The sequence below is a fragment of the Onychomys torridus genome, chromosome 19, assembly GCF_903995425.1.
Source record: "Onychomys torridus chromosome 19, mOncTor1.1, whole genome shotgun sequence".
Classification (NCBI taxonomy): Eukaryota; Metazoa; Chordata; class Mammalia; order Rodentia; family Cricetidae; genus Onychomys; species Onychomys torridus.
In genome coordinates this window covers 63,177,266-63,321,444 of record NC_050461.1, presented here as the reverse complement: position 1 = coordinate 63,321,444, position 144,179 = coordinate 63,177,266, and the positions used below count along the sequence as shown (strand labels likewise).

Below are 144,179 nucleotides of genomic sequence, written 5' to 3'. Positions count from 1 at the left end.
AACGTGATCCCAAGCCAAGGCCCCAGGCATCCCTAAGGCTAAGGATGGATCTGTACCAGGCACAAACTGCCAGAGGACTCGTCAGATGTAAGACAGGGGCCGAAGGCATGAGAAAGCAAGGACTCCCTGGGAGTTCAACTGCACTTACTACTTCAAGCCAGAAAAATGTGTCAGCCTTACACAGCCTGAGGATGCACTTGAAGATGAGGGTCTGACTGTGAGAATTATATCTCAAGCTGCAGATGTGGGAGATGACTAGAAATTATTAGCCTGAGATAGCAACTGATCATAGACAGTGAAGATGATTATCGGGGGTACCCCCCGTTTCAAGGACACCAGTGGGGTACTGGACTCTCAACAGTCATCCCCATGGATTTAGGAGACTGTTTATGCTGGCTGAAAAGTGGGGGACTGACCAATCAAAGTAGCTGGTGGTGTGTGCAGGATCCTGCAGCCAGGCAAATGGACAGTGGACTGTTGTGGACAGAGCAGACTTCCCTGGTACAGGTTTCCAGGTGCAAAGTGTCTGGAAGGGCCTGTTGAGTCATGGCACCAAATGATGGTTTTTATCAGCACTCCTACCCTGAGAGGAAAAGTCATGAAACATGACAGAATCCACTAACAAGAGTTTTATTAAGACAAGGAGAAAGGGATAGATGTCATCAGGCCTGCTAAAAGGACACATGTGAAGGGAGTAGGGGAACATGGGCCTTAGAAGGGCCAGCTTGCTCCTGCATACACAGGCCCACATGGCTACTCCACGCATGCACATAGATCATGTGGTTGTGCCACGCAATTATGCAACTACACCACAGTGGGGCCTGGGTTATGTAGGATGTATGACCCGGAAATGACTAGGCAGAAATGACTAAGTGTCCCGCTGGGCATGTGCAACTATGGGAGTGTGGTTGGAATTCCTATCAATAGGTCTATTTAAATTGTTTATCTGGTCTTGATTTAATTTTGGTATGTGGTACCTGTCCAGAAACTAGTCCATTACTTTTTAAATTTTCACTTTTGTGGAATACAGGTTTTTGAAGTATGACCTAAAGATTATATTGATTTCCTCAGTGTCTGTTGTTATGTCCCCCTTTTCATTTCTGATTTTGTTAATTTGGAGATCTCTCTCTGCCTTTTGGTTAGTTTCAGTAAGGGTTTGTCTGTCTTGTTGATTTTCTCAAAGAACCAACTCTTTGTTTTATTGATTCTTTATATTGTTCTCTATTGTTTCTATTTTATTGATTTCAGCCCAGAGTTTGATTATTTCCTGCTGTCTACTCCTCCTGGGTGAGTTTGTTTCTTTTTCTTTTTCTTCTAGAGCTTTTAGGTGTGCTGTAAGTCACTAGTGTGGGATTTTTCCAAATACTTTATATAGGCCCTTAGTGATATGAACTATCCTCTAAGCACTCTTTTCATAGTGTCCCATGAGTAGGCATATGTTGTGGATTCATTTTTATATGAATTCTAGAAGCCTTTAGTTCCTTTATTTCTTCCTTGACCTAGCAGTAATTCAGTTGAGAGTTGTTCAGTTTCCATGAGTTTGTAGACTTTCTGTAGTTTGTGTTGTTCTTGAACACAAACTTTCACTTGTAGTGATCTGATAAGATACAGGGACTTATTCCATTTTTCTTTTTGTATCTGTTGAGATTTGCTTGATGACCAAGTATGTGGTCAATTTTAAAGACAGTTCCATGATGTGCTGAGAAGGTATATTCTTTTGTGTTTGAGTGAAATGTTCTGTAGATGTCTATTAAGTCCATTTGAGTCATAACATTTGCTAGTTCCCTTGTTTCTCTGTAAGTTTCTGTCTGGCAAACCTATCCATTGCTAAGAGTGAAGTGTGGGGTGTGAGAGTAATGTGTGTGGTTTGATGTGCAATTTAAGCTTTAGTAATGTTTCTTTTATATATGTGGGTGCCCTTGCATTTGGGGCATAGTCAGAATTGAGACTTCATCTTGGCTGATTTTTTCCTTTGATGAAAATGAAATGTCTTTCTCCATCTCTATTAATTAATCTTAGTTTGAAGTCTATTTTGTTAGATATTAGGATAGCTACACTGGCTTATTTCTTATGTCCATTTGATTGGAAAATTTTTTCCCAACCCTTTACTCTGAGATAATGTCTGTCTTTGAAGTTGAAGTATGGTTCTTGTATGCATCAGAAGGATGGATCCTGTTTTTGCACTTACTGTATTAGCCTGTGTCTTTTTATTGGTGAATTGAGTCCACTGATATTAAGAGATGTTAATGACCAGTGACTGCTATTTTCTGTTAAATATTTGTTTTGGGTGACAGTGGTGGTAGTCTGTGTGTTTCCCTTCTTTGGGTTTTGCTGTTGTGAAATTATCTATTACCTGTTTTCATGGATGTGGCTAACTTCTTTGGGTTGGAATTTTCCTTCTAGTACTTTCTGAAGGGCTTTATTTGTGGATAGGTATTGTTTAATTCTGGTTTTGTCATGAAATTTCTTGTTTTCTCCATCTATGGTGATTGAAAATTTTACAGGGCTGGCATCCATGGTCCTTTAGTGTCTGCAAAACATCTTTCCAGGACCTTCTGGAATTTAGAATTTTATTGAGAAGTCATGTGTAATTCTGATAAATCTGCCTTTGTATGTCACTTGGCCTTTTATCTTTGCAGCTCTTAATATCCTTTCTTTATTCTGTATGTTTAGTGTTTTAATTATTATGTGTCAATGTGACTTATTTTGTCTAGCCTATTTGGTGTTCTGTAAGCTTCTTTTAACTTTATAGGTAAGTCCTTCTTTAGATTGAAAACATTTTTTTTCTATGATTTTGTTGAATATATTTTCAGTGCCTTTGACCTAGGATTCTTTTCCTTCTCCTATACCTATTATTGTTAGATTTGGTCTTTTCACAGTGTCCCAGATTTCTTCAGTGCTTTGTGTTATGAATTTATTGGACTTAACATTTTCTTTGATTGATGAAACTACTTCCTCTATTGTATCTTTAATGACTAATATTCTCTCTTTAATCTCTTGTATTCTGTTGATGATGCTTGCATCTGTAGTTCCTGTTTGCTTACCCAGGTTTTTGATTCCCAGAATTCTTCAAATTGTGTTTTCTTTATTGTTTCTTTTTCAATTTTCAATCCTTGAATTGTTTCCTTCACCTCTCTGATTTTTTCTTTGGGTTTCTTTGCTTTCTTTAAGGGATTTATTGAATTGTTCCAATTTTTTGTTTGCATTTTCCTTGATTTCTTTAAGGGAATTTTTATTTCCTCTTTAAGGGACTCTATTATCTTTTTACAGTTATTTTTAAGGTCATTTTCTTATGTTTCTACAGCATTGTAATGTTCAGGTCTTGCTGTTGTAGATCATTTGGGTTCTAGTGGTGCCATATAGCTCTTCAGGTTGTTGAATGTATTCTTACACAGGTATTTACTCATCTGTTCTTCCAACTGGTGTGAATCATGCCTGCAGCTATATAGTCTGTTATTCAGACTGGTGTAGGTTGTGCCTGTACCTGTTCTTCCAACTTGTGTGGTTTACACCTGTGCTGATGCAATCTGCTTGGGTTTCAGGGGAGGGCTGTCCACAGGGAGAATGTTCATGTACATGGGTTGGACAGCAGGATGGGTCTTGGAGGGACAAAATCTAGTGGGTGGTGGTGAGGGTGCAGTCTGGAGGCAGGCCTCTCACCTGCTTGCCAGCTGGTAGAAACTACCTCAAACTGTTTTGTAGTGATAGCTAACATAACTATTTAAAATAGGTATGAACACCCAGAAGCACAGATACTCATAGGAGCACTGAATAGACACTCACATGTATTACCAATCACATTGAGATTCTAGATTTCAAATCAACATTGTTCACAAGAAATAAGACTAAGGTCATCTAATATAAACTATAAATCTTGAGTGCATTATTTTACATGAAAATTTCAGGAATTCTTTCTCCTTTTCTAATGAAGAGCTTGTCTCACTCCACTGCAGAATGGGATTTTGCCTTACTTTGGACATCTTACCTATGCCATTGCTTCATTCCAACTTATCTAGTTCTTTGCCTTCTGCAACCTCTAGGTACATATTGCAGGGCCCTTTGCTTTGGTCAAGATGGGTGAATAGCACTTATGTTAATACAGAAAGTCCTGTGCATTAGAAAAGTACATGGTGACATTTTCATATGATTTTAAATGTAGTTGGATTTCTTTTCTTTTTTTTCAGAATTTATTTTATTAATAAAAAATTTTTATATTTATTTTACATACAGACCACAGCTTCCCCTCCCCTATCCTCCCATTCTCTGTCCCACCTTTCCTCTACCCCCTTCCCCAATCCACTCCTCTTCCACCTAGGCTCAGAAAGGGGAAGGCCTCCCATGGGTGCCAACAAAGCATAACATACCAAGTTGAAACAGGACTAAACTCCACTCCTGGTATTAAACAAGACAAGGCAACTCAGCATTAGGAACAGGTTCCCCAAAGCCAGCCAAAGTGTTAGGAACAGGCCATGCTACCTTTGCTAAGAAGTCCCACAAGTAGACCCAGCCACCCAACTGTCATAAATATGCAGAGGGCCTAGACAAGTCTCATGCAGACTCCCTAGCCAGCAGTCCACAGTCTGTGAACTCCATGTTGCTTCTGTAGTTTCCCTTGTGATGACCCTGACCCTCTTGGCTCATACAATCCTTCCTCCTTCTCTTCAACAGGATTACCCAAGCTCATCTCAGTGCTTGGCTGTGAATATCTGCATCTGTTTCCATCAATTACTGGACAAAGGCTCTCCAATGATAATTGGTGTAGTTACCAATCTGAATACAGGAAATAGCCAATTCAGGCTACCTATCCACTATTGCTAGGAATCTTAGCTGGGGGTCATCCTTGTAGATTTGTGGGAGTTTCCCTGTCATCAGGTTTCCACCTAAAACTGAAATGCTCTCCCCGTTTACAGTCATCATTTTCAGTGTTCTCCCCTTCATCTACCCTTCAACCTGATTCCTCATGTTCCCATCCCTACTGGCCTGCAGATGGCTCAAGAGATCTCTTCTATTTCCACTTCCCATGGAAATGCATGCACCCCTGTCCCCCTTTGAGTCCTCCTTGTTACCTAGCCTCTCTGGGACTGTTGATTGATGCATAGTTATCATTTACTTTACAGCTAATATTCACTTATGAGTGAGTACATACCATGTTTGTCTTTCTGGGTCTGAATTACCTCATTCAGAATGAGTTTTTCTAGTTCCATCCATCCACCTTCACATTTCCTGATGTCAACATTTTTAATAACTGAGTAATACTTCATTGGGTATATGTACCACATTTTCTTTATTCATTCTTCAATTGAGGGGCATCTAGGTTGTTACCAGGTTCTGGTTATGACAAAAAAGCTGCTATGATCATAGTTGAGCATGTGTCTTTGTGGTATGATTGAACATCCTTTGGCTATATGCACAAGAGTGGTATAGTGGGGTCTTCAGGTAGATTGATCCCCAATTTTCTGAGAACCCATCATACTGATTTCCAGAGTGTCTGTACAAGCAGGTGAGAGAGAATTAGCCTCAGGTAGAGATGAGCTCCCCAATTGCTTATCTAATGCTGTGTGTTCAGCTCTTAACCATATACACACAACCAACAGAAATTAACACAGCAGGTTTTATTCATATATTTGTGCATACTTAATCACACATGCTTAACAAGGAAGACATTGGAAGGGAAGAATTTGTGAAGGAATGCAGTGAGGACAAGGAAGGGGAAAAGTGATATAATATATTTTAATTAAAATGTATACAAATAAATTTTAAACAGAAAAGCCCCTAGAGCGATGGCTTATAAGTTAAGAGCAATGGGTGCTGTTACAGAAGACACAGGTTGCATTTCCAGAAACTATCTAGTAGTTAAGCATGTCCTCTAACACCAGTTCCAAGGGATTTGATGCCCTCTTCTGGCCTCTGCAGGTGCTGCACACAGATACTTACAGGCAAACACCCATATTCATAAAATAAAAATAAAGCTTAAAAATATAGAATTATCTACAGTGATGTCTCAACCCTGAGACATACAGTAGATAGGGCTAGTTAAAATTAGCTCCTTCTGGTCCTGTGTGGAAGCAACTCTATGCTTCCTCTGGTGCAGCATGCTCAGAAGCAAAAACAGCCTTATTCTGAGGTTCAAATAGCTCAGCAGCAACTATTCATCTAAGAACAATATCTACAACACTGATAGGTGCCACTTCCTTGATGTTTCCTGTATTTGTGTTCTCTGCTCTTTGTGTGTGTGAAAATGAAAGGTAAGGATACATCTTTTAAATGTATTGATACATCTTTTGAATGTAGATTATAACATATGACCTAAAAGACAGATTTTCTCTGTAAATCTTCATCTGCCTAAGTGGCTACACTTGCAGTCCCCTGACCCTATTTAAATTTTTCAAAGGGTATTTGCAGTCTCATCCTAAGAGACTCCAGGATGGTATCAAATGTGGAGTGCCCAGTCTCTTCTTGCTGGCCCTCATTTAGCATTAGCTAGAGATGGATGCACGTTGTTACTAAAGAGATTTTGTTTGTTGATCATTTAAGTATGTAGAGTAATTTCTTCCTGTGAAGACATATTAATTCTAGAACATATGTACCTCCAGCCATTAAGAAAATGTTTCTAAGACAAACTTCTTATGTTGACTCTGGTGGCTTTGATCCCAGTCTGTTGCTTCCCAGGGCAACAACTTTACTGTCCTCTTGATTAAACCAACTAAATTCTTAAATTAAAGGGCTGTACCACCACTGAATTTTAAAATTACCTTTTTGAGTCCTGTAGTCAACTATCCATTGCAGTCACAGGAAAAGGGTTTACATGTGAAGCATGGCTTCTGCGTTCAGAGCAGTATAGGAAGAATAATTTCTTGTGTATAGTGCAGGGGGAAATATAATAGGCAATCAGCTGCTGGAGTTACCATTATAAAATTGGACCTGATTGTGGCAGGGTTAGTCATTTGTAATTTCCCATCATGTATTATTTCTTCTGTAGCTCAGGCTTTCTTCACACTATGTAATAGAGAATTGCTTTGGCTGTTTAACCCTGATTCTGCTGTCTAGGGCTGGAAGACAGACCTGCCACTCCTTCTAGTCTGGGCCTTGATTGGTCGGTGAGAAAGAAAAAGAGACTAGTGAATAAGTATCCTCCAATCTCTCTGGCTTTTATTGGGAACTTACAAATGAAGACAGACCTGTGCAATAATTGAGTACACTGACCAACTTTAATCAGGTATAGTCACAACACAGAAATGGATGGGCAAGAAGAGGGTGAAAGCTTTCCTGCTGTGACAGTAGTTGACATTGGTAATGAGTACTGAAGTAATCAATGTTAGATGGTCAATAAGTTTCGTGACTGCCCACAGACCAGGCAATCAAGAATCTGGATAAAGAACTGAACTTTCATGAAACCAAATTACTGGAGTTTCTCTAGTTCAACCAAAATAGAAGATCTAGATAAAATGGTGTGACCCTGTCTAACAGGACTGTTGTTTTCCAGGTTTAAGATGTTGAGCCTGAGAGAAAAGGTGTGAGTAATCCTTGGTGTGTTCTATTACAAATTCCTAGTCTCTGGAGCACATAGCCATAAATCCTGTTTCAATTTCTTATTTTTGGAGGGATAATTACACCATTTCCACTGTCTATTTCCCACCTCCAAACTGAAGTGTGTCAGTCATTCCAGTCAGGGCTGTGACTGCTCAGCAAGAAGGCAAAAGAGACAGAGGAATGAGTGTTCTAGTGCAGCCCAGGCTTTCACTGTGGAGTGGCAATGCGGAGTTGCTTGTGTAAGAATGGAAATTCATTGTTCACACATTACAAGCTGTTATGGTCACAGTACAGAAAGGAAGAGGGGGGAAGGATCCTTAAAATATTCCGGTTTTGTCTGCAGTTTGGGTTTCCAATCAGTTAACCAATTATAGGTGACCGATAAATGTCCTGAGTGGCCATTTTTGGGGCTCCACAGATTAGGTTCCTTGGCCAGAAGATTGACCTGTCCCCATTGAAAGGTTAGGTCTTTACCCAGGACAGAGATTTTATTCATTACACCAAGGACCATTTTCTCATAAGTGGCCTTCATTACCACTTTTAACTTACCTGCTTTCTAAGGCCCCCAGAATCACATAGCATCAGAGACCCAAGCTCCCCAAAACACTTTTGGCATCTCTGGCCTCTGTCAAGGATGAAACTGGTAAGAGTCCTGTGACATTTCTGGCTTTTAGTCAAGAAAGCAACTAGTTACTTTTCTTTGGGGGTTTTTATCCTAAACTGCCTAGTTGATTTCTACCTCCAGTTCCTATCCTACCTCCTGTGAAGAGGTAATCCTAACTGCTATGATGGGATTGGAGCAATGACTGATATGACTTCTTCCAGCTGAATTTGGGATACCAGGTGGCAGGGATTCCTTTCCAGAGGTCCTCATGTAAAGATGAAATGCTTAGAAATAGACAAGAAAGGAATTCTTTTGCTGGTGTCTGGTAAGGACTAAAATATACAAAGTCAACAAGACATTATCGATAGGATTATAGTATCCCCCATCTAATAGATGCTTCCCTTTGACCTCTACAGTTGGTCTCCAGAGTGATGAACCCACAATTATCTTTCACACATTTTCATAGCTATTTCATCCCCCTAAAGTCAGCATGACACCTTTCCCATGTGGCTTCTGCATAGGGAGAGAAGAGGTATTTAGCATCATTTAATTTGGGGGTTAAAAAAAAAATCTATGAACTTGTTTTCCTTGGCTGTGGGCAGGTGCTCACTGAGCCAAGATCTGATTTCTCAAATCTGGGCAAAATATTTTTGTGAAGAAGAAAATATCAGTGAGATTGGTTGTCTAAATAACATTTCATGTAGACTTATATCTAATGTCTCTGGAGTGTGATCCCTTGGGTTGTGACCAATTGTTAGTCTTTGCTTAAACTTTCCTGCTTGAGTGCTGAAGACCATGCAGGTGGCTGAAATTAACTTTTCCTTCTGTGCTCTCAAGGTGAGTTGAGCAACTAGTCTTCAGGGGGTGACTTGGATTTGAGAAGAACCTCAGACTCTTCTAGCTATTCTTTTACTAGTTGTCTATGAATGTAAGGATAAATCAAAGTCTTTGCTCTTTGTGCTGTGGTTTCCTTTGAAACCTTGAGGAAATCTTTCTCTCATTGGCTCTCCTTTTTGTAGACTAGACAATGTTTCAAATTCATTGAGTGGTGTCCTCATGGCCTCCATGAACAAGACAAGCTATCAATGCCCTGTCCCCAGAGATCTCATGACCTTGTAGGGAAAGGGGAGAAATAGTCTCCATTTTATTCTCTCTAAACATATTAGTGTAGCCTCCAAGAATGATTATGAAACACCCACTCAGGTTATCAGATTTACACCAGTTTGGAACTTTTAACTACTGTATACTATTTCAGTAGCCAAACATAACTCAATAAACTTTTGTTTGACACACATTTCAGCCAGTCCTTGAAATAGTTGATATCTGACCTTGCCAACTTTAATACAATATATGATCTCTAAATTTCAACCTTTATGGACTTTAAACAACTTACTCAGACCTTCATAAGTTTGCAAAGCTTTTCCATCTTTTTTATTCCAGAGCTATCCAGTCATTATCATCTTCATATATCTAAGTCCTTTTCTAAGGCCATTTCCATGTTTACACTCTTCTAACATGTTTTATGTACCAGTTCCTTTTTCTAATTCTGTGAGACATAAGAACATTAACAAATATATTTATGATCTGTTGTAAGAATTTTCTCCCTGGTAGGGGTGGACAAGGCAATGTGTATCCCATTCCCACAAGTCCCAATGACAATGCAAATACAGTTTTACCAATGTCCACTCTGGGGAACTAACGAGATCATTGAGCTTACTTACTGAACATGGTTGAGGAGATACAAGAGTTTGGATACTGTGATGGTTTCAATAAAAATGGCCTCCATAGTCCCATATGGAGTGGCACTATTAGGAGGTATGGCATTGTTGGAGTAGGTGTGGCCTTTCTGGAGGAAGAGTGACAGAGTCACTACTTGCTGCCTACCAATCTGGATGTAGAACTCTCAGCTCCTTTTCCAGCACTATGTCTGCCTGCATGCCACCATGCTTCCTGCCATGATGGTATGTGCTAAACCCTCTGAAAAAATAATCTAGCCCCAATGAAATGCTTTCCTTTATAAGAGTTGCTGAAATCATGGTGTATCTTCACAGCAACAGATACTCTAAGTTACCCAAAATCAGCCACACAGGATGTCTCCACCCAGTATGTACTATGACTCTCCCATAGCTGCATATGTGGAACTCCTCTTCTCTCTAATCTTTCACTGCCCATATACTCTAGCATTACATTACATTTCTTAGTGTACAAAAGAGGTAAGCCTGGGCACTCAAGGTAAATTCCTTTTGTGATGACTTTCTCATAGGTGCAAATGCAGAATCCACCTCCTCCCAAGTATTTCCCAGGCTATGTACTCTAGCTCCTCCCCCAAACGACATGATCAAATGTCTTTAGGGCTGAATTGTATGCAGTTGGTTGGGAAAGAGGCTGTATACTCAGGAGGGGATACCTCCTTCTATGGTGGAATATTAATAGTCAGCAAACCTGTTGGTGGCCATCCTCTGTAAGCAGGCACAGCTGATCATAGGAAGGTGCCAATTGTTTGTCTTAAGATAGTGCTGAGTAACAAAAACTAAATAAAAGAAAGCTGAATAGAAACTGTGTATAAGATAATGAAATAAATCACTATTTCCTAGGTACAATCTGTTAAAGTAAACCTTAGAGAAAACACAAGACAGTCTTCATATAATATATGGCATCACTACTATAACTATGCTTTTTGTTTTAGTGCATGTATGTTGTCAATACAAAGAAACAGCAAATACATAAGGAGATATCAATGATTTGATATGTACAGTCTCCAATACAACATAGCTAAAAATCCCTCTTAAAACTATGATGCCCCAGTTTACTATAGAGATATCTTTACACAGGGGATCTCTCTATGTCTTCTCCATAGATCAGCATCCCATTACCTGTTTTGATTACAGACATGTGACCAATAACAGTATACATAAAAGGTGAATGAAAGCTTATATTCTAGCATCCTAATCTCTAACAGCCCTGGTCAACATACTAATCTTTAGGTTATTTTAGAGGCAACCCTCCTTTAGCTAAATTCTACTTTGTGTGACTATCTTTTACACATTGGTAAATCCTTTACATCACCAATTGTATTCTTCTACACCACTGCTTAGCAGTTGGTGCTACCCTGTATATGAGGTGCCGTTTGCAACCTCTACAAAATTAACTCCAAATGAATGTTACAGCTAAATGTCAAATTTGAAATGCAAAACTTCTAGAAGACACTGGAAACTAGGCCTCTTTGAGTTTGCAACCTGCCTAGGCCATGGAAGGTTTTTCCAGGACCCCGATGTACTGAGAAAGAAACAGAGCTCCTTCTCTAAAACCTGGAATTTGCTTGAGAGAACTGGGAAAGGTCTGGGACCAGGGTCTTTGGGGAGGGGTGCCTTCAGATCCTGAGAACCCACCTCCTTCTACACATGGGGCTGTGTTTTAGTCCCAAGGACACCGTGGACTTTGTTTATAATGTCCTTGAGTTGCCCTGTGTTCCTCTTGTGCAAAATTGTCTGATTAGCCTCGTTCTGAATTTGTATACTTCTTTTAAAAACTGAACCCATTAGTTCACATTAACAAGAGACTTGCTTTTGAATTTGGCAGAACTTGGAATAGTCTGTCCTTACATTGGAAGTCAGGGCTCACCCGTCCTGTCACTCAGTTTTCACTATCCAATCAGAGCCTCCAGTCGACCCACCAGTCAGATGGGAGGGTATTTCCGGGAGCAAGGCTTATAGCTCACAGCTCCTCTTGTGAAGTTGGAAATTGTCCTGTGTGTTGTGCCTAGGCCTCCATCGTGGAGAGAGAGCGTGGGTCATCTCAGCAACTGCATCATAGTGAGGGAGGGCCAGCTCTCCACAGATAGAGAGGAAAGGATGGCCTTTGTTAGTGATAGGCCACTGTCCTCAGGTGGGGAGGAGTTTCTGGCCCTGATGAGTGAGGGGCTGCTGTCCCCAGACTGGGTGGAGAAGGTGGCTGAGCCGTGGGAGCAGGTGTGGTGGGTCTTTGCCTGGATGAATGAGAGCCAGTGGCTGGACACAGAGTTTGGCATATTCCTGCTGGTCCTGTGTGGTCCTTGCAACTTCCTGGGCTGGGGCAGCACCCTCTAAATAACCTCACTCGACTGGCTGTATCTGCACAGAACACTGGAAGCAAGACTGCTTAGAAATATCCTTGTTGTTGAGGTCACTGTGAAATGCCGTTACTGCAATGGTGCTTGTATTTTCAACATGGAAGGCAGATTTGCCAAACTCAGAGAGACCTAGTCTTTCTTTCAAAGGTCTTCAAGAAGTTCTGAGGTTTTAACATTTAACATTTAGGTTTAGGGCCTCTCTAGAGTTAATTTTGTGGAGCTTGTAAACAATATATCCTGTGTAAAGTAGCACTCCACTGCTAAACTGTGATGTAGAAGAGTAGAATCGATTATAATAGAATTGATAGTATAAGGATTTGCCCATTTTTAGGAGACATTAAGTTACAAAGTAAGGGAGGGTTCCATCCCAAATACCCCGAAGATAAGTAATATACTAACCATGCCTGTTAGAGAATACTACGGTAAGATGGAAATGTGTGTTAAGCAGGATTAACCAGGTATAAAGCCACATTTCCATAACAAAGGAGACAACTCTAACTTTTAACCAGCAGAAAGGACCATCCCTCAATTAGAAAACAGGTCTCTCAATGCTACTCAAGGGACCATTAAAGGGTCACAACCAACATTAAGTCCTGGTGTGCCTGAAGATATATTAATTCTAGAACAGCTGCCTCTCCAGTCTTTTTGAAAAGCAGTTTTGAGTCAAGGTCTCCAACAGTGATTGAGGTGGACTTGAACCCTGTCTGTAGCCTTACTGGGCATTGCTCTTCCTTTCCTCCTCACTAACCACCCTAAATTCTCAGATTACAGGTCTGCATCGTCAAAGAGTTCTACAGTTACCAGTTTGAGTGACATAGTGGACTGTCCATTGCAGTAACAGAAAACAGATTAATGTGTGGAGCACGGCTTCTCCCTTCAGACCAGAAGAGGAGGAACAGTGTACTCTGTACACTGCAGGGGAAAACAGACTAGGCAATAGCTAGATCACAGACTGACATTGAAAGCTGCAGGGGTCTCCATTACAGAGAAGGACTGATGGGGCGGGTGAGTGAAAATTACTTCCTCTGTAATTTTCCTGCGTGTATAAATTCCTTCTGTGTAAGTGAAGACAGACAGAATCGGTGGTTGTACAATTTAGGAGGGGTGGCTTCAATTATGGAGTATACAGTTTCTAATTGGGGTACTCTCCTGTGCAGATACATGCAATTCTAGTTAGCATAGTTAAGTCAGCTCAGAGGTTTGAGACAAAGGCCATTGACTGTAAATCTTTCAGCTTACACTACTCAGTAGCTAACATTTTACATGGGAATAAGTCATAGTTTCTTATTGACGACATTCTCTCTACCACGGAAGTGCCTTTTCTGTTTAAAAGTCAGTATAGCTAAGTGTTCTTCCAGTTATTTTGTCATTTAAAACCCTTGGTATCATTTTAAAAATTTCATTTTCTTCAAATGCATTACTGCTCTAATCTCTGTTTGTTTCTATTTTAAAATGTTACCCAGTTTAAGAATTTCATTCCAGCTGGACGGTGGTGGCGCACGCCTTTAATCCCAGCACTCAGGAGGCAGAGGCAGGCTGATCTCTGTGTTCGAGGCCAGCCTGGTCTACAAATCAAGTTCCAGGAAAGGCTCAAAGCTACACAGAGAAACCCTGTCTCGAGAAAAAAAAAAAAAAAAAAAAAAAAAAATTTCATTCCATTTTTTTCTTAAGTGCTATATCAGTTTAGAACAGTGGTTTTCAACCTGGGGGTGGGGGTCACAGCTCCCTTTGAGGGATCAAATGACCATATCACAAGACTGGCCTAAGACCATCAGAAAATACTCGTATTTTTATCCCAATTCATAAAGTAGCAAAATTATAGTTATGAAATAGCAGCGATAATAATGTTATAGTTGAGGGGTCACCACATCATGAGGAACTGTATTAAAGTGTCACAGCATTAGGAGGGTTGAGAACCACTGGTTTAGATCAAGGTCTTCTGTAGCTTAGGCATGTCTCACACTATGTAATTGAGAATTGCTTTGAACACCTAATCTGCCTCTGCTGCCCAGTGCTGGGAAGACAGCCCTGCAAATATTTCCAGGCTGGGACTTGGCTGGTCTGTGGAAAGGAAAAATAAATCAGTGAATGAGTATCCTCCAAGTTCTCTAGATTTTACTGTGAATTTACAAATTAAGTGGGACCTGAGTAAGAAGGAATTCACTGACCAATTATAAAGCAGGTGTAGTCACAGCACAGAAAGGGATGGGCAAGAAAAAGGTAAAAGCTTTCCTGCTGTGACAGTAGTTGACATTAGCAATGAGTATTAAAGTAATCAAATTTAGATTTTCCATAAATGTCTTGACTGGCCATTTCCTAGTTTCACAGACTAGGCAATCAAGAATCTGGATAAAGAACTGAATTTCATTGAACCAAATTACTGTGGTTATACAAGTTCAAGCAAAATAGTAGAACTGGATAAAATAGTGCAGCCCTGCTGACCTTGACTGTGTTTTCCGGGTTTAAGATATATACCCTGCGAGAAGTGATGCAAATAGCGCTGGAGAGATGGCTCAGAGGTTAAGAGCGCTGGCTGCTCTTCCAGAGGTCCTTAGTTCAATTCCCAGCAACCACGTGGTGGCTCACAACCATCTGTAATGAGATCTGGCACCCTCTTCTGTATACATAATGAATAAATAAATAAATCTTTAAAAAAATAAATGATGCAAATAGCATTTTTTGTACTCAAATACAATTCCCTAGTCTCTGGAGCACATGACCATAAAACCTGTTTCAACTTTTTTTTGTTTGTTTGTTTTTTGTTTTTTAAGACAGGACTTTTCTGTAGCTTTGGAGCCTGTATTGGAACTACTCGATCTGTAGATCAGGCTGGCTCGGAAAGGACAGAGATCCACCTGTCTCTGCCTCCCCAGTGCTGGGATTAAAGGCATGTATCACTACCACCTGGCCTGTTTCAACTTTTTAACATAATTTTGGGGGATTAAAATTACATTATTTCCACTATCTTTTTCCTGCCTCTAAGTCCTCCCATAGTCCCTTCATTGTGTTCTAATCCATGGCTTCCTTTTACTTAACAACTGTTACTGTTTGAATATGACCTGTGTTTGACTGCAGAACCTCCCAGCTATGAAGTAAAGTGTTGACTGCAGTGAACATTGAGTGTGTAATGGGATGTGCACACATAGGACCCTGTTATTGCATGAGGAACAAGAAGTGCTCTGGTAGAGTGGAAGATTTTACTAAACAATACATTTCTCAGATTAGGGTCTTATCTTAGTGTGGAAGGACAAACCTGGGACAGTGTGTGCTGTCTGAGTCATTTGATCCCTGCTCACCCAGTAGGGTAACTGCTAATTTAACGTTCTGAAGCCCAGCTGGGTGGTCCTAGCTAATGATGGATTTTGGGAAGGCTTAGCAGTCAAGAGTACCAGTGGGAGGTAGCTTTCAGGTTCTTACCAGGATTTTCCTTTTGTTCTGCTGTAGGGATCTGTAAGGAAGACCACAAGCCATACTATGGCCACTGTCACCAGACCAAGAAGAGTAGGTTAGCTGAGCTATTAGAGTCTGAGCTGCTTGGACTGGGATTGACCATGAGCCAGATTGAAGTTCTGTTGATCCCTTTGGTGACCTGGACAGTGGCCCTTGGCCTATGATCCTTGTTGAGTGTGTATTCCTTGGGGAGGGGGAGGCTCTGCCACTCTAGCATGAGAGACTTGTAATATCACTGTCCAGTGTGCACAAGCATTGCTTTTGATGTGCGGTGGTAAGACAGATTGGAAAACTGAAGATCTGCTTTCTAGAAGTTCTGGATGTTATATTCTACTTTCAGATTTGTCTTACAAATATAACAGATAGTTTAGAAACTGGTGGAAAGGAGGTGATGGGCATCATCCTTCAGCAATACATGATTAGAATATTTTCAAACTTTTTGCTACTGTCAGCCACCATGGTGTGATTTAGTGAAGTTCAGTTCCAGAAACAAAAGGAGTTTCTTAGCTGTAGAGGTGTCTCAGGTTTGCATGATGTTGGGCAGGTAGATAGGGCAGATGCCACATCTTGTGACATAATCCATGTGGCAGGAAGCAAACATTAAATTACTCTTCAACATTGTTTTGTTATTGGGCATCATTGGGGCTGGGTTTGCCTGAAACCACAAGGGGACATGAGAAGCTATAGTGTGGTAGTAGGCTCTGGAGGAGATCACCTCCATTTACAGTGGCCATAGAGCATGTGGCCCCTCTGGAAGAAATATCAATATCTGGAGGGTCAGAAAGTTAACAGTTTAAGGGTCACTGAGTTAATTTATGAGAGTGGGGAAATCTGTTTATTTAATTTTTATACACATAAAATCAAAGGTAGCATAGTTAGTATAGCAAAAATTATATTTTTTATGCTGATGGTCATCACATAAGACTCATACTCTAAACTCCCAATTTTGGTCCTAAGCCTATCTCTCCAAGTCTGCTCACCTGTGCAATGTATCTTAGCTGAAGTTCAAGTTCAGTCTCTAACAGAAGTTTCTGATTCAAAGGTCAGGATCTTGGGGGAGGTGCTCCAGCCACAGGGATGATCAAGGTGATGCCTTTCCACCTTTACAGAGCAGAGCATTGCTCTTGGTCTCTGCTTATATACTGTCCAGTGGGTGTCATGGGATTCTAAAATGAGTGATATTGCTGGATTCTTGTTATCAGGTACAGTCTTGGGTGTAGTATGGTTCATTACTAAGCTGTTTTCACATGTCTAAAAGGCTTTTTTCATCATCTAATGAAATGATCATGTTTTTCTTTCAGTTTTTTATATTATGGATTTCATTGAAAGATTTCATATGCTGAATCATTTCTGCATCTCTGGGATGAAGCCTTCTTGATCATGCTGGTGATATTTTTTTCCTGGGTTCTTGGATTTGTTTTTTTGTTTTGTTTTGTTTTGTTTTTTTTCCCGGAGCTGAGGATTGAACCCAGGGCCTTGCGCTTGCTAGGCAAGCGCTCTACCACTGAGCTAAATCCCCAACATGTTCTTGGATTTGGTTTGGCAGCATTTTATTGAATATTTTTTCAACAATGTTCATGAGGGAGATTTGTCTGTAATTCTTTCTTTGTTGCATCTTTGTGTGGTTTGGGTATCAGGGTGACTATAGCCTGAAAGAAAATTTTGGCGATGTTCCTTCTGTTTCTATTGTGTGGAACCAATTGAGGAGTATTGGTATTAACTCTTCTTTGAGATTTTGGTAGAATTCTGCACTGAAACTAACTGGCCCTGGTCTTTTTGGGGGAAAACTTTTAAAGATTATTTCTATTTCCTTAGAGGTTATGGTTCCATTTAAATTGTTATCTGGTCTTGATTTAATTTTAATATGTGGTACCTATCCAGAAAATTGTCCCCATTTCTTTTAGATTTTCCAATTTTGTGGAGTACAGGTTTTTAAAGTATGACCTAAATATTGTCTGGATTTCCTCATTGTCTGTTGTTATGTCTCCCTTTTCATTTATGATTTTGTTCATTTGGATATTCTCTCTGCTTTTTGGTTAGTTTCGATAAGAGTTTTTCTATATTGTTGATTTTCTCAAAGAACCAACTCTTTGTTTCATTGATTCTTTTTATTGTTCTCTTTATTTCTATTTTATTGATTTCAGCCTAGAGTTTGATTATTTCCTGCTGTTTACTCCTCTTGGGTGAGTTTGCTTCTTTTTATTCTAGAGCTTCAGGTGTGCTGTGAAGTCACTAGTATGAGATTAATCGAAATTCTTTATGTAGGCACTTAGTGCTATGAACTTTCCTCTTAGCACTGTTTTCAGAGTGTCTCTTAAGTTTGGATATGTTATGAATTCATTTCATTGAATGAATTAATTTCTTTCTTTAATTCTTCTTTGACCCAGTAGTAGTTTATTTGAGAATTGTTCAGTTTCCATTGTTCAGTTTGTAGACTTTCTGTAGTTTGTGTTGTTCTTATACTCTAATTTTTACCATGGTGATCCAATAAGATACAGGGGGTTATTCCAATTTTTTTGTATCTGTTGAGTGTGTGTGTGTGTGTGTGTGTGTGTGTGTGTGTGTGTGAGAGAGAGAGAGAGAGAGAGAGAGAGAGAGAGAGAGAGAGAGAGAGAGAGAGACTGAGTATGTGGTTAATTTTAGAGAAGATTCCATGAGGTGCTGAGAAGGTATATTCTTTTGTGTTTGGGTAAAATGTTCTGTAGATGTCTGTTAAGTCCATTTGAGTCATATCTGTTAATTACTTTTTTCTCTGTTAAGGTTCTGTCTGGCAGACCTGTCCATTGGTGAGAGTGGGGTATTGAAGTCTCCCACTATTAATGTATGGGATTTGATGTGTGATTTAAGTTTTAGTAATGTTTCTTTTACAAATGTGGGTGCCCTTGTGTTTGGGCATAGATGTTGAACATTAAGACTTCATCCTGATCGCTTTTCCTTTGATGAATATGAAATATCCTTCTCCATCTCTTTTGATTAATTTTAGTTTGAAGTCTATTTTGTTAGATATTAGGATAGGTATACTGGCTTGCTTCTTGGGTCCATTTGATTGGAAAATCTTTTTCTAACCATTTACTATGTGGTAATGTCTGCCTTTCAAGTTCACATGTATTTCTTGTATGCAGCAGCAGGATGGATCCTGTTTTCATATCCATTCTGTTCACCTGTGTCTTTTTATTGGCAAATTGAGTCTATTGATATTAAGAGATTTTAATGACCATTGATTGTTAATTCTTCTTATTTGTTGGTTTTTGTGGTGGTGGTGATAGTGTGTGTGTGTGTGTGTGTGTGTGTGTGTGTGTGTGTGTTTCCTTTCTTTGGTTTTGCTGGTGTGAGATTATCAATTGCCTGTGTTTTTGTGGGTGCAGCTAACTTCCTTGCATTGGACTTTTCCTTCTAGTACTTTCCATAGGGTGGATTTGTGGATAGGTTGTTTAAATCTGGTTGTGTTATGAAATAGCCTGTTTTCTCCATCTATGGTTTTGCTAAGTATAGTAGAAGAGATCTCTTGGGTAAACTGGGGGTGGGGAGTGGTTAGGGAGATGGGGACATGGGGGATTGTGTTGGGCATGTTGGGGGCAGATGGAAGGAGAGAGTAATGAAAGAGATATCTTGATGGGGCCAATATCTTGGGGTTAGAGAGAAACCTGATACCATAGAAACTCACAGGAATCTACAGTGATGGCCCCAGGTAAGACTCCTAGCAATAGTGGAGTGAGTGCCTGAAGAGGCCATCTCCTGTAATCAGATTGGTGACTATACTAATTGTCATCAGAGAGCTTTCAGCCAGTAACTGATAGAAGTAGATGCACAGAGCCACAGCAAAGCACTAGATAAGCTCCAGAAATCCAGGTAAAGACAGGGAAGAGGAGCCAGGGGGATCAAAGTCATTACAGGGAAATCTACAGAGACAGCTGACCTGGGCTTGTAGGAGCTCATAGATTCTGGACCAACAGCTAGGGAGCCTGCATGGGAACTATCTAGGCCCTCTGCATGTATGTGACAGGTGTATAGCATGGTGTGTTTGTGCAGCTCTTAGCAGTGAGATCAGGACCTGTCCCTGGCACTTAAGTTGGCTTTTGGGAACCTATTCCACACAGGATTGCCTCTCCCAGCTTGATGCTAGGAGGAGCTGGGTCCTTACTCAGCTTGATGTGCCATGCTTCATTGACTCCTATGGGAGGCCTGCCCATTTTGGAAAGAAGATGGAGGAGGAGTTGATGGTGGTAGATGGGGGGAGGGAATGGGATGAGAGGAGGGAGAAGAAACTGGTCAGTATGTAAAATAAATGAAAAATTTTCATAAAAAGAAGAAAAAACAAAACAAAAAGCCCCCTTTTTTCTGTGCTTATTATATTCCATCCCCTAGTCCTTGAGGCATACACAGTGCTGATGGGAACCACATTTAAGAATTATTAACTATTTTACAGCAATTTTCAAATTTGGGCCACAACAGGAAAAGGAGAATGCATACAATATATATTCAAATTATTCATAGACAAATGGGAAAATAAATCTTAAGCACTAAAACATACAATTATTAAGCCAAATGGTTGAAACAGTATAGATTACAAGATATTGTTGTGATCCTTCTGACATACATGCATTTTCTCAAATTTATATTTTTTCCAGGTTTTGTATGCACCCAGTTGAAAACATATTTAGAAATAAAAGGAAATGCAATCACTTTCAAACAAAAAATGTTTTAAAGAAGTCATAGTAGGGTTGGATGTGTAGGACTCTGAGCTAAGCCAATCATTGTATAGCATCATCCTAACCTGATCAGTGTCAAGTAGGGAAATGTGGTTCATAGGGAGAGGTATTTCTTCTTTTACTAATTTAAAAAAAACAACTAAGAGTCCAGTAATCTTAATAATTAGCATCCAGCATTGTTTCTCAGTTCTTTGTATGTTAACATTATAAGAAAGCAAATGGTAAATATAAAGCATCAGGAAGTCTGTTGAGTCTCTAGAGCCATCCAACTCTGGTGTATGACCAATTTCTATAGACCTTCTCTTTTTGTAGAAATGGTAATAACACCATGGGCTGAACCAAGATTCTGGAATACACTATTCCTAGTCTAAGGTGCTGTCATGGAGATGAAATGATCCCCAAAGTAATTTCTTCAATCACAGTTTGCACAGATGTGTCTGCCAGAATCATGCATAGTTGGTTTGTACCTTAGTTGGTGTGATATTCATCTCTGTAGCTTGCTGTCATAGTTTCTCCTAAAATGAAGTTTATTAAACAAGGTCAAAATAATAATAAGGAATTACATGCCAAAAAGGCAACATGATGTATATAAAAAGCCAAATGCTCTCCTTTATTCAATGAAATAAGTTCCGTGTGGTGAAGCAAGTATAGTCAAATCTAAATATCCTACCAGTCATATCGAATAGCAGTTTTTAACTTGGTAACTTTATAGGTATAGGCAATGGTGTGTGCTTTGAGTACAGCTGATAAACACTGGGCTCTAGCTGTCTGTCCTCCCAGAGTCTCAGTATCTCTAGAAATCTCATAATCCATTATCTGTAATTGTGCCATGTTGAAAGAAAGAACAGTGGTAATGTCCTTAATGCTTCCTAGCCATTCATAGAAAGTTATCATCAGGTTAATTATTATATAGGGAAATGAGTCAAAAACATGCCTCTGTAGGAGGGTTAGGTTGGAGATGTTGGACATATTTACCTGTCCTGTGAACTGTAACAGAATTTTTGACTGGATCATTGGACCTAGTGGTGGTTTAGTTGCTTACAATTTTGTATTTTTAAAAAACTATTATTTTCCTTCATAAGTGATCTCATAAGTACTTGTCAGCTTTTGTTTCCTTTTCATATGTGTACTTGTGCAGTGATTCCATTTGCAAGCTGTTTGTTAGTCATTTTTCAAACTGTCATTTGCTAAATTACACCTCACTTTGTAATTCACTTCCACCATGTATCTGTCTTCTCCTAGAATATAACAGATACCTAAAATTTATACTTCCATAGTCCTTTACAATAGGAATGAAACCCCAATAAAATAATCATTTTTTAAATTCAGAATTTGGTTCTAGTATAGAACTGGCTGGAATGGATATTGATATTGTAGAACAGGCTGGCTTGAACCCACAGAGACCCACCTGATTCTCATAAAATCACTGTTTAGTCTAAAACTCAGTGTATCTTTGAAGTTTATTATACATGTATATGTAATATATACGTTTTCTTTGTCTTCCTTCCTTCCTTCCTTCCTTCCTTCCTTCCTTCCTTCCTTCCTTCCTTTCTTATTATATGATTATCCTACTACCTCAGCCTACTGAGTTATGTGATTAGAAGAATGATCCACTGTTTTTGGATCTGTTTTTATTTTCATTGTGTTCAGAAAGAAAAGAAAAGAAAGTCTTGAGGAGATCCTTACAAGTTTAGAAAACTTAAACAAGAAACTTAAAAATGGTAAAAATAGTATCAGAGAGAAAGCTGTGATGTCTTTTAGGGTTTCCATAAATCTACTCACAGAACTTCAGTCTTGGAGTATCTATTCCTATCCTCCGGGAATTAGTATGAAGAAGTATATTTGGAATATGTGGTAGATACAATTTTTTTTGGTGTGTGATTTTTCGAGACAAGGTTTCTCTGTGTAATAATCCTAGCTGTCCTGGAACTCGCTTTATAGACTAGGCTGGCCTTGAACTCACAGAGATCCACCTGCTTCTGCCCCCCAAGTGCTGAGATTAAAGGTGTGCACCACCACTGCCTGGCTATAAAATCAGTAGAATGCTTTGTTGCTGTTGTTGTTTTTTCAAGACAGGGATTCCCTGTGAAATAGTCCTGGCTATCCTGGAACTCACTCTGTAGTCCACGCTGGCCTCAAACTCACAGAACTCTACCTACCTCTGCCTCCTGAGTACTGGTGTCAAAGGCATTTGCCACTACCACCCCCAGTTTTAGATGCCATTTTTTATGTTGAGAAATATCTCAGTTAAATATTTATTAGTTCCTGAATTTGTGGGACTTTAGTAAATTATATATTTCATTACTTAAAATTGAAAATTGTTTTTAGGAGATAGAAAAACTGCATGTTTGAGAGAGTAGGTATTGCTTCTAAGTATTTTCAAGTTTCTAGCTATTCAGTGTTTCTCTTATCCCACCCATTCTGGAAATGTGTTCTCATCTGCTAATATATTTAATGAATTTGTTGAGCATACCTCGTCAGAAAATCTGAAATCCTGTCAAACTGGTGAAAAGCACTCTGGATGATATAAGCAGAGCTGGTAAAGTCTAAAGAGAAACCTCAAACGTCAAAAGTTACTGAGAACCTTTGTGTAACACACTAATATCTGGGAAAATTAGTACTGATCATTGGAAATAATTTAAGTTTTCTAGATATAATTAAGTAATTTCTGGATCTTTTTATAATAGTATTCAGTGTGGCCATACACTTATTGAAGTACATTTAAACAGGATTTTGAATTAACAATAGAAACTGCTAAGATACATTTGACCCTCATGTTGGCACTGGATTAATAGCATGAATAGTTTCTCTATTATTACAATTTTACAAAGAAAAAATAAAATGGAAAACTACTGATTGTGGAGTCTGGAAATTTCCTCTGTGCTGGTAAGTTCTAAACTCAGAAGTGAGACAAATTGAAAACTTATTTGGTAGGGTTTACTATGGAAAGAATTAGATTAAAACTTGGCTTTGATCCTCATAATACCTTCGTTAAGCTTTCCTCAGTGGTTAATTTTTACCTAAATAATTTGTAATGTCAAAGTTAGGATTGTGGACATTATAGAACCATATACAAGTATACCTTTTAGCCAAGTTGTTACATTCTAGTGTTTTACATTTAAAAACATTCCAACATTCATGCATGTAGAATTTTTTTCTAGGAAGAAGCCACCTCCCACTTCTTAGGATAAAGCTTCTTCATTACATTTTAACAAAGGAGTTGAAATATTGGTACAGAAATTAAGATACTAATATTTGTATTTCAATAATTTGACTAATAAGTATTTTTAGTCTAGTGAAAATAGAAATACTTTTATTTCTATAAAAAGTTAGGCTTTAAAACAATACAAAATTACATTCATTAAACCTTTTCAGGTGAGCTTGAGTTAAAAAATACAGGAATATTTTGTAATCAACAGAGTGAGGCTGAAATATAAGTAGTGTGATTTTTTTCATATTGGCTTTTCTTGACACAGGTTTCATTGTAGTAGCCTTGCCCAGTATTAATCCTCCTGCCTCAGCACCCATAGTTCTTTTATTTTTTTAAAAATTGCAATTGCATATTTGTGTATAGGGGCATGTGTAGAGGTCAGAAGTTCTCTTTCTCCTATCATGTAGTGCCCTGGGCATCAAACTCAGGCCAGGCTTGGTTGGCATCAAGCTCCTCTGCTCTGAGCTTTCTCATTAGCTGTTCAGTAATGCTTTTATTTTTTTATCTTTTTGAAATGGTGGCCCATGCTGGCCTTGAATACACAATCCTCCTTCCTACAATTTTGAAGTGCTGGAACATATCCATAATCTCTATTCTTAATGTTTTAACTCCGGTACATTTCTGTTTTATTTGTGTGAGAAATTGGTGTTGAGTAATATTTTATTGAATTTCTATTTTATGATACAAACATTGGGATGATCCACTTTGACAGTTTAAGACAGTCTTAAACTAATTTCTATTTAGCTAGATTAGTAAGTATTAGTGTAACATACTTAAGGGCTTCCCTTCTACAAGTTACAGGAAAGTTATGATTGTTGTATTTGCTAAAAACAACTCTTGCATGAAGTGTGATTTTTGAGTAGAGTGTCAGTTGACTGATGCTAGAGTGAGGATGACACTAAGCTGGTACCTTTGCGAAACTGTAACAAGTGGTGTCACACTAATTCTCAATCATTCCAGTGCCTTCTATTTCAGGTTTATATGTCCAGTCTTTTTTAAGGGTTTCTGTTATATCTGCTATTTGCAAAATTCCTTTTCACTCTCATCTGATCACATAGTAACCCTTGAAATAACTATAGCTTGTCCTCATCTACTGGTGAAATCATTCAAAGACATTAGTTCCCTATTGTTGAAAGTATCAAACTAGAATCTTTCCTATATAAAAAACTTTATTTCAGCCCTGGGATTATACTTCAGGTTGAACCCTTCCCATCACCTAGAATAGATGATTTTCATCCTCACTGCCACCTCCTCCTCTGTTAGAGCCTCTGGGTAGTTTTTCCGCCTTTTTGCCACATAGTTATTTCCCATACAGGAACCAGAGTGATCTAGTTAAAGTGTTGCATAGCTCATGCCACTCTGAGGTTTAAGAGTTTTTCAGTGACTTGAAATTCCTAGGCCTGCTCTTACTATCCTGAAAGGAATTTTGTTGTTGTTTTGTTATCTAGCCCGGGTGGGGACTGATTCATGGCAGTCTTCCACCCAGCTTCTAATTGCTGGGGTTATATACCAGGAAGTCCTCTGAATAGTTAAAAGTTAGCATCAGATCCAAAGAGCTAGGCTTACTGCTTCTTGTAGATTTAGAAAGGAAAATAGTTCAGCCAATGAGAGCTATATAACAGAGGCTGCAGAAACTGAGGGCATTTGTTCACATCCAATGTGCTATTCACACATTTGAGGGCAGGGGATTGATATGGGAAATTTAAGAACAAAAACTCAACAAGTGTGGAGCAATTGTAACCAAATTTACCTGATTGTCAGGATTGCAAAAAGAGCTTACTACAACTTACTCAACAACATCTGAATTATAGCAGTTAGGAAATACATAGTTACTTAAGGAAATACAAGCAGTCATTAAAAGTCTCCTAACCAAAAAAGTCCAGGGCCAGATGGTTTCAGCACACATTTATACTAGACTTTCAAAGAAGAACTACTATCAATACTCCTCAAATTGTTCCACACAATAGAAACAGGAGGAACATTGCCAAATTCTTTTTATGAGGCTACAGTTACCTGGATACCCAAACCATACAAAAACTCAACCAAAAAAAATTACAGATGAAATTATTTTAAGCACTAAAATCTTCCCAGACGTGAAGTTGACCTGGATGGTTCAGTAGTAAACAAGTTCTTATTTGCTTGAAAAACAATTACACAAGTAAGTAAATTTACACTGATTTTAGGTGCCAACAATTATTTTATAAAGTTTATTTACATATATTTGTGAGATAGTGATATGAGATTTATGAGGTCAAAGCTTGCTGCTGTACAAGCCCAATAAGCTTGATCTTGGGAACCCATGGTAGAGAGAATCAAGCCCTGAACATCATCCATTGGCCAGTACACCTAAGGTATAGTAGGTATCTTCACTCACACATCAAAGAGACACATGCATCACATACACTTCTCTCTCACACATACATACACAAATATACAACATACACATCACACAAACACACATGACACACAAACACACACACACACAAATACATACACATCATGCAAGCACACATAGAAACCACACACTACATACAAATACAAACACAGACACATACAAACGCACAAACACACATAAACTCACAAAGTAACTTTCAAAAATAGTATTTAAAGAAAATGTAGGATATGTGTGATGAATAAATTTACATAGTTTTTTTGTATAATTTTTTATTCTTAGTTTGTATGATATAACTGCCTGTTCTGAAAAGTTCTGACTGTAGAGAACCCATCTGTTCTGGTAGCCATAAAAGAAATAGATGCAAAGTATGATGCTTGGACTACTTTGTCTGCTATGAGGAAAGGATGCATATAATATTTTTGCATTTAGTAGTAGTGCTTTAGGAGAACCATTTTGAATCTTTATTAAAACCATAAAAGGTTGCACCTGTTGGAAACACTTGAATTTGTAGCCAGCAAGTTTCCTGTGTCCCTCTATCATGTGGTCCCAAACAAACACACAAAGGCTTATATCAACTAAAAACTGTTTGGTCTGTGGCTCAGGCTTCTTGCTAACTAGTGCTTTCATCTTTAATTAACCAATTTCTATTAATCTATGTATCACTACATGTTTCATAGCTTTACCTGTGTTCCATTACATCTTGTTCCCTGATGGCTCACAGCATTTGCCCCAACCCCACCTTTCTTCTTTGTATATCTCTCTTGGATTTCCTGCCTGGCTTTATCCTGTCTTGCCATAGGCCAAAACACCTTCTTTATTAACCAATGGTAGCAACACATATTCACAGAAAGACCATCCCACAGCACTTTCCCTTTTTTGTAATCAAAAAGGAAAGTTTTAGCTTTAACATAGTAAAATTACATATAACAAAACAGTTATCAAGCAAGAATTACAGTTACAATAGCTAGTCTCTTTATATTTGCCAAAACTAAAGAAAGTATTCTATCATCTGTCCTATTTTTGTGAGTCTAAAGTTTTATATCTAATTAACCTTTTTATCATAACTAAGAAAAACTATAATTATAATTAACTAGTCTTCAACTCCATCAAAGACCCCAGAAGGATATATTACCCAAGTAAACAAGAAGTACATTGTCAGCAACTTCCAAAATTCTAGAAATGACAGAGACATCTGGCTGCCTAGAAAGTCACCTGAAGTTCCTCGGACATTAGGGCATCTATCTTTAGCCTACAGGCCTAGAGTCTCTGGTGAACTTTTTTTATGAAGCAAGAAATTTGAAGAATTATCTCACCTATTGGCATAGTTCACCAGTCGCTTCCTCAGTGTCCTGCAGAATGTCTGGCAGTATCTTCTGTGAAGCAGGATCATCTTAGGACCTTGTTTTGACAAAGTTCATTGGTCACTTTCTCATGAGTCCTGCATGTCCAGTTTATATAACATACTGTCAACCAGTACAGGCAAGAGCAGTTTCTTGCCCAAATGACTAGCCTTTTCCATATTGTAAACAAACTCCATAATGAGTTTCTTTAATGTCCATCATCTTCTTTGAAGTAATTGGTGCTGCCAGAAACAGACATGTCTCATTGTCCAGAAAAGTCTAAATTTTTAAAACATTTTAAATGCCATATTTTGTAGGTCTTTGAAGTGTTTGAAGATTATTTATCTATCTGAAATATATCTTTGTATACCCAGAAAACCTAACTAACATGACTACAAGTTTGACTATTATAGATGACTATTAACCTATATTTTTAATTATATATTATAATTTTAAATGAGTTGCATAAACATACCTTAAACAAGAGTAGAAATATATATACAGTATAACAAAATTATCTTTAAATTTGCATAGATAAACCAAAATGCATACTAATGTAAAATATGTAAAATTAATAGTTGTTTTGTGGATTAAAGTAGATTCCATAATCTACCCTTTTATTTTATCATTGCTATCTCATATCCCCCTCTCTTCTTTTAGAAATAAATCTCTGAAATTAACTCCTTTGTTTAGCCTTCTTTTGACTATGACTGATAATGATTTTAACTAACTCCCCTTAAATGAAAACAAACATTTATAAACAATATTTTGGAAATTGGGGTATAGTTTTCTACACTACTTCCTGCTGATTGGGGGCTGTAATCTTATGAGGATCCTGAGAAAATTTAAAATTATGGTCAAGTCTTTTCTACAGTAGTCTGTGAGACTGCATTGTCTCAGCAAGGTGCCTTGAAGCTGTTTCAGATGTTGGATCACTTGGGCCATCATTCCCATTGGAGACCTTTCATGGGATCTTTCTTGATGGAACCATATTAACCTAGAAGGAATCCACAGCTTCTCATCTTCTATGGAAACAAAATCAAAACCTCTTTTCCAAAGTAACATCCTTAGACCCAAATTTTGAAGGCAAGATACTTTTAAAATACATATGCTGGTTTAACTTGGTAGTCCTCACAATCAAATGTTTCTGTGTAATTCAAAACCCCAAAGACAACCCAGTAATATATAGCATCCATACTATGTGTTTTTTCTATCTTTACATGGCTTTTGTTTTATTGCTTTTTCTTTTCTTAAGGACTTTTTTTTAAACCCTTTTTCTATTTTCTCTCAAGCCTATGTATATTTTTAAACACACTGTAACCTGTTTAGAGTTTTATTCCATCTAAATCTGTTTTATTGTATATCTTTAATCTTTTTTCTGACCAGCAGAGTTTTTAAACTGCTAAGATGTGTGGCTATGACCTAAGTGACAGCCTTGGCTGCTGGCTCCATCCTATTTGGCTTTTCAATATGGCAGAGATATGTTCACTGCCAACTCTGAGAAGCAGTGGGTCCATGCCACCATCATTGCCCACAAGCCCCATTCAAATGCTCTGTAGCAGGATCTCTCAAAAGAGCCATCCATGCTGCCAGCACAAACCAGCAAGCCAGCTCTTAAAAGAGGATGCATCTCTTAGCCACCAACAATAGAACCTATCTGAAAAAAATATGGTTACTAAGAAGGTATGCTTGACTCTCATTTTTGTGGGTCTAGAAGCACTCTTTTTTTTTCCCAGCTTTTTTAGGCTTTATGTAGATGTACGTGCACCACACTGGTGCCAAATGTAGTCAGAAGTTTTCCTGTGCCCTGCAGCCACTTGGTCCCAAATAAACACACAAATGCTTATATAATGACAAACTGTTTGGTCTATGGCTCAGGCTTCTTGCTAACTAGCTCTTTTATCTTAAATTAACCTATTTCTGTTATTCTGTGTATCACCACATGTCTCATGGCTCTACCTGTGTTCCATTACACCTTGTTCTCCCCAGAGGCTTGTGGCATCTACCCCAACTCTGCCTTTTTACTTCCTATATCTCTCTTGGATTTCCCACTTGGCTATATCTTATTTTGCCATAGGCCAAAACAGATTCTTTACTAACCAAATGGTAGGAACACATATTCACAGAGTACAGAAAGATCATCCTCATGAATTGTAAAGACTTTGAGGGTTAAGTAGTAAATCACTTTAATATTTTGATACAACCCCAAAAAAAGGATATTGTTTTGGTTTTGTTCTTTGACACATTCTCTCTATGTAGCACTTGCTGTCCTGAACTTACAGACAGATTCTCCTGCCTCTGACTCCCAAGTGCTAGGAATTAAGGCTTACACCAGCATGTCAGTCTTTGCTTTTAGATCTTTAAATGGTCTCAATATGTATCCTTGGTGGAACTGGAAGTTGCTGAGTACAGCAGGCTGCCTTTAAGCTCAGAGATCTGCTTGCCTCTGACTCCAGAGCCCTGGGATTAAGTAGATGTCATAACACCTGGCTGATAACTTTTTTTTATATGACTACTAAATGCCAATGATGATTGTGCCTTGAAAAAGTAGAACAACTTATGTGGGCTAAGAATTTCAAGACAGACTTATTTATTTGGTGTCCAAGTCTTTAGCAGGGTATGGTGATCTTGAATTCCATATTCACCTCAGGATGGCCTTGTCTTGAAGCTCTTACTCCCACATAAGCCACTGAACTACTTAGGATTTAAGCATGTAAAATGTGAAAATGTTTTTCCTTTGCTCATACTGCATAGTTTTTGACTCAGAGTTCAAGAGTAATCTTGTTTTTCATTCAGACTTATGTGATTTCTTTTGTCCTTTTGTTTGCTTTTTATACTAGGCAGTTGCTCTACCACTGAGCTTGCTCTCTTCCTACTTGTTGATGTTTGAAAATAGTTTTTCATCAATATGATTTCAGTAAATAGATCAACTCTTTTGCTTAAAAAAATCTTTTGTATTAGATCTTATTTCGTTTGTGGGGTTTCTCATAGCAGGATAATTGTGCTGTTAGGTGACTTCATTTCTTAGTTTTTAAGGCATTTTTTGTTTTATATATCCTATCTTTGAATAAAAACTCAATTTTTTTGTAGATAGTAATGACACTTCATACAAGGAAGTGTCTTTCTTTTTGTTACCAAGTCTGAAAAATGTTTTAGCTAAATTATATATACCCTGTTTTAAAATTTTAATTAATGAATTAACTGGTACTTTTGAGCTAATTTTGCTGGGTATCATTCCTGGAATTCATCTATATAGACCAGGCTGGTCTCACACTTTGGGTATTCCTGCTGCCTTTCAAGAGCTATTATTATATGTGCATGTCCAGTAAAACATTATTCATCTACCAGTTATTTTCTCCCCAATTATATGTCTGAATTAATGATTGTGTATTGCTGCAAATTTTAAAATCTACTCTCAAATATAGTTCTTGATTACACACAGACAATCATTGGGATGGGCTTTTCCTATTCTTCATTTGGAAGTTAGGATACTCTCTTTCTCTGGTAACAAGATCATAGGTTGATTCCTAAGCGGCTTGGGTAGGATTCTGATTTAATAAGGTAAAAGCTTGAGTTAGAAGAGTTGTGTACTGTGCCTTACTGTACATGAGGTTTATAATCCTGCCTTCATGATTTGCAGAAAATGGCTGGTTATATTTGGAAATGGAGTAAGTCCATACTCAAAAGGTTTTATATACTTTGGCTTCAAACATGGCTTATTGCTATCTGGGGAGTCAGTAGAGCCTGGTACATTCAGTTGAGGCAGGTCCAATCCCCTCCTCCCTATACCAAGGCTGAGCAAAGTGTCTCAGTATAAGCACTAGGTTCCAAAAAGCTGGCTCATGCACTAAGGACAGGTCCTGGTCTCACTGCCTGGGGCCCCCTAAACAGCTCAAGGTAAACACCTGTCTCATTTAACCAGAAGACCTAGTCTAGTTCCATAGGGGCTCCTTAGCTATTGGTTCACAGTTCATGTGTTTCCATTGGTTTGGCTAGTTGTCTCTGTACATTTCCAATCATGGTCTTGATACCTCTTGCTTAAGACTATGGGATTTAAGAAGTTGAAAGTGTTTTATGTTATGAATATCATGAGATATTGTGGAACATGGGTGGTAGCATCTTGTTTGATAGGGATGTTTTTGATTGTGTGGTAAGTTACAAAATGTAGAATTTTCTGGTTAGTTTTAACTGTGAACTAGATACCACCTAAAATCATTTGTAAAGTGTTTGAATGAAGTATTATGGAGATTAGGTTGACCAGCATGTGCACCTGTGATAGATTTTTGATTCATATAAAAAAAAAAGAGCCCACTCTGGGTGTCACCATACCATAGGTTGATTTCTGAGTTGTCTAAGAGTGAACAAAGCAGAAAAGAAGAAAGCAAATACGTGTTTATTTTCCTTTTGAAATTGAGTCTGGGTGTGATGTGATTGGGCTCTTGAGTTTCTGAATTTATGTTTTGGAAATGATGGATTGCAACTTAAAATTGTGTCAAATGAATGATGCCTCCCCAAAGTTACTTTGGGTCAGGTTATTTTATTAGCTTAACAGAAATGAGTGTATAATACTGCTCAAAATGAAAAGAACCTGGACATCAATTCATGGATGTCTATAAGGCCTCCTCCTGAAACACACTTTTAATATAATAGTAAGTCACAACATACAAGTTTGAGTTCTCTTCTGTGTCACTAATATATAATTTCATTAATGCTGTCTAGTGCTATTTTAGTTCTGATTCCTGTGACTGTGCTATCTGGTCAAAGTGACTGGTTTGGCCAAAGAGACAGAAAATCAGCCAGCAAGTCAGGAGAACATATATAAAGTTGTAGATGTAATTTATTTTGGTAAAGATAATGGAATAGGAGTGGGTAACACCTTTAGATGAATGGGGTCTTCGACATTAATATTCTCTTAACATGATGATCATTTGAAAATTGGTATTGGAAAAATATGAGGAAAAACTTGAGCCTGTTGTAAAATGTTCAAATAAGTTACAAAGAGGTTCATAACAAATAAAATATTCTTAAAGGTAATTTCTCCTAGAAAGCAGTACTAATTCTTGATGTCTAAATGGAGGTTATTTCTAATGTCACTGTCTTTTCATTTATTTAATTATTGTTTTAGGTTGGAATGAGACACAGACAGCTACTCAGTTTATTCCACAATGCATTGGAGATCCCAGCCTTGGAAATAAGCTCCCCCTACCTTTTTAAAAAGGTCACACAGATGGATATAATTTTAACCTTAGAATACAATATGACTTGATAAGTAAGAAAGTGCCTTCCTCTTCTTCCACAAAATATTCTGACCACTATGTGAGGTAAACAAGCACTTAAAGTAGCCTAGGAATGAAATCATATAACACTTAAACTTGGTTTCTAAAAGAGAAGAAAAATGGTTCAGCAGTCACTCACATAGAGCTTCTTGATCCACTAATGAAACTGTAATTCTTGCTTGATAACTGTTATATATAATTTTACTATATTAAAGCTAAAACCTCCCCTTTTTTATTAGATACAAAAGGGGAAGTGCTGGGGGATGTCTTTCTGTATGCTGTGAATATATGTTGTTCCTATTGGTTATTAAATACGCTGCTTTGGCCAATGGCAAGGCAGCTTAGAGGCAGACAGAAAATCCAAGGAGAGAGACAGGAAAGAAAAAGACAAGTCTGGAGGAGTCACAAGGCAGACATAGAGGAAGAATAACAAGGCAGAGCTAGGAAAAAGTACCAAGCCACGTGGCTAAACATAAGTAAGAATTATGGGTTAATTTATGTGTAAGAGCTAGTCAGTAACAAGCCTGAGCTACCGGCTGAGCAGTTATAAATAATATTAAGCCTCTGAGTGATTATTTTATAAGTAGATGTGGGACTTCATTGCTAGGTGTGACCAGAAAAAAACTTTCAGCTACATACTAACATCACTTTCTAATACAAATGACATGGGGTCATCCTTGTGATTCCTGGAAACTTCCCTAGTACCCTGTTTCTCCCTATTCCATTGATGTCTCCCTCTATCATGGAATCTCTTTCCTTGCTCCCCCACTCGTTCCCTGTTCCAGCTCAACCATCCCATTCCCTTATATTCTCATCCCCCATCCCCTACCCTCCATTGCCCCCCTCACCCCCAGTTTGCTCATGAAGATCTCATCTATTTCCCCTTCCCAGGGTGATCCATGCATCCCTCTTAGGGTTATCCTTGTTAGCTAGCTTCTCTGGAGCTATGAGTTGTAGTCTCATTATCCTTTACTTTACATCTAGTATCTACTTATGTGTGAGTATATACCATGTTTGTCCTTCGGAGTCTGGGTCAAGTAAAAATGAGAAACTGAAAAGAAAAGAAACACTGAACTCCATGGTGACATTGAAAGTAATCTGTTCCTGAGGTCCATGTAATTTATAGGGGGATCTCAGTCCTTATTACCATTCTACCTTAATGTTTGCCCATGGATAGACTAACATTGTCATAAATTCCTATTTGAAGTTTATAAGAAAGATTTCTCACTTTGATTTAACACAACTCATCACACTTTAGATGAGTGTTAGCATTGGTTCTACCCTGATACTAGTAGGAAGAAGGAAGAAAAATGGGGTTATCATGAGCTTAGTAGATGACTTGGAATTGACTGGATCACAGAGGTAAGTTCAAAATGACCTTATAGCTCAGAACACACCAGCATGCCCTAATCCTTATCACTTCTGGAATACAGGAAGCAGGTGCTCAGCCATTGGAACCTCAGTGGGGCTCTCTCTACCTCACTGTGCAGGTCCACCTCCTTAGTGCAACATTAATCCTAAAATGAGCAGATTATTTTTCACCCTTCCCACCAATGGGCCCTGGACTTCCCTGTGGAATCATGTGGACTTACTCCATATTGTAGCTTTTCAGTTGTTGGCAGAGATGCCCTTTCTCCATCATGAGTCTTCTCTTCTCTCATGTATTTTAAATGTTTCATAATGTTCTTAGTTCTCTTATTTTAAATATTTTATTTTGGAACATGAATTTTGTGTTAATCTAATCTATGTTCCTTGATCATTGTTGCTAATAGCCCCAGAATTCATTTTTGTGGTTTGTATGTTTTGTGTTTGTATGAATCCAAGCCTGAATGAGTTTGAACCCTAGATCCTAAGTTGCCAGTGATGTTTTGCAGTTGTGCAACCTTTGTAAAATGGAGCCTCCTTTGAAAAATGGATTGCTGTGAAGTACTCAAGTTTTATGTCCATTGGAAATTTTTTTCTTTTTTTCTTAAAATTTTTTGTTCATTTTATATAACAACCACAGATCCCCCTCTGATCCCTCCTCCCATTCCCCCCACCCACACATAACCTCCCCCCTGACCCACTTCTTATCCCCTTTTCCAAAAGGATAAGTCCTCCCATGAGGAGACAGCAAAGCATGGTACATTTAGTTGAGGCAGGACCAAGGCACCCCCCCTGCATCAAGTGTGAGCAAGGTGTCTGACTATAGGTAATGGGATCCAGAAAGCTAGCTCATATACCATGGAGAGATCCTGTTTGCACTGCCGGGAGCCCCTTAAACAGACCCAGCTACACAACTGTCTCCTGTATACAGAGGGTCTTCTAGTCTGGTCCCATGCAGGTTCCACAGATGTTAGCCTATAGTTAGTAAGAGCTTATGAGCTTGGTTCAGTTGTCTGTAGACTTTCCCCTCATGGGTTTGAACCCCCTTATTCATATAATCTCTCTTCCCTCTCTTCAACTGCACAACCAGAGCTCAGCCTGGTGCTTGGTTGTGGATTTCTGCATCTGATCCCATCCGTTACCAGATGAAGGCTGTATAATAACTGTTAGGGTATTCACCAATCTGATCACCAGGGTAGGTTAGTTCAGGTACCCTCATCACTATTGCTAGTAGTCTAATATGGGGTCATCCTCATGGTTTCCTGGGAATTTCCTAGCACCAGGTTTCTTCCTTGGCCCATAATGTCTTCCTCTATCAAGATAACGCTTCCATTGTTCTCCCACTCTGTCCCTCCCACAGCTCTACCATCCAGTTCCCTCATGTTCTCATCCCCTCTATTGCCCCTCCTCATCCCCAGTTTACTCATGGAGGTCTCCTCTGTTTCCTCTTCCCAAGGTGATTCGTTTGTCCCTCATAGGGTCCTTCTTGTTTCCTAACTTCTCTGGAGCTGTGGGTTGTAGTCTGATTATTCTTTTTCTTTACATCTAGTATCCACTTATGAGTGAGTACATACAATGTTTGTCTTTCTAAGTGTGGGTTACCTCATTCAGGATGATATTTTCTAATTCCATCCATCTGCCTGCAAATTTCATGATGACATTGTTTTTCACAGCTGAGTAACACTCCATTGTGTATATGTACCACATTTTCTTTATCCATTCTTCAATTGAGGGCATCTAGGTTGTTTCCAGGTTCTGGCTATTATGAATAATGCTGCTATGAATGTAGTTGAGCAAGTGTCCTTGTGGTATATAATTTAGCATCCCTTAGGTATATGTTCAAGAGTGGTATCATTGGGTTTTGAGGTAGACTGATTCTCAATTTTGTGAGAATCACCATACTAATTTCTAGATTGGCTGTACAAGTTTGCATTCACACCAACAGTAGAGGAGTGTTCCCCTTGTTCTGCATCCTCTCCAATATAAGCAGTCATCAATGTTTTTGATCTTAGCCATTCTGACAGGTGTAAAATAGTATCTCAGAGTAATTTTGATTTGTATTTTCCCTGATGACTAAGAATGCTGAGCAATTCCCTAAATGTCTTCTGGCCATTTGGGATTCTTCTCTTGAGAATTCTTTGTTTAGCTTTGTAGCCCATTTTTTAATTGGATTGTTTGGTATTTTTCTGTCTAGTTTCTCAAGTTCCTTCTGATCATTACTTTCCAATACAAATGACATGGGGTCATCCTTGTAATTCCTGGGAACTTCCCTAGTACCCTGTTTCTCCCTGTTCCATTGATGTCTCCCTCTATCATGGTATCTCTTTCCTTGCTTCCCCACTCAGTCCTTGTTCCAGCTCAACCATCCCATTCCTGAGTTTATATATATTGGAGATCAGTCTTCCATCAGATATGGAGTTGGTGAAGATCTTTTCCCATTCTGTAGGTTATTGTTTTGTCTTATTTACTGTGTCCTTTGTCTTACAGGGGCTTCTCAGTTTCAGGAGGTCCCATTTATTGTTTCTCTCAATGTCTGTGCTATTGGTGTTATATTTAGGAAGTGCTCTCCAGTGCTAATAATGTGTTCAGGAGTACTTCCTACTTTCTCATCTATCAGGTTCAGTGTAACTGGATTTATGTTGAGGTCTTTGATCCACTTGGATTGAGTTTTGTGCACGGTGACAGATATGGATCTATTTGCAATCTTCTACATGTTGACATCCAGTTATGTCAGCACCATTTGTTGAAGATGCTTTCTTTTTCCCATTATACAGTTTTGGCTTCTTTGTAAAAAAAAAACCAGGTGTGTTCATAGGTGTGTGGGTTAATGTCATGATCTTCAATTCAATTCCATTGGTCCACATGTTGGTTTTTAATGCCAAACCAAGCAGTTTTTTATTATTATAGCTCGATAGTAGAGCTTGAGATCAGAGATGGTAATGCCTTCAGAGGTGGCTTTATTGTACAAGATTGTTTTAGCTATCCTGGGTTTTTGTTTTTCCATATTAAGTTGAGTATTGTTCTTTCTAGGTCTGGGAAGTATTGTGTTGGGATTTTAATGGGGATTACATTGAATCTGTAGATTGCTTTTGGTAAGATTGCCATTTTTACTATGTTAATCCTACCTATCCATGAGCATGGGAGTTCTTTCTATTTTCAGGTATATTCTTCAATATCTTTCTTCAAAGACTTGAAGTTCTTGCCATTACAGGTCTTTCACTTGTTTGGTTAAGGTTACCCCTAGTATTTTTGTGGCTATTGTAATGGGTGATATTTCTCTGACTTCTTTCTTAGCACATTTATTATTTGTATATAGGAGGGCGACTGATTTCTTTGATTTAATCTTGCATCTGGCCACATTACTGAAGGTGTTTATCAGCTGTAAAAGTTCCCTTGTAGAATTTTTGGCATTACTTTTATATACTGCCATATCATCTGTAAATAGCAAAAGTATGACTTCTTCCTTTCCAATATGTCTCCCCTTGATCTACTTTTGTTGCCTTATTGCTCTAGCTAGAACTTCAATTACTATATTGAGTAGTTATGGAGAGAGTGGGCAACTTTGTCTTGTTTCTTATTTTAGTGGAATCACTTTGAGTTTCTCACCATCTTATTTGATGTTGGCTGTTGGCTTGTTGTAAATTGCTTTTATTATGTTTAGGTATGTTCCTTGTATTCCTGTGATTGGAAATAGGAGGACTATAGGAGCATCCTTTGTGAAAATTCAGGAATCTAATGAACTGGCCTGAAAGAGTAGCTATGTCTGCTGTTGGTGACAGAGCTCAAGGAGCAGGAATACTCAAGCCCTTTGTAGTCCAGGAATTTCATCATGGTCTCAGGATGCTGGACAAGGGGCTACAAGATTTGATGTTTGTCCTGCAGGATTTTGGGCTTGCTTTGGGCTGTTCATTCCTCATTATACTCTGATTCTTCCTTGTAGAATAGGAATGTTCATTCTGTGCCATTGTGTGTTTGAAACAACAATCTCACTTAAGAATATAGTAGACTGTGGTCAGATAAAAAGTACTTGTCACTAAGAGTTGAGGAAACATGAGGTGATCAAATGAGAATTGATCCATTGACTCAAGTTCAAATAATGTCTGGGAAGGAGTAGATGTATGGGCTTTCCAATGGAAGTATGTCATGTGGGTGGGTTTTGAGGCTTCAAAAGCCTCTGACCATGCCCAGTGTGTTCTCTACCTCCTGCTTGAGGTTCACAATGTGAGATCTCAGCTTTTTCTTCCACTGTTTGTTTATTGGACCATCATGGACTCTAACCCTGTGGAACTGTAAGCCCAATTGAATGCTTTCTTTTATGAATTTCTTGAACCTGGTGTATTTCACCACATCAATAGAATGGTAACTATATAGAAGTGTTCTGTAGAAGATCAGAGCACAAAACTTTCAACTACAGAAACCAGGGAGGAGTTTATTCTAACTTTGGCTCTAGAGCAATTAGCATCAGTCCCATGCCTTTGAGGGTAGGTGTGATCCCAAGATTGACATGTCTAGAGTTCCATGAAGAAGCAGCCCTGTTAAGAACATTATCATTTGTTTCTAAACAGACCAATATCAAATTACTTGGAAACTCCCTCTTCTGTAGAAAACTGTCATGCTAGTAATGATGCTCCAACATTTGGAATTGAATATATATCAATATTTCTTGAAGACTCAATATGTATTATGCATTATATTATACAAAGTGACTTGAGGTCTTCTGGGGTTCCAAACTAGATCCTGTCTCAAACAAAGAAAACAAGTCAAAATTATATATGCCTTTAAAAATTTTTTTAGGTCTTTATGAGATGTATCTTATTTTGGAAGTGACTATGTCAACCAGCATGGTCTCAAGTTCATGAATATTAGCCCACTTTGCTACCCATTGCTGGGAGTAATGGCATGTGCTAGTATGCCATTTATTTATTCATTTTAAATTGATTGTATTGGCACCAATGGCAGACACCTGAAATGACTTTAGAGGTATTAAATAGTTTCAACTTTCCAATGTTCCTTTTCCTGTAATGTTATTAAGTTGCTTTTGCTTCTTTTCCTGTGTGTGTGTGTGTGTGTGTGTGTGTGTGTGTGTGTGTGTGTGTGTATTGTGTTTGTGTATAGGCTATATGCTTTAAAATCCACCATGATCTTCCTGCCTCTCTGTTTAGAGTGCTATTATTAAATGAATGCACTAACATTGACAGCTTGAAAAGTAAGTTATGGGGTTGGGGATTTAGCTCAGTGGTAGAGCGCTTGTCTAGCAAGCGCAAGGCTCTGGGTTTGGTCCTCAGCTCCAGAAAAAAAAAGTGAGTCATATGGTACAAGTTGTCTCTCACTATTATTATTTATTTATTTATTTATTTATTTTACAGATTGAATTTTAGTTGTTATTCTCTGTGTATGGGTGTTTTCTTGTATTTGTATCTTTACACCCCATTCATGCATGATAGCCAGTGTGGTCAGGAGATGGTGTCTGAACCCTTAGAACTGGGATTACAGGCAATAGTGAGCATCCATATGTAACTTCGGTGCTCTAGAAAAATCTTCAGTGCTCTTAACTGCTAGGGCATTTTCTACCACAAGTTTTTTTCTTCATCATAATCTTTCTTGTCCAAAGCAGCCTAGTTGATGTTTCAGACACTTGTTGCTCATCAAAGAGTGGAATTCTGCATGTGAGAACGTTAGCTGCAGACGGAGATGAGCTCTTTAATTGTTTATTGAATAAAATGTCATCAGCCTTGATACCATGTACATGCAACCAACAAAAATGGACTCGACTCTTTCATTCATATATTTCAGCAACCTTATCCATACATACCTAACAAGGAAGAAGCTGGAAGGGAAGTACCTGAGAAGCGATGGAGGGAGGACAACGGAAAGCAAAGTGATGTAATAATACCTTTTAATTGAAAATTTAGAGAGATGCCTCAGCCATGAAGAGCACTGGGTGTTGTTACAGAGGACCAAGATTCCATTCCCAGAATGCACATGGTAGCTAATAATTTGCTATAACTCTAGTTCCAGGCATCTCCTGCCTTCTGGCCTCTGTAGGTAATGCATACAGACACATGCAGGCAAAGCACCCTAGTAACTAAAATTAAGACAAAGATTAGAAAAAACAAAAGAATGAATTCTCTGCAATAATGTCACAACCCTGAGACAGACAGCAGCCAGGGCTAGGTAAAACGGACCCCTTCTGGTCCTGCACAGAATCAGCTGTGGCCTTCCTCTGAGCCAACCTGCTCAGAGGCAAAAGGAGCCTTATCTGAGGTTACAGTATCTCAGCATAGCCATTCAACTAAGAGCAGTGAGCACAGTGCTGATAGGTGACTTTTCCTTGAAGTTCTCACCGTTTGTGTTCTCTGTTCCTTATACTTGTGAGAATTGGGCATTGGTACATCTATCTTTTATATCAAAATTGATAGGAAGCATAGGCTCCAAAGTGATCTGCTTTTCCAGTGTCATTTACTTGATTTTCAGTGAAGACCTTGTTACAAGATAAACGTGGCAGAGAGATTTTGTTTGTTTTGTTTGTTTGTTTATTTGTTTGTTTGTTTGAGACAAGGTTTCCCTGTGTAATCACTCTGGCTGTTCTGGAACTCACTTTGTAGACCAGGCTTGTCTCCAACTCACAGAATTCTACATACTTCTGGTTCCTGAGCACTGGGATTAGAGCTGTGCATCAATGCTTCCTGGCTGCCAGAGGATTTTCCCCCCATCAGTTTATAATTTATATATGTTCCTGCATGACTTAAAGGTATGAATTTCCCTAAATGTATCTTCTTATCATTGTAACCATCTTCAGAATTGGATTTTTTAACTGAGTATGCTTAGGAATAGGTAGGACTCTACAATAACATTCCAGACTCCCTAAGTAAAATCCCCATGCTTCCTTTGTTTAGAAAAGCATTGCTTTGTAAATGAATGTTATGTTTTCCTTGCCTCCTGCAAGTAAGAAATCTTTCTCAGTTCCTCTGTTTTGGCTGCTATGATGCTGTTCTTGGAAGTCAAATGGATTACCTCTGGAATTAATTAAAACCAAAGAATGGGATACAATTGTGAGGGATTTTTTGTAATTGAAGCTTTTAAAGTGGAAAGACCCATCATTAATCTGGATCTTTTGAGGTAATAAGGTGCCACATCTCCTGGTGGCAGCCTACATATATAAATGATATTGAGGAAGGAAGCTCTCTCTCTTTGCCTGCTTGCTCTATCAGTGGCTCGGGAGGTGATTCTTTTGCTGTCATTAGAGCTAAGACATCCAGCTATGTGGGTTGAACATCTACTGGATTCCTTAACTTTGCAATGATAGCTAATGTTGGTCTAGCTGGATCACAGCCTATGGGACATTTATTAAATCCACTTTCTACATACATATGAGACAGAGAGAGAGAGAGAGAGAGAGAGAGAGAGAGAGAGAGAGAGAGAGAGAGAGAGATTCATTCTACCAGTCTTGTTCATGTAGAGAATATTGACGAATTGCTGATTTTTTTGGTATTTGTTTTTAGCTGCCCACAGAGGAAGTTGTGCTAGCTAACAATAGTGCTCATAAAGGCATTCTTCCTTGTTCCATTTCTAAGTATTCAACTTATTGTGAAGACTATACTTTTTATTATTATTAATTGTCCAGAAATTGACAAGAATTAAAATAAATTGAAATGAATAATACTCCTAAAACAATGGAGCCAATATCCAGCTTTCTGGTTAGAGAAAGACCTATTATCTTGTTTGTGATCTAGTTCCTGCTTTTTTTCTCCTGGTTGTCAGAAGTCTTAGTGACAACCAGGTAAAATGTACCTTCAGCTCACATGACCTAAGTGTGAAGCCATAGAACAAAGAGCTTCTCCTATGTCCTAACATCTCTTTAATTATTAATATACTGGGCATCCTTCCATCTGTGTGACAGAGAATCACTCCACTCCACATTATGCAATGGGCTATGCAAGCTAGCCACGTTGTGTCCAGGAGGAAGAAGGACAATTGTCTATGTAGTGCAGGAAGATAGCTTGGTCAGCTACTAGAGCCTAAGGCAAGTTTTATTGACATGTATATCTCTGCAGATCTGGAAATATCTGGGGGTCTATGTTGGAAGGCAGTTCCAGAACCACCATGCTATGTCTACTCAGCCCCACTGTAAGCTTAAGGAAGGTGCCCTTGTCACTCAGTCCTCACTAACCAATCTGGACATGCAGGCCAGACTGCCAATCAGAATGGTGCAGGGTTCTTCAGGTTCCAGGCAGCAGGCTTAACTGTATTGCTGAAAAAGCACCAGTAGTTTTGTTTGCTGTGTTGTGAGTGCTACTGCAGTGAGCTGTGAGGGGAGCGTGGACAAGCTGGGAAACCATGGCATAGTGAGTGAGGGGCCACTGTCCCCAGATGGTGAGGAGGAGATGGTGAGCTTCCCAAGCCAGTGTGGCAGGGCTTCCCTCTGGATTGTGTGGGAACCTGAGTCCAGATTCGTTGTCCTATGAGGTCCTATTTGGTCCTTGCCACACTGTGGAGACATAAGCAGGCCTCTGCATAACTTTGCTCTGTGGGGTGCACCTGTGCAGAGCATTGATGGCAGAGAGCTGTGTGTAGAGACATCTTTGTAGACAATGTCAATCAACATTCTTTCAGTGCATCCATCAAAGGCAAGTACCAATTTCAGAGAGGTCTAGATTCTTTAGTATCTTCAAGATCTTTAAGTGTGAGATCCATTTACTATTAATTTTGTGGAGGTAGTAAAAGGCATCTCTTGTGTAGAGTAGCACTCCACTACTAAGCTGTGATGTAGAAGATTAGAGTTAGTGATATAAAGGATTTATTAATGCTTAAGAAATAGTAAGTCACATAAAGTCAAATTTAGCCAAACGAGGCTGTCTCTAAAATACTCCAAAGATAGCAATGTGCTAACTTTGCCTGTTATCATTAGTATGTTAAGATAGACATGTGTGTTCAACAGGATTGTCCAGATATTTGGCTTCAAACCATTTCAAAGTTAACACCCCTGATTTGTAAGCAGCCACTATGCCCATCTCCATATCAAGAAACAGGCCTCTAACAAGCTGTTCAAAGGGATATGACATGGTCACTACTGTGGTGATATTGTGTTCCCCAAAATATTGTGTACCCTAATAAACTTATCTGGAGTCAGAGAACAGAACAGCCACTAGATATAGAAGCCAGAAAATGGTGGCACACACACCTTTAATCCTAGCATTCCAGAGGCAGAGATCCGTCTGTGAGTTCAAAACCACACTGGAAACAGCCAGGCATGGTGACACACACCTTTAATCCCAGGAAGTGATGGCAAAAAGCAAGAAAGTATTTAAGGCATGAGGACAAGGAACTAGAGCTGGTTAAGCTTTTGAGCAGTAGTTCAGCTGAGATCCATTTGGATGAGGACTCAGAGGCTTCCAGTCTGAGGAAACAGGATCAGCTGAGGAATGGGCAAGGTGAGGAAGCTGTGGCTTGTTCGGCTTCTCTGATCTTCCAGAATTCACCCTAATAACTGGCCTTGAGTTTGTTTTTATTAATAAGACTCTTTAAGATTCACACTACACACTACCAACATTAAGGCCTAGTGTGCCATAAAGGTCCAGTTTTCTTCTTGAGAAAAGCATAGTTCTGCTAGATGGGCAAGACAGCAGGTGACAAGTATTTGATGTGTTGAGGGCTGGCCTGATCAAACAAGGCCTTCTCTGAGACCCTCATGTATGGGGAAGGCATATAGCTTTCTTCTCAAACTCAAGAGCAAGCTTGGCAGATGCAGTAACAGCCTGGGAGCTTTCCCTAAGTCTTTGAAGTATTGAGCAAAATAAGAGGTCTTTCTCTAAAATGAGGGATATGTTTGGGAGAGCTGGTAATGTTCTGTGTCCAGGGCATTTGTGGAGAGGTTGTTTCATATCCTGAGAATCCAACTTTTCCCACCACAAGGAGCTATTGTTATCAGTCCAAAGATCAATGTGGTGCAGGGTGGTGGTGGCACACTCCTTTAATCCCAGCACTTGGGAGACAGAGGCAGGCAGATCTCTGTGAGTTCAAGGCTAGCCTGGTCTACAAAGTGAGTTCCAAGAAAGGCGCAAAGCCACACAGAGAAACCCTATCTTGAAAAAAAAAAAAAAGACCAATGTGGGCTTGGTCAGTAATGTTCTTGAGATACTCTGTGTTCCCCATATGCAACACTGATTAGCTTCCTCCCTGAGGTCATCCCATTGTATCATTGCCATGCCACGACGGTGTTGCCTGTGTGACAAATGCCTTGGATGAGGTAGTTACATGGGAAAGGGGGGCTCGCGGCCCTCAGGTCTATGCCCCGGCGACCCCTCATCAATCTGCCCGAATCAAGGTGCCAGGCTACACGGAACCACGCAGATCTGCTTGCAGAGGCTGGCTGGCACTCTGCCTTCTTCTCTTTGCAGCTGTAATTATTGCTGTTTCCTTGTGTATTAATTCCAAGAGGTTAACTCTTAATGTTCCTGATGTGCCCCATAAAGAGAGTAATGATTCCTCTAAAGTGGCTTCAATACCCCCACCTATGATTCAAGCTCTTAGACAAACAGTTCAAGAGGGTCCCTAAAGTTTGGGGGAATTCATGAATGATTTAGAGCAGAAAGAACTTATGATTCAGAAGGACAAAGACTCTAGTGAAGAGAGAATGAAAGTAAAGGTACAGGCACTCATAGGCAATCCACACGCGCAGCCGACAGCAGCTGCGAGGAAGCAGTTACAGGAATTAGCCATTCCTACAAGAATTATCCAGGGACAAATAGAGTTTCTCATCAAGGGTCGATGGTGGCAACCCCATAACTTTGATCTTAGATATAATAATTATTTAGAGCCATTACCTTTTACGGGAGCTTATGACGTACATGGGAACCGATGGGTGAATCATAATGGTATGAAAACAGAATGACATAAGTTACACTTCATGGAAAGATTAGCTAGGTACCGACCCCCCTGGTGCCTTCTCACCTGCAGGCAAAGGTTAAAATATTTTCACACAAATGAAACCATGGTTAGAACAATGATGGAAAGGGTTTAATTTTGATACAAAACAAAGGTGTAGAATGAAAACTACAGCTAGGGCCGTAATGTTCTCTGTCTGGATGAGGATCCACAAAAGAAAAAGTAAAGGCTATACTCATGAGATCTGTTAATCTTTCTGAGAAAATTCTGTGACTATATTGTTGATTCTTTGTCTATCACCCTCCTGGCCAATTGCCGTGTTTCCTCAAGTAACTGTATAAAATTCACTGCTTGGTCTGAGTAAAATTGCAGCAGCTTCACAACATACTCTCGTGTCTGTGGCTGTCTGTCACTCACCGAATCCCACTTATCCTGAGTACCTTCACCCCGTTCTCCCTCAGTCTGGTGGTCTAGCTGAGATCCAGTCCGCGGCACATCATAGTTTTTGCTGACTTCATATATATCTCCCATTTCCTTCCCTTTCCTCCTCTGGAAGTAGAATACAAGATGCTATTCCTTTTGAGAATCTTACTTGGCATGAGACATAGCTTGTGCCAGACCTTCCCAACCCAGCTTTTAGCTTTTCTACCTTCTACTTTTCCTATCCTCACTTTCTGGAACCTCTTCCTTAGGACCATGTCATTGAAGAATGACCTGTTGTGTCAGGTCACTGGTGTACTTATGAAATAATTCTGGTAGTAACTTTGCTGGGTAAGCCTCCCATTTTCCTAAGTGGCTAGACTTGCAGTTTCCCACCCTTATTTAAATTGTTCCAGATGTAATCTGGTGTCTGGACCTAAAAGAAAGTTAAGGATAACAGTATATATGGACTGCAAAATCTGTTCTAGGCTGTGTAAACAGAGGCTTTTTCTGTACCATCTAATTTCACAGCTGCTTTTAAAATAATCACTCAGAGGCTTAGTACTAATTACAAACCATTTGACCTATTGCTTGGGCTTATTAGTAACTAGCTCTTACAGCTTAAATTAACCCATTTCTATTAACCTGTATTTTGCCCCATGTCTTGTGGCTTTACCTGTGTTCTAATTCATTTTGCTTCTCCAGCGACAGACTGGTGTATCCCTAACTCCACCCTTCTCCCTGTAGATGTGCTTGAATTTCCCACCTGGCTCTATCTTGCCTTTCTGTAGCCCAAAGCAGCTTCTTTATTAACCAATGGTAATAAAACATATTCACAGCATATACACAGACATCTAACAGCAAGGCTGGCTCCTCTTTGAACATTAGCTAGAGATTGATGCATGCTACCATTAAAGAGATTTTCTTTATTAATCTTTTAAGTGGGTGGAGTGATTTGTCCCTGGGAAGGCATATTAATTCTAGAACAGCTGCACCTTCTGCTTTTTGGAAAAGAATTTCTGAGACAAGCTCTCCTATGTTGAATCTGAGGTCCTTGATCCCAGTCTGTTGCTCTCCAGGGAAATTACCTGCTATCCTTTATATTACACTTTCTAAATTTTCAATGAATGACTGTATCACCTCAGAGTTTAAAATTATTCATTTGAGTCATGTAGTTTACTATCCATTACAGTCACAGAAAAGGATTTACATGAGGAGCATGGTTTCTGCCTTCAGACCAGAATAGGAGCAATAGTTTATTGTGTACACTGCATAGGGAAACAGGATAGGCAATCAGCTGCTGGAGTAACCATTATGAAAAAGGATGTGATTCTGGCAGGAGTTGTGAATGTGTAATTTTCTAGCATGTATTAATTTATGTTATGTGAATGAACACAGACCACATTGGTAGGTGTTCATGTTGGGAAGGTTCCCTTGAGCAAGTGAATATTGATTTTCCAATTAGGCAACTTTCCTATGCAGATATGTTCAGACCTGCTCAACAGAGTTAAGTCAGCTCATAAGTTTGAGACATAGACCACTATCTGTGACTCTGTGTGTCAGTTTACAGATTTCAGCAGCTAACATGTGCATATGGGCAAGATCAATCACCCTCTTATTAATGGTCTTCCCTCTACTAGGGGAAGGGTCTACTCTTTTTCAAAGTCAATATAGCTAGGGTTTTTTTTTTAATCTTAAATAAATTATTTTCTATCATTTTAAATAGTCAATTATTGTTATCATTTTTAAATTTTCATTTTCTTTAAATACATTACTGCTCTAATCTCTTTTATTTTCTGTTCTTCAGTATCTTTCAGTCATTAAGAATTTCATTCCTTTTTTTCCCCCTCATTTGAGAGCAATGTCTCCTGTAGCTTAGGCTTGGTTCATGCTATGCAATTGAGAATTCCTTTGAATACCTAATCCTTCCTCTTCAGCCCAGTGCTGGGAAGACAGTCCCGCAACTCCTTCCAGGCTGGGCCTTGAGTGGTCAGTGAGAAGGAAAAATAAACCAGTTAATGAATGTCCTCCAATCTCTCTGGCTTTTACTGGGGACTTACAAATGAAGAGGTACATGTGCAAGAATTGAGTTCATTGACCAACTTTGAAACTGGTGTAGTGAGAATGCAGAAGAGGAAAGGCAGGAAGGAGGGTGGGAGCGTTTCTGCTTTAGCAGTAATTAAGATTAGAATGTTGATTCAGGTAATCAATTTTAGATGATCAGTAAATGTCTTGACCATTTCTTAGGGTCCACAGACCAGGGCAATCAGGCATTCGACATAGGACTAATTGACCTTATCGTGAAATGAAATTACAAAGTGGGCCTTTGAGTAATTATCAATTAAACTTTTCAACCATGTCATGACAATATATTATGCACTACACAATTGTTGAAGAAATTGCTATGATATTTGCAACTTTCAAATATTGAAAAAGATAATGTAGGGCCTCTTCAGTTTTCTATCTTATAAGATTTATTTGCTTACATGGCCATTATACTTTATGATTGATGATTCATACACATTGACTTTTAATTTGATAAAATGAAGATAAGAAAGTTCCTATAAGGGGTTGAAGTGTAGATCAGGGGTAGGGTACATACTTATCTTGTAGAAGGTATGCAGATCATTCTCTGATCTCCCACCAAAACAAACAAACAAACCAAAAAACAAAACATGACTTGTCTGCTATATGGAATAATGGCCTCTTTAAAAATCTGCTTTTTTGTGTGTGAGATAGGGTCTCACTACATAGCCCTGGTAGGATATGTAATCAGGCTACCCTTGAACTCAGATTTGTTCCTGCCTCTGCCTCCCAGTGCTGGAATTAAAGACAAGCACCACCACACTCACCTTTAAGACAGCCTTTAAAATATTTAATTAACAAATAGAAGATTTATGATTTTCTGGGTGCAACATGATGTTTTGATATATGTATGCCTTGTGAAATCATTTAATTAAACTTATTAACACATCCATCACTTCACATAGTCAAAAATTGTAGTGAGAACATTTAAACTGGCCTCATCTAAACTTTGGAAACTGTGAATATCTTATAACATGTGAAAGGAGAAAATTATAGTTTCTGTGGAATTAAGGCTGCTAGTTAGATGACCCTTGGAGTGAAGAAGTTTTTTTCTGGATTAGGTAGGCCAAGCATGATCACAAGGTTGCTTTTAGTGCAAGAGGGAGACAGAGAAGGACCGTAAAGAGTGATGTGGTGTGAGAGAGTTAGCTGACTGTTAGTGACATTAATGGATAAAGGGGTGTTAACCAAAGAAGGCGGGAAGTTTCTAGAGTAGACAAAGAGATATGAAAATGCATTTTCTGCTAGAGCTTCAGAAAGTTTGGCCAACACATCGGTTTCAGTGGTGGGAAGTTAAGGCCAATAGGCTTCATGTTGCTCACTTTCACAGGTGTCTGTAGTATTCAGTGTCTCACAGTTTATTACACCGGGGACTTGATTGCTTGCTGGAACTTGACCAGATACTTCCCACTTTCCCCTGTCATGTTCCAGGGTACCTCATAGCATTGTAATTGTCTTTAATCATTGAGGGAGAGAAAAGAAAGAAGCCAATATGTTTGTAGTCTAATTTTACAAATTCTCATCCAGCTTTTGAAAAAGTATAATTGACAAACAAATGTTGCATGGTTTTATGTACAGCATACTTGATATATATACTGTTAAATGAGTGATTTAATAGAATTAATACATATCTAATCTCATATATTCAAGAGAGAACATAAAGATGTACACTCAGGGAACTCAAACATCTAATATAGTATTATTACTTTAGTCAGCTTACTGTACTGCTTATTTTTAAATATATGGTTGTATATGCAAATAACAAGTAGCTATGGCATTCTGATTACATCAGAAATAATGTAAATGAGGAATTGAAGAGTATTATTGTAAATATCAGTCTAACATATACTGCTATTTAATCTGATGATATAAAGCTTAGATATCAAGCCCAAAATGCAAAGAAGATTGCCTTGTTTTCTCACATTTATCAGTAAGTATGCCAGCAAAATGCCTGAGTGCCCTTCAGCTGTAAAAAAATTAAGTGAAATTATTAAATATGCAGAATAATAGATGGATCTTAGGGGTCGATGTTATGGGTGAGATGACCCAGTTTCAGAAAGTTAAAAATCTCATGCTCCCTCATATTTTATCCCAACTTAAAATGTTTGTGTGTTCTTAACCAGTGGTCTGTGAGAGTGGATTAAAGGATAAAACTAGATAGGTTTCCATGGGAGGTGGACAAAAGATGTTAAGAATGGGGACAGGTCACATGTGACATAAAGTGAGAAAGGAAGCTACTGGACTTGGGGTGCTCTATCCGGGGAAGGGGATGGGAAGAACAAAGGGAGAAGAAAAACAACAAAAACACATTTTGTTGAAAAAGCTATAATAAAGTCTGATTCTTTGTAAGCCAATAAGACATCAAAAATAAAACTAAAAAAAGTCTTAGTCAAGGGCAGTTAATGAGAACTTCAACTGAGAAAGATTCAATAAGCAGGTTGTGGAATGCATCACGCGCCCGCGCACACACACACATGACTGGTAATTAATACTTCCTTGATATACTGCCATTGGGAAGCCTGAATGTCACTGCTTTTTGAATCATCAATGGATATATCAGTGAATCCTTTGGGTTTGTTGCAGTGGTAATTGTTTTCAGAATTGCATGTATGCTTTGTGCTTCATCAGTCGTAGTAATAATAGTTTCTGTTTTTAATCAGTCATTAATTACACACACACTCACTCTTAAATTTGCATAAAATGGATGGATCTTGACAATATGATATTATGAGTGAGGTGATCCAGTCTTAGAAAAAAATCTCATAGTCTCTCTTATATGTGTATCCTCACTTATAGTATTGGTATGTACATAAACAAGGGGTTGTGAGAGTAGAATATAGAATATATGTATATTTGTGTACCTGATATATCCAGATTAAAAGTACATATTAATGGAGAGATAAATAGATAATAAATGGATAGATGATAGAGAGACAGGCAAGCAGGCAGGCAGGCAGACAGATAGATATAAAAAATATTTTTTAAATTGGGCACTAACAACATCAAGAAGAAACTGAATATGGAATCTCCTTTAAGGTAGCTACTTAGGATTCTCAAGAGAGGCCCAGTAAAAGCAGTTTCCAATATACTGAGGTTTTCAAAGAAAACAAAAAGGGAAAAGAAAAAGGACACTTCATCACATGGGGGCTAACAAAAATTCAGGAGAAACCAACTAATGATCCCAGCCTGAGTTGCCAATAGAGACATGCCCAGTGAAACTTTCTCACCATGGTTCTCCTGCAGCATGCCTCTTTGCAGCAAGGTGGACTAACCAGTGGCTATACTGTGTGGAGTGGAGGAATTCCAGAGTGCGTGAAGTCCTTAGTAAGTGTATGTTCTTGGTGTAAGCCAGTCATGTAAAGAACCAGAACCTCATACCCATGGAAACATGGAAAAGCATCCATCACTCAGGGTAAGGATCAGAGAAATGTAATGCAGTACCTGAGTGGCCTTTGTGGATATTGACAATTTTGCAAAAAGAAGTCCACCATATTTTTTCCCACTGTATGTTTACAGCCTGAATACCGTTTCCATACAGAGACTACTCCTACCTAGATGGCTAAACTTGTCTCCTTGGTCCAGATGTGTACACTCAACCCCACCTCCTTGTTTATTGTATGTCATAGCTCCATCTTTGTTCAAGGGCATGCAGTAACACTGCACCTCTGTTCAAGTCTATACAATAAATGTGCTGATCTTCTAGGGTGCTGAGATTTCTTCACATAAGACCCTAGAACAACCAATCCCAGCACTCTGTCCATGTGTCTGTCCGCCGATTTTTTTTCTTCATTCCCTCACTGTTCCAGTCAAGTCCATCCCTGGAGTTATGCTGGATGGACTTGGCACAGTACCACTGATGTCAATGAATCCTTTTCACAAGTATCTATAAGAACCCAATAGCTTTCCCAGGGTGCCATAAGTCCCCTTGAATTGTCTTTTGTCTAGAACTGAATGTAGTCTTATTTAAGTACAATGCAAGAACTACTCTGTCATGAGCTCACAATAAGAAAGGCAATGCAGTACCAGAACAATTTTTCACATTCAGCTTTTAGAGTCTTTGGACTTCCTGCTCCACAGTCTTTTGTGAGCCATGGAGGGAGTAGTATAGATGTCCCATTATGGATAAAACTCAGTACTTTATATTCCTCAGCATCTTGAGCAATCAAGGGCATCTGCCATCACAAAAGGAGCTTCTCTGCTCAAGGTTGAAAGCAGAAGTTGTCCCCAGTCCACAGCACATCACCCCATTTGGGATATGGTGCTTGGGACTCTATGTGAGTGCAAATCTCTGATTCCTTTCTCTCTCCTGGTAGTCTTAGCCCAATAACCTGAACATAAATGTATTTCTAAAGTTCATCATGTGTAGTTAGAGTTTTCCTGCCTGGTCCAGTCAGGACAAATCTCTCACCCGCCAGGCCCATAGACGCTCAGACCCAACCAAGTAAACACACAGAAACTTACATTGTTTACAAACTGTATGGCCATGGCAGGCTTCTTGTTATCTACTTCTTCTATCTTAAATTAACCCATTTTTGTTAGTCTATACTTTGCCACATGGCTTATGGCTTACCGGTGTCTTTACATGTTGCTTCTCATGGAAGCGGCTGGCAGTCTCTCCACCCCAGCCTTTACTTCCCAGAATTCTCTTCTCTCTTGTCCCGCCTATACTTCCTGCCTGGCCACTGGCCAAACAGCATTTTATTTATACAGAGCAATATCCACAGCAGTCATGGCTTTCTATCAGTTCATCTGTAACTTGAAGGGAACTCCAATAAAGACATGTAGAGGGGATAAAAGCAAACTTATGTGACTATGTTAAGTGGCAATTAACATTATTTTTTCAGAATTAGGGTATCTAAATTTCAGATTCCTATATTCATTATGCACCATTTCTCTTGTCCAGCTTTCTCCAGTTGTGATATTGCATATATCTTCATTATTAACAAAATTCTTTAAGACACCTATGGTGTCATCTTTGAACATATGAAAGGACTGGCATTTAAATAATTTATATCATATTGCAAATTTCCAGGGACTAAACTTCCAGCATGTGCACATGACTAAGAATCTCCTTTCACATTTAAGATTTACTTTGTCTAAACAGTTTTGGAGAGTGAATCAAATATGAAATTTCCCAGACTGTTGTATGTTGCCATCTATGCAATACATCATGATGACTGTCATAACATGGTGGAAATACATGTGCTTCTAACTGCATGTTAAGAAAGCAATTCCTAATGGGGAGAACAGTAATCATCCACTAAGGTACAGCTCTTACATGTCACACCACATCATCACTCACACTATTAGGAAGAGGGAAGTTATAAGGGGAAGATCTGTGGGATTCACAGGAGATGGGAACAGACAGGCAGGGAAGGCTGCCACAGGTGTTCTGCTGCAGAGCTGGGGATGAGATGAGGTGTTGGATCTGGGGAACAGATGGAGAAGGGAAGACCTGTAGGTGGTGGCTGCATGAGTTGGGGGCTGGGGTAAATTGATGAGTGGTGTGAGGGAGGTTAGTTAGGGGTGGTCTCTGGGATCCACAGGAAATGTGGGCAGGAGGAGGGGATAGAGTGTGGGGGAGGCTGTATCTGGTGTTCTGATGTAGTGCTAGTGATGAGACTGGGGATTAGATGTGGAAGGAAAGAGAGTCTTCAGTTGGCTTACCTGTTTCCCTGGCCTGCTCAGATTGTGTGTTCCCAGTGAATGCCTGCTGGTGTTAAGAGGCTGAGATGATGGGGTGAGTTGGGGAAAAAGAAAGGTTGGAGGGGAAGATCTTTGTGGTACATTGGGATGGGTCGAAGAGGAAAGGAAGATACAGAAGATTTTCTGCTACTGGCCTAGGGATTAGACTGGGAAGATTGGATCTGGGGGAGCAGAAGGAGAGGCAGGCATCCACCCTCAGTCTACTTGTTGCACTGGCAGGAACATCCTTAGGTTAGAGGGTGCCTGCTCCAGTTGCTTAGTAGTGGAGTACTACCCAACACAAGAGATGCCATTTAGAACCTCCACAAAAGTAAGTCCAAATAGATCTTAAACCTAAATGTCAAATGCAAAGTACACAATTCCTAGAAGATACTAGAGAAACTAGGCCCCACTGAGCTTGGCAACCTGCCTAGGCCTACAGAGCTTTCTCTAAGGCCCTGATGTATAGAGAAAAAGAAAGAGCTCCTTCATTAAAAGGAGAACTGGTAATGGTCTGGTGCTAGGGCCTTTGGGAAGGGGTTGCTTCAGATCCTGAGAACCTGACTCTTTCCACACATGGGGCTGTGGTCATCAGCCCCAAGGCCACTGTGACCTTGCCTTATGTTTTTGAGTTACACAGTGTTCTTATGCAACATTGATTAGCCTCTCCTGAATTTGTATACTTCCTTTTCAAACTGAAACCATTGGTTTACTTTAACAAGAGATTTATTAACAGATTTGGTACGAATCTCCAGACAGTCTGGGATAGTTCTCTGCTCAGGGTAGAAGCCAGGCCTGAGAACCATTGTGCTGCATCCCTTCAGCTCATCCTGTCTCCAAGGGAACTAGTGTCACTCAGAACTCACTAGCCAGTCATGACCTCAAACTCAGATGAGAGGGCTCTTCTGGCCTCATGCTGCAAGCTCAGCTACACTGCTGAGGAAGTCAGAAGTTGACCCATGTGCTGCACCTCATGCTCTATTGTGGATAGAGTGCAGGTGTGCTCAGCAGACACACCATGGTGAGTGAGGGATCAATGTCTCCAGACAGGAAGAAGTGGCCAGCTGAGCCACTGGAACTGGTATGGTGGTTCCTCTCCAGGGCTGGGTGGGAGTCATTGGCCAGAGGCAGACTCCTCTGTGATCCTGCATGTTTCTGCATCATTGTGTGTTGTCCTGAAATTCCCTGGGCCATGGTGGATGCCTCTGAATAACTTCATTCCTGGGACTGCGTCTATGCAGAGCATTAGGAGGGGACTGTGCTTAGAAATATCCTTGTTGTTGGGATCACAGTGAAATGGAGGTACCCACTGTTCTTTTTGTAGCTATGGAAGGCAGACTTGCTAAACTCAGAGAGCCCTGATCTCTCTAGTATCTTCCAGAAGTTCCGCACTTTTAACATTTAGCATTTAAGTGTAAGATGAATCTTAAAAAGGCCTTATTAATAAAACACTCAGTGCCAGCTATTGGGGTAAATTCTGAAAGATCAGAGACAGAACAAGCCACAGCTAACCTCTGTTGCAATTAATCGCTACCAACCCATGGAAATAGCTTAATGATTATAGGAATTTATTGGAGGGTTAACTCACGATACAGGAGACTCACAGTACAGGAAATAGGGTTTGTGACACAGTCCAGCGCTATCTACAGAATGTTCTCCCCAATCCACACCAGCATCCAAGACCAAAAGTTAGCAAAGAAGACAAGCACTTACACATCTTGGGTCTGAAAGGGACAGGTCATAGGCAGGTGTGACAGTTACTTGTTGCCACATTAGGGGCTGTGCTTTGAGGTCAAAGCTGGAACAGCTACCCACTACAAATCTCACCTCACCATCTTCTTAGCTGATCCCATTTCCTCAGACTGGAAGCCTCTGAGTCCTCATCTGTATGGATCTGAGCTGAACTGCTCAAGAGCCTAAAAGCTTAAAAGCTTTCTGATCCTCATGTCTGATATACCTTTCTGCTTCCTGCCATCACTTCCTGGGATTAAAGGTGTGTGTCGCCATGCCTGGCTATTTCCAATGTGGTCTTGAACTCACAGAGATCCAGATGGATATCTGCCTCCCAAGTGATAGGATTCAAGGTGTGTACCACCATTTTCTGGCCTGTATGTCTAATCTAGTGGCTGTTCTGTTCTCTGACCCCAGAAAATCTTTATTAGTGTACACAATATATCAACCACCATATATCTGGCTCCAGGTCTTTTATTAATAAGACTATTTAGAAATTCATGTTACATTTAGGTTTAGGATCTATCTGAACATAATTTTGTGCAGCTTGTAAACAGTTATCTCCTGAGTAGAGTAGCACTCCACTGCTAAACTGTGATGTAGAAGAGTGGAATTGATGGTAATAGAATTGACAGTATAAGTATTTTCCAATTTGTAGCAGACATTAAGTCACATAAAGTAGAATTTAGCTAAGGGAGTGCTGCCTCCCAAATACACCAAAGATAAGTATTATGCTAACCAGGCCTTTTACAAATTAGGATGCTAGTATATAAACGTTTGTCCACCAGGATGAATCAGCCTTTGAGCTACATTTCCATAACAAAAGAGGCAACCCTAATTTGCAACCAGCCAAAAGCATCCCCCCACAAAAGAATAGGCTTCTAACATGCTGTTCAAGGGGCCATTTCAGGGACACAACCAAATTAAGTCTTGGTATGTCACCTAAGACTATCAAAAACCACAGATATTTATGTTATAATTCATAGCAGTAGCAAAATTATGGTTATAAAGTAACAATGAAAATAATTTTATAGTTAGCAGTCACCATAATAATAAGAACTATATTAAAATGTTGCAGCATTAGGAAGGTTGAAAATGACTAGTTTGTAGCAATGTTTCCTGTAGCTCAGGCTTGCCTCACAGTATGTAATTGAGCATTGTTTTAAACACTTAATCTTGACCTTGCTGCCCAGTACTGGGAAGATAGTTCTGCAACTCCTTCCAGGCTAGTTTCGTTTCCAGGATTCCTGTAGTTTGTGCGTTTTTGTTGTTGTTGTTGTTTTGTTTGTTTGTTTTTTTATTGCTTCTATTTCTGTTTTTAGGTCTGGAACAATTTTTTTTGTTTCCTTTAACTACTTGGTTTTTCTTAGCTTTATTTTGGGAGTTTATTGGTGTCCTCCAATTGTTTGTGTTTTCCTGAATTTATTTAAGGGATTTACTCATTTTCTATTTAAGGACTTCTTATCTTCATATAGTTGGTTTTAAGGTCTTTTTCTTATATTTAAGTTATGTTGGAATAATCAGTACCTGCTGTAGTAAGGATAACTGGGTTCTGGGGGTGACATGTTTCCCTGTCTGTTAAGGATTATGTTCCTATGCTGGTGTCTAGGCATCTGGGTTTTGGCTGATTATAGGTCAAGGTGCTGATTTCTGGCTTCATCTTTGTTGGATGGGAGTTATAGCTAAAAGTTTTCCTGTTTCCTGCCCAGTCCAAGGCCTTTCAGAACCAAGTAAACACACAGAGCCTTATACTAATTAAAACTGCTTGTCCATTAGCTCAGTCTAACTATTGACTAGCTCTTACACTTAAACTCAGCCCATTTCTGTTAATCTATATATTGCCACGTGTTCTATGGCTTTACCTGTGTGCCATTTCATACTGTTCCCTGGGTGGAGGGCTGGCATCTCCTGACTCAGCCCTCCTTTTCCCAGAATTCTTCTTGTCTGCTTATCCCAGCTATACTTCCTGACTGGATACTGGCCAATCAGCATTTTATTTATCAATCCATCAGAGCAGCACATTCACAACATACAGAGTGATACTACCCATCATTTCCTTTATTCTTTCTATTTAAAAGAAAGGTTTTAAAATGGTAAAATTTAAGGTTTTAACAGTAAAATTACATATACTAGAATAGTTATCAAGCAAGAATTACAGTTATAATATCTAGTCTATTTGTATTTTGTGAAATTAAATAAAATATTCTATCTATACTATATTTGTAAGTCTAAAGTTTCATATCTAATTTATCTTTTATCATAACCATGGAATATTATAACTATCTAGTCTTCAAAGACCTCAGGAGGATGTAATATTACCTAAGCAAACAGGAAGTACAGTGTAAGAAACTTCCAAAATCTAGAATGAGAGACAGCTGGCTGCCTAGACAGTCACCCAAAGTTCTTCTGCAATGTTCGGGCATCCATTTTTTAGCCTACAAGCCTAGAATCTCTCAGTCACTTCTCTCTGTGTTCTGTAGAATCTCTGGTATTTCCTTTGTGAAGCATGAACCTGAAGGACCATCTTGCCTTGCAAAGTTTAGTGGTCATCTTCCTATGGGTCCTGCATGTCCAGTTGATACAACATTTTGTTAAGCAGTCCAGGCAAGAATAGTTTCTTACCTAAATGGCTATTTTTGCCAAGAAGAAGATAAACTCTATATGGACTATCTTTGATACCCATCCTCCTCTCTGAAGTAGATCAGTACTGCCAGGAGCAGATGTGTCTCACTGTCCAGAAAGTCTAAGTTTTTAAAACATTTTAAATGCCATATTCTGTAGGTCTTTGAAGTATTTGAAGATTACCCATCTATCTGAAATATATCTATATATACCTAGAAAACTAAACTAACATGACTATAAGTTTGATTATCATAAATGATTAACTAGTAATCTGTATTTCTTAATGATACATTATAATTTTAAATGAGTTGTATATATATAATACCTCAAACAAGAATAAAAATATACATACAGCATAACAAAATTAACTTTAAATTTGTATTAATAAACTAAAATTTATAGCAATTTAAAACAAGTTGCTCTTTAAAAGTAGATTCAATAATCTACCCTTTTATACTATCATATCTATATCCTATATTTTCATATCATATCCTCCTTTCTTCTTTTAGAAAGATATTGACTATGACCAATAACAATTTGTAACCAACTACCTAAACAAAAACAAATATCTATAATACATTTTTTGGGAGTGTGGGCATAGTTTTCTAGGCTACTTCCTGCTGATAGGGGGTGCTGGTAGTCTTATGGGGATCATGAGAAAACTTGAGATAATGTTCAAGTCCTGGGAGGACTGGCTATAACCTTTGTTGATAGGTACCATCTGTTAAGGTTTAGGAAGTCTGTCCTGGTCAAATCTGATCCATCTTAACCTGGAACAAATCCATAGGTTCTCATCTTCTGTGGAAACAAAAGCAGAACCTCTTTTCCAAAGCAACATATCCTTAGACATAAATTTTGAAGTCAAGATAATATATATATTCAGTAGCCTTTACAATCAATGGTGTTTCTGCAGTTAAAAATCCCAAAGACAACACAATCCAGATTTTCTGTGTAATATCCGTCTTTACTTGGCTTGTTTTTTATATTACTTTTACTGCCTCTTTAAAGACTTTGTTTTTTAAAACGTTTAAAATATATCTGCCTATATTTATTTTCTTCTCTCTTCCAAGCCTACATACATTTTTTTACACACACTATTAACCATTTAAAGTCTTATTCCATCTGAATCTGTCTTATTGTGAATCTATTGCTTTAAACAGCAGCAATACTAGGACTGAAATAGCAGCTTTGCCTGCTAGCTCCACCCACATCAGCTTTCCAACACGGCAGAACTACATTTACTACCAGCTCTGAGAACCAGTCTCCCCACCAGCTATGGGAAGCAGTGAGTCTATGCTTCCATCCAGCAGTGTATAGCCCAGAATCTTTTTTTGTTGTTTTTAGTAGCAAAAGCTATATCCACCATGCACCATGTTGCTCATCTTACAGAAACCTTTGTGTAACTCAGTGGGAATCTGCCATGCTGTAGCTTCAGTCTGCATGCCACAAACCTGCCAGAGGACCTCAAGCCCACATGTTGCGGTGTCTCGCTGCCCACAAGACATGAAGCAGGAACCCGTTTATGGCTCCATTTGGGATTGCTTATTAAGTGTTCTCAGGTTTCAGGTGAAAACTCGAGCCATTGGGCACCATTTGCAGCTGCAAGTTTTCCTGTGTCCCACCAAGTCCATAGACTCTTAGACCCAAGTAAACACACAGAGGCTTATGCTAATTAAAACTGCTCAGCCATTAGCTCAGTCTGACTATTGACTAGGACTTATACAAACCCATCCCATTTCTGTTCATCTATTTGTTGCCACATGTTCCATGGCTTTATCTGTGTGCCATTACATACTGCTCCCTGGACAGTGGGCTGGCATCTCCTGACTCAGCCCTCCTCTTCCCAGAATTCTCCTTGTCTACTTATCCTGCCTATAATTCTTGCCTGGCTACTGGCCAATCAGCATTTTACTTATCAACCAATCAGAGCAGCACATTCACAACATACAGAGTGATGTCACCCATCAGGGAGTTTTATTCCTGTGTTTCTGTTTGCTCTCTGGAGTTTGAGAGTGTGTTATGGCTGTGTGTTGCTTTTTTTTTTTTTTTTTTTTTTTACTGGTCTTCTTGTGTTCAAGGGAGAATGCTTGCTGGTGTTGGAGGCTAGGGGAATGGAAGTACCAGAGGAGATTATCCTAGGGATCCACATTGAGTCTGGGGGAATAGATAATGTATTAGATCTGTGGACAGCTTGCCTGGTCTTCTCACAGATGTTGCAAGCAATTGAGCAGGTCTGCCTGAGTTGGGGGCTGGGACATAGATATAAGGCAAGAACAGAAGGACAGGTATGGCTGATCTATAGAATTCACAGGAGACGTGGACAGGGGGAAGAAAAGCTACAGGTGGAGTTCTGTTGCTGCCCTAGGGGCAACCTTGATTATTGGGTCTTGGGTAACAAAAAAGTAGGGAAGATCCATGGGCAGCCTACCTATTCCATACCCAGCATCTTAATACTGATTCATCACATTCCTAGGGATAATTTATTTACTTACTTCTTTATTTAGGTTTTTGTTATTGTTAATCTGTGAAAGACTTTTAGTTTATTGGATAAAAAGTACTATGTTACTCAGTAAATATTCTTCTTTGGGTTGACCTGAGTTCATACACTAACACCCAAGTGGGGAGGATGATAACCACCTGCTACTGCAGATCCAGTGACTCTGATACCCTCTTTGCTGGTGTGTCATCTGTATACACATGGAAAACATCCTCTCTCTCACACACAAGCATACACATAAAAATGGGGACAGACTTGTAGTCAACAGCACTTATGACTTAAAAAGCAATTAGAGCAAAACTAGTTGTTTTAGTTATATAATACATAGCATATGTTTATTTAAAAATCTGTTATCCTGCAGATATATCCTTTTACTTTGGAAAAGTTTTTATTACCTCACTGTGATGCAGACTTACACCCAATCTTCAGTAATAGGAAACAAAATGGTTTCTAACTGATGCTAACAGACATCATTTTCTTTATCAAAAGAGAATGAGGTAATTTTAGTAATCAAAACCATTTTCTACAATGCAGACACATCTAAAAGCTTCAAGCAAATCTATCCAGTTTTGATGTGTCAGCCTTCCTTACCCAGCCCTTTTTCTTTCTTTCTTTTTCTTTTTTTTAAATTAGACAGTTCCCCTGTCCTCCCCCTCCCGGCCCCACCCCCTTCTTCCCCTCACTCCCCCCCATTCCCATCTCCTCCAGGGCAAACACTCCCCTGGGAATTCAGCTCAACCTGGAAGATTCAGTACAGGCAGGTCCAGTCCCCTCCTTCCAGGCTGAGCAAAGTGTCCCCACATAAGCCCCAGGTCCCAAACAGCCAGCTCATGCACTAAGGACAGGTCCTGGTCCAACTGCCTCGGTGCCTCCCAAACACATCACGCTATTCAATTGTCTCACTTATCCAGAAGGCCTGATCCAGTTGGGGGCTCCACAGCTTTTGGTTCATAATTCATGTGTTTCCATTCATTTGGCTATTTGTCCCTGTGCTTTTCCAATCTTGGACTCAACAATTCTTGCTCATAAAATCCCTCCTCTTTCTTGCCATTTGGACTCCTGGAGCTCCACCTGGGGCCTGGCTGAGGATCTCTGCATCCACTTCCAACAATTATTGGATGAGAGTCTAGAACAACAGTTAGGGTGTTTGGCCATCTGATCACCAGACTAGGTCAGTTCAGGATTTCTCTAGTCCATTGCCAGTAGTCTACAGTGGAGGTATCATTGTGGATTCTGGGGAACTCTCTAACATTTTGCTTCTTCCTGTTCTCATGTGGTCTTCATTTATCATGGTCTGTTATTCCTTGTTCTCCCTTTCTGTTCTTGATCCAGCTGGGATCTCCTGCTCCCCTAAGCTCTCTTTCCCTCGAACTTTGCCCTTCATTACCCCCACTCACGTCCAAGTTGTTCATGTAGATCTCATCCATTTCTCTGTCATTGGGTGATTCCTGTGTCTTTCTTAGGGTACTGTTTTCTAGGTAGAATCCCTGGAGTTGTGAGTAGCAGTCTAGTCATCTTTGTTTGACATCTAGTATCCTCCTATGAGTGAGTACATACCATGTTTATCCTTCTGAGTCTGGGTTACCTCACTCAGGATGATTTTTTCTAGATCCATCCATTTGCCTGCAAACCTCATGATGTCATTGTTTTTCTCTGCTGAGTAGTACTCCATTGTGTATGTGTACCACATTTTCCTTATCCATTCTTTAGTTGAAGGGCATCTAGGTTGTTTCCAGGTTCTGGCTATTACAAACAATGCTGATATGAACATAGCTGAGCAAATGCCCTTGTGGTTGATTGAGCATTCCTTGCATATATGCCCAAGAGTGGTATAGCTGGGTCTTGGGGGAGATGGATTCCCAATTTTCTAAGGAAGCGCCATATTGATTTCCAAAGTAGCTGTACAATCTTGCATTCCCACCAGCAGTGGAAGAGAGTTCCCCTGGCTGCACATCCTCTCCAGCATAAGGTGTCTTCTGCTTCTGTGTTTTTGATCTTAGCCATTCTGGTTGATTTTAGTTTGAAGTCTATTTTGCTGGATATTAGGATGGCTACACCAGCTTGTTTCTTAAGACCATGTGATTGGAAAGTCTTTCCCCAGCCTTTTATTCTTAGGTAGTTGCTGTAGATATCGCTCTGTGTAAATAAAGTTCTGATTGGCCAGTGGCCAGGCAGGAAGTATAGGCAGGACAAGAGAAAAGAGAATGCTGGAAAGTAGAAGCTTGGAGGGAGACACTGCCAGCTGCCGCCATGAGAAGCAACATGTAAAGACACCGGTAAGCCACAAGCCATGTGGCAAAGTATAGACTAACAGAAATGGGTTAATTTAAGATAGAAAAAGCAGATAACAAGAAGCCTGCCACGGCCATACACAACAATGTAAGTTTCTGTATGCTTTCTTGGTTGGGTCTGAGCGATTGTGGGACTGGCGGGTAAGAGAGATTTGTCCTGACTGGGTCAGGCAGGAAAACTCTAACTACAAATGGCGCCCAACGTGGGGCAAGCATTTCCACCTAACACCTGAGAAAAAAGATTCTAAAACAGAACTAAAAACAGCTTCCTAATTGTCTCTCTCAAGTTAGCGGCAGCCTGCCGTTTTGAGCTACTATGGCGGGTTCCTGGCGTGTGCGTCTGACCTGCAGTGTGGCTGGAATGAGGAGTCTACAAGTGGCACTTTACTCTGCTGCGTGATGGATTTAGCCTTTGCTAGCTAAAAAAAAAAAAAAAAGATTTCTGGGCTATGCACTGCTTTGATAGAACTGCTTCTGATAGTTGATGGTACACATGGCTCTAGACCCAAAGCTGGCAGTAAACTGTACCACCGCCATGTTGGGAAGCTGAGGTGGGCGGAGCCAACAGCCACAGCGGCATTTCAGGCTTACAAAGATGGATATTACACAGAGAATCTGGTTTATGTTGTCTTTGGGATTTTTAACTAAAGAAAAAGATTTAATCGTAAAAGCTGTTGAGTTAAATAAATATGTAAATTTTAAAGGTAACTTGACTTCAAAATTTGTATATAAGGATATGTTGCTTTGAAAAAGAGTCTCTGCTTTTGTTTCCACAGAAAGCCAGAGGCTATGGATTTGTTCCAGATTAAGATACATCAGGTTTGATCAGCCAAGACCACCTGAAAGGTCTCTGAAGACACCATGGCCCAGATGATCCAACATCCAGAATGCTTTCAAGGCAACTGGCTCAGAGGTTCACCCTAATGGACTACTTCATAATCCTAAAATTTTCTTTATGTCCCCATAAGATGCATCGCCCCTCTCCAGCAGGAAGTAGTAAGAAAAACTACGCGCCCACATTCCCAAAATTATCAAGCTGGCTTTGGAGATGGAATTGGCTCACTCCCTCTCTAAACCCAGACATATTGCTAAAAGAAAAGGTTAAGAGATTCTTGTGTCCCAAATCAAAAGAGCCCTCTGGTGTGGGACAGAGAAAAACCAATATTTTTCTTTAAAGTAGATTGATTATAAACGCAATCTCTTTCTAAAGAAGAAAAGGGGATATGATACAGATATAATAGGATAAAAGGGTAGTTTAAGGAACTTACTTCTAAAGAGCAACAACTTGTTTAAAATGTTTTACATTGGTTTAGATTTTAGTCTATTGATACAAACTTAAAGTTAATTTTGTTATACTGTATGCATATTTCTACTCTTGTTTAAGGTATTATGTTTATATAGCTCATTTAAATTGTAATGGATAATTAAAAATAGATTAATAATTAGTCATCTAGGATAATCATACTTGTAGCCATGTTAGTTAAGTCTTCTAGGTATACACAGAGATATTTCAGATAGATAGGTAATCTTCAAATACTTCAAAGACCTACAGAATACGGCATTTAAAATACTTTTAAAATTTAGACTTTCTGGACAGTGAAACATGTCTGCTCCTGGCAGCACTGATTTACTTCAGAGAGGAGGATGGGCATTGAAGACACTTCATATGGAGTTTATCTTCACCATGGCAAAAACAGCCATTTGGGTAAGAAACTGTTCTTTCCTGGACTGCTTGATCGACTGGACATGCAGGACCCAGAGAAAGGTGACCACTAAGCTTTGCTTGACAAAATGGTCCTTCAGGTTCCTGCTTTGCAGAGGAAACTGCCAGACATTCTACAGGACACTGAGAGAAGTGACCAAGAGACTCTAGCCCTGTGGGCTAAAAACAGATGCCCCAACTTTACAAAGGAACATTAGGTGACTGTCCAGGCTGCCAGCTGTCTCTGTCTACTCTTGCAAGACTCCTGAAAAATGCTTACATCCTTCTCCTGCTTGTCAGGTAATATTATATCCTTCTGAGGTCTTTGATGTGGTTGAAGACTAGATAGTTATAATTTCCTCAATTATGATAAAAGATGTTAGATATAAAACCTTAGACTCACAAATATAAGATAGATAGGATATCTTCTTTAATATTATAACTGTAATTCTTGCTTGATAATTGTTTTGTTATATGTAATTGTACTATGTAAAAGTTAAAACCTTCCTTAAAAAAAAAAAAAGAAAAGGGGAAATGCTGTGGATATCGCTCTGTGTAAATAAAGTTCTGATTGGCCAGTGGCCAGGCAGGAAGTATAGGCGGGACAAGAGAAAAGAGAATGCTGGAAAGTAGAAGCTTGGAGGGAGATACTGCCAGCTGCCGCCATGAGAAGCAACATGTAAAGACACCGGTAAGCCACAAGCCATGTGGCAAAGTATAGACTAACAGAAATGGGTTAATTTAAGATAGAAAAAGCAGATAACAAGAAGCCTGCCACGGCCATACACAATGTAAGTTTCTGTATGCTTTCTTGGTTGGGTCTGAGCGATTGTGGGACTGGCGGGTAAGAGAGATTTGTCCTGACTGGGTCAGGCAGGAAAACTCTAACTACAAATGGCGCCCAACGTGGGGCAAGCATTTCCACCTAACACCTGAGAAAAAAGATTCTAAAACAGAACTAAAAACAGCTTCCTAATTGTCTCTCTCAAGTTAGCGGCAGCCTGCCGGTTTGAGCTACTATGGCGGGTAGTGTATATCTTTGAATTTGAGGTATGTTTCTTATATGCAGCAGAAATATGGGTCCTGTTTTTGTATCCATTCTGTTAGTCTTTGTCTTTTTATATGTGAATAAAGTCCATAGATATTAAGGGATATTAATGACCAGTGATTGTTCATTCCTGTTTTTATTTTTATTTTTTTGTGGTAGTGTGTGTGTACTTCTCTTCTTTGGGGTTTATTGCTGTGGTGTTATCTATTGCCTGTGTTTTTGAGGGTGTATCTGATTCCCTTAGGTTGGAATTTTCATCCTAGTGCTTTCTGTAGGGCTAGGTTTATGGATAAGTATTGTTTAAATCTGGCTTTGTCTTAGAATGTCTTGTTCACTCACTCCATCTATGATGATTGCAAGTTTTGCTGGATATATTTGTCTAGGCTGGCATCCATAGTATCTTAGTGTCTGCATTATATCTGTCCAGGTCCTTCTGGCTTTCAAAGTCTCCATTGAGAATTCGGGTGTTATTCTGATGGGTTTGCCTTTATAAGTCACTTGGCTTTTTTCCTTTGCTGCCCTTAATATTTTTTCTTTATTCTGTACATTTAGTTGTTTAATTATTATGTGGTGAGGGGACTTTTGGTGGGGGTCTAGTCTGTTTGGTGTTCTATAGGCTTCTTGTATCTTCATAGGCATTTCCTTCTTTAAGTTGGGAAAGTTTTCTCCTGTGATCTTGTTAAATATATTTTCTGTGCCTTTGAGTTGGTATTCTTCTCCTTCCTCTATTCCTATTCGTAGGTTTGGTCTTTTCATGGTGTCCCAAATTTCTTGCACATTTTGGGTCATGTCTTTTTTGTTTTAGTGTTTTCTTTCACTGATAAATCTATTTCTTCTACTGTATCTTCAACACCAGAGATCCTCTCTTCCATCTCTTGAATTCTGTTGATTATGCTTGCATCTAAAGTTCCTGTTCATTTACTCAGATTTTCTATTTCCATCATTCCTTCTGCTTATGTCTTCTTTTTTTCTATTTCCCTTTTCAGGTCTTGGGCTGTTTTCCTCATCTGTCTCATTGCCTTTTCATGATTTTCTTTCAGGGACTTATTGTTTTCTTTTGCTTTATTTGTCCTTTCCTCTAGTTTTTTATAGCATTCTTCCCATTTTTTGTTTGTCTGTTCCTCCACTTCGTTTTTTATTTCTTCTATATAAGGCTCTAGTCTCTCCTTGATGTTATTTATAAGGTTGTTTTCTTCTGCTTCTTCCATTCTGTGATGTTCAGGTCTAGCTGTTGGAGGAGAGCTAGGTTCTGGTGATGCTGTATTGCTCTTTATTTTGTTGTATGTACTTCTGCCTTGACGTCTGCCCATCTCCTCATGCATTTGTTCTTGGTCTTATCAGTGTACTTGGTCCAGACAGTGCTGACAGATTTAGGGAGCCTCTCTCTGGTCCAGATGGAAGCTCTGGGCTGGATGGGAGTGCTGCCTGGATGGGAGCTGGGGGCTGGTCTCTGAGTCTCAGGGAGTTGCTGGGGTCTCTGTATCTTGTCCAGATGGGAGTTCCAGGCCAGGATGGAAGCTGGGCCTGGTTTCTAAGTCTCAGGAAATGGCTGGGGTCTCAGGCCAGTTAGTATGGGGGCAGGGTGTGGAGATTGTAGGGTCCACCAGGGGTCTTGGAGAAGGGGATCCTTCCCAGAGGGCCCCACAAATGGCCAGAAACTGGGGCCAAGTTGGGCAGGTCTTCCCCAGAATGGCTGGTGCCCAGGGCTGGGACCTAGGTGCAGGGCCTCTCTGGGTGTGACCCATGCACTCACCTCTGGTCCAGATAGGAGTTCCAGGGCTGGATGGTAGCTGGGGGCTGGTTTCCCCAAAAAGTTTCTTTTCAGGATTCCTTAAAGATGTCTTCAACCCCCCCCAAAAGCAGGAAGTAATATTAAGAAAATGACACCCACATTCCCAAGATGTAGCTTGGCTTATGGATAACTGTCATTGTTTATGATGGTTGGTTACAAGTTTCTAATTGTTAATGGTTACGAAAAAAGCTGAACAAGGAGATTAGATTCAGAGTTTTTGTTTAAAAAAAAAGAAAAAGAAAAAAAAATTATATAGTTATGAGGTAGATCATTGAATCTACTCTGAGAAAAAAGATAAAGAAATAATAGGATAAAGGGGTAGACATTGAACATACTATAAAAAGAAAAAGGAGAAGATATGAAAATGACAAGAGGTAGATTATTGAATCTATTATAAAAAGTTAAAAAAAGGGAGAATATGGATATGATAAGATAAAAAGGGAGATTATTGAATCTACTTTTTAAAAGGAGCTACTTGTTTTAAATAGATAAGTAACGAAAAATTTTTGTCTGAATTTTTCAGATGTTAATGGACTGGACATTGTTATATATTAATGGAGTTTTTCATATGAATCTGTCAAATGTTAATGAACTAAACATTGTTAATGTAATTGTTGGCTGTATATATTGTATATACTTATTGGATATAGTTTTTCTTTTATTAGTTATAAGATTTTTAAAATTTTACACAAAAAAAGGGGAAATGTGGTAATATTGTGTTCCCCAAAATATTGTGCACTCTAATAAACTTACCTGGGATAAGAGAACAGAACAGCCACTAGATAGACATAGAGGCCAGAAAATGATAGCATACACACCTTTAATCCTAGCATTCTGGAGGCAGAGATCTGTCTGGATCTCTGTGAGTTCAAAGCCACACTGGAAACAGCTAGGCATAGTGACACAAACCTTTAATCCCAGGAAGTGATGGCAGAAAGCAGAAAGGTATTTAAGGCATGAGGACAAGGAACTAGAGCCCGGTTAAGCTTTTAGGCTTTTGAGCAGCACAGTTCAGCTGAGATGCATGCTGGATTAGGACTCAGAGGCTTCTAGTCTGAGGAAACATGATCAGCTGAGGAACTGGTGAGGTGAGGTTAGCTGTGGCTGGTTTTCTTTCTCTGATCTTTCAGCGTTCACCCCAATACCTTTATCCAGGTTTGATTTTATTAATAAGACCTTTTAAGATTTGTGCTACACACAACCATGATGGCACCACTAATAAAAGGAGACATAAGACAGACCTACAAATATAACATTGCCTTTTAAACAAGAACTATAATCAAAATCAAAGAAATCACTGTGGAGCACTCACTTTGTGTACACCAGTTCTCTCCATTGCCAATAAGAGACAATGGGTTGGGAGTAGAGGGCTCTTTTACAAGATGGGAGAGCTTTGTTTAAAGCATTCTGATCTTTCAACATTGTAGGAAATAGTTTTACCTGCTAAATATATTTCATTCCCTTTTGAGAAAGAATATGATGTCTGTTAAAATCATTTAGAAAACATTTTGTTTTTTATGATTGATAATTCAACGTAAGTCTGCATCAGAATGAGGAAATGACAACTTTTAAAAACAAATGAAAGATAACATATTTTTAAAGGATCACTGTATGTTTGAGATTATACATCATGTAAAGCAACTAGTTTTGCTCTAATTGCTTTATAAGTCACAAGAACTTTTGAAAACAAGTTTATCCTCAGTTTTATGTAAGTACTTCAGTGTGTGAGAGAATGTGTTCCATGAGTGTATAGGTGACACACCAGAAAAGAAGGTGTCAGATCCTCTGATCTTGACTAGCAGGTGGTTATGGGTCTCCCAATTTGGGTGTTGTTTTCTGAACTCAGGATATCCCCTACAAAAATACTTGCTAAGTGACCTGCCAAGGCCCCATAATACTTTTTATCCAATCAGCTAAAAAGTCTTTTACAGATTAACCATAATGACAACAACAACAAAATAACTAAAATAAATAAAGAAGAACAAATAAACAATCCCTAGAAAATTGATGCATTAGTATTAAGATGTTGGGTATGCAGGTAAGACACTATGCACTGGCCCCCACCCCAAAACCATTAAGTCTTCCTGAATATCCCAGACTGCACATATCACACACACACACACACACACACACACACACACACACACACAGCCATCACCTACCCCTGGCTCCAAATCCTGATCTACAGCTTTAGAAAGAGTTTTATTTTTCCAAAGGACAGAAGAGATCTAGGATTCCTAGGTTGACAAGTTCAAAAGAATTCATCCTTACTGAAGCACATGCTGGATCTAGGGTCCCCAGCCTGGCAGCTGTACTTGAGGCCAGGCTCATCCTAGGGACCCCAGAGGCCAGACAAGTTCTAGGGACCTCAGTCTGAACCCCTTCCCCTGAGCAGCATATCTTGCTCTAAAACTTTGGAAGAGGACTTCAGCCTTAGCAAAGGCCAGGATGTATCTAGGAATCCTTCTTTATCCTCCAAAAAGCCCAGAGGGGACACCCAAATGAACCCAAAGACAAGCTACTCACCAGAACGCTTAGCCATTTAGGCCAGAAGACCAGAGAGGAAAGAGAAATCAAAGAACAAAATACTCATCTAACAAAAACAAATGGTCAACTACCATAGATGGAAAAAACAAATTCAACAAATTCAAATTTAAACAATATCTGTCCACAAACCAAGCCCTATAGAAGGTACTAAAAAAATACTCAAACTCCAGGAAGTTAACTACAGTCATAAAAACACAGAAAACAGGAAAATAGATAACATCACACCAGCAAAACATAAAGTGAAACAGATAGACACATAGACACACACTACTACCACCAATAACAAAATAACAGCAATTAACAATCATTGGTCATTAATATCCCTCAATATCAATGCACTCGATTTATCAATAAAAAGATACAGGCTAATAAATTGGAAACAAGAACAGGATACAATATTCTGCTGCATACAAGAAACACACCTCAACATCAAAGAAAGGCATTACCTCAGAGTAAAGGGTTAGAAAAAGATTTCCAGTCAAATGGACCAATGAAGCAAGTTGGGCATTGCATATTCATCAAAGGAAAAATCCACCAATATGATGTCTAAATTCTGAACATCTATGCCTGAAATGTAAGGGCAACCACATTTCTTAAAAAAAAAAATTACTAAAGTTTAAATCACTCAAAGGCCACACAATAATAGTGGGTGACTTCAATACCCCACTCTCACCAATGGACATATGCAGACAGAAACTAAACAGACAAATAATGTAACTAACAAATATTATGACTCAAATATACCTAACAGATACCTACAGAACATTTGAGGGAGAAAAGCTCCCCAGGGTACTCTTGAGAAGGGAGACATGAGAAATAAATTTGTAGCTAGAAGGAGGGAGAGAGGAGAGAGGAGAGAGGAGGGAGGAAGAGAGAGAGAGAGAGAGAGAGAGAGAGAGAGAGAGAGAGAGAGAGAGAGAGAGAGAGAAGAGAGAGAGAACAAAGGATAGCCTCATAAAGGCCTGGGTCTCAACGCACCAGCCCTTTATGTCTCTACTAAAGGGATTTTTAAAAGAATGCCAAAGGGTGAGGCAAAAGGCCTCCCCCAGCACAGCCAAGTGTAGACCATCCTACATACCTGGTGACTTTGCACATGATCAAGACACCACTTAATGCAGCCCTTCTGTGTAAAGCAAGCTCAGATCTAACTAGAAGACCTTTGTGGGCTACCACAGGTCCCTCCTCTTAACTTTTTAAAGAGACCCTCAGGCTCCATCAGATAAACTGAGGTCTATCTTAGGTCATTCTCTATGATTATGTCTTCCATTACCTATAATGGAGACAAGCTTTTCACCAAGCATACTCTGTCATAGGCTGGAAGCTCTCAAGAGAAAGTTGCCCATCATTAACTTTCAGCCTCTGAGAGGAAGGTATTGTAGTTATGCACTTCTAAGTCCATCTGAAGTATATTTTTAAATGATCTATCATTAAATGAGAGAATGAAAGGATGAAATATAATTTAAAAGGGGACAATCATTGTTTTGATGAACAATAATATTTCTTAAATTCTATAATATAAATGGGGAAATCATTCAATATGTCCTCAATAAAATTGGGTTATTTTTTTTTGCTTTGTTAATTTCATCCATTTAAAAATGAACAAACTGTGTTTGTAGGTATACACATGTCCCATGATGTGTATGTAGCACTGAGAGAACAACTTACAGGTGTGTATTATCACCTTCCACAATGTGAGTTCTAATGATGAAACCTAGGCAGTCATTTGGCTGCAACTGACCTCAATGGCACTTATTCAGGTTTTAAAATTACTCATGTATGTGGTGATGTGTAGGAGTGTACATATGCCAGTATGCAAATGTGGAAATAAGACAAAAACTTGTAGAAGTAATATGCATCACCCAAAGATAGAACTTGGGTCATCAGGCTTAGTAGCAACCAACTTTAATACATGAAGCAATTCTCTGTCATTCATTAGTGGTTCTAAGAGTGTTGTAAACAAATGTTTAGTCCTCATAATAAACAAATTAAAAAATGTGTGGTCATATAAATATTTTAATATGCAAAGAGGATTTATTATTCAAACTTTCTTGTGTTCCTCTATCTTTGTATGAAATTAAGTTTACAATCTGAAAAGAAGATAATAAATTACTGTTGTGGTATTTCTACTAATCCTATTTGAGCACAAATGAGATGGCTCAGTGGGAATGGTCTGTGGCTGGGAACGTGACCTTGATTGCCATATTAAGAGGACCGAAAGTAGAAACCACAAAGCTGTCTTCTGGTCTCCATTTATCTGTCATGGGCCTACAAATCTATAATCAAATTATACACACAAATACCATCAATGTTTGTTGCAAAGTAAATCTTACTGCCATTGCATTATCTGGCATTTCTGGATAATTCTCTTAGAAGGCAGTACTTCAAGATGAAATGCCAAGTCATTTAAATAATGGGGACAGAGAGAAGCATGGAACATCAAATTGCATATATATACTATTGAATATCAAGCTATGGTATGAGATACATAGTTGGTTGCTGATTATCCCTATTTATTATGTCTCTACCAGATAAATGAAAATGTTGCTTTGAATACACAGATGAGGTATTTACTGTTTTTATATTCTCTTCTATTAAGCATTTTAACATTAGCATTGTTAAATTGTGTTGACAAAACAGCACATGTTGAAAGCAAATCACCTAATCTTGGACTTGTCCACATGATGTGAACACAAGAAGACCATGAGTTCAAATGTATCCCTGAATCATCACTGACATCCAAGTCAAGCTGAAAAACAAACAACAAAATGTTGCACGAATCTTAATTGGTCTTAATAAAAACCCAGAGCCAGATATTGGGGTGAATGCTTAAAGATCAGAGGAAACAAACCACAGCCACTTCTCACCTCACCAACTCCTCAGCTGAAAGGGGAAGATCTTGTCTCCATAAATCCTCAATGCCCGAGTCCTTACTGGAAAGGACTGTGTTCCTGTCTTCTCTTGCCTTATATGCCTTTCTCCATCAAGCCATATCATTTCCTGTCTCAATGTTCCTAGTGCTGGGACTAAAGGTGTGTGACTCCCAAATACTTGTCTAAAAACTGTGAGCCATCACCACCTGGCTGCTTCTCTTTTAGACTGACTTAATCTTGTGCTGTCTAGGGTGGATTTGAATGTTTAATCCTGAGTGCTAGGATTAAAGGTGTGTGCCACCACTGTCTGGCCTCTATGTTTAATCTAGTGGTTGCCTCTGTCCTCGGATCTTCAGGCAAATTTTATTATTTGTAGTATAAACAAAATATCACCACAACAAAATCACAAGGGAATTTATGAAAAATGAAAAACAAAACCAGAAACAACCCCCAACCATTTCACAGACACCCTTACTTGAAAAGTATGATCACACAACCTGATATTAAAGTAAACAATGGACCACTTAGATGATGAGTCTATACATTACAGCAGAGAAATACTTGTCACAAGATAAAAGCACAATATAAGTGCCACAAAATAAACTTTACACTTTAGTATCTATCTCAAATGTTTCAAAATAGAAACCACAATGCAGTGATCTCCACTATCAGTCTTGTATGAACGTGGTAAGCAATTTACTTCCTTCAAGGCAACAATGAAAAATAAATAAAACATGATTTTTTTTTTCTTGAAGCTGAAGACAACGAATGTTTAGAGTCTTTACCAAATTATTTACATGAATAGAGTTTTTCCTCATATGAGTCTGTCCCTATTTCCTGACTTCAAAATGATATAAATAGTCTTTAAAATTGTTAATATCACAAGAGATATGGCTGGGCAGTTATGAATTTTTCACTCATGAAAATTTTAGATACTAAGCACTCATTTCTGTAACAAAGGTATTAAGGCATCTAACAGCTTCCATATAGAGCTTTTCTTCACCATGGATTAGTTCATGTAACAGAAAGCAAGCACACAGGATTGAAGTATGAAAACTCAATTGTTCTAAGTTGATGGGAATAACTTTATAGGCATTTCCTTCTTTAAGTTGGGAAAGTTTTCTTCTATGATTTTGTTGAATATATTTTCTGTGCCTTTGAGCTGGAATTCTTCTCCTTCTATCCCTATTATTGTTAGGTTTGTTCTTTCATGGTGTTTCAATTTTCCTAGATGTTTTGTGTTAAAAATTTGGTGATGTAACATTGTCTTTGACCAATGAATCTATTTGTCCTATTGTAGTCTCAGTGCCTAAGATTCTCTCTTCATTTCTTGTATTCTGTTGGTGAGCTTGCCTCCATAGTTTCTGTTCATTTACTCAGATTTTCCTTTTCCTGAATTTCCTCAGTTTTTGTCATCATGTGTTTGCCCCCTGCTCCCCGCCCCAGGGTTTCTTTAGTTTCTTTAAGAAATTTCTTGATTTTCCTCCAATTTTTTCTTTGTCTTTTCCTCCATTCTTTTAAATACATTTCTTCTTTTAGGGCATCTGTCATCTTCATAAAGTTGTTTTTAGTGTCTCTTACTTCTGGCTCATTTTCTTTGGGCTGTTAAAGGTCTTGCTGTTTATGATTCAATAGGTTCTGGTGTACCTTATTGCTCTTTATGTTGTTTAATAGGTTCTTACACTGCTTCTACCCATTTCTTCCTTTAATCTGTACAGGTGCAACTCTAGGTCACTCTTCCAATTGGTGCAGGAGACACATATGGCTCCATTGGCCTCTGGTGCCACCAAAGATGGTTGCTGAGGGGGGGTTTAGGAAGGGGGATGCTGCCCAGTCCCTGGGGCTGCACTGGCTGGGGCATGGGGCATGGAATGTACCTCCAGGTTCTAGGTGCTAGATAACTGGGCCTTGTGGTCCAGCAATTGGGGTCTTACCTCTTCCCCAATAAGTGAATGGAAGAGGGTCACGTGGCTCCAGTGAAATGTGGTTCTGCAGAGGTAGGGGGAGGAGGCTGCTGCCCTTTCTCTGGGGCTACACTGGCTAGGGCTTGGGGCTAGAGAACTGTGCTCAGCAGTCCAGAGATTGGGCTTTACTTGTTCCCAGTTGATGCAGGGGGCATATGACTCCAGTGGTCGTTGGTGCTGCTAGGGATGGGTGGCTTGGCAATAGAGGGCTTCTTAACACAAAGTATTTGGTCAGATTATATATAAGTCAACACATAATCAGTTTTCTGAGAGTATTTATTCTATACAATAAATTTAGCAGTGTCAACAATCTGTTCAAACATTTTGATATCCATTTTTATATTGTTTGCACCACCAATCTCATGGAAAATTTGAATTTATAACTGTATTAAGCCCTATGTATAGGATAAAATGACTAGCCATAGAAACACATTCTGAAAATAGAGCGGATGGAAAGACATACACTTAGACCCTGAAACAGGAGCCAAAGAAATACACCCTGACCCTGAAACCAGAGTGAAAGAAACATACTTTATCCCTGAATCCAGAGCCAATGAAGGAAACACCCTGACCCTGAAAAATGACCCAAAAGGTTAAAAGGGACCAGTGAAAGAAAAACACTTTGGACCTAAAACCAGTCCAAAGAAACACACTCTATCCTTGACCAAGTGAGCACAAACTAACCAATTCCTGAGCTTGAATCCAACCAATCCCTGACCACAAAATCCAGCCAATCTCTGAATTTACTTAATCTCAGGGATTGAAATCTGACCATTTCCAACCTAAAAATCTTCTCCCTGGGGAAAAAAAAATCTGCCTCTAAAAAGCCCTACATAAGGAGGCCTTTGCCTGTTCAGTTGTCAGCGGCCTTTTTCCATCCTGGCAAAGGCACCTACTCTCCTGGATTCCTTCCCCCTAAAAAAATCTCTTGAATTCACTTTGGGTGAAGAACTTTTGCCAGAGTGGGTCACAGTGGAATGGAGCAGAAAGGCAATGGACACCTCTGCTGGAAAACTCCCATAAAGGAGAGAGGCAGGAGTAACAACTTCTCAGTGGAGACGGCTATATTTCTGTAGCAGTTTTTCCCTTACTTGACTGAAGCAGAGAAGTGACAATTTGGCTGGAGCGGAGAAGAAATGGACATCTCTGCTGGGAAACTTTGTTAGGGGTGTGGATCACAGCAGCAATGGCCATTTTTGCTGGGATACTCTTAGCAGACTAGAGCAGAGCCCAGCTGTAATGGTTCTCTTTTGGAGAGGAGCAAGATTGCTACATTTTGCAGGTAGAACATTCCCCAGTGGAACACAGCTTTAGGTATAGCCTGACTTCTTACAGTCAGGGTTTTTTTTTTCTTCAGAGCCCAAGGTATCCAGGATACCTTCCATCCACTGCTTCAGGTAGTGCTGGACTTTCCAACAGCCAGGAAACCTTTCTTCTCACATTTATAAGTATTCTGTATACTTTTCATTCACAGCAGTAGGTATGGCCTGACTTCTGAAATCAGGGCACCTTACTCTTTAGAGCTGTAGGTATCCAGGATACCTTTTCTCCACAGCTTCAGGTATAGCCTGATTTCCCAACAGTCAGGGTACCTTTCTTCTTACAGCTGTAGGTATCCAAAATATCTTCCCTCTACATCTTCAGGTATAACCCAGCACCCAAAGAGCAGGTCACCACTGTCTGTACCCCCAGTGACAGGGAATCAGATGCCATCTTTTGATCACCACTGGTATCTGGCATACACTTGGTATACTCACTGGCAAAGCTTATGCACTTAAATTTCATTCTTTTTTCATTCCTTTTTAGGATAACTGACACATCAATAAAAGCTTTTTTACATTATGGAACCACATACATATCTGTCTTTTCACCACTTGCATATCTAATGCCCTCAGAGGCCAGAACAATGCACCAGATCTCCTGGATATGGAAATACAGATGGTTCTGACCAATCTGAAATAGGTGCTAGGAATCAAATTTGGGTACCCAAGAGGAGCAGTACTACTGAGCCAACTGTCCAGGTCTCAAATATGTCATTAGAATGCTGAAGATAAAGATGTCCCACTGCTCCTTCTGTCTCCTATCACTTGAAGGTGAGGGAAGTCCCCTCTAGATGGTTGTCAAAGGATTCAATGCATTTCTATGTCTTTGTGAAAGGACTCTTTAAATTGCTTATTTTCATTGTTAACAAAGTTCTTTTAATATAAGACAACAAAAGTTTTGTTGAAACCAGTCAGTTTAGTCAGATTACATTAGAAAAAGTTCCATAATTTGAGATATGCTTTTTCTTATTGGAATTTTTTTGAGACAGGTATGTACACAAAGCCATGGCAGTCCTGGAGTTCACTATGGGTACCAAGCTGGCCTCAAACTCACAGAGATTGACCAAACAGAGTCTCCAAAGTACTGGCATTACAGCTATGCACCTCTAAGTCCAGCTGAGGTATGTTTTTAAATGACCTATCACTGAATCAAGAGAATAAAATGATGAAGTAAGATTTATAAGGGGACAATCATTGTTTTGTTGAACAGTAATATTTCTTGAAATTCTATAATTTAAATGGGCAAATCAATTAATATGTTCTCAATAATTGGTTTATTTTCTTTGCTTTGTTAATTTCATCCATTTAAAAATGCATGAATTGCATTTGTGGTATACACCTATGTCATGATATGTATGTAGCATGGAGAGGACAACTTTCAGGTGTCTATTATCTACTTCCCCATTGTGAGTTCTAGTGATGATACTTAGGGGGTTGTTTGTCTGCAAGTGACTGCAATGGTACTTATTCAGGATTAAAAATTCTTTATGCATGTGTGAGACTGTGCATGTGCCATTATGCAAGTGTAGAAATAAGACAAAAACTTGTTAAGAGTAATATAGATCACCCAGAAATAGAATTCAGGTCATCAGACTTAGTAGCAACCAACATTAATGAATGAAACAATTCTCTGGCATTAAATAGTGGCATTCAATAAACAAATCTTTAGTCTTTAGTCTTTTAAAATGTTTGGTCATATAAATATTTTATATGCAAAGAGGATTTGTTATTCAAACTGTCCCATGTTGCTCTATCTTTGTGTGAAATTAAGTTTACGATCTGAAAATAAGACAATAGCTTACTGTTGTAGAATTTCTCCTAATCCTATTTGAGCATCAGTGACATGGCTGAATAACAAACAATAAAATTTTCCATGAACCCTAATTGGTATTAATAAAAACCCAGAGCCAGATATTGAGGTGAATGCTTAAAGATCAGAGGAAACAAGCCACAGCCACTTCCCACCTCACCAACTCCTCAGCCAAAAGGGGAAGATCCTATATCCACAAATCCTTACAGTCAATGCCCGAGTCTTTCCTGAAAAGGACTGAGTTTCTGTCTTCTCTTGTCCTATATGCCTTTCTCTGTCCAGACATATCATTTCTTGTCTCAACCTTCCTAGTGCTGGGATTAAAGGTGTGTGGTTCCCTAGTACTTGGATTAAAGGTGTGAGCTATCACCACCTGGCTCTGTTTCTCTTTTAAACTGGATTAATCCTGTGCTGTATAGGGTGCCCTTGAACTTGCTGCCTCCCGAGTGCTAGGATTAAAGGTATGTGCCACCACTGTCCGGCCTCTATGTTTAATCTAATGGCTGCCTCTGTCTTCTAATCTTCAGAAAAAATGTTATTTGTTACAATATAAAGAAAATATCACCACAGCATAATCTCAAGGGAATTTGTGAAAATATGAAAAACAAAACCAGGAACAACAACCTCCTACCATTTCACAGACACCCTTACTTGAAAAGTATAATCAGACACTGTCTGATATATAAATAATGTATTTAGAAGATGGGAATAACATTCTATACATTACAACAGAAAAATACCTATTACTAAATAAAAGCACAATGGAAGATGAACAAGAGCCATGGAAATAATACAAGGAACACAAAATAAACTTCACTAAATGGATTTGCCACACGTAGCATACTTTATTATCTACCTCAAATGTTTCAAAATAGAAACCACAGTCATTGATCTTCACCATCAGTCTTGAGTTAACAATGTTAAGTAAATTACTTCCTTCAAGGCTACAATGAAAAAATATGAAACATAATTTTTTTGAAGCCTAAGACAACTCTAATGTCTAGAGTCTACCAATTTGTTTATATGTACTGGATTTTTTCTCTTGTGTGAGTTTGTCCCTATTTCCTGACTTCAAAGTGATATAAATAGGCTTTAAAATATTTACATAGCTAGAGATATGGCTGGGCAGTCATGAAATTTTCATTCCTAGGAGTAAGGGCTGATTTTTGACAACTTTCTGTAATTCCTGCTATAAGAAGATCCAAGTGTCTAATGTTCTCAGGAAGTGGCATGCACATTTATATACACACAAAAACACACTGACATTACAAAATTACAATAAAAAACTTTTAAGAAGTTTTTCACTCACAAAAATTTCTGTCTCATTTCTGCAACAAAGGTGTTAAGGCATCAAATGGCTTCCATACAGAGCTTTTCTTCCCTGTGAATTGGTTCGTGTAACAGAAAGCAAGCACACAGGCTTGAAGTCTGAGAATTCAATCATTCTAAGTTGGTGGTATCATTTGGGAACATTTTGGAAATGCTGCCCTGCTGGAGAAAATATGATACTGGGGCAAAGCTTTGAGAATTTACACACACATGCAACTTCCAGTTCTCACTCTCTGCTTCATGCTGAAGGTTAAGTTCTTAGCTTCCAGATAAAGCTGCCATGTGTGACACTTGTTGCCAAGCCACTTTTATGATGATCCTGTATCTCTCTGGAACTCAGGGCCAAATTAAACTCTTCTATAAGATGACTCTTATAAAAGGGCTATGAAGGAAAAACTACCCTGACTGTCTGAAGTCAGGCTACACCCAGACATTATATCACAACAACAGAAAAGAAACTTATACAAATCCATAAAGTTTTATACCTGAATTAGTTATTTCATTTAATGGAACAGAAGTTTAAAATCTAAAAGTGTTAAATTATCATTTAAATTCATATTACAAGTTTTACAGCTCTGGGGGGGAAAGGTACCCTGACTGTCAGAAGTCAGGCTATACCTAGAGCTGTGAAAAGAAGGTACCCTGGATGTCTACAGATGTGAGGAGAAAGTCCAGTACTACCTGAAGCAGTGGAGGGAAGGTATCCTGGATATTTAGGGCTCTGAAGAAAAGAGAACCCTGACTGTAAGAAGTCAGGCTATACCTAAAGCTGTGTTCCAGAGGGTAATGCTCTCCCTGTAGAATGTAGCAGTCTTGCTCCTTGTCTAAAGAGAGCCATTGCCACTGGGCTCTGCTCTACTCTGCTAAGAGTTTCCCAGCAAAGCTGTCCATTGCTTCTCCACTCCACTCCACTTTGGAGTTGCCGAACAGAGTGTCCATTTCTTCTCAGCTCCAACCCCAAATATTACTTCTCTATTTCAGTCAAGTAAGGGGGAAACAGCTGCAGAAATGTAGCAGTCTCCAATAAAAAGTTGTTACTTCTTCAGTTCTTTAAGGGAGCAGCAAAGGTGTCCATTGCCCGTTTACACCAATCCATTAGTGAGTTTCTGATCCACTTTGGTGAAAAATCTTCACCCAAAACTCATTCAAGAGACTTATTTAGGATGGAGGAATCCCGGAGAATGGCTGCCTCTGCCATGATGGAATAGTGCAGCTGCCAACTGAACAAGCAAAGGGCTTCTTAGGGGTACAGGGTGACAATTGGTCAGATTTCTATCCCTGAGATTGAACAAGTTCAGAGATTGGCTGGATTTCAAGCTCAGGGATTGGTTGGCTTGTGCTCACTTCATCAAGGGTAGAGTGTGTTTCTTTGGCTCTGGGTTTCAGGTCCAAAGTGTGTTTCTTCCACAGGTATCTTTTGCCCTTTTGGTTTCTTTTTCAGGTCAGGGTGTTTCCTTCACTAGCTCTGCATTCAGAGATAAAGTGCTTCTTTTGCTCTGGTTTCAAGGTCAAGGTATATTTCTTTGGCTCTGGTTTCAGGGCCAAAGTGTGTGTATTCCACCTGCTCTATATTCAGGGTATGTTCCTTTGGCTGGCAATTTTACCCTATACATAGGGTGTCACATAGTTATAAATTCATTCTTTCATGAGATTGCTGGTACACCTAATATAAAAATGGAGATCATAATGCTTTAACAGATTGTTGACACTGTCAAATTTTTTCTACAGAATAAATACTCTTGGGAAATTGATTATAATTATGTTGTCTAATGGACTTACCAAATACTTTATATTAAGAAGTTCTTTCTCGCCTAGCCAACCAACCCCAGTGGCACCATGGACTTCCTGACTCATATGCTCCCTTGTACTGATTAGGAACAGGTAAGGCCCAATCTCTAGACTGGTCAGCACAGTTCTCCAGCCCCTCCCCTCCACCAGGGCAGCCCAAAAGGACAGCAGCCTCTTCCCCACCACTCCCTCACCAATCATCCCCATTGGCATCAGTGTCCACAGGAGCCATATGACCCTCTTCCATGTACTGATTGGGAAAGAGGTAAGACCCAAATTGCTGGACTGGGCAGCCTAGTTCTCTAGCCTCTAGTATCCATGGGTACATTCCTTGCCCCACCCCAAGGTAGTGCAGTTTCAGAGCCTCGGCAGCAGCCCTTTTCCCCCACCCCATTACCAATGATCCCCTGGGGCACCAGTAACCACCAAAGCCATATGCCCCTGCTGCACTGATTGGGAAAAAGAGCAACCACAGGAGCCACATATCCCTCCTGCACCAATTGGAAGAAGAGTGACCTGGAGTTCAACCTGTATGGGTTAAAGGAAGAAATGGATAGAAAGCAGTGTAAGAACGTGTTAAAAAGGTAAAGAGCAATATGGTACCACCAGAACCTAGTGATCATTCAACAGCAAGACCTGAACCTCCCAAAGCAAATGATCCAGAAGTAAGAGACATTAAAAACAACTTTATGAAGATGATAGAGGCCTTGAAAAAAGAAATAAAAATTTTCTTTAAAAGAATAGAGAAAAAGACAAACAAAAATTTGGAGGAAATCAAGAAATCTCTTTAAGAATCTCAAGAAACTGAAGAAAAAACAATCAACATGTGAGGGAAACAGTTCAAGACTTCAAATTGAAATAGAGTTTTTCAAATTGAAAAACTGAGGTAATTATGGAAAACAAAAATCTGAGTAAACAAACAGAAACTACAGATGCAAGTTTAATCAAGAGAATATAAGAAATAGCAGAGAAAATCTTAGGTAATGAGAATATGATAAAGCAGATACATCAGTCAAAAAATGTTAAATCCACCAAATTTAAAAAAAAAAAACAATCAGTAAATTTGGGACACCATGGAAAGACCAACCATAAGAATAACAGGGATAGAAGAAGGAGAATAATTCCAGCTCAAAGGCATAGAAAACATATTCAACAAACTCATAGAATAAAACTTTCCCAATATAAAGAAAAGTATGCCTTTGATGGGACAAGAAACATACATATCACCAAATAGACTGGACCACATAATACTCAAAAAAAGTCCACATGCCACATAATACTCAAAACACTAAACATACAGAATAAAGAAAGAATATTAAGAGCAGCAACAGAAAAAAATCAAGTAAAATGTAATGGCGGCCCTGTCAGAATTATACCTGACTTCTCAATGGAAACTGTCAAAGCCAAAAGGTCTTTCATAGATGTTCTGCAGACACTATGAGACCAGGGATGCTAGTATAGACTACTATACATAGCAGAGCTTTCAATCACAATAGATGGAGAACATAAGACATTCCATGACAAAGCCCTACAGAAGTACTAGAAGGAAAACTCCAACCCAAGGAAGTTAGCAGCAACCCCCAAAACACAGGCAATAGATAAACTCATGCTAGCAAATCCCAAAGAAAGACACAGGCTAACAGAATGGTTACAAAAACAGGATCCATCCTTTTGCTGCATACAAGACACACACCTCAACTTCAAAGACAGACATTACCTCAGAGTAAAGATTTTCCAATCAAATGGTCCTAAGAAAGAAGCTGGTATAGGTATTCTAATATCTAATAAAATACACTTCAAAGTGAAGTCAACCAAAAGAGATGGAGAAGCACATTTCATATTCACCACAGGAAAAATCTATCAAGATGAAGTCTCAATTCTGAACATTTATGCTCCAAATACAAGAGTACCTACATATGTAAAAGAGCCATTACTAAAACTTAAATCACACATTAAAAACTATACACATTAATACTGGGATACTTCAACAAATTCTCACCACTGGACAAGTCTGCCAGACAGAAATTTAACACAGAAATAAGGAAACTAACAGATGTTGGCTCAAACAGATCTATCAGACATCTATAGAACATTTCACTGAAACACAAAAAAATATACAATCTTCTCAGCATTCCAAGGAACCTTCTCCAAAACTGACCAGATAGTCAATAGCCAAACAAATCTCAACATAAACAACAAATATTGGAATAAACCCCTATATCTTATCGGACCACCATGGCTTAAAGTCAGAATTCAAAAACAACACAAATGCAGAAAACCTACAAACTCATGGAAGCTGAAAAATCCTCACTGAATTATCACTAGGTCAAGGAAGAAATAAAGAAATTAAATATTTTCTAGAATTCATCAGAGGTAAATTCACAACATACTGAAACTTATGGGACACTATAAAAGCAGTGTTAAGAGTAAAGATTACTACAAAAGAAGTTGGAGAAACCTCACACAAGTGACATAAAGGCACAGTTCAGTTTAGGAGAGGAAGGAAGGATTATAGGAGCAAGGTGGGGGGGGGGATTCAGCATCATGATGGGAAAAACCAGAGATAGTTGAACCCAACTAGTGGGAGCTCATGGACTCTGGACTGACAGCTGGGGAGCAGCATGGGACTGCCCTACACCATCTTAAATATGGATGCCAGTTATGTGGCTTGGTATGTTTCTGGGTCCACTGTCAATGTGACCAGGACTTATCCTGGGTACTTGGACTAGATTTTTAGAGCCCATTCCCTATGATGGGATACCTTATTCAGCTTTGATGCAGGATGGGAGGGCTAGGTCCAGCATCAACTTGGTAAGCCATCCTGTGTTGACTACCTAAGAGAGGCCTTACACCCTATGAGAAAGGGATGGGTGTGAGATAAGGGGAGGTAGGGGAAAGAGGGGAGAGAGGGGGAACAGGATTTGGTATATAAAAGGAAAAAAATATTTTAATTAAAAATATTCTAAAAAGAGAAACCCTCAGTAGCTTTTTCACATAGTCAAAGACTATCACAATATACAAAGGCTTAAACAGATAGACTGAACACAAAAAGTTTTACTAATGTATAAAGTGCTAAACTTTACCACACTGACTACATTTACAGGTTTTCTCTGCAATTTGATTTTTTTCTCATGATTTTGAAGATTCCTGATACATGCAAAGGCTTTACTACACAGATTACATTCAAAGGCTTTCTCTCTAGTATGTGATATTTTAAGCATTTGAAGAATACTATGAAATAGAAAGGGTTTTACCACACTGATTACATACATAGGGTTTCTCTGCAGTAAAGGTTCTTTCATGTTTTCAGTGACTCCTGTAACATAAAAAAGCTTGACTGCACTGATTTCATTCATAGATTTTCTCTCCACTAAGTGTTCTTTTATGCCTCTGAAGACTACTGTGACATGTAAAGGCTTTACTACATTGATTACAAACACAAGGCTTCTTTCCAGTATGTTCTTTTATGCATTTGAAGAGTACTTAGACATGCAAAGGCTTGCCAACAATTATTACATTCATTGGGTATCTCTCCAGTATGGGTCCTTTTATGCCTTTGAAGAGTACTTTGATCTGCAAAGGTTTTTACCACATTGATGGCATTCATAGGGTTTCTCTCCAGTATGTGTTCTTTCATGCATTTGAAGTGTAAGGAGACATACAAAGGCTTTACCAAAATCATTACATTCATAGGGTTTCTCTACACAAAGGGTTCTTTTATGCCTTTGAAGAGCATTGTGGTGTGCAAAGGCTTTACCCCACTGATTGCATTAATAGGGTTTCTCCCCAGTATGTGCCCTTTTATGGCATTGAAGAAGACTGTAATATGCAAAGGCTTTACAACATTGCTTACATTCATAGGCTTTCTCCCCAGTATGAGTTCTTTTATGACTTTGAAGATTACTGTGTTGTGCAAAGGCTTTACCACAATCATTATATTGATATGGTTTTTCTCCAGTATGGAATTCTTTAATGCATATGAAGAGTACTGGGGTATGCAAAGGCTTTACCACACTGATTACATACATAGGGTTACTCCCCAGTATGTGTTCTGTTTATGGCATTGAAGAATACTGTGATATGCAAAGGGTTAACAACACTGATTACATTCATAGGGTTTCTCGCCAGTATTTGTTCTTTTATGTCATTGAAAAGCTTTGTACCAGTACCAAGCTGTTTTTATTACTATAGCTCTATAGTAGAGCTTGAGGTCAGGGATGGTGATGCCTCCAGAGGTTGCTTTATTATACAGGATTCTTTTAGCTATCCTGGGTCTTTTGTTTTTCCATATGAAGTTGAGTATTTTTCTTTCCAAGTCTGTGAAGAATTGTGTTGGGATTTTGATTGGGGATTGCATTGAATCTGTAGATTGCTTTTGGTAAGATTGCCATTTTTACTATGTTAATCCTGTTTTTATTTTTGTTAGGTAATATTTCCTTCTTGGGTCTCTGAGAGAATTGAAGATTAGATAGTTACAGTTAAACTTTAGATAGTTATAGTTTTCCTTGTTAAGAATTTTAGAAAAGAAATTCACTAAAGAATAAGTGTATAAATTTGAAAGATGTTATAAGATAGTACTGCTAGTAATATAAGTTAGGATAGAAAGTGAATCAGGTACATTTTGGCCTTACCAAAATAGGATAGATAATGGAACTATTTTCTCTGAATTTGTCGAATGCAAATGGACTACTCATCGTTTAGGTATTTATTACTTGTATATATGATATATAATTATTGTACTTTTGTATATAGTTTTTCTTATATTAGTTATAATTTTTCCCATTTTTCTTTTTATTAAAATAGAAAGGAGAAATAAAAGAAAAGCGTTGTGATATACAAAGGCTTTACCAAATGGATTACACACATAGGGTTTCTCTCAAATGCGGGTTCTTTCATGTATTTGAAGACTATTGTGATCGGCAAAGCCTTTACCACACTGATTACATTCATATGGTTTCTCTCCAGTATGGGCTCTTTCATGTATTTGGAGGCTATTGTGATCTGTAAAGGCTTTGCAACACTGAAATCATTCACAGAATTTCTCTCCAGTGTGTTCTTCTATGCCTTTTAAGACGACTGTAATCTGCAAAGGCTTTATCACATTGCTTACATTCATAGGGTTTTTCTCCAGTATGTGTTCTTTTATGCACTTGAAGAATACTATGTTGTGCAAAGACTTTACTACACTGAGTGCATTCATAGGGTTTCTCTCCAGTATGTGTTCTTTTATGCATTTCAAGACTTCTGGGCCATACAAAGGTTTTGCCACATTGAGTGCATTCATAGGGTTTCTCCCCAGTATGTGTTCTTTTATGCATTTGAAGACTTTTGTGCCATGCAAAAGCTCTACCACATTGAGCACATTCATAGGGTTTCTCTCCGGTATGGGCTTTTTTATGTCTTTGAAGATGACAGTATTGTGCAAAGGCTTTACCACATTGATTACATACATAGGGTTTCTCTCCAGTATGTGTTCCTTTATGGCTTTGAAGACGACTGTAATATGCAAAGGCTTTACCACACTGATTACATTCATAGGATTTCTCTCCAGTGTGGGTCATTTTATGTATTCCAAGACAACTATGATCGGCAAAGGTTTTACCACACTGATTACATTCATAAGGTTTCTCTCCAGTGTGTGTTCTTTTATGTCTTTGAAGATGACTGTATTGTGCAAAGGCTTTACCACATTGATTACATCCGTAGGGTTTCTCTCCAGTGTGTGTTCTTTCATGCATTTGAAGACTTCTGTGCCATGAAAAGGCTTTACCACATTGACTGCATTCATAGGGTTTCTCTCCAGTGTGTGTTCTCTTATGCATTTGAAGATGGCCATAATATGCAAAGGCTTTAACACATTGATTGCATTTATGAGGCTTCTCTCTAGTATTTGGTCTTTCATGCAGTTGAATAGTACTGGGATATGCAAAGGCATTTACACCTTGAGCACGTACAGAAGGTCTCTCTACAGTTTGACTTCTTTCTTGCCTATAAGGATAAAAAAAAAGTGGAATCTTTACAACAAACAATACACTGTGGAATCTTTAAATCAATTTGGTCTAATTGTAAAGAGGAATTAGATTATAAGGTTTTATCACTGTGCTTACACTCGTGTTGTGCCCCTCCATTAAGAGTTATTTTGTATCTTTGATGGTATGATCCTTTATTACCAGATTCATATTTACAGAATCTTTTTTCTGTATGAGAATTTTCACATGTGTGAAGCAAACTGGAAAAACTCAAGAGCTTTACCATCCTTAATTGCATCCATCAATTTTCCTGTACTCTGAGTCATACTACATTTGTTAGGTGAACTAGGACAAACAAAAGTATTTACATAGTCCAAGTATTCACAGGAATTTTGTGTAGTGTTTGATGATGTATTAACAAAAAAACTGAAAAACCAATTATACTTGAATCAAATTCAACAAGTGTACACAAACTGGGCACTGCTATATATCTTCTAATTGTTCTGAGAGAGATGTGTGTTATGCCTTTCCATATTCTTATGCTCATATGGCTGGTATCCAGAGTGAAATATGATATACCTATCACAGGAAGAAACAAATAAAAGATTTTCACATTGAATTCAGCTTGACTTTCTGTCCCCATAAATTTGTGGAACAGGGATTAAGTTTTCTCCACAGCAACTGCCCCTTGACTCTTGACACTCTCACTAAACAGCAGAGTCACAAGTATATGAGTAATGCCAGTTATACTATGGATTGTTTGCTTATAGAAGGCTTTGAAGATATACTTATCACCTCTCCAATGTGTACACATTTGTAATATGAGTGGTATGAAATAAATGAACTGACAGTTCTACAGCATAGCTCTAATGTTGCCGTGATTCAAATTGTGATGTCAGTTAAGACACTGTTTCCTTGACTTTTTTTTTTTTAAATAAATCTTTATTTATTATGTATACAGTATTCGGCCTGGGCATATGCTTGGATGCCAGAAGAGGGCGCTAGATCTCACTACAGATGGTTGTGAGCCACCATGTGGTTGCTGGGAATTGAACTCAGGACCTCTGGAAGAGCAGCCAGTGCTCTTAGCCTCTGAGCCATCTCTCCAGCCCCCCCCCTTTTAAGATTTATTTATTATGTATACAGAAAAGGACACCAGATCACATTACAGATGGTCGTGAGCCACCATGTGGTTGCGGGGAATGCAACTCAGGACCTCTGGAAGAGTAGTCAATGCTCTTAACCTCTGAGCCATCTCTCCAGCCCAACTTCTTTCTTAAAAGAATGCCTTGCAAATGCAATTCACCTATCTAAAATTGAGGTATGCAGTTTTATAAGATGTAACAATTACTGATGCACTTTTAATGGTGCTTATTTACACTGTTGCTTTTATTTAAAACCTCCAGGACATATTACAACTTCTTTGTGGGATATTTGCATCAAGTTGAACATGAAAATTACCTTTCATGTCTTCTAGAACTTTTACAATTTTCTTCAATATCATGGTCTTCCCAAGTGTATCCTAAAATATAATACCAGAAAATGTATGTTATATAACTGAAAATTGTGCAAAATTTTAGTTACTATCTTCAATGAACCTTAGAACCATGCCAGATTTATTCAGCTCTTTCTTCTCCTTTCTCAATCAAATTACAGAGGGGCATCAATAGCCAAAGAACTATTGTCCCCTGATTTTAAAATATGAAGAAAAATTTAGTCTTACCTATAGTAGTGAGGTTCATGTAAGTCTCCAGCATCACATCTTTGTAGAGATTCTTCTGGGAAAGATCCAGCAAAGTCCACTCTTCCCAGGTGAAGTCAATATGCACGTCGTCATAGGTCACTACATTCTAAAATATCCCATACAGTTGTACAACAGAAAGCATGATACTGATAACATTGTAAATGTATACTTCTTTGACATATAGTCATATAATTCTGGTTCTCCCCACACTTACTTCATGACATAGCCATTACAATGTAATCACCAAGTCACTTTAGAAGGAAACTTAATAGAAGGTTCACCTCTGTTATTTCTGTAACCTTTCCAAGAGAAAGGACTACTAACAAACATAGAAAGACAACTAAACAGATCAATAGTACAGAGTATACATGAGAGTTAGCAATTACTAACTACAAAAAAAAAGGAAAATAAGAGGGACAAACTGGGGGTATTGACTCATGACTTTAACCCCAGAACTCAGAAGGCAGAGGCAGGTATATCTGCCTCTGAGTTCAATGCCAGCCTAGTCTATGAAGTCAGGTCCAGAACAGCCAGATATACATATTAAGACCCTGTCTCCCATGCAAAAGTCAGTCAAACAAACGAAAATGAAAGAACTCAGAGGTTGTCACTGAAGTTCCTACAAAGAGTTAAGTATTCCTTCCAGTTCAATTTTCATCTTCAGAAACCTGAAGTGTCTTAACTAAAACTGTAACATCAATCATATTTTACTATGGTATGGTGTGTTTAAATAGTTATAAAAGGACAGATGAAAACATTAGCACTATAAATGTTGATTATAAATAATCAACACAGCAGGAGATACCTCAGTAGTAAAGAGCTCCTGATGTCCTTGCATATAGGTGTGCTCAATTGCCAGTACTTTCATGGGGGATCAAAATATCCACTATTCCAACTTCAGGGTTTCTAAAACCATCTTTGGATCACTGTGAGGACCAAGCACCCATGTGGTGCATATCACAACTATTACTTACATGGTGTATATCGATGCATACAGGTAAAATAATCGTATTCATTTAAAATTTCAAAACAAACAACAGGCAGGAACAAGGTCATGCACTTGCAATCCAGTGGCCCAGAAGGCTCAGACAGTATTAATTGTATGAATACATGCCACCCTGAGAAATAGACTGAACCCTATGCCAAATTTTAAAATTCAAACTTTGGGTGAACCTCACTACAAAATCATATGCCTGACATCTACTCAAACATACATTTCATGCCCATCACCCAATAGCAAAAATACAAAAAAATAGCCAGGAATTTGGGCCTACTGCTTAATCCCAGGTCTTTGGAGTCAGAATCAAAGGGATCTCTGAATTTGAGGCCAGAATATTTTTTCATTTGTGCTGAAATGTGATTTTATTTGTATGTTAATAAATAAAGATGCCAGGAGATCAGAGGTCAAAGCAAGCCATAAGCAGAGTCAGGCGGTGGTAGCACACACCCTTAATCTGATCACATGGCAGGCAGAGTCTCTCTGTGGTCAAGGACACAGCCAAGCATGGTGACATGAACCTTTAATCCCAGTACCAAACATAGAACCCTGGAGGTCTGTATAGACAGGCAGTGATAAGGAAGTCATGTGGTTGGGTTCAGAGCCAATAAGAAGACAAAATAGAAAAAATAAATAAAAAGACAAGTCAGACATCAGAAGTTCTCTCTCAGGGAAAGCTACTGCTGGTGGTAAGCTAAAGCTCATCATGGCTCTTGCTCCAATCTCTTTGGCTATTAACTCTGTATTTGGCTCTGTGTTTCTTATTTAATAAGACTTTAGAATTTCATCTACATTTTGTACTCACAAGGCAAGAATTCATTAAAAAACAGTGGGTTGAGACCAGCCCCCAGCTCCCATCTGCCCCAGAACTCCCATCTGGACCAGAGGTGAGTGCCTGGGGTTATAGTCAGAGAGGCAACTGCCCCTGGGTCCCACCCCTGGGTACCATCCTGGGAGGACCTGCCCAACTTGGCCCCAGTTTCCGAGGCTCCCCTATTCCAAGACTGCAAGCAGACTCTGCAGTCTTCACACCCTGCCCCCACACCTATTTGCCCAAGACCACAGCCACTTCCTGAGACTCAGAGACCAGCCACCAGCTCCCATCCTCCCCAGAACTCCCATCTGGACCAGAGCTCCCATCCACCCTGGAACTCACATCTGGACCAGAGACCAGAGAGACCTTCTGGTGGACACTACAACCTCAACGCCTTGCCCCCACACCCATCTGCTGGAGACCCCAACAACTTCTGGAGACGTAAGAGACCAGTGTCCAGTATTCCATCCAGTCCCAGATCTCCCATCTGGACCAGAGAGTCCCCAGCTCCCATCTGCCCTGGAACTCCCATCTGGACCAAAACTTCCATCCTGTCCTGGAACTCCCATCTGGACAAGAGGAGCTCCCATCTGGACAAGATAAGAAGATCCCAGGGACTTCCTGAGACTCATAGTCCAGCCCCCAGCTCCTATCCGGCAAGCACTCTCATCTGGACCAGAGCTCCCATCCGGCCCAGGGCTTCCATCTGGACCAGAGAGAGGCTCCCTAAATCTGTCAGCTCTATCTGGACCAAGTACACTGATAAGACCAAGAACGAACCCACAAGGAGATGGGAAGATGCCAAGGCAGAAGTACATACAACAAAATAAAGAGCAATACAGCATCACCAGAACCTAGCTCTCCTCCAACAGCTAGACCTGAACATCACAGAATGGAAGAAGCAGAAGAAAACAACCTTATAAGTAACATCATGAAGAGACTAGAGCCTTATATAGAAGAAATCAAAAATAAAGTGGAGGAACAGACAAACAAAAAATGGGAAGAACACTATAAAAAACTAGAGGAAAGGACAAATAAAGCAGAAGAAAGCAATAAGTCCCTGAAAGAAAATCAGGAAAAAAACAGGGGAAACAGTCCAAGACCTGAAAAGGGAAATAGAAAAAAATGAAGAAGACACTAGCAGAAGGAATGCTGGAAATAGAAAATCTGAGTAAACAAACAGGAACTTCAGATGCAAGTACAACCAACAGAATACAAGATATGGAAGAGAGGATCTCTGGTGTTGAAGATACGTTAGAAGAAATAGATTTATCAGTCAAAGAAAACACTAAAACCAACAAAGTCATGACACAAAATGTCCAAGAAATTTGGGACACCATGAAAAGACCAAACCTATGAATAATAGGGATAGAGGAAGGAGAAGAATACCAACTCAAAGGCAAAGAAAATATATTTACAAGATCATAGAAGAAAACTTTACCACCTTAAATAACAAAATGCCTATGAAGATACAAGAAGCCTATAGAACACCAAACAGACTAGACCCCCACCAAAAGTCCCCTCACCACATAATAATTAAACAACTAAACGTACAGAATAAAGAAAGAATATTAAGGGCACCAAAGGAAAAAGGCCAAGTGACTTATAAAGGCACCCATCAGAATAACACCCGAATTCTCAATGGAGACTTTGAAAGCCAGAAGGACCTGGACAGATATAATGCAGACACTAAGAGACCATGGATGCCAGCCTAGAATAATATACCCAGCAAAACTCTCAATCATCAAAGATGGAGTGAACAAGACGTTCCAAGACAAAACCAGATTTAAACAATACTTATCCACAAACCCAGCCCTACAGAAAGCACTAGAAGGAAAATTCCAACCTAAGGAAGGCAGATACACCCATGAAAACACAGCCAATAGATAACACCACAGCAGTAAACCCCAAAGAAGAGAAGTACACACACTACCACCAAAAAATAAAAATAACAACAGGAATGAGCAATCACTGGTCACTAATATCCCTTAATATCAATGGACTTAATTCACCTATAAAAGGACACAGACTAACAGAATGGATACAAAAACAGGACCCATCTTTCTGCTGCATACAAGAAACACACCTCAAATTCAAAGACAGACACCTCCTATGAATAAAAGGCTGGGAAAAGACTTTCCAATAAAATGGTCTTAAGAATCAAGCTGGTGTAGCCATCTTAATATCCAGCAAAATAGACTTCAAACTAAAATCAATCAAAAGAGATGATAAAGGAAATTACATACTCACTGCAGGAAAGATCCACCAAGATAAAGTCTCAATTCTGAACATTTATGCCCCAAACACAAGGGCACCCACATATGTAAAAGAAACATTCCTAAAGCTTAAATCACATATGAAACCCCACACATTAATAGTGGGAGACTTCAACACCCTACTTTCACCTCTGGACAGATCGGCCAAATTGAAACTTAACAGAGACATAATGGACTTAACTGATGTTATGGCTCAAATGGACTTAATGGATATCTACAGAACATTCCACCCAAACAAAAAAAGAATATACCTTCTTCTCAGCACCCCATGGAACCTTCTCTAAAATCGACCACATACTTGGCCACAAAGCAAATCTCAACAGATACAAAACAATTGGAATAACCTCCTGTGTTCTGTCGGACCACCATGGTTTAAGGTTAGATTTCAACAACAGAAAAAACTACAGAAATCCTACAATCTCATGGAAACTGAATAATGCTCAACTGAATCACCAATGGGTTAAGGAAGAAATAAAGAAAGAAATTAAAGACTTCCTAGAGATCAATGAAAATGAATACACCACATACCCAAACTTATGGGACACTATGAAGGCAGTGCTAAGAGGGAAATTCATAGCACTAAATGCCCACATAAAGAAGCTGGAGAAATCTCACACTAGTGACTTGACAGCACACCTGAAAGCCCTTGAACAGGAAGAAGCAAAGTCTCCCAGGAGGAACAGACTCCAGGAAATTATCAAATTGAGAGCTGAAATCATTAAATAGAGATAAAGAGAACAATACAAAGGATTAATGAAACAAAGAGTTGGTTCTTTGAGATCAACAAGATAGACAAGCCCTTATGCAAACTAACCAAAAGACAGAGAGAGAGCATCCAAATTAACAAAATCAGAAATGAAAAGGGGGACATAACAACAGACAATGAGGAAATCCAGAGAATCATCAGGTCACACTTCAAAAACCTCTACTCCACAAAAGTGGAAAATCTAAAAGAAATGGATAATTTTCTGCATAGGTACCACATTCCTAAGTTAAATCAAGACCAGATAAAGCATTTAAATAGTCCAATAACCCCTAAGGACATAGAATCAGTAATTAAAAGTCTCTCAAACAAAACAAGCCCAGGACCAGATGGTTTCACTGCAGAATTCTACCAGATCTTCAAAGAAGACTTAATACCAATACTCTTTAAATTGTTCTACACAATAGAAGCAGAAGGAATATTACCAAACTCCTTCTATAAGGCTACAATTACCCTGATTCCTAAACCAAACAAAGATGCAACAAAGAAAGAGAACTACAGACCAATCTCCCTCATGAACATTGATGCAAAAATACTCAATAAAATACTGGCAAACAGACTCCAAGAACACATCAAAACCATTATCCACCATGATTAAGTAGGATTCATCCCAGGGATTCAAGGGTGGTTCAACATACCAAAGTCCCTCAATGTAATACACCATATAAACAAACTCAAAGAAAAAAAGCACATGATCATCTCACCGGATGCAGAAAAGGCATTTGATAAAATCCAACACCCCTTCATAATAAAGGTCTTGGAGCGATCAGGAATACAGGGAACATACCTAAACATAATAAAGGCAATCTACAGCAAGCCAACAGCCAACATCAAATTAAATGGAGAGAAACTCAAAGCAATACCACTAAAATCAGTAACAAGGCAAGGCTGTCCCGTCTCCCCATACTTATTCAATATAGGACTTGAAGTTCTAGCCAGAGCTGTAAGACAACATAAGGAGATTAAGGGGATACAAATTGGAAAGGAAGAAGTCAAGCTTTCCCTATTTGCAGATGACATGATAGTATATATTAGTGACCCCCAAAATTCAACCAAGGAACTGATACAGCTAATAAAAATCTTCAGCAACATAGCAGGAGACAAGATGAACTCAAAAAAATCAGTAGCCCTCCTAGATACAATAGACAAACAGGCTGAGAAGGAAATCAGAGATACATCACCTTTTACAATAACCACAAATGATATAAAATACCTTGGGGTTACTCTAACTAAGCATGTGAAGGACCTATATGACAAGAACTTTAAGTCCCTGAAAAAAGAAATTGAAGAAGATGTCAGAAAATGAAAAGACCTCCCATGCTCATGGATAGGCAGGATTAATATAGTAAAAATGGTGATCTTACCAAAAGCAATCTACAGATTCAAGGCAATCCCCATCAAATTACCAACACAATTCTTCATAGATCTGGAAAGAATAATACTCAACTTCATATGGAAAAACAAAAAACGCAGGATAGCCAAAAGAATCCTGTACAATAAAACAACCTCTGGAGGCATCACAATCCCTGACCTAAAGCTCTACTATAGAGCTACAGTAATAAAACAGTTTGGTACTGGCATAAAAACCGACATGTGGACCAATGGAATCAAATTGAAGACCCTGACATTAACCCGCACACCTATGAACATATAATTTTTGACAAAGAAGCCAAAAATGTACAATGGAAAAAAGAAAGCATCTTCCACAAATGGTGCTGGCAAAACTGGATGTCAATGTGTAGAAGGCTGCAAATAGATCCATATCTGTCACCATGCACAAAACTTAAGCCCAAGTGTATCAAAGACCTCAACATAAATCCAGTTACTCTGAACCTGATAGAAGAGAAAGTAGGAAGTACTCTTGAAACGCATTGGCACTGGAGATCACTTTCTAAATATAACACCAGTAGCACAGACACTGGGAGAAACAATCAATCAATGGGACCTGTTGAAACTGAGAAGCTTTTGTAGAGCAAAGGACAAGGTCAAGAAAACAAAGCGACAGCCTACAGAAAAGGTCTTCACCAACCCCATATCTGACAGAAGGCTGATATCCAGAATATATAAAGAACTCAAGAAATTAGACATCAAAATGCCCAACAGTCCAATTAAGAAATGGGCTATAGAACTAAACAGAGAATTCTCAACAGAGGAAGTTCAAATGGCTGAAAGACATTTAAGGAATTGCTCAACATCCCTAATTATCCGAGAAATGCAAATCAAAATGACTCTGAGATACCACCTTACACCTGTCAGAGTGGCTAAGATCAAAAACACAGAAGACAGCTTATGCTGGAGAGGATGTGCAGCAAGAGGAATTCTCCTCCACTGCTGGTGGGAATGCAAGCTTGTACAGCCACTTTGGAAATCAATATGGTGCTTCCTTAGAAAATTAGGAACCCATCTCCCCCAAGACCCAGCTATAGCACTCTTGGGCATATACCCAAGGAATGCTCAATCATACCACAAGGGCATTTGCTCAGCTATGTTGATATCAGCATTGTTTGTAATAGCGAGAACCTGGAAACAACCTACATGCCCTTCAACTGAAGAATGGATAAAGAAAATATGGTACATATACACAATGGAGTACTACTCAGCAGAGAAAAACAATGACATCATAAGGTTTGCAGGCAAATGGATGGATCTAGAAAAAATCATCCTGAGTGAGGTAACCTAGACTCAGAAGGACAAATATGGTATGTACTCACTCATAGGAGGATACTAGATGTAAAACAAAGATGACTAGATTGCTAAACAACTCCAGGGAGGCTACCTAGAAAACGGGACCCTAGGAAAGACACAGGGATCACCCAGTGACAGAGAAATGGATGAGATCTACATGAACAACCTGGACGAGAGAGGGAGAAATGAAGGGCAAGGTTTGAGGGAAGGGAGGCTTGGGGCAGCAGGAGATCCCAGCTGGATCAGGAACAGAAAGGGAGAATAAGGAATGGTAGACCATGATGGATGAGGACCACATGAGAACAGGAGTGGGCAGAGTGCTGGAGAGGTCCCCCCTGAGGTCCACAGTGATGCATCCTCTGTAGACTGCTGGCAATGGTCGAGAGAAAGCCTGACCTGACCTAGTCTGGTGATCAGATGGCCAAACACCCTGATAGTCGGGCTGGAACTCTCATCCAGTGACTGATGGAAGTGGATGCAGAGATCCTCAGCCAGGCCCCAGGTGGAGCTCCATGTGTCCAGTTGTCGAGAAGGAGGAGGGAGTGTGGGAGTGTGAATTGTTGAGCCCAGGACTAGAAAAAGCACGGGGACGAAAGGCCAGAAGAATGGAAGAACATGAATTGTGAACCAAAGGTTGTGGAGCCCCCAGCTGGATCAAGCCCTCTGGATAAGTGAGACAGTTGAATGGCTTGGACTGTTTGGGAGGCATCCAGGCTGTGGGACCTGGACCTGTCCTTAGTGCATGAGCTGGCTCTTTAGAACCTGGGGCTTACACAGGGACACTTTGCTCAGCCTGGAAGGAGGGGACTGGACCTGCCTGTACTGAATCCACCAAGTTTAAATGAATCCCCAGGGAAGTCTTGGCCCTGGAGGAGATGGGAATGGAGGGGTAGGGATGGGGGGAAGGTGGGGGTGAGGGCGGGAAGGGGGAGGACAGGGGAACCCATGGCTGATGTGTAAAATTAAAACACAAATACAATTTTTAAAAAAAGGGAAAAAAAAAAACTGTTGGTGGCCTCACAGGCCAGGGGGTCTGGCTCTTCTTGTGGCCAGATCACCAACTCACATGGTCAGAGTTTAAGAAAGCCAGAGTTCAGGACTGAACAGCACAAGCCAGAACACGTGGCTGGATTTTAGCTATTTTAATTTCTCCTGGTAGATAGTAGGTATTCTTTCTCTCTTCTCCCTTCTCTCTCTCTCTCTCTCTCTCTCTCTCTCTCTCTCTCTCTCTCCAACCACAGTAAGTAGTGAATACATTCCAACAACAGGGCCCAACAATTTATAATAGGAATGCTGATGACAAAGCTACATTCACAGTGAAAACACTCAGAATGAACAATGGGATTATAAAAAATAGTACACAGATTGACATAATATGACTTCTATCCTTAAAACAATGCTACAACAATCAAGAATGTGAACAATAATTGTGAAAGAATAATGGAGATAGAGGGAAAATTCCAAGAACAAAGGAAGGAAAATATAGTCAACTATTAATCCAAAGACCAAAGGAAACTTAGCCAGGAAAAGTGTGATCTTGACCAATGTTACCTATGATTCTATGTGTATAGAAATTATACAAACACAAAGTTCACACCTTTCATGAAATAAACAAGTGACCCTTAAACTGTTGTTTCTGATCATCCAGATATTGATATTTCTTCTACACATGGGGCCCCCATGCTCTAGAGCTCTCCCTGCAAATGCAGGTGATCGCCTGCTGTGGCTCTGCAGCCCTTAGGACTTCTTGTGGTATCAGGTAAACACAGCCCCACTGATACCCAATCTCAAAAAGACAGAATAATTTAAAGTCGGCTTCCTGTCACATGAATTATGGTAAAATATGAGGATTCTTCCCTATCTACATACTCAACAAGATGCACACCTAAGAAACCTCTGCAGCTCAGAAACTCCTTTTGTCCCTTGGAAGTAAACAACACTGAAACACACCATTGCAGCTGATGGTGGCAGAAAGTTAGAAGCATTCTAATCATGTATTGTTGAATGACAATCCACATCACCATCTTCCTACTAGTTTCTAAACTATTTGAAACATTTATAAGACAATCCTGAAAGTGCAATGTAATAATCAGGAGTTCTAAAAACCAGATTTTCAGTTTTCCAATCTGTCTTCCTACTGCATACCAAAACACACCTGAGTGTGCACATTGGACAGTGATATTACAAGCATCATATCCTAACATGCCAGGACGGCAGAGTGTCTCCTTATCCAGGAAATCCATGCACATGTAGGCTCAGAGGACAAGGATGACTGCCCAGATCACCATATGGGAGAACAGAACCACAGTCTGGCTCATGGTCCATCCAAACCCCAGAAGAAATGTCAGCTCATCAGACCTTCTCTGAACACCCTACACTCACCATGGTATAGCTTGCCTTCTTCCTTGCAACTCATTATAACAGACACAGAGGAGAAGCCTAGAAAGAACCTAAAAGCTATCAGACACTAGTACCCCTCATTGCTAAGACTTCACAGAGTCTGTCAAAGACTAGGGCCACCTATCTGGGCCTCAGAACATTAGCAGGTACCCTGCTGGTTGATCAGAAATCAAATGACTCAGACAACACAGACCTTCCAGCTCTGCCCTTGAACCCAATAGATAGGACCCTAACCTAGAAAAAAATGTATTTTATTAGACATTCTTCAACTTTCCTAGAATGGATTTTGTTCCACATCCAAAGCAAAGCATTCTTTGTGTGTACATTGCTGTGCACACTCAATATGGAGTGCAACCAATCCACGCCTCCTAGCTGGAAGTCCTGCGGCCAAACACAGGTCACATTCACACAGGAACTCTTGTTACTGTGTAGCTGTTCTACAGAAAAACAGGCCATGAATTAGAAAAAAATGAGAGGTCATGGAGGGGCTTGGAGACAGGAAAGAGAATGTGGATATAATGTAGTTATCTCAAAAAAATATTTTGAAAATTTGAAACAGGCTTTATGGCCAATGTGCTGCAGAGTGCAGCAATTTGTATTAGACCACATCAAAGATTTCTCAAGCCCTTTATCTAAGGGACTACATTTAAAACCAGAAAAATAACAGTGCTGTTAAGCAGGGCTTCATTTGACCCAGATTTATTTTGACTGAACAACTATAACTATAGCAACTTAGTTTTATAATAAAGTAGGTCTTTTTTCCAGATTCTTGATTGCCCTTGTCTGTGGAGCCCAAGAAATGGTCAATCAGGACATTTATGGAACATCTAAAATTGATTTCCTAAATCCACACTGTTAAACTCAACTATTGTTAAAGTAGGAAAGCTCTCAACCACCATCTTGCCTCTCCCTTTCTGCACTGTGCCTCTACCAGCTTCAAAGTTGGTCTATGCACTCAATTCTTGCCCATGTCCCTCTTCATTTATAAGTCCCCACTAAAAGCCACAGAGATTGGAGGTCACTCATTAACTGGTTTAGTTTTCCTTCTCATTGATCAGTCAAGGCAAAGATGGAAGATGTTGTGGGACTCTCTACCCAGCACTGGGCAGCAGAGGCAGGATTAGGTGTTCAAAGAAATTCTCATTTACATATCATGAGGCAAGACTCAATTACATAGCAGGAGGCAATGATATTATAAGCTCATAGTCTCCCATGCCCAGATGGCAAAGCCTTCTGCTCCCCAGGGAATCCATACTCAACAAAGCTCAGAGGCCAAGGATCACTACCCAGGTCACCACAGAAACAACAGAACCTCAATCTGGCCCATGGCCCATCCCAGACCAAGCAGATCTGACAGTTCAGCCAACCTGCTCTTCCTGGTCTAGGGTTATGTTCTTCCTTACAGCTCCCTACAGCAGAACAAGAAAAGAACCCTGGAAAGGACCTGTAAACTACCTCCTATTGGGAATCCTGATTGTCAAGCCTTCTCAGAGTCCCCCATTAGCTAGGACCACCCAGCTGGGCTTCAGGACACTAGCAGTTCCCTACTGAATGAACAGAGATCTAATGACTCAGAGAGCAAAAACTCTCCCAGGTTGGTCCTTCTACACTATGGCTGGTCACACAGGACCCTAATCTGGAAAATTTGTGGTTTAGTAAAACCTTCTACTCTCCCAGAACACTTATTGTTCCTCTTCCAAGGCACAAGGTCCTATGTGTGCACATTCCATTACACACTCAATGTCCAGTGTAGCTAGACTTTTGTACATCATAGCTGGGAGGTCCTTCAAACAAACAAACACAGGTAACATTAAAAAACTATCTGTTGTTAAACATAAAGAGGCCATGGATTAAAACACACGGATCTATGGGAAGGGTTGGAGGCAGGAAATAATACAGTGCAAATAATATAATTATAGTCCCAAATAATTCTGGTAAAAAGTTGGAATAGGCTTTATGGCCTTGTGCTCCAGAGACTAGGGGTTTGTATTAGAGCACACCAAGTACTACTCACATTATTTCTCTCTGGGTATACATCTTAAACCTGGAAAAAACACTCATATTAGGCAGGAACACAAAATTTTATCCAATTCTTCTACTTAGGTTGAACTGGTAAAACTACAGTCATTTGGTTTTATAAAAATTCAGTTCTGGGGGCTGGAGAGATGGCTCTGAGGTTAAGAATACTGGCAGTTCTTTCACAGGTCCTGAGTTCAATTCCCAGCAACCACATTGTGGCTCACAACCATCTGTAATGAGATCTGTTGCCCTCTTCTGGTGTGCAGACAGAACACTATATACATAATAAATAAATAAATCTGAAAGGAAGGAAGGAAGGAAGGAAGGAAGGAAGGAAGGAAGGAAGGAAGGAAGAAAGAAAGAAAGAAAGAAAGAAAGAAAGAAATTGTTTTTTATCCAGAGTCTAGATAGCTTGGTCTATGGACTCAAGAAATGGCTAGTCAAATATTTATTGATCATCTAAAATGGATTACCTAACTACTCATTGCTAATGTCAACTACAGTCATAGCAGGAAAGCTTTCATGCCCTTTCTTGACAATCCCTTTCTCTGTTGTGACTACACCTGCTTTACAGTTGGCCACTGAACTCAATTCTTACACCGGCCCCACTTCATTTGTAAATTCACAACAAAATCTAGAGAAGTTGAAGGATGCTCTTCACTGGTCTATTTTTGCCTTCCCACAAACCAGTCAAAGCCCAGCTGGGAAGGAATTTCAGGACTGTCTTTTCACCACTGGGCAGCAGAGGCAAGAGTAGGTATTCTGCTGTGGATAGCGCTCTGTGTAAATAAAGTTCTGATTGGCCAGTGGCCAGGCAGGAAGTATAGGCGGGACAAGATAGAAGAGAATTCTGGGAAGTGGAAGGCTGAGGGGACAGACACTGCCAACCACTGCCATGAGAAGCAACATGTAAAGACACTGGTAAGCCACAAGCTATGTGGCAAAGTATAGATTAATAGAAATGGGTTAATTTAAGATAGAAGAAGTAGATAATAAGAAGCCTGCCACAGCCATACAGTTTGTAAACAATGTAAGTTTCTGTGTGTTTACTTGGTTGGGTCTGAGCGTCTATGGGCCTGGCAGGTGAGAGAGATTTGTCCTGACTGTGGGCCAAGCAGAAAAACTCCAACTACAGAATTCAGAGCAATTCTCAATTATATAGTGTGAGGCAAACCTGGGATATAAGAGACACTGATTTAAACCTGTGGTTCTCAACCTACCTAATGCTGTGACCCTTTAATACACTTCCTTATGATGGGTAAACCTCCAAATATAAAATGATTTTACTCCTGATTCTTAACTATATTTTGTTACTGTTAGGAATTAAAGTAGAGATATCTATCTCTGCTTTCTGAAGGTCTTTGGCCAATCCTGTGAGAGGGTAATTTGATCTCCCAAAGGGAGCCATGATCCCCAATGTTGAGGACCACTGCTCTAAACTGATATAAACAGATAGATAAAAAAAAAATTAAAAGCACTAAGAAAAAAATGGAATGAAATTCTGAAACTGGGAAACACTCATAAATAGAAAAAAATTACTATTTAAAGAAAATATATTTTTAAAATGATACAAATAATTGATGTTTAATAAAGATAAAAATAGTTGGAAGGACAATTAGGTATACTGGTGTTGAAGTGGAGTAGGTAACACCCTGGTAGAGAGAATACCATTACTAAGAGACTGTATGACTTTGTCCATGTAAAGTGTTGGCCACTGAGTGTTGTAAGCTAACACATGGAATTACAGCCAATGGCCTGAGTCTCAAACATCTGAGTGAACTGTGTCAGCCAAGATTGCACATATCTACATAGGAGAGTTCTCTAATTGGAAATGGAATACATGGTAATTCAGGCTATCTTCCCAAAATTGTACACCCAACAATTCAGTCTGTCTTTATTTACATGGAAGGAAATAATACATGCAGGAAAATTACAGAGAAAGTCACTCACCTGCCCCATCAGTCCTTTTTTGTAATGGGGACCCTGAAGCTCACTGCCTTCAACCTCAGTCTGTGCTCAAGCTATTATCTAGTCTGTTTCCCTCTGCAGTCCTTCTGCTGTTCTAAAGGGAGAAGCCATCCCTGTACACAAATCCTTTTCCTGTTCTAAAATAAACAGTCCACTATGTGACTCAAACTGACAATTTTATAACTCTATGGTGCTGTAGATGTATAATAAAAGATTTAGGGTGGTTAGTCAGGATGACAACAAGGACAATGTCCTGTGGGGCTACAGACAGGGTTCAAGTCCACCTCAGTCAACATGGAAGACCTTGACTCAAAACTGCTTTTCAAAAAGCCTGGAGAGGCCCCTGTTCTAGAATTAATATACCTTTGTGGCACACCAGGACTTAATGTTGCTTGTGACCCTGTAATGGTCCCTTGAGCAGCATTTAGGAGCTGTTATTATAATGGGTGGATGGGCCTTTCTGCACGTTTTAAATCAGGATTGTCTCCTAGTTATGGAAATATATCTTGTTAATCCTGGAGAAAAACAATTACACCTTATCATACTAATTTCTAACCGGCATGGTTAGCATATTACTTATCTTTGGGTTATTATGATGCAGTCCTCCATTACCTATATTCTATTTTGTAAATTAATATCTCCTAACACCTGGTAAGACCTTGTACCATCATTTCTATACCATCAATTCTACTTTTCTACATCACAGTTTAGCAATAGAATGCTACTACACACAGGAGATACTGACTATAAGCTACACAAAATTAATTCCAGATAGATCCTAAAATTAAATGTGAAAAGTTCGAAGTGCAGTACTTGTGGAAGATATGGAAATTATGGGACAATAGCTCTCTGAATTTGGCAAATCTTTGTTCCATAGAGGTAACATAGGCACTAAGGGCAGTGGCATTTCACAGTGATATCAACAAGGTTATTTCAAAGCACAGCCCCACTCACAATGCTCTGCACAGATATAGCCTGTGGAGTGAAGTTACACAGAGGCTGCCAGCTGGGCCAGGAATGGCAAAGACCACACAGGACCACACAGAACCACACTGGATCATGCAGGACCAGTAGGACCACAATAGATCATGCAGGAGCAGGCAAAAACATGCCAAACTCTGCATCTGTTCCTTGGCTTCCAACCAACCGGGAGAGAACACACCACACTGGCTCCCACGACTCAACTAGTCGCTCCTTCCAGTCTGGGGATAGGCCCTTAGCTCACCGTATCATGGTTTTCCAGCTGGCCCATGCTCTCTGAATAGCTTCCTGCAGCAGCAGTCACATCACAGCACACAAAAACACTGGCGCCAGCTTCTCTTCAAAGCCAAGCCTGAAGCTGGTAACCGGAAAGACCCTGCACAAATTCTGACTGGCAGGTACCTGGAGGTTCCGATTGGCTAGTGAGGCCTGAGTGACAAGAGCACCTCCCACAGGGTTACACCCTGCTTAAAGACACAGCACAGTGATTCCTGACCCTGCCTTCCACCCCAGACCCAGATCTTTTCTGAACCAGCAAAGATATGCATTTCATTCTACTGGTCCTGTTCATGTAGAGAAGCTTGGGTAATACAATTGTGTGTGTGTGTGTGTGTGTGTGTGTGTGTGTGTGTGTGTGTGTGTGTGTGTGTGTGTGTTTCCACTTGCCCACTGAGGAAGATGTGCTGGCTAACAGTAGTTCTTATAAACACATTCTTCCTAGCTCCATTATTCCCTAAGCATTCAACCATCCAGGAAGACTACTTCTTATTATTATTCAATTGCCAACACTTTGCTCTGAACTTCAGGAATAAAACTCCTTAAGCAATGGAGCCATCATCGAGCTTTGTGATGGGACAAAGACTTTTCTTCTTTGTGATCTAGTTCCTGCTTTTCTTTCCTCCTTGTCTGAAGTCCCTGTGACAAGCAGGTAAAAAGTATATTCAATTCACCTGACCTCAGTGTGAAGCCACCTAACAAACATCTCCTTTTGTGTGCTTAAAATCTCTTTTTAGTTGTTAATATTCTGGGTACACATCCTCCTGTATGACAGGGAATCACTCCACACAGTATTGTGGGCTGTACAAGTGAGCTAGCCACACTGTGTCCAGGAGGATGAAGGGAAGGGCCAATGGAGGGTAGGAAGAGAGCAGGGTTTACTATTAGAGCCAGGGGCAGGTGCCATTGAAATGCATGTCTTTGCTGGTTCAGAAAAGATCTGGGTCTGGGGTGGAAGGCAGGGTCAGGAATCACTGTGCTGTGTCTTTAAGCAGTGTGTAACCCTGTGGGAGGTGCTCTTGTCACTCAGGCCTCACTAGCCAATCGGACCCTCCAGGTACCTGCCAGTCAGAACTTGTGCAGGGTCTTTCCGGTTACCAGCGAAGCTGGCGCCAGTGTTTTTGTGTGCTGTGATGTGACTGCTGCTGCGGGAAGCTATTCATAGAGCATGGACAACCTCCAAAACCACAATATGGTGAGCTGGCGGCCTATCCTCAGACTGGGAAGAGTGGCCAATTGAGTCATGGGAGACAGTGTGGTGTGTCCTCCCCACTGGTGGGAGCCAGTGGCTGGAAGGATAGTTCTGCAGGTTCTTGTTTGGTCCTGCGCGGTCCAGTGTGGTTCTGCTGGTCCTGCATGGTCTTTGAAATTCCTGGGCTGGCTGGCAGCCTCTGTGTGAGTTAACTGCAGTCTGCATCTGTGCAGAGCAATGGGAGTGGGACTTGATTTGAAATATTCTTGTTGTTGACATCATTATGAAATGGGGGCAGCCTTAGTGCTCATGATGTTGCTGCTATGAAACACAGATTTTCCAAACTCAGAGAGCCCAGGTCCCTCTCCTACCTTCCAAAAGTTCTGCTATGTGAACTCTTCACATTTAAGAGTTGGATCCATGTACAGTTAATTATGTGGAGCTTGTAAACAGTATCTCCTGTGTAAAGTGGCACTTGATGGTACAAGGTCTTACTAGTTCTTAGGAGACATTAATTCAAAGTAGAATTTAGGGAAAGGATGGCTGCATCACAAATACCACAAAGATAAGTGCTATGCTAACCATGCCGGTTAGAAATTAGTATGATAAGGTTTAATTGTTTGTTCTCCAAGATTAACCATTTACATTCTCATAACAAAGAAGACAAACCTGATTTCCAACCAGCACAAAGGTCCATCCAGTCATTAAAAACCCAGACTCTAAATGCTGCTAAAGTGACCATTGCATGGTCACAACCAGCATTAATACCTGCTGTGCCATAAAGGTACATTAGTTCTAAAACAGGGGCCTCTCTAGGCTTTTTGGAAAGTAGTTTTGAGTCAAGGTCTTCTATATTGATTGAGGTGGACTTGAACCTTGTCTCTAGCCCCACAGGGCATTGTCTTTGTTATCTTCCTGGCTCATGACCCTAAATCTTTTATTATACATCTACAGCACCACAGAGTTAGTTCTAAAGTTGCCAGATTGAGTCACGTAGTGGACCGTCCACTTCAGAACAAGGAAAGGATTTGTATATGGGGCATGGCTTCTCCCTTCAGACCAGAAGAAGAACAGTGTACTCTGTACACTGCAGGGGGAAATGGACTAGAGAATAGCTTGATCACAGATTGAAGTTGAAGGCAGTGAGCTAGCTGCAGGGGTCTCCATTACAAAGAAGGACTGATGGGGCAGGTGAGTGACTTTCTCTATAATTTTCCTGCATGTATTATTTCCTTCCATGTGAATAAAGACAGACTGAATTGGTGAGTATACAGTTTGGGGTAGATAGCTTGAACTACCAAGTATTCAGTTTCCAATTGGAGAACTCTCCTATGTAGATATGTGCAATCCTGGCTGACACAGTTCACTCAGATGTTTGAGACTCAGGCCATTGGCTGTAATTCCATGTGTTAGCTTACAACACTCAGTGGCCAACACTTTACATGGGACAAAGTCATACAGTCTCTCTCTCTCTCTCTCTCTCTCTCTCTCTCTCTCTCTTGCGGTTTTTTGAGACAGGGTTTCTCTGTGTAGCTTTGCGCCTTTCCTGGATCTCACTCTGTAGAATAGGCTGGCCTCAAACTCACAAATATCCACCTGCCTCTGCCTCCCAAGTGCTGGGATTAAAGGCATGCGCCACCACCACCTGGCTATAAAGTCTCTTATTAATGGTATTCTCTCTACCAGGGTATTACCTACTCCATTTTAACACTAGTATACCTAATTGTCTTTCCAATTATTTTTATCATTATAAAACATCAATTATTGGTATCATTTTAAAAATTCATTATCTTTAAATGCATTACTGTAATTTTTTTCTATTTATGAATGTTTCCCAGTTTCAGAATTTCAATCCATTTTTTTCTTAGTGCTCTTTTTTTTAAATCTATTTATTTATATCAGTTTATAGCAGTGGTTCTCAGTACTCAAGATCATGGCTCCCTTTGGGAGATCAAATGACGCTAGCGCAGGACTGTCCTAAGATCATCGGAAAACACAGTTAATTATATTGTAATTCCTGTGTCAAAAATATAGTTATGAGCTAGCAGTGAAAATTGTTTTATAGTTGAAAGGTCAGCATATCATGAGGAACTGTATTCAGGGCTCACATATTTATGGTCTTGCTGCTTAAGTGATTGGATATAATTCATATATTGGCTTTAGATCTTGAAAACCTTCTCATATATTATTGTTTCTTTTTTCCTATTTAGCAGGAACTGTCAACATGACACAGCCTAGAGTCATCTGAGGGAACATCAATTTAACAACAAAAATAGATCAGAATATCTGATTACTGTCTCTGAGAGTGACTGTGTTGATTATGATTGATGTTTGAAATCTCTTCCACTGAGTTGGCAATATAACTAAATGGGGCTGGACTGGACAAGAGAGCTAGTTTAGCACAAGACAGTGACAAAGCAAGAGAGAAGCTAGGTAGCAATGTTTCCTCATGTTCTGTCTCCATTTATTAGCTTGAGTTTTTATCCTAAGCTCCCACAAGGATGGACTGTGACCTAGGGGATCAATCAAAGGAATCTCTTCATTACCTTTTGGTAAGATAATTTAATCACTGCAACAGAAAAGAAAGTTGGAACAAAAATGGTACCTCAAATGTGATTTTTCTTGCTGCAAAGGACGTAAAAGTTTCAGGCCTGCCCTTACAATCCTGAATGGAATTGTTTTATTGTTTTAGTATCCAGCCTAGGGAGGCCACTGATAGATGGCAGCTCTCCCCCCCCAGGTTGAGCGTGCTGAGGTTATACAGTCATGTACTTCTATCAGTTGTAAAAAGTTAGTGTTAGATCAGAAGAGCTAGGTTTGCTGCTTCTTGTAGACTTAGAGTTGAAAGTTGTGCAGCCAATGAGAGCTGTATAACAGAGCTATGGAGACTGAGGGCTTTTGGTCACATCCCTTGTGCCATTCACAAAATTGGGGGGCGGGGCATGATATGGGAGATTTTACAACAAAAACTCAACAAATGTGGAGTAATGGTAACCAAATTTGGCTACTTGTATGGAACGCAAGAAGAGTTTACCTTACTCAACACCATCTGAGTTACTCTGACTCATACCAGTTAGGAGATGGATCCTAGAAAATGGAATTTTAAATAAAAATGATCTAATGTTGGAATTTGTAATTCCCTTCCCAAGAATAGGGCTGGGCCCTCCCTCATAAATCATTAATCAAGAAAACACTCTATAATTGAAGGTCTTCTTCTCAAGTTATGCTAGCTTATGTCATTTGAGGAAAAGACAAACAGGACAAGGACTATGAGTTAGGAGCAAGTCTAGGCTTTGTAGTGAAAATGAAACCAAACAAAATATCAAAACAAACAAATAAACAAACAAATAAATCCTCACAATTAGTTCATCTTTTAGAATTACTCTTTTCAAGCAATTTGACCCTCTTTCCAAGGCTCTGCAGTATTTGATTATGAAAGCATCTAGTATCTAGTATGTCTGTATTTTGTTAAGTTTGGCTTTTAACCAAGCTTTGAGTTTGTTCAGAGGTATAAAAGAGAGAAGCATGCTTTGGATGTGGATAAGATCTGCTCCAGGTATCATACACTTTGATCGTTATTCCTAAATCATATCTCAGGATGACACCAGAAAAATGACACCCAGAGTTGTCCTCTTGCCCACCCATGAACCTTGCCCACCATACACGATTTGCATCTTCATATGAATACTCATGCAAAATACAAAGAAAAATGAAAGATTAGGAATATTGGGAAGTGAAAATGTCTAGTTCATTAATATTACTTTTTTTGTTCACTAGAGAGCAAGTTGAATTTTGGAACTTAAGTGGGCTGATTAAAGTCTTAGGGAGGCCTCTGAATATTATTCAGAAAAGCCATTTAAAGTAAGAATTTGTAAGAAGGATTGAGTCTAAATTAATGGAGCAGATGTGAGGAATAATGTCTATAGGGTACCAGAAAATGTCCTATTATTAGGGGAATGAAAGAACAAAAGCACACGACTTGTCTTGTTAATGTAAATGCATGTACTCAATATTCTACACACATTTTCCACAGTGCATTTTTGGAGGCCTGGGACAGGTATGGGACATTGTTTCCATATGGGTCTTGTGGATCAAACTAATCTTTAGCCTTGGTTGAAACAGCCTTTATTGTCTGAATCAACTCCTTAGTCCTCATATTTTTGATAACTTTTATTTATTTCTCAGGCCTAATTTGCATGTGTGTCTAAGGCTATTGTAGCAGGAAGTCTTCCCTTGTTCTGTCCAGCCTGGCTCAAGGTCTTGCAGCCACTTATAAAGTAATCACTCAGAGGCTTATATTAATAACAAACTGTGGCTATGGCCTATGGCTCAAGCTAACTAACTCTGCACATTTCTATTAATCTGCATGTCACCACATTTTTCGGGGCTTTACCTGTGTTCCATTTTATGCTGCTCCCTGTACAGCAGGATGGTGTCTCTCCACCTCTGCCTTTCTTCTCCCTGTCTCTGTCTTGGATTTCCCACTTGTCTATAACCTGACTCATCATAGGCCAGAGCAGTTTCTTTATTAACCAGTCATAGCAACACATATTCACAGCTCACATAAAGACCATCCCACAGCACTTCCTCTTTCCTGTCTAACCAAAAAGGAAGGTTGTAACACAGTAAACTTGAACTTTAACAATGTAAAATTACATATAGCATACAGTTATCAAGCAAGAATCACAGTTACAATATCTAGTCCACTCATATTTGGCAAAATTAAAGAAAATATTCTATCATCGATTCTATTTTTGTAAATATAAGTTTCATATCTAATTTGTCTTTTATCATTAATTAAGGAGAATAATAACTATCTAATCTTTAACTCTATCAAATACACCAGAAGGATATAATATTACCTAAGTAAATAGGAAATGCATTGTAAACAACTTTCAACATTCTGGAAATAATAAAAAAAGGGGAAATGTAGTGATACATTGTATACCCTAATAAACTTGCCTGGGTATCCGAGGACAGAGCCATCTACTGGATTAGACACAGAGACCAGACAGTGGTGGCACACACCCTTAGTCCTATGACTCCAGAGGCAGAGATCCTTATGGATCTCTCTGAGTCCAAGGCCACACTGGAAACAGAGCCAGGCTGTGATGGCACATACCTTTAATCCCAGTACTAGGAAGCACACATGCATTTAATCCCAGGAAGTGACATGGCTAGGTGGAGAAAGGTACGTAAGGCATGAGGAAACAGAAATTAGAGCAGTTCAGCTGAGACCCTTTCAGTGAGGACTATGCTCTATATAGTTAAGCTTCTGATTCACATACATGTTTGACCATGAATAACAAATAAGACACCAAGATGCCTTGGAATTAGTAATGATATGGCTTTTCACTAGGTACCTGAAAAAATGGGAAAAATAAAATTTAACCTGTACAAGTTATTAGAAGCAAAGTTATTAGAATAGGCATCTCAGAAAACAAGCCTGGTATTAAAGAAGTGCCTCACTAGCCTTCCTGTTCAATTCAAGGACAAAAAGCAACTTTGTCATTATTCCCACTTTGGGTTAATGGAAGCTGAATACCTCATGTAATCTATCGTGGGGCCATAGGTGGGCCCTGCCAAATATTTCATGATCTAATCAATTATGGTGTAGAAACAAACTTATACTTTTAGTCTTTCTCAGCAGTATGGGTTCACTGTTTCCTCACACAGGAGGACATATATACTTCCTTGTGAAGAGTAATACTTAGTACCTGTGGTAGTCTGCATGTAATTGACCACTCATAAGCTCACAGGGAGTAGCACTATTAAGAGGTTTGTTCTTGTTGGAGGAATTGTGTCACTGTGGGGTTGGGCTTTGTGGTCTCATTATAGGCTCAAACCATGTCCAGTGTCCAAGACCATTCCCTATTGCCTGCATGTCAAGATATATAATGCCCTGCTCCTTCTCCAGCACCATGTCTGCCTGCACACCACCATGTTGCACCATGATGATAATGGACAAAACCTCTGAAAATATAAGCCACCTCAATTATATGATTTTCCTTTATTAGAATTGCCATGGTCATGGTGTCTCTTCACAGGAATAAAAATCCTAACTAAGGCAGTACATGCTTCATTACCCTTTAGAGAGGAAATATTATGAGAAACACTGCTAATTTTACTTTTGATAGAATCACATTATGCATAGGTTTGTGTAATTGCTCATATGATATTAGTCAAAAATCTAGTAATCCACTGTGGTCATTCTTTAGTTCATGTAACATATAATAACAGCTGTTTCACTCATTGTGGTAATAGCACAATAAATAATAGCATAATTGTGTGTCAATAACCTCCTTTTATTTTTTGATCCCAGTAAAATTAAAATAAAGTGGTATTCCAAAATAATTCAATACAATACTTGGAAATTATCTATTTTAGAAAAACATTCTTAAAATTTCATTGGGAAACTGGTAGCTTGAATATTTGCTTTAAAGAGTATTGTTACAGCTTCCACAGTTGGAGTCTTAGCATTAAAACTAATTGGTGGTGGGCATGCCTTTAATCCCAGCACTTGGGAGGCAGAGCCAGGTGGATCTCTGTGAGTTCGAGGCCAGTCTGGTCTACAGAGTGAGATCCGGATGGGCACCAAAACTACGCAGAGAAACCCTGCCTCAAAAAACCAAAACCAAACAAACAAACAAACAAATATCTCAATTTACAAATAAAGTAGTTAAAATGTTTCTAAATTAGAAAAAGTTTTAAAAAAAGATATTGATTTCATAGAATAATTGGGTGGAGAAAAACAACCTGGGAATGTAAACAATATAAAAATTTTCCCACTTCCATTTCTCTTGAAATTTATGTAAATATAAAGACAATTGTTCAGAAGTTCCCTCTTATATAGAAAACTTCCATGCTTGGAATATTTAGCCCATGGTATAGAATGAAACAACATATTCAACATATATTTTTCATTATATTATAGAGTGTGAGTTTAGGCCAACTGGAGATTTCTAATGTGTCAAACAAAAAACAAAATTGTATTCAACTTTATTTGTGAGTGAGTGAGTGTGTGTGTGTGTGTGTGTGTGTGTGTTTTATTGAGAAATACATTACTGTCATATTCCCTATGTAGACAAATCTGGCTTGAATTCAAGGAGATCTGTCTGCCTGGCTACCTACTTCGCTATATCCATTTCTGTGAATGATTTGACAGAGACCAGTGGCTGACACCTGAAATTAAGAAATATTGTCCTGAACCTCAGGACTTCTGCTCAGGTTTAAGCTCGAACACTTGAGTGTATTTCAAAATGGATTTCAGGATGAGTCAATACAAATCAGAGTTGCAATTTTATTTTGAGACAGGGTCTCTCTATGTATTTCTGACTGTCCTTGAACTCAGAATGTGGACAAGGTTGGCCCCAAATTCCCAGAACTCTCCCTGCCTCTGCCGCCCAAGAATTGGAATAAAAAGTGTGTGCCATATCATTCAATTGTAATAATTGGATAATAATAATAATAATAATAAATTTTATTATTTATTTACTTAAGATAGTTTGTATGTAAGTGCTCACTTATATGTGGGAAGGTGCATGTGTGTCATGGCTTGGGTGTAAAAGTCAGAGAACAATTTTGAGTGCTGGTCCCATCCCTTCAGTTGTTTGAGACAGGGTCTCTAGTTTGCCAACACATGTAAATAAGCTTGAAGGATTTCTGTCTACCTTTTATTTTGCCTTAAAAGCACCGGATTATAGGCATGCAACTGTCTTTGTTTTCTTTTTGTTGTTGTTGTTTAGGGTTTGGGGTTTCGGTTTTTTGTTTTGTTTTTTTGTTTGTTTGTTTGTTTTTTGAGACAGGGTTTCTCTGTGTGTAGCTTTGTGCCTTTCCCGGAACTCACTCTGTAGCCCAGGCTGGTCTCGAACTCACAGAGATCCACCTGCCTCTGCCTCCCAAGTGCTGGAATTAAAGGCGTGCACCACCACCACCTGGCAACTATCTTTATAATGTAGAAATAAAGGAAGAGTTAGTTGCAAGGTGATTACTTTTTCTGTTATATCATTTTCACAGCCCTAAAGTTTATTAAGTAGAGCTTTTTGGAGTGAGTCTGTTTTGAGTCAGTCTCACTTTCTAATCCTTTCTGATTTGGAACTTACTATGTGGTAGATAGAGTAGGCCTGGTTCTTGCAGAGATCCATCTGCCTCTGCCTCTGCCTCTTGTGACCATACCTAGGTTAAAGGAGATGTTTCTCATAGATTTAGCACAGATGTTAGTAGAAAGAAACAACTGTGGGAAAGTGTGGTCTTGTGAAGGAGAGCCACACTTAAGAATTGATACAGGGTCTTGTTCCAGTTTTGGTGACTCTGTAAGTTCCATTTCAGTGAATTCTTAGGCAGCCCCTCTCTCCCTAGGTTTGTGTGCCTCTCTCTTCTCTGTTATCTCTCTGTCTCTCTTTCTCTCTTTTTCTTTGGTAACAAGATTATCGGTCAGTTCCTGAGGAGGCTTGGGTGGGTTCTGATTTAATAAGGTAAAAGCATGAGTTAGAAGAGTTCTGCACTGTGCCTTACTCTGTATGAGGTTCATAATTCTGCCTTGCAGTCCTCAGAAAATTGCTGCTTACATCTGAGGAAGGAATAAGTCCATACTCAAAAGGTTTTATATACTTTGGCCTCAAACATGGCTCATTGATACTTGATATACCACTTTTAAAAAGGAATGTTTTCTCTATCTACACAGCAAATTTTATTAGTTTTGTGTGATGGTTAATACTGATTTTCAACCTGATAAGATCTAGAATCAGCCAAGTGACACTCCTTCAGGCACATCTTTGAGGGCTTATCTGGGTCATGTTATTCTCTGGGGTGTGCATATGAGAGATTCGTTTGTATATTATGTTCATTGACATGAGAAGCCTCTTCTCCCTTCCAGAAATGATATTGCCAATTCATTCTATGGTTTTGTTACTGTATTATGTAATGATGACTAATAACATTTATCATTCTGGACCCTGACTGTGGATACAGTGTGATTAACCACCATTACCTGCCACTGTGGTTGCTTTTATAAATCTTCTTTTTACTCACTTTAAAAATTTTCCTTTTTGTATGTCCACATGTTCATACCATGATACTCTGTAAAGTTGAATAAGAAGTCACCCAAGCCAGTCATGGTGTCCCAACCCTCTGATCACAGAACATCCGAGGCAGAGGCTGGAGTTCTAAGGGTTTCAACATCATCCAAGGACTGATTGCACAAAGGGTTATGGAGGCAGGTCTGCAGGAACAGGGGAGACTGTGATGGGCCCAGGCAACTGTAATGTGGGACACTGAGGCAAGAGGCCAGGTAATATTTACTAAGGACTGAGATCTATAAAGTACACTTACAACACAGAAAGGTAGACACTGCTGCTGATCCAACTGGTATCTCTCTACCAGCAGCCTGATCTTACAGTCCAAAGCAAAAGCTTCCAAGCTCCCTACCAGAGCCATGATAGCCAGCTTGATTTGCAACCCCAAAGGGGAGTGAATAGAGGAGGTGGGGTCAGATAAGGCCTGGAATAAGTTAGAAGGGGAATTTATGTGCTCAGAATATAGTCAAATAAGTGGTTAGGTGAAATGTTATGAGTCTGTCGTTACGAGTCTATCATAAATGTGCTCAAACTCTACAATCTTACGGGTGGTTAGGTAAATGAGCCTGTAAGCCACTCAAATAAAACTGCCTCTGTTTTCCTGTGTTGCCATATAATGGCAGGGTAGGGTAACTTTGGTGGGAGCCAGGAAATCTGTCTCAAAGCTACTTTGCACCTGGTATGCAAAAATCTCTTTGTTCTGAGTCAATTGCTATGGAATGCCATTTGGGCTGTGATAGAAAGGAGGGTCTGAGCCTCATTTGCCCAAGAAACAAGACTGTGCCTGGGATCCTATGCATAGAAGTTTTTGGAAGCATATACAGCATAGGAGAAAATCATTGTAGGAACTGGATAATATATATACAAAAGGTAAAATATCACCAAGACCTCTTAAGCCATGGCTTGACCTTTAGAAAGTCCTTGACCTTTCCAAGTAATAGCATTTCTCATAGTAGCCAAATTCCATTACACTTTCCTGTGGCTTGCAGCAATGAACCCAAAAGAAAGTAAGGAATGCATAGTCTGTCCAGGCTGTCTTCATGTTGAGCATTAGCAATGCTGCATAGTATCAGTAAAGTGATTCTTTATTAATCTTGTAAGTGTGTAGAGTAATTTCTCCCTTGGATGGCATATTAATTCTAGAACAGCTGCATTTTCAGCCTTTTAGAAAAATGTTTCTGAGACTCAGGTGGCCTTGATTCCAGCCTGTTGCTCTACAGGGCAATGACCTTACAGTCCTCTATATTACACCTCCTAAATTCTTAAATTTAATGACAGTACCACCTCAGAGTCATGTAGTCGACTCTCCATTGTAGTCACAGGAAAAGGATTTGCATGTGGAGCTAGGCTTCTGCCTCCAGATCAGACTAGGAGGAATAGTGTTTTGTTCACTGCAGGGGGAATCAGGGCAGGCGATCAACTCTGGTTATGAATAAAGACCTAATTGTGGGAGGAGGAGTGATTTTATCATTTCCCAGCATTTTTAATTCATATCATGTGAATGAACACCAGATCGGTGAGGTACAGTTTGTGATTGTTAATTTGAGCCAAAGAATATTGAGTTTCCCATTAAGGAACTCTCCAATGAAGATATGTTCAACCCTGTTTGACACAGTTAAGTTGGAAAAAAAGGACTGAGAAACAGGCCATTCAATTGTAACTTTTCTTGTGTATCTGATTACTGATCTCAGCAGCCAACATGTGCCTATGGGAAAGGTCAATCTACCTCTTATTAATGGCATTCCCTCTACTATATTAGGACCTAGTCTTTTCCAATGACAATATAGTTATGTTTTTTATTTTAAGATTAAATTATATTTATCATTTTATAAAGTCAATTATTGGTATCATTTTTTAAAATTTCATTTTCTTTAAATGCATTGTTGCTCTATTTTCTGTTCATTTCTGTTCTCCAATATTTCTCAGTCATTAATAATATCATTGCTTCTTATCTCAAATGTTGATTATTTATATCTGTGTAGAGTAATGTCTCCTGTAGCTTCGGCTTGCCTCCTGGTATAAAGTTGAGAATTGCTTTGAACACCTAATCCTGCCTCTGCTGCCCGGTGCTGAGAAGACAGTCATGTGACTTCAAGTCTGGGACTTGATGAGTTAATGGGTGTCCTCCAATCACTCTGGCTTTTATTGGACTCATACAAAAGAAGAGGGACCTTTGCAAAAATTGAATTCCGTCAAACAACTTTGAATCTGGTGTAGTGTGACAGTGCAGAAATGGAGAGGCAGAAAGAAGGATGAAAGAACTCTTCATTGCTGGGCCTTGACTAGTCCATGAGAAGGAAAATTAGACCAGTGAACGAGTGTCCTCCTATACCTCTGGCTTTTATTGGGGAGTTAGTTACAAATGAAGAGGGACTTGTGTAAGGATTGAGTTCTCTGACAACTTTGAAGCTGGTGCAGCAACAGTGCAGACAGGGAGGGGCAGACAGGAGGGTGAGGGCTTTCCTGATGTGACAGCAGTTGAGATTAGCCATGTGGAGTCAGGTGATTAACTTTAGGTGATCCATAAATGTCCTGACTGGTCATGTGTTGGGATCCACAGACCAGGGCAATAAAGCATCTAAATGAAGGACTGGCCTTATTGTGAAACCAAATCACTGCCCTTACACGACTTCAACCAAAATTGAAGATCTGGGTAAAATGTGGCCCTGACACATTTTCCTGATTTAAGATGTCCAGCCTGAGAGGAAAGGTATGAGAAATCCTCTCATACAAATCCCTGGAGCACATGGCCATGCAGCCTGTTTCAACTTTTCAAAAGGATTCTTTGAGATTATAACTACATCATGTCCACAGTCTCTTTCCTGCCTGCAAGCCCTTTCTTGATCCCTTATTGTTTTCTAATTGATAGCCTCTTTTTGCTTTAGCAACAGTTTTGAATGTGACCTGTGTTTGGCTACAGGACTTCCCAGCTATGAGGCAATGGGTGGCTGCCCTGGACATTGAGTGTGTAATGGGGTGTTCACCTAAAGACCCTGTTTCTTGCAAGAGAACAGAAAGTCCTCTGGGAGTCTAGAACAATTTCTACTAAATACAAATTCCCCAGATTAGGACCCTGTCTGTCCTTAGGGTGGAAAGGCAGAGCTGGGAAGGCCTGTGCTATCTGAGACCTTTGATCACCTAGTAGGGGAGCTGCTAATGTCCTGAGGCCCAGCTGGGTGAGTTTAGCTAATGTGGGGCTCTGGGAAAGCCTTGCAATTAGTAGTAGCAGTGGGAGGTTAGCTGCAGGTTCTTTCCAGGATTCTCCTCTGGTTCTGATGTAAGTAGCTGTGAGGGAGACCACAAGCCTTGTCATGGGGAATGTGGAGGAGCACTTCTACTGAGCTGTCAGAGCTGATGGGACTGAGATGTACTGTAAGTCAGAATGTGGTTGGTTCTCTTGGTCCATTTGGTGACCTAGGCAATAATCTTTCTCTTCTGAGCCTTCTTGGATGTGGATTCCCTGGAGAGGTGGGGACTCTGTCTCCCTGGCTATGGAAGGGCATAATGTTTGAAATATATGTGTCCCATGTGCACACACAGGCATTTATTTTGATGTGCAATGGGAAGACAGATTTGAAAACTGATGGTCTGGTTTCTAGAAATCCTGAGCATTGTTTCCCACTTTCAGATTTGTCTTATAAATGTTACAAATAGTTTAAAAACTGGTAGAAAGGAAATGGTGTGGATCATCCTTCAGAAATATGTGATTTCAATGTTTTTAAATTTCTGATATACAGTTCACCAGATTTCAGGGAAGTTTAGTTCCAGGGGAGAAAAGAAGTTCTGAGCTGCCGAGATACTTCAGGTGTGTGTGGTGTTGGGCAGACCCATTTTCTCTGACATTTAGACATTCCATTTCTTATCTGTAGGAAACTTGTTCCCTCTAACAGCTATGGTATATAATCTACCATATCTTTTAGTTTATGGAAAGAAATATCTGGAACTCATTTTTTTTTATGTGTCTCTTAATTGTCTGGGTCTAGGGGCAGCACATCCTCTGGTGGGTTTCCCAGGGCCTGCTGTCCCCAGTCGGACCCTTCTCTAAGATGGTTACAGCCCTGTCATCCTCTCAGAAGAGTGTCCCAAGAGCTAAGAAAAGAGTCAGAGACACCCCCCACCCCCCACCCCACCCCCACACTGTTAGGAGTCCTACACAACACCAACCTAAACAACCATAGCATATATGCATAAGACCTGCCCTAGATCTATGGAGGCACCATGATTGCTACTTCATGTTCTGAGAGCTGCTATGATTCCTGCTTAGAGTTGATTCTCTGGGCTATGTTCTCCTGTGTCCTTGACCCTTCAGGCTCCTACAGTGCCACCTCTTCCCATCTTCAGCAGGGTTCCCTGAGCTCCAGCTACTGTTTTATGAGGATATTTGCATCTACTTCAATCAGCTGCTGGAAGAAGCCCCTCTGATGACAATTGGGCTAGGCACCAATCTCTGATTATTCTAGAATATAGCTAGGAATCATTTCATTGACTTTTTTTCTTTTTGGTAGATTGTGTTTGGCTCTCCCTAATTCTCTGAGCCATTCAGCATCCAGTTCCTGTTCATCCAGGCAGTGTTGGGCATGGGCTCCCTCTTGTGGCGTAGGCCTCAATTTACACCAGTCATTCATTGGCAACTACACAGGCTTTGAACTGCTATTGCCCCAGCATATCTTGCAGACACACGACTGTGGGTCAGTGTCACTGTTTGTTGAGGCACGGGTATGTGGGTTCACTTGCATCCATGGAAAGAAGACTCAGAGGCATCGTAAGAATGAATGTAGCCTTTCATGGCTGCAGGGGGATCCACCCTGGAAGGACTGAAGCATCTCCCTTCATCTATGGCATTTTTATTTCTCTCTATTACAGTTTAGCCAGTTAATTTCCATATGCTCAAAATAATCTGAAAGGAGCTCCCAAAAAGATACAATGCTAAGTGCAAATTCCTCTATTTCTCAGGTACCATGGTTTTCCAGGTTTCCTGAACCAAGTTTTGCATAGGCTTTGTATCCTTAGGAGAGACTCATCCAAGAATCACATAAGGCATCTGGAGAAACAACAGGTAATGGTTAAAGGATGGATTAGGGCTAGGTGCTATGTTCTGGAGCCAGGCCAGGTGTGGCTCAGCAGGAATGCAGCCACAGGTCAAAAATTGTGACTGGGTTGGTGTCCCAGTCTCACCACTGGGATCCATGTTTGTGTGGTTAAAGAAGATGGCCAATTCCGGTTCTGTAGTCTCACTTTCTTGGAGTACTCATTCAGTCACACTCAAGACTTCCAGGAAGTTTCTACTGCATTAGTTTTCCACATTGCTTTTTAAAATCTTCCCTCTGTATTCTCTCCCTCTGTACTTCCCTTGCTTACCTGATGAGGCCTGGTTCTGCCCCATCCACCCACAAAATCAATTGTGTTCCCTCTTTCTAGGGATATCTGTGCATCCCTCCCTACAGCTGTCCTTGTTACTTATCCTTTGTGGGTTTGTAGGTTATACTGTGATTATTCTTTACTTAACAGCTAATAGCCACTTATTAGTGAGTACATTTCATGTGTGTCTATGTGGTGCTCAGTTGCTTCACTCAGGATAATAAAGAACTCGGGAAACTAGACATGAACAAGCCAAATAACCCAATATAAGTGGGGTACAGATCTAAACTCAGAATTTTTAACAGAGGAATCTAAAATGGCTGACTTCAACATCCTTAGCCATCAGGGATGTGCAAATAAAAACTATTCTGAGATTTATCTTACACCTGTCATAATGGCTAACATCAATAACACAAGAAACACACCATGCCAAAATAGATGTGCAGTAAGGGGAACACTCCTCCATTGCTTATGGGAGTGCAAACTTGTACAGCTTTTGAAATCAATATGGTGGTTCCTGAGAGAATTGGGAATTGATCTATCTCATATTCCATCCTTAGTACTCTTGGGCATATATCCAAAAGATGCTCCTCTATCTGGCCCCAAGAACAATTACTCAGCTATGTTCATAGCATCTTTATGCACAGTAGCCAAAAAAAAACCCTGCTATGTCTGTAAGAGATTGTTCCTGGTTTTGGTTTTCATCCTTTCACAAATTCCCTTGAGAGGTTATTTGTTTGTTAGCCTGGCTTGGATATCTGTATTTAGTCAGGGATACATTTGAACCCATGGTCCTTATGTCTCCACCTCCTTAGTACAAGTCCTAGGGTAGATGATGTACCCCCAATGTGTGCTGTTTTGTCAACATGCTTGAACTATGTTAGTGTTAAAATTCTTAATAGAATAAAATATAAGAAACATTAAATATCCCATGTGTGTATCCAAAGCATCATTTTTATCTGTCTGGTGGAAATGTGATAACGTAGGATAACTAGCAATGAATTGTATATTTTGCTGGAGACCTGCTTGGGGAGAGGGGGTTCAGGTCCCAAAGACAATGTGTGAAGACAGCAGGGGTGAGAGAGAAGGAGGAGACTGACATGATGTGAGGGTGAACCAGATGGCTGCATTTAATTGAAAGAAGACACCTTTTATACTCTATAGTTGTATATAGGATTCAACAGGAGAGAAGAGGGCTTGTGAGTTTGTGTGAGGCTTGAAATTATGGGTTAAAGAAGCTAGCCTTGACCTTGACCATAGACACCAGGCATATGTTAATGAAAGGACCAAAAGTGTTTTCTTCCACAGATAAGGAGAATGAGTGCTTTAGCAACTGGGAATTTTCCGCAAGCCCCTGAGGGAAGGGCGACCCTTAACCAAACACCTGACCTTGGAAACATGAATTCTTCTGGGGAGCAGAACTACTACAATTTCTTCATCTTACTATATGGGCCTGTTCCCCTCGTAATGCTCCCTAAAGGGAAGGTCCTAATGTCTTACTATTTTCACATTATATGATACCATTATAATTTCTCTATGTCTATTAACTGGATTCTTACCCTTAATTGCTTCAGGATCTGGCTCTGAATTGTAGGCATTTCTTCTTAGGATCAGGTGTGTCTAGTACATCTCTAACTATCCTGTTCTTGATATAATTATAAAGGCACCCTGCAATTGCTGTTTCCATTGTGACAGGGATTTTTTCCAAAGAATTATTTTCTTTACAGAGTATATCATTGTATACATTTTTATCCTTTACCAAAACCTGCACAAAATTTCCCAAAGGGAAAGTCATTAATAGTGAGAATCATTAAAAAATGAAAGTAAAACAGTGCTGGAAAAGTGTGATCTGTCTGTAATATTGAAATGCTGGAAATTTGTCCAGCAGCTGTGGTCGCCATGTGGTCTACACCAATAATTCACAACATAGTTTGACATTATGTGGATATGTATGTATTATTTGAAGTTCCTTGCTTCTTCATGTCCCCATTCATTTCACTTTTGGCACTTCATCTTGAAGTACTGCCTTCCAGGGGATTATCCAGAGATGCTAGATGATGTAATGGCATTGAGATTTATTAACAACAAAAGAAAACAAAACAAACAATACCTATTTCTGGGGTGTGTGTGTGTGTGTGTGTGTGTGTGTGTGTGTGTGTGATATTTTGGGTTTTTAGGCCATGACAGGTATGCGGAGACCAGAAGGTAACTTTGTGGGGTCTACTTGTGGTCCTTTTCATGTGGTTATCGAGGTCAGGTCCCAGCCTTGTACAGACATTTCTCACTTAGCTGTCTCACTGGGCCTCAAATAAAATTAGTTGAAATACTACATCAGTAAAATATTGCCTTCTTTTCAGATTATAAACATATTGTCATTTCATGATAGAAGAAAACAGGACAATTTGAATTAATAGAGCCTCTTTGCAAATGGAAATGATATACTGCTATCTCTTGTTTTCTTTTTTCTTTTCTTTGGATGGTGTTAGTTGAATCTGTGGATTAAACACTTTATTCTTAAACACTGAGAAAGTTCCAAACACTTTCTCAGAACCACATTCTATTGCCATAGAATTGTTTCAGTGGGTGAAGTTGGTTGCTGCTAAACCTAATGACCTGAGTTCAGTCCCTGGACGACTCAAATTACTCCTATAAATATTTCACTTATTTCTACACTCAGGCTGTGGCATACACACACACATATGCACAGCTCATACATAAATAATTTTAAACCCAAATAAGTGTCACTGAGGTCACTTGCAGCCAGATGACTCTCCGGGTGTTATCTCTAGAACTCACATAGGGAAGTAGATAAGAGACACCTTTAAGTTGTCCTCTCATTGCCACATATGCATGATGGCTCAGGTGTATACACACAAACATTGTTCAAATAACTTTAAATGGGTGAAATTCACAAAGTAAATAACCTAGTTATTGAGAATATATGAAATGATTTGCCAGTTTACATTATTATTATAGAATTTCAAGAGATATTACTGTTTATCAGAACATTTATGATTTCTTATGAAATTTTATTTTATCCTTTAATTCTCTGTTTTACAGATAGATCATTTAAAAAGCACATTTCAGCTGGGCTTAGAGGTGCATGGCTCTAATGTCAGGACTTGCAAGACAGTGGAAGTATTTCTTGGTGTGCTTTAATATAAATCCCTAGTCTCTGGAGAATATATTCTTTTTTGTTTGTTTGTTTGTTTGTTTGTTTGTTTGTTTGTTTGTTGAGACAAGGTTTCTCTGTGTAGCTTTGTGCCTTCCCTGGAACTTACTTGGTAGCCCAGGTTGGCCTCGAACTCACAGAGATCTGCCTGGCTCTGCCCCCCGAGTGCTGGGACTAAAGGCGTGAGCCACCACCGCCCAGCCGAGAATATATTTCTAAAGCCTGTTTCAGCTTTTAACATTATTTTGGGGGGATTATAATTGCATCATTTCCACCTTCTCTTTCCTGCCTCCAAGTCCAAGTGTGTCGGTCATTCCAGGGTGGGCCTTGACTGGTCGTCAAGAAAGAAAAAGTGACAGAGGAATGAGTGTCCTAATGCAGGCCAAGGTTTTATTGGGGAGTGGCAATGCAGGGGTGCTTGTGTAAGAATGCAAATTGATTGTCCCCACATTGCAAGCTGGTCACAGTAAGGAAGGTGAGGGATATTAGGAGGATTACCAATCTGCAATCAGTAAATTAGTTGTAGGTGATCTATAAATGTCCTGAGTGGCTATTTCTTGGGTTCCATAGACCAGGTTCCTTGGCCAGAAGATTGACATATCCCCATTGAAATGTCAGGTCTGGCTGGGTGATGGTGGTGCATGCCTTTGATCCCAGGACTTGGGAGGCAGAGGCAGGCGAATCTCTGTGAGTTCAAGGCCAGCCTTGTCTACAAAGTGACTTTGTTTATAATGTTCTCAAGTTATCCTATGTTCCTCTTGTGCATTGTTGTCCAGTTAGCCTCCTTCTGAATTTGCATATGTCCTTTTTAAACCAAACCCATTGGTGTACATTAGCAAGAGACTTGCTGTGGAATTTGACACATATCTTCGGCCCATTTGAGATAGATCTGTGCTTCTGTTGGAAGCCAGGGCTTGGAAGTACTGTGCTGTGTTCCTTCAGCTCACCAGGGTCTGTCATTCAGATCTCAATAGCCAGTCAGGGACTCAAGTGAATCCATCAGTCAGATGGGAGGGTTCTTCCAGTACCAGGCTGCTGTGGAGGATTAATTGATAAATAAAATGTTGAATGGCCAGTAGCCAGGCAGGAAGTATAGGTGGGACAAAGAGAGAGGAGAAGCCTGGGAAGTGGAAGGCTGAGGCAGAGAGACACTGCCAGCCGCCATGAGAAGATGTTAAGATAGTGGTAAGCCACAAGCCATGTGGCAACTTATAGATTAATAGAAATGCATTAATTTTAAGATATAAGAACAGCTAGCTAGAAGCCTGAGCCATTAGGCCAAACAGTTTAAATAATATAAGTGTCTGTGTGTTTATTTTATAAGTGGACTGTGGGACTACGGGGGCTTAACAGGACCGGAGAGAAACTCTCCAGCTACACCAGGCTTCTGGCTCAGCTCCTCTGCTGAGGAAGTTGGAAGGGGGCTTGTGTACACTTGGCCATGGGCTCTGCTGTTGGTAGAGAATGTGCCACCTATGGTAAGCAATGGGCTTCTGTCTTCAGATGGGAAGCACTGAATGGCCATGGTAATTGAAGTCCCCCTCTCCCCAGACTAGGAGGAACTTCCCACTGAGCTAAAGTGGCCAGTGTAGTGGGTCCTCCCCAGGCTGCATGGGAATAGCCAGATGCAGCCCTCCAAAATCTTAAATTAAATGATTGTATCACCTCAGAGTTTCAAAATTATCCATTTCAGTCAAGGAATTGAATATCCATTGTAGTAAAAGAAAATGGATTTGCATATGGAGCATGGTTTCTACCTTAAGACCAGAATAGAAGGAACAGTTTATTGTGTGCACTGCTGGGGGAAATATGGTAGGCAATGAGCTGCTGGAGTCACCAATATGAAAATGAACATGATTGTAGCAGGGTAATGGTTTTATAATTTCTCAGCATGTACCAATTGATGACTTGTGAATGAAGACAGACAATATTGCTTGGTGTACAATTAGGGAAGGTCAACTTCCCAAATTGATTTTTTTCAATTAGGCAAACTCTCTTATGCAGATATGCTCAATCCTGCTTGACACAGTTATGTCAGCTCAGAGGTTTGAGGAAAAGGCCACTGACTGTAACTCTGTGTGGCAGGTTATAAACCTCAGCAGCTCACAAGTGAATATGTGCAGAATCAATCTATCTCTTATAAATGACATTCCCTCTATTAGAGAAGGTCCTACTATTTTTGAAATCAATGTAGCTAAATTTTTTTATCTTAAAAATACATTATTTTTATCATTTTAAAATATCACTTATTGGTATTATTTTTTGTTTTGGTTTCTTTTTGTTTTTTTCAAGACTGGGTTTCTCTGTTTAGTTTTTGGTGCCTGCCCTGGATCTCACTCTTTAGGCCAGCCTAGCCTCAAACTCACAGAGATCCACCTGGCTGTGCCTCCCAAGTGCTGGGATTAAAGGTGTGTACCACCACCGCCCGGTGGTATTATTATTTTTTAAACATTTTCTTCAAGTGCATTACTGCTCTTATCTCTACTTGTTTCTGTTCTCTAATGTTTCCAGGTCATTAATAGTTTCCCTCTTTTTCTTTTAAGTGCTGTTGATTAGTGATTTCTATGTAGCAGAATGTCTCCTGTAGCGTATGCTTGACTCATGCTATGTAATTATGAATTTCATTGAACACTTACTCCTGCCTCTGCTGCCCAGGAAGGACTGTCCTCCAACTGCTTCCAGGCTGGGCCTTGTCAGCCCAGTGAGGAGTAAAAGTGAACCACATAATTAATGAATGTCAACCAATCTCTCTGTCTTTTTTGGGGGGATATAACAAATGAAGAGGGACCTGTGCAAGAATTGAGCTCACTTATCAACTTTAAAACTGCTGTAGTAAAAGTGCAGAAATGCAGGGGAAGGGCAGAAGGTGAGAGCTTTCCTGCTTCAACAGTAGTTGATTTATCAATGTGGAATCATGCAATCAATTTTAGATGATCTATAAATGTCCTCACTGGCCATTTCCTTGGGACCATAGACCAGAGCATTCAATAATCTGGATAAAGGATTGACCTTATCATGAAAGGAAATTGCTGTAGTTCGTGTTTCTACCAGTATAGAAGACCTGAGTAAAATATTGCGGCCCTGCCTAACAGACTGTTACTCTCCTTGTTTAAGATGTATAGCCTCAGGGAAAAATAAAAGATGTGTGTAATATTTACATGGATTTCATACTAATCCCTAGTCTCTGGGACACATGGTCATCAAATCTGTTTCAAGTTTTCAAAATAATTCTTTGAGTTTATGACTGCCTGTTGAGAGCCGCTGGTAGTGAAAGTCCATGAGAGTATGCAGCAGTGACAACTAGTGTTCAGAAGGTCAATCTATCAGAACTAAGGGTTCTGTTAGAGGAAACCACCACACAAGGCATTATGGAATTACTGCCTTTTGAATGAACTGGCTATCTCTTGTAAACTTCTTGTGCAATAACAGATATGAGTCTCCCCATTTACCGTGCATCTTCATGTTACATATACATGTAATCTCATGATTGCATCTCAATCTTGGGCACAACTTTTCCTATACATTTGGGGTAATTGGACAACTGTCCCCAGCTGTGTTTATCTTTCATTAACATATATCTGGATAGGGCCATTCTCCAGACAAAAATATTTCAACGAAGATACCTTTTTCCAAGGACAAAACTACACATAGATAAACATTAGCTCATCTCACTCACAGACAGAGAAAAGAACCACTAACAATTAAATCCTCAACTCCTTACCTTCACCTTGGGTTATTTACACAAGACCCTAATTTAAGAGATTTACTGCTCACATTCCTGGGATGATGTTTTAGCCATTTGCTAGATACTGAGTCAAGGCAGTTACTTCCCACTGACCCAAGATTGCCTACAAGGCTAGGCAGGTGATAGGTGCCAAGCTTCTTTCTTGTACAAATTAAGTTTTTATTCTTCCACAGCCAGGTGTTATTCCTAGATTTTTCTCCTCAGCAATTACTCTGAGTGAAAGTGCTTGCACACTCTGACATAGGTTGCTTAGCCACCTAACATATGTCCCTTCCCTATCAAAAAGCTGCTGCAGCCAGGGTGAGCGGGAAAAGTGGCACCAAAGACAGTTTACTTTCTTGTGACTTATTGACCCCTAACATCTTACCTAGCCATTTCTAAATTATAGTTTGAGCACGTAAATTCCCTAATTGATCTTAGCCTCTAGTTGACCCTACCAGAGAACTCCCCCTTAGTCACTCCCCTTTTGGGTTGTAATTGGAAGGTGACAATTCATTGTGTGGGTCCTTATCACCTCTCTCTGAGACCATAAAAACTTCAGGCCTCACATTGCTTTACAAAAGAATTACTGTGTGGGTAAAAATACTGGTTCTCTGAGAGCACTGAGAGAAGAGGATTGATGGAGAAGAATAAAGATGAGGACAGAGATGGAAAGAACTAGTTAGAATGATGAGAGAACAGCAGGAGGGACTGAGAGCAGGAGGACTGAGAGCAGGAGGACTGAGAGCAGGAGGACCGAGAGCAGGAGGACCGAGAGCAGGAGGACCGAGAGCAGGAGGACCGAGAGCAGGAGGACCGAGAGCAGGAGGACTGAGAGGAGGAGGGACCGAGAGCAGGAGGACTGAGAGGAGCTAAGTAAGAGAGCAGAAAATAAACTGTGTAGATAGAATCGCCATAGAAGAATAAAGTGAATGGACTAAAGAACTCAATTTGATTCATTGAATATCCTTCAGCTTAGAATCCTCAGCTGGTTGGTAGACTCTTCCACAAACCCTGGGAGCAAACAATATAGGCTGGACCTAATATTGTTTGCGTTACATGCCGACAGCCTCCTTCCTTCCGACAAGCCCTACTATTGATGACTCATTGTTTTGTAATTCCTGTACTGTTTTTCTTTAACAGCAGTTACACAGTAAGAATTGTTACTTTTTCAATGAGACCTATGTTTGGCCGCAGGACTTTGAGCTATGAAGCAAAGGGTTGGCTCCACTGGACTGCCAGTGTGTATTGGAATTTGTGCACAAAGGACTCTGTGCCTTGGAAAAGGTACAGGAATTGCTCTGGGAGACTGGAAGAATTTCTACTAAAAGATAAATTTCCCAGATTAGGGTTCTGTCTGTCCCTAGAGTGGAAGGGCAGAGCTGGGAGGGCCTCTGATGTCTGTGTCATTTGAACTTTGATTACCCAGTAGGGGAATTGCTACTGTCCTGAGTCCCAGTTGGGTGATCTTAGCTAATGTGGGAACCTGCGAAGGCTTAGCAATTAGGAGTACCAGTGAGAGGTAGCTTGCAAATTCTTTCTAGAACTCTCTTCTGGCTCTGCTGTAGGGAGCTATGAGAGAGACCACAAGCCATGTCATGGTGATTGTGGGGAACACTGACCCCAGACCAAGAGCAGCAGTTCTGCTGAGCAGTCAGAGCTTCTATGACTGGGATGGGCCATGAGCCAGATTGTGATTCTGTTGGTCCATATGGTGACCTGGGCAGTGGCCCTTCTCTGAGACTCCCTGAAGGTAGATTCTATGGGAAGGGGAGGCTCTACCACCCTGCCTATGAGAAACTGTGATACTTGTAATATGTGTCTGGTGTGCACACATCAGCTTTGCTTTTATTTTAGTGTGTAGTGGGAAGTCAGATTGGAAAACTGAAGGTCTTGTTTTCTAGAAGTTCTGAGCATTGCAATCAACTTTCATGTTTGTCTTATAAAAGTGACAGATAATTTAACAACTGGTAGAAAGAAGTGTTAGGGTCATCCTTCAGCAGTATGTGATTAGAATGTTTTAAATTTTCTGATATCAGTCACTACCTGATTCAGGGAATTCCAGTTCCAGAGGGGGAAAGCAGTTTCTGGGATGTAGAGATATTTCAAGTTTGCATGGTGTTGGGCAGGTGAGTAGGGCAGATTCCACGTCATGTGCTATAACCCATGTGCCAGGAATTGTTCTTCTACATTGTTTTGTGATTTGGCATCAGTGTCACTGGGTTTGTCTGATACTCACAAGCAGACATGAGAGTTTGCAGAGATAGCATGAGATTGCCTCCACTTGCCAAGAGAGCTCTATCATTTGGGGCTTCTCTGTTTGAAAGAAATATCTGTAGCTGGATTGTCCAGAACATAACAGTTTAATGGTCACTTCGAGTTAATTTTGTGTTATATGTTAGTCTATGTTAATTTCTATACCCATAGAATTATAGGTAGTTGGGTAACATTGGTCAAGATCACACTTTTCCTGGCTGAGTTTCCTTTAGTCTTTTCATTAAAAGTTGACTATATTTTTCTGCTTTTGTTCTTGGCTCTTTCTGTCTCCTTTATTCTTTCACAAATGTTGTACACATTCTTGATTATTGTAGCTTTGTGGTAAATATAGAAGTCACATGGTATCACTATGTGTATTATTTTTTCATAATCCTATTGAGCATTCTGAGTGTTTCCACTTTGCATGTAGCATTGGAATCAGGAATCCTATGATAAATTGTTGAGAATTTTCTTTGAATTGTATTCAATTCATGCTGCAAATTTACCATACATAACCTCTTAATGTTGATGCATCATGTTTCCATGGGTTATTTATTTACTTCGTGGCTTATCTAGGTTTTGTTGTTAATCTGTGAAAGACTTTTATTGTGTTGCATGAAAAGTACTCTGTGGCTGGGCAGTTGTCACAGCATGTATTCTTCTTGGGGATGACCTGAGTTCATATCCCAATATCCAAGTTAGGAAGCTCATAACAACCTGGTACTTCAGATCCAGTGGATCTGACCCCTCTTTTCTTCTCTGTCACATGTATACACAGGGAAGACATTATATCTCACCCACAAACACATAGAGAATCTAGGGATAAACTTGTTTTCAAAAGCTCTTGTGACTCATAAAGCAATTTGAGCTTTAAGTGTATAAAACAAATCACATACTGCTTCTTTAAAAATCTGTTACCTTGAATTTGGTTTGGAAAAGTTTTCATTTCCTCACTCATTGTAGGATATTACTTTAAGGTGAGTTACTTTTGTTTATGCTGTGGAACACTTGTTCAATGATGCAGAGGTGTGTTGCATTCTTCTATGTTGAATTTGTTTAACTCTGTGAAGCTGTGATACTTTGCCTGTCTCAAACACCTTATGGTCTAATAAGGACACAAATTGCCAATAGCGAGACAGGAAAAAAGGATAGACAGGGCTGGCAGGCAGAGAGAATAAATAAAAGGAAAAAAAATAGGCACGAACCATCACATCAAGGCTGGATGTGGCACCCTAGTAGGAGGAAAGTGTTTCAAGAGCAGGCAAGAGAGTCAGAGACACCCCCCCCATCATTCCCACTGCACAAAGACTCCATGCTATACAATGATAACATATGCAGAGGACCTGGTACAGACCCCTGCAGGCTCTGTGATTGCTCTTTCCATCTCTGTGAGCCCCTTTGAGCCCTGCTTAGTGATTTTGTGGGCTGTGTTCTGTGATCTTTTTTTTAATAATTTATTTTTATTTTATGCACATTTGTGTTTTGCCTGCATATATACATATCTCTATGTGAAGGTGTCAGATCCCCTGGAAATGGAGTTATAGACATTTGTGAGCTGCCATGTGGGTGCTGGGAATTGAACCTGGGTCCTTGGGAAGAACAACTAGTGCTCTTAACCACTGAGCCTTCTCCCTAGACCCGATCTTCTTTTAGTTAGGAAAATTTTTTACTATGAATTTTTTTGAAGATACTTTCTGGGCTTTTGAGCTGAGATTTTTCTATTTCTGTTCCTATTATTCTTAAGTTTGGTCTTTTTTATAGTGTTCCAGGAAATTTTTAGATTTAACATTTTCTTTCATCAATATTCCATCTCTTCTATCAAACCTTCAGAACCTGAAAATATCTGTCCTATGTCTTGTTTTTCTTTTCTTTTCTTTTTTTTTTTTTTTTTTGGTGAATCTTGCTTCTGTAGGTCCTGTTCAAATACTTAGATTTTCATTTCTAGAATTCCTTCAGTTTGCATTGTTTTTCATTGATTCTATTTTTTTTTGTTGTTGTTGTTTTGTTTTGTTTTTCAAGCCAGGGTTTCCCTGTGTAGCTTTGCGCCTTTCCTGGAACTCACTTGGTAGCCCAGGCTGGCCTCGAACTCACAGAGATCCGCCTGCCTCTGCCTCCCGAGTGCTGGGACTAAAGGCGTGTGCAACGATCACCCGGCCATTGATTCTATTTTTATTTTCAGGTCTTGAACAGATTCATTCATTTTCATCAACTGTTTGCTTGTTTGTTTGCTTTTTGTTTTCTTTAAGGGATTTGTTAATTTTCTCCAATATTTCATTTATCCTTTTTCCTGCTTCCTTTGAGGGATTCAGCCCCTTCCTGTTTAAGGACTTCTATCATCTTTATGAAGTTGGTCTTAACTTAATTGTACTTCAACTGTGGTGGAATATTCAGGGCTTGCTGTAGTAGAATATCTGGAATCTGATGGTTTTATATTGCTCTTGCTGTTCATTGTATTCATAGGATGCTGTTCAGGTATCTGGATTTGAGGTGACTATGTGTTTATGTGCTAATTTCTCAGTTTGTCTTTGTTAGATGGGTGTTTTGTGTAGCATGAATCTTAGAAGGTCTTATTATTAAGAATGAACCTGAAGCTATGTATTGGGGTGAATGCTGGAAGATCAGAGAAGCAGAACAAGCCACAGCTTCCTTACCTCACCTATTCCTCAGCTGATCCTGTTTCTGCGGACTGGAAACCTCTGAGTCCTCATCCAGAATGGGTCTCAGCTGATCCTTGAACACACAGAGATCCAGATAGATCTCTGCCTCTGGAATGCTAGGATTAAAGACATGTGCTACCACTGCCTATCCTCTATGTATAATATTGTAGCTGTTCTGTTCTCTGACCCCAGATAAGTTTATTAGGATGCACAATATTTTGGGGAACACAATACCACCACAGTTTTGTTACTTGGTTTCTATTTGCTCTCTGGTCTTCTGGTCTGTGTGGCTTGTGGATGAACAGGGATTCTCAACCCAAGTAAGGGGCTGGAAATCTTGTAGTAGGTGTGATCCTTTTTCTTGCAGGGAGTATCTGCTCAAGTTTGGAATCAACCAAAGGGAAGAGGGGGAGAGTTTGTTGGTTGTGTAGAGGGGCTACTGAGAGAGTGGGGGAGGTCTGTGGACAGGTGGCCTACATGGGCATCTGTCAGATGGTGTGTCTTTTGTTTGAGCAAGTACTCTCCACCCAGGATGGAGGATCCAAAGCATAGATTTGGAGGGAAGTGTGATTGGGCATAGTGTTGGGAATTTTTGAAAGAATGGAGGAGATCCACAGGTGAGCAGCCTAGGTGGAATTCTGATGGCTGGCATGGCCTCTTGTCCAGCAGGGAGGTTTCTCCTCAGTTTGCCTACCTATTCTACTGGATGATTGGCTTGTACTTGAGTACAAGATATCCATGTGATTTGGGGCTAGGGACATGGCTATATAGTTGGCAGATGAAGTCTTGGTATGGGATTTTGTCTGTGGGAATGTAGGGAGTGTAGAAATTTCATAGGCTGCTGGCCCACCTACCTGTTCTTTTGGCTGAGGTGACATGCACATCAAGGGGATGTCTGCCTTATTTGGGAGCTGGAATACATAATATTCCTCTTTTTCTAAATGGAAATATATCCTGTGCCATTGTATGTTGGAAGTCCTTCATTTGTTTCTTGATTTTACAAGTCAAGAATCAGAAGAGACTTTGGACCTTTGCACAGTTTGGGCTGTTACAGATTGTGAGGATCATTGCCATTAGACTTAATGAATTTTCATTTTTTCCTTTGTATTTATTTTTCTATCATACAGTATATCCTAACTCCAACCTCACCTTGCTCCACTTCCTCCAGTGCCCCCTTCCACAAATCCTTATTTCCCCAGATCCACTGCTACTTTGTTGCCCTTCAGAAAAGAGCAGGCCTCACTGGAATATTAAACAAACACATCAGAACAAGGCACAATAATATTATGCAAAAACCCTCCTATCAAGGCTGGACAAGGTAACCCAATAAAAGGAAAAGAGTCCCAATAGCCAACAAATGAGCCAGAATACCATGACTCCTACAGTTAGGAGTCCCATAAACATGCCAAGCTAAAGAACCATAGCACATATGCAGAGGACCTAGGATAGAGTCATGTATGCTCCATGATTGACACTTCAGTTTCTCTGAGCCCCAATGAATCCTGTTTTGTTTATTCTGTGGGTCATATTCTCCTGGTTTCCTCGACTACTGTGGATCCAACAGTACTCACGCCCTCCTTGCACAGGATTCTCAGAGCTTAAGGTAATGTTTGAGTAGGAATCTCTACATGTGCTCTCATCAGCCACTGGAGGAAACCTCTTCAATGACAATTGTGATAGGAACCAGTCTATGATTATAGCAGAATATAGTTATGAATCATTTCATTGATTTTTTTTTTTTGCTTGATCACATGTGTTTGGTACTACCCTGGTTCTCTCAGCCATCCAAGTTTTGGTTGCTGGCCATCCATGCAGTGTCACACATGAGCTTCCTCTCAGAGCATGGGCTCCAAGTTAGATCAGTCATTGGTTGGCCACTACAGAATCTCTCAGACATCATTGCCCCAGCATATGTAGCAGGCAGGAAAAGTGTGGGACTAATATTTTGTGGCTGGCTTGGTGTCCCAGTCCCACCACTGGGAACCTAATGTGTTTATAGAAGATGGTTGGTTCAGCCTCCATATTCTTAATTACTAGGAATGCTCACTAGGGTCATCCTAATAACTTCCAGGGAAGTTTTGCTGCACTGTTTCCATGTCTCCTGCTGAGAGCTCCCCTATTGCTGTCATCTCTTATTGTCTTCTCTCACTCTGTCCATTCCTTACTCACCTGATACTTCCTGTTCCCATCCCAACCTGCCTCCAGTGCACACACAATCTATTCCCTCTATTTCCTTCCTAGAGGAGAGCCATGCATCTCCCCTAGAGATGTTTTTGTTACTTAGCCTCTCTGCATCTATGGATTGTACTGGGATTACTGTGATTGTACTTTATTTAACTACTAATATCCACTTATAAGTGAGTATACATACTATGTTTGTCTATGTGCTTCTGGGTTCCCTCACTCAAGATAATAAAGAACTCAAGAAACTAGACAACAGCAAACCAAATAACCCAATTGTATTGGGCTACAGCTCTAAACAGAATTCTCAGTAGAGGAATCTAAAGTAGCTGAGAGGCACTTGAAAAAAATTTTCAATATCCTTAGCCATCAGGGAAATGCATATAGAAAATACTTTGAGATTTTATCTTATATCTTTCAAAATGGTTAAGATAAAAAAGACAAGTGACTGCTAATGCTGGCAAGGACATGGAGGGAGGAGATTCATTGCTGTTGCAAGTACAAACTTGTACAGCCACTGTGGACATCATTATGCAATCATCAGAAAATAGGGAGTCACTCTCCCTCAACACCCAGCTATATCACTCTTGGATATATACCCAAAAGATATGTCTCCATCCTACAACAAAGATACTTCCTCAACTATGTTCATAGTGGCTTTATCCATACTAGCCCAATACTGTCATGTCTGTTAGAGATTGTTTTGATTGATGACTGATGTTAGAAGGCTCTTCCACTTAGGGTGGCATGGGAAGGCAAATCCACCTAGGGTAACAATATCCCTAAGAAAGTGTGCCTGGGCTAAAAAGTAGAGCTAGGTGAGCATGAGACACTGATTAGGCAAAAGAGAGAGAGCCAGGGGCAATCTTGGCCAGTGGGTTTTGCCTTCATTTGTTAGCTTGATTTTCTATCCTAATCTTCCAAAACTATGTAGTATGATCTGACACAATCAGCCAAATTAATGCATTCATTGCCTGAGATGTGTGTGTGTGTGTGTGTGTGTGTGTGTGTGTGTGTGTGTGTGTGTGTTTAATCACAGCAGTGCTGTGGATATCGCTCTGTACAAATAAAATGCTGTTTGGCCAGTAGCTAGGCAGGAAGTATAGGCGGGACAAGAGAGAAGAGGATTCTGGGAAGTAGAAGGCTGGAGAGAGACACCGCCAGCTGCCGCCATGAGAAGCGACGTGTAAAGACACTGGTAAGCCACAAGCCATGTGGCAAAGTATAGACTAACAGAAATGGGTTAATTTAAGATAGAAAAGGTAGATAACAAGCAGCCTGCCACGGCCATACAGTTTGTAAGCAATATAAGTTTTTGTGTGCTTTCTTGGTTGGGTCTGAGCGACTGTGGGACTGGCGGGTAAGAGAGATTTGTCCTGACTGGGCCAGGCAGGAAAACTCTAACTACACAGCAGAATAAAAGCAAGTTATAAAAACGAAACAAAAAAAAGTTACTTTGTTGCTAGGTAGAACCTGGAAAGACTCTGTGCTGCTAAACATTCAAATTATGGAAGGAGTAAGCAAAGTGATTCCTAGTCACAGTAAGCAATTTCATACAAGAACTGCTACACCGGTGGTCCAAGCATGTTAGTGTCCATCCCAATTAAGAAGTCAAACTTTGGGCTGGAGAGGTGGCTCAGTGGTTAAAGAGCACCAACTCTTCTTCCAGAGGTCCTGAGTTCAATTCCCAGCAACCACATGGTGGCTCACAGCCATCTATAATGAGATCTGGTGCCCTCTTCTGGCCTGCAAGGACACATGCAGAAAGAACATAGTATGTATAATAAATAAATAACTCCTTGAAAAAAAAAAAAAAGAAGTCAAACTTTGCAGGATCACCCATCATGTGCTGGTCCTGGAAACAAGAAAAGGTCAAAATTTAAGGTCATGGATTATTAGTCTGTGGTTACTGTCCAGCAATGTTGTCAGCATTCTTGCAGGCATCTATGGCAGAGTCAGAAAAACCAATGAGCATACTGTAAGAGTTCACTGTACGAAGCTGTGAGGTTTGAAGCCTGGTGTTGTCCACTTTTTTGTTTTTTATTCTTTACTCTTTTGGGCGTCGGCCAGTCAGCTCTCGATTAAGTCACACACAGAGGCTTATTCTTATAATAAGCCTAGCCTTACCTTGGCTTGTTTCTAGCCATTTTTTCTTAATTTTCACAACTATATTTGCCTCTGGGCTTTTATCTTCCTCTATTCTATATAGCTGTCTTTACTTCTTACTCTGTGGCTTGCTATGTAGCTGGGTAGTTGGCCCCTGGTGTCCTCTGCTTTTCTTGCTCCTCCTTCCTTCCTTTTTCCTACCAGATTTATCCTCCCATTTATTTTCTCTGCCTGCTAGCCTCACCTATCCTTCCTGCCAAGCTATTGGTTGTTCAGCTCTTTATTAGACCAATCAAATATTTTTGACAGGCTTTAGAAGTATCACAGCTTCAAAGAGTTAAACAAATGCATCATAAAAGAATGCAACACATCTTTGCATCATTAAAACCAAAGTTCCACAGCACAAAGAAGTATAACACATCTTAAAATATTACACAATAGCCTAGGTTGCACTTTGGGATCACAAGATATTGAAATACCTAATCTATAAGATGTCTTCCATGGAGACCTAACTGCATATAGGGAGTAGCAGTAGCCAAAGAAAGAGATGTACAAGAAGTTTCATGGATAGGGCCATGTAAGCCCTTTGAAACTGAAGCCCCATGCATCTGAGACAGAGATGCAGAACTTGATGTTTGTCCTGCTGTGTTTCAGTCTTGCTTTTGTCCAATCTTCCCTTACAATGTCTCCATTTATCTCTTTTGGAATGTGAATGATATTCTGTGCCAATGTATGTTGGAAAGATCTAACTTCATTTCTTTTATTTATTTTTATTTATTTATTTTTCCTGGAGCTGAGGACCGAACCCAGGGTCTTACACTTGCTAGGCAAGTGCTCTACCACTAAGCTAAATCCCCAATCCCCTAACTTCATTTCTGACTTTACAAGATATCCCTTTCAAGAGACTACTTTGAGTTTCAGAAGAGACTTTGGACATTTGAACAGTGTTAGCACTGTTGCAGACTATCACAATCAAGGTAGTGACTAAATGCATTTTCTTCATGGATGATCATGAGCCTATAGTGACCTGGGTTAGAATGTAATTGATTGAATGATACATCTCCCAGATAGGATGATGTATTTGAACATGTGTCTCTCCTTGGTGGCTTTCTTTCCATTGATTGTAAAACCTTTAGTGGGAGTAGACCTTCTGAATGAAATTCCTCATTGTGGGTGTGATATGAGTCTCTATAGCCTCAACCCATTTCCTGTTCTTTGTGTATATTGTGTTGTGGTTGAAACTAGTCAGCCATTTCCTTGTTTTGTCATGCCTTCATTGCTGTATTGACTCTAACTCTAAATCACATAAGATGCAGTAGAAACATTTGGTATTCAGGGCTACAGCAGTTTGTTAGCCTGCTGTTTTATTTCTTTTGTTTGTTTATTTTTGAAGACAAGTTTTGTCTGTGTAGCACTGGCTGTCCTGGAAGTACACCTCTGTACACCAGACTGGCCTCAAACTCATAGATCTCCTTGACTCTGGCTCCCAAGTCCTATGAATAACAGTGGGGCAATATTCCTGGGATTTTTGTTTGTTTGCTTTTCTGTTATTGAGTATTGGGCCTGGAACATAGGTTTTTGTAGATGTCAGGCATATGATGCTGTAGTGAGGTTCATCCATATTTTGAAATTTAAAATTTGGCAGAAGGTTCATTCTGTTTTCCAGGATGGCATGTATTCATGACGTTAATACTGCCTAAGCCTTCTGACTCATTGGATTGCAGGTGCATGAACTTCTTCATATATGTTGTGTATGCTTTGAATTTTTTAAATGAATATGAGTATTTCACTTGTCTGCATAGATATGTACCACATGGGTGCCTGGTCCTCACAGTGATCAAAAAAATAGTCTCAGAATCCCTGAACTTGGAATAGTGGATAGTTTTGATTCTCCAATATAAGTAGTGGCAATTGTGCCCACCTATATGCAGTAACGTCAAGAGCTCTTTACTACTGGGCTGTCTCCTGCCCTGTGTTGATTATTTATAATCAATATTTATATTGCTAATGTTTTCATCTATTCTTTTATAACAGTTTAAACACACAGTGCCTTTCAATGTACTATGATTGATTTTACAGTTTTAATTGAGATGCTGCAGGTTTCTGAAGATGAAAACCAAACTGGAAGGAATAAATGACTCTTTGACTTTGTAGGAACTTCAGTAAAAACCTCTGAGTTCTTTCTTTCTTTTTTTTTTTTTAATTGTTTTACTGATTTTTGCATGGGAGACAGGGTCTTTATATGTACTTCTGGCTGTCTTGAACCTGATTCCATAGACTAGGCTGGCATTCAACTCAGAGGCAGATATACCTGCCTCTGCATTCTGAATGTTGGAGTTAAAGGCGTGACACAGTTTGTCCATCTTATTTTCTTTTTTATGGTTAGTAATTTCCAACACAATTTCTCTCATGTGTACTCTATACTGTTAATCTGTTTACTTGTCTCTTTATGTTTGTTAATAGACATTTCTCTTGCAAAGGGTACAGAAATGACAGTTGTGAATCTCCTATTCAGTTTCCTTCTAAAGTGATTTGGTGATTACATTATAATGTCTATGTCATGAAATAAGTGTGGGGAGGACCAGAATTATATGACTATACTGTCAAAGAAGTATACATTTACAATGTTATCAGTATCATGTTTTTGGTTGTACACCTATATGGGTTATTTTAGAATGCAGTGACCTATGATGATGTGCGTATTGACTTTACTTGGGAAGAGTGGACTTTGCTGGATCTTTCCCAGAAGAATCTCTACAAAGATGTGATGCTGGAGACCTACAGGCACCTCACTACTATAGGTGAGACTAAGTTTTACTTCATATTTTAAAATAAGGGGACAGCAAGCCCTTGATTATTGATGCTCTTCTACAATTTGATTGAAAAAGAAGAATGATGTGATTAAATCAGGCATGGCTCTAAGGTACACTGAGCATAGTAACTCAAATTTTGCACACTGTTCGATAATGTAACATACATTTTCTGGGACTATATTTTAGGATACAGTTGGGAAGACCAAAATATTGAAGAACATTGTGAAAGCTCAAGAAGACATGAAAGGTAATTTTCATGTGCAACCTGATACAAATGTTCCCCTAAAGAAGATGTAATATATCCTATAGGTTTTAAGTAAAAGCAACAGTGTAAATAAGTACCACTTAAAGTCCATTGATAATTATTAAATTCTCACACAACCACATATCTCAATTTTAGGTAGGTGAATTTCATTTGCAAGGCATGCTTTTAAGAAAGAAGTCAAGGAAACAATGCCTTAACTGATATCACAATTTAAATCATGGCAACATTAGAGCTATGCTGTAGAACTGTCTTTCCATTCCTTTTATACCACTCATATTACAAAATGTATTCACATTGAAGATGTGATAAATATACCTCCAAAACCTTCTAACAAGCAAACAGTCCATAGTAAATCTGGCATTACGCATGTATGTGTTGTGACTCTGCTGTTTAGTAAGATGGGCAGTTAGAGTCAAGAGTCAATGCAGTCTTGTAGAAATCTTAATCCCTGTACCACATGTCTATGAGGACAGAAAGTAAAACTGAATTCACTGTGGAAATCTTTTATTTCTTTCTGCTGTTCTTAGGTTATCATATGACACTCTGGATACAAGCCATATGAGCATAGGGATATGGAAAGACATAACATACATCTCTCTCAGAACAGTTAGAAGATATGAATCAGTTCCCAGTTTGAGTACTTTTGTAGAATTTGATTCAAGTATACAAGTAACTATTTTTCCAGTTTCATTGTTAATACATCATCAAACACTGCACTAAATCCTGTGAGAATGAGGATTATGTAAATATTTCTGTTTGTACTAGTTCACTTAGGAAATGTAGTATGATTCACAGTACAGGAAAATTGACAAATGCAGTAAGGATGGTAAAGCTCTGAGTTTTTCCAGTTTTCTTTACACATGTGAAAATTCTCATATAGAAAAAAAGATTCTGTAAATTTGAATCTTGTAATAAAGGATCTTACCATCAAAGATGCAAAACTGCTCTGAATGAAGGGAAACAATAAGAGTGTAAATACAGTGATAAAACCTTATGATCTAGTTCTTTACAATTGCACCATATTGTAAAATTGTTTAATACAGATAGAAAGATTCAACAGTCAATTGAATGTGTTAAAGCTTTTACATGTTTCATTATCCTTGTAGGCAAGAAAGAAGTCAAAACGGAGAGAGACCTTCTGTACATACTCAATATGTTAAGGCCTTTGCATTTCCCGGTACTTTTGAACTGCTTGAACGAACAAATACTATTAAGAATCCTTATGAATGCAATCCATGTGTTAAAGCCTTTGCATATCATGGTCATCTTCAAAAGCATAAAAGAGCACATACCACAGAGAAACCCTGTGAAGGTAATCAGTGTGATAAAGCCTTTGCAAAAGGCTTTCATCATCAAAGGCATGAAAGAACACATACTGGAGAGAAACCTTTTGAATGTGATGATTTTGGTGAAGCTATTGCACAGCACAGTAATCTTCAAAGTCATAAAATAGCACATACTCGGGAGAAACACTGTGAATGTATGCAATGTGGTAAAGCCTTTGTATGTCATAGTGCTCTGCAATGTCATATAAGAACACATACTGGGGAGAAACCCTATGAATGTAATCAGTGTGGTAAAACCTTTGCACATCTCAATACTCTTCAAGTGCATAAAAGAAGTCATACTGGAGAGAAACCATATGAATGTACTCAATGTGATAAAGCCTTTGTAGATCAAAGTACTCTTCAAAGGCATGAAAGAACACATACTGGAAAGAAACCCTTTGAATGTAATGATTGTGGTAAAGTGTTTACACAATACAATAATCTTCATAGTCATAAAAGAATACATACTGGAAACAAACCCTATGAATGTAGTCAATGTGGTAAAGCCTTTGCACGATACAGTCATCTTCAAAGGCATAAAAGAACACACACTGGAGAGAAACCCTATGAATGCAATCAGTGTGGTAAATCATTGGCAGATCACAATAGTCTCCGAGTACATGAAAGAACCCATACTGGAGTGAAACCCTTTGTATGTAATCAATGTGATAAAGCCTTTACAAGTCGCAATCGTCTCCAAATACATGAAAGAACCCATACTGGAGAGAAACCCTTTGTATGTAGTCAATGTGATAAAGCCTTTGTATGTCACACTGCTCTTCAAAGTCATAAAAGAACACATACTGGAGAGAAACCCTATAAATGTAATAAATGTGGTAAAGCCTTTGCAAAATACAGTCATCGTCAAAGGCATGAGAGAATACATACTGGAAAGAAACCCTTTGAATGTAATGATTGTGGTAAAGCCTTTGCACAGCACAGTAATCTTCAAAGTCATAAAAGAACACATACTGGGGAGAAACCCTATGAATGTAAGCAATGTGGTAAAGCCTTTGTATATAAAAGTGCTCTTCAATGTCATATAAGAATACATACAGGGGAGAAACCCTATGAATGTAATCAGTGTGGTAAATCCTTTGCACATCCCAGTACTCTTCAAGTGCATAAACGAACTCATACTGGAGAGAAACCATATGAATGTAACACTTGTGGTAAAGCCTTTGCACGTCTCAGTGTTCTTCATATTCATATAAGAACCCATACTGGAGAAAAACCCTATGAATGCCATCAATGTGGTAAAGCCTTTAAAGATCAAAGTACTCTTCAAAAGCATAAAAGGACCCATACATAAGAGATACCCTATTAATGTTAATGATTGTAGTAAAAGCTCAGTACTCTTCAAATGCATAAAAGCACACATACTTGAAAGAATCCCTGTGTATGCAATCAATGTTGTAAAACCTTTGTATGTCACTATAGTCTTCAGAGGCAAAAAAGAGCACTTATTGGAGAGGAAACCTATAAATGTAATCAGTGCTGTCAAGCTTTGTTATGTCACAATTGTCATTGAAAGTATGAAAGAAACTATACTGCAGAGTATACTTTTTATGTAATCAGTGTAATTGATCCTTCAATGTCATAGTATTCTTGATATGTCTAAAAGAACACATACTGGATAGCAACTCATTGAATGTAATCAGTGTGGTAAAATGTTTGCAAGTGTCAGTAATGTTTAAAATCATGAGAAAAAAAATCAGACTGCAGTGAAACCCTGTAAATGTATTCAGTGTGGTAAAGTTTTACACTCTAAACAAGAGTAAAACTTTTTGTGTGCAATCTATCTGTTAAAGCGTTGGCATATTGCAATAGTCTTTGATGACCTGAAAAGCTACTGAGGACTTCTTTTTAAAATAATTTTTAATTAAAATGTTCTTCCATTTTTATACCAAGCCCTGCTCCCCCCCCCCTCTCTTTCTACCACTCATGTTACCTCCCTATCCCAAACCCATCTACTCCTTATAGGGGGTAAGCCCTCTCTTTAGTAGTCAGCACAATTTGGTGCTGGACCTAGCCCTTCTTCCCTACATCAAGGATGAATAAGGCATCCCACCATAGGCAATGGCCTCTAAAAAGCCAGTTCATGTGCCCAAGATAATTTTTGGTTCCATTGCCTGTGTACTGAGAAACATATCAAGCCACATAACTGTCACCCATATTCAAAGGGTGGAGTGCAGTCCCATGTAGGCTCCCCAGTTGTCAGTCCCAGAGAGTCCCAGAGTCCATGAGCTCCCACTAGGTTGGGTCAGCTATCAATATGGTTTTTACGTCATGATGCTGACATCACCCCTTGCTCTTATAAGCATCCCTTCCTCTCTTCAACTAAACTCCAGGATCTTGACCAAGTGCTTAGTTGTGGGTCTCTACATCTGCTTCCATCAGTCATAGGATGTATGTTCTATGATGACAATTAGGGTAAACACCAATCTGAGTGTAGGGGAAGGCTAGTTCAAGTACCCTCTCCACCATGGCTATGAGTCTTAGCTAGGGACAATCTTACTATTTCCTGGAGTTTACCCTAGCTGCAGATTTCTTCCCATCCCCTTAATGATACACTCTGTCAACATATCCCTTTCATCCCTCTCCCTCCTCATGTGTCCCCTAACCCATCCCAAGCCCTCATTTTCCCACCTCCTCTCAACTTCCCCCTTTCTGTTTACCCTGGCAATCTTAACACTTTCTCCTTCCTGTAGCAATCCATGTGCATCCCTCTCAGGTCCTCCTCTTTACCTAGCTTCACTGGGTTTGTGGATTGTAGCCTATTTATCATTTGCTTTGCCTCTAATATTTACTTATTAGTAAGTACATACCAACATCTGCCAGTCCCCTTATTTCTCTCTTAAGATTCTGTCAGGCAGGCTTGTTCAGTGGTGAGAGAGGGGTGTTGAAGTCTCCCAGTTAGTGTGTGGGTTTTGTTGTCATTTAAGCTTTAGTAATTTGTTTTGTTTTTAACAAATGTAGTTGTCCTTGTAATTGGGGCATAAATGTTCAGAATTGAGACTTCATCTTGATGGATTTTCCTGTGATGAATATGAAATGTGCTCCATCTCTTTTGATCGATTTTAGCTTGAAGTCTATTTTGTTATATATTAGGATAGCTACACCAGCTCCTTTCTTATTTTAATTTGATCAGAAAATCTTTTCCAAACCCTTTATTCTGAAGTCTTTGTGATTTTGCTGTATTTTGTATGCAGCAGAAGGATAGATTCTGTTTTCGTATCCATTCTGTTAGCCAATATCTTTTTGTAGTAAAATTGAGTCCATTGATAATTAAGGTATATTAATGACCAGTGATTTTTAATTTCTGTTATTTTTTTGGTGGTATTATGTGTATGTTTTCCTTCAGGATTTGCTGGTGTGAGGTTATCTATTGCCTGTGTTTTGGTGGTTTCAGCTTACTTCCTTGAGTTGGAGTTTTCTGTAGGGCTGTATTTGTGAATATGAAATGTTTAAATCTATTTTTTTTCATGGAATATTTTGTTTTCTCCATCTGTGGTGATTGAATCTGTGGTGATTGAAAGCTTTGCTTGGTGTAGTAGTGTGTGCTAGCATTGATGGTCTCTTAGTATCTTCAGAATGTCTGTACTAGATGGATCTTGTGGCTTTTGGAGTTTCCATTGCAAAATTCAGTGTAATACTAAGAGGTCTGGCTTTGTATGTTACTTGACTTTTTCTTTTGCTACTCTTAATATTCTTTCTTTATTCTGTATGTCTAGTGCTTTAAGTGTTATGTGTCAAGAGAACTTTTTTTGTAATCCAGTCTATTTGGTGTTCTGTATGAGTCTTCTCCCTTCGTTGTCATATCTTTCTTTAAGTGGGGAAAGTTTTCTTCTATGATTTTGTTGAATATATTTTCTGTGCCTTTGAAGTAGACTTGTTCTCCTTCCAGCCTTATTATTTGTATGGTTGTTCTTTTTGTGGTTTCTCAGATTTCCTTGATGTTTTTTTTTGTTTAAAAAATTGATGATTTAACATTTTCTTTGACTGGTGAATCTATTTCTGCTATCATATCCTTAATGCCTAAGAATCTCTCTTCCATTTCTTGTATTCTGTTGGCTAGCTTGCCTCTGTAGTTCCTGTTTACTCAGATTTTCCTTTTCCTTAAATCCCTCAGTTTCTGTTTTCTTCATTGCATCTCTTTCAATTTTCAAATCTTGAACTGTTTCTTTAACCTGTGTGATTTTTTTTTCTTGGATTTCGTGACTTTAAGAGATTTTTTATTTCATCCATTTTTTTTGTTTGTCTTTTCTTCCATTTCTTTAAGAGAATTTTTTTCATTTGTTTTTGGGCCTCTATCATCTTCATAAAGTTGTTTTAAGGTCTCTTTCTTTCAGATCATCTGCTTTGGGATGTTTGGGTCTTGCTGTTGTGGAATCACACGGATGTGGTGGTGCTCCATTGTTCTTTTTTTTTTCTAGTTTGTTCTTACACTACCGTCTATCCATTTCTTTCTTTAATCCATAGAGGTACAGCTCAAGGTCACTCTTCTTCCAGTTGGTGCAAGAGGGGTCTGTGCCTCTTGTGGTTGCTCTTCTTCCCATTTGGTGCAGGAGGGGCATAAGGCTCTGCTGTTAGTTCTCCTGAATTGGTAAAGGGGCACCATATGGCTCCAGTGGTCTCTGTTGCTTTAGGGGATGTTTTGGAAGGCAGTGGTGGGGAGGAGGCTGCTGGTCTATCTCTTACATTGCACTGGCTAAGGGGAGGGACTAGAGAATGTCCTGACTAGTCTGGAGGTTGGGCCTTACCTATTCCCAATGGGTGCATGGGG

At 39.5% G+C, this 144,179-nt stretch overlaps 1 protein-coding gene and 2 pseudogenes across 1 annotated transcript; 1 reads left to right on the top strand and 2 right to left on the bottom strand.

Annotated features, from left to right (window-relative positions):
* Positions 1-83,414: 83,414 nt before the first annotated feature.
* LOC118570325 lies at positions 83,415-85,355 on the bottom strand (annotated as a pseudogene).
* Positions 85,156-103,346, bottom strand: LOC118570429 (zinc finger protein 120-like). The gene is made up of 4 exons (XM_036168911.1): positions 103,236-103,346; positions 88,068-88,194; positions 87,806-87,866; positions 85,156-86,363 (listed from the first exon to the last, which is right to left on the bottom strand). Exons 1-4 carry the CDS (start codon positions 103,260-103,262, stop codon positions 85,406-85,408), a joined length of 1,173 nt encoding a protein of 390 aa, XP_036024804.1. The 5' UTR covers positions 103,263-103,346; the 3' UTR covers positions 85,156-85,405.
* Positions 103,347-104,372: 1,026 nt separating this feature from the next.
* Positions 104,373-140,720, top strand: LOC118570324 (annotated as a pseudogene).
* Positions 140,721-144,179: the final 3,459 nt, after the last annotated feature.

What these genes read in the sequence shown, in the direction of transcription:
- LOC118570429 (XM_036168911.1), bottom strand. Translation starts at nt 103,262, where the DNA reads ATGGGCCAGCTGGAAAACCATGATACG. An exon ending in CATGAACCTCACTACTATAG is followed by an intron (nt 87,867 to 88,067) that starts GTAAGACTAAAT and finishes ATTATATTTTAG; the next exon opens with GATACACTTGGGAAGACCAT. An exon ending in AGTTCTAGAAGACATGAAAG is followed by an intron (nt 86,364 to 87,805) that starts GTAATTTTCATG and finishes TTATCCTTATAG; the next exon opens with GCAAGAAAGAAGTCAAACTG.